Raw genomic sequence first — 144179 nt, 5'->3', positions numbered from 1 at the left:
GGGCTGCGTAGGCAGCTCTTGACCACCGTGATCTGCCTTTCTCCTGGAGCAGGGGGACTGGGGGAATTGAGGGCAAGGAGCAAATGAGACTGAGGTCAAAGGCTTCAGCAAAGAAGTTGTCTTCTTCATACAGACCAATTCAATTAGAAACATCTTAATGGAGACCCGTTTCGTAACTCCCACTCAGCCAGACAGGACTAAAGGGGCATATACGACTTGCTGCCACGTTGCAAGTTAGGGGTCTTCACCCTGGTTCCCAGCAGGTCTCCAGTCAAAAGCGAGAGCGAAAGCCGAATAAATGGGCTGCTGCCAAAGGGCTGATTTAATAACTGATCTGGAGAGACGGCAAACCTTTGCTCCGACCTGGTACGCCTTCTAACCCCAATTCCACTCTGTCCCTACTAACAGAACTAATTGAAATATCAGGAGACGATCAGAGCCCTGAAGGTAACACAGCAAAAACGCCTCTGCTTTTAGATGCTAACTTCTCCTGCCCTGTTTGCATCATCAGGGCAACAGATACAGGTTTGAAAGCTTTAGAGAAAAGCTTATGCTCTTCCGTGTTTTAAAACCCTGCCAAAATACTCCAGCTGAGATGAGGAGTGCCTTGGAGAAACAGGATTTTTTGCCTATTGAATACATTTTTGTGTTTTTCCCAAAGGCACTTATTAGGTTGTAATATCGAAAAAAACACTACACCCTTTAAGGTGGTTTGATATCAAGCAAAGACATACGAGAGCTGAGCAAACTGTCTTATCCAAACTTTTTTCACCCTTCTCTAGATGAATGGTTTCCTTGTTCTCTGCAAAGTGCTTGCAGACAAAGTTGCAGTGGAGCTGGGAAGTATTATTAGTAAGGTTTATTATAGCATCTCGCCTTGAATGGCTGCACTGAAGGAATCCCCACTGGGTGACCCAGGGTGCAGATGAGTGTAGAAGCTGTGTGATTCATTGTGTACAGAGCAGCGTGAAATACTTGCAGCAAACCATTTGCCTGCAGAAGAACTGGGCTTCTTTCTGTCTTAGGGGACCTGTGAACTAGCTGGCATTTCCTGGGGTCTCTTTCTTGAATTACGCTTCATGACCTTGTTTCCCAAACATGTTTTCACCTTTTAAAAGTGTGTGTACGGTGAGACTACCTAACACCCCAGGCTCAAGCTTTAAACTGAATTGCTTAATTGGGAAGGTAGGTCAGGTAGCAGTATTTCTGTTCCTCAGCTACGTAATCGAGTACTTCTAGGACGTGGAGTACATCTAGAACATTGATTCATTTGAATGAATTTTCAAATAATTTTCTAAGAATATTTAATTTTTTTCCCTGTTTACTGTTTTCAGGAACAATTTCAAACCGGGCTGACCACATCCTTTCTCTGATGGATGAACCTTGCGCCAAACCTGCTGTATTTACTCAGAGCTAAAGCCAGTCATTCCATTGCTTGAAAAGTCGGGCCCGTTGGGATTACTTGCTCACTAAGCTGGTGTATTAGCAGAGAGTAACTGATACCACCTCAGCTAAAAATCATAAGGCCCAGATAAAAGAGCCTCATGATAAGATCTGATCAGTTTTGCCAAGACTGAGGTGCTTCTGAGTATTACAAAAGAATGAGATTTAGGCACCTTCGAAATGCTAATGCCAAAAACAATAGTGTTTTTGCAAAACAGGCACGACCAGAGACAAGCAGTAAGAAAGAAGGATTTTCAAGATCCGATTTTGATCTTAGAGGCACTAATTCCAATGTTAGCTTCTCAGTCCTCTTCTGAACATGGCCACAAGAAGTAGTGTGCTTTAGAGCTAAAAATGCATCTGAAGAAATGAGAATGGCTAGGAATTGCCAGTGATGGTCAGGAAAGGAAAATAGAAAGGAGCAAATTTAAAGTAAAATAGAGCAAATACATTATCCTGGAAAGGAAGATCTTTCCAAGGTCCTGCCTTTCGCAAAACTTATCTGGGCAATGTTATCAGAGATGGGATAAAAGCAAGTTACTGGTCCTCCAGCCAGCCGTGCAAGGCAAGGCCTGTGAGGGATGTGCACATCAGCTTGAGTGGATCTGTTCTCACATTGTGTGTTGTCTATAAGGAGTCAATCAAGCTCTCAGGAGAAGGGGAAGAAGTCCCTGGTGCTTCATCACTTTGAAGTTATGGAGTCTGCCCATGAGCTCAGAGGCTGGCTGGAAGGAGGAGGGAAGAAAGAATACCTCAGAAGACAAGATGAGGAAAGTACTGTAGGCTGGACATAAGTGGGACGAGGTGTTGGTGATGTGGAGTGGCCCATCAAGGGCTTCTTGTGTCACTGATAATTTCAGGCTTTGAAGTGAAAAAGTACAGTAAAAGTTTGCTTAGCACAGGGCTTCTGTCATCGCAATGCCTTCTGTTGAAGTGACACAGGGCTAGATCTTTTGCCTGCCACGTACAATAGGAAGGGACAAATCAAGGACTGTAAAGTAACACTCCCCCATCCTAAAAAACACTAGGGGCAACCCCAGGGGCATTGATGGCTGAGAAATATACCCCCCAACTCACATACAACTACCTATCAGTACCAAAAATACAGCACAGCCAGAGGCACCCTGGAGACACTCGGTCTGTGGAAGGACCGTTCTCCTAAGGTGGTCTTACCAAACTACTACCTGTATCAGCCAAAAGGGCAAAACTTTGGGGCCGCAGAGATGCTCCTGAGCAGGTTCTGCATTTCCTCCCGACCATGCTGCATTCAAGGTGCGTGGATCAGGCTGTCTCCATGGGACACAACAGCATGATCAATGCCACCCCCACCAAGTTGCTTTCCTTTGCAGAGAAATGGATGCCAAAGTTGTCCGTAATTTCCATGCTGGCAGTTCAGTCATTGTGGCAGTTGTTTTCCTCTCCTATCAGGTAAAAACATGTACAATTGGTTATAACTGGCTCTGTCTTTTCTAACACTAAAAATCATTAAAGAAAGGGACTAAGGCAAGAGTGACATCCTGATGGCAGAGCACAACACCCAGACGGTCCTTTTCTTTTCTCTGTGACCTCCTTGTCTGCTCGTAGGTTTTATTGCAACTACTTGTCTCAGGTTGAAGTGCTCCATTTCCTTCCTAAAATCTCTTTCTCGTGCTAGTAATCAGGGCAATATAAAATGTTCCTTTTAGACCATCTGGAAGCCACAGGAAACATCAATTAACTGCATATATTTGAATCATAAGTACATTAGGCTAGAAATTTCTACATATTCTAAAAATTAAATCCTATAAAAATTTTAAGCTGTGCAATATTTAATTAAATGGTGGCCCCAGAGCGTGGGGATCAGAATCATGTCCCTGGGCCATGGTGCAGGGTTTGCCACAAATCCAGGCAAGCCAGTCCCCACCAGAAGTGCAGCTGTAAAGTTTTTTTCACATAGCGAGCTCCCTGTCTAGCTGGCGCAGCCACATCACAAGCATTTCATTTATAGCCTCTTTTGAAATGCAGAGAATTTTATTGGATACGTCCAGCAGAGCTGCTGAAAAATAAAGGAAGTGTGCTCCCTACTGTCTAGCAAACCCCAAAGCAGAACCTCCCAGTCTGAGTCAAGCACACTGGTCTAAAATACCAGCAACAGTTTAAAATTTAAGCCAACTCCTTTCTTTGTATGCCTGCAACAGGCCAGGATGTGTGTGCACCACAGCCCAGCTCTCAGCTGGAGTAACGCAGCTGCAGTTAACCCAACCACCCCTCACGGTGCAGCCCACGGTGCAGCCCTTGGGTGGCCTCACGCTGCAGTGAGAAGGCGAAGGAAGCGTGCCATTCCCACCCTTCCTGTAGGGAGAACTGGCTTTAGCTTTGGCTCTTGCCTTTGTTTGATGACCTCAAGCAAGTCACTGTGCCTTGCTTTCCCCTTTGTGATCAAAGCAGGACTTGAATGCTGTTACTAGTGCACGATACTGTCATCACTCCTGAAGCTCCAGCTGTGACCTGGCTGTTCACAAGCAAAGAGATTTCCCTGCCCGTGAGGGCAGCACAGGGCCCAGCACATCAGTTACCGGTTGCTGCATTCTCCTGCTCTTGGAAAGCAGGAGGAAGCTGGGAAGGGCTGACTGCTCCACCGTCACTTCCCTGGCAAAGCCCTTCAGAGCTCTGACCTGTGCTGCTTGGAGGGCAATTGTGCTAACGGGAGAAATGGCACAGAAAGCAAAATGGTTTCCTGGAGTGGGGCTGGCCAATTTTAAACTGGCAACAGGCCTGTCACTCCACAGGGCATCCAGCAGGTATTGCGTCCCCGCAGCCATTCCCCTGCTCCCAGCGCAGAGAGGTGTGGGGCACGCAGTCCTGCGGCAGCGGAGAAGCTGCATGTGCACCGCAGTAGAGGAGGGATGCTGCTAGTTTTCCAGCTACCCTCTTAGGTAGCAGCGAATGAATCTGAAGCTGGTTGAGGGGCGGCTTAGGATACCTGAGTGCACTCTCCTTTACTCTGGGCACTAGTGAGTGGGTTTCATCCTTTCCCACCACCTAGCCAGGAACAGCATGAGGGCAACTTCACTCTGCGGGCAATTTCATCCTGGACAATCCCAGCCCAGGGCTCTCCTGTGAATGCTCATTCTGGGATTTCAAAGAAATGAATAATGAAAGACGCTAAAGTGGAGACTAGATCTGCTGCGTGTAGGTCCTGCCCAGTTCGCTTGACACGGCCCTAGTCACAAGTGGCATGTCACGTCTGTTTGGACTTGATTTCTTCTGGGAGGGAGCCACAGGAGACTCTAACAGTAGGAAACTGCATAGTGGATAAGGAGTTGGCTAAGGGGATGTGGCAATGGCTGATGTTAAGGTGGGAAATACCATGTTAGAAAACAGTTATTAATGGAGATTGTCAGAGGTGGTAATGATTAATGTTTGCGTTAGTGATCTGAAATAACTATTAAGAGCATTATTATTTGTGTCATCTATTGATGACACAAAGGTAAGAGGCATCACCCATAGGAGAAAGAATAGGAGATGCAGCCTGAGAAGAACTGAGTGAGCTTGAGGACTGGAGCATTAATAAAAATAAGATGAAATTCAATATTCAGGGTGTTGCAGTGAGGAACTGATGAAAAAAACCTTTTTCTATAAGCTGGGAGCTCATCTGCTAGAATGGAGTGAAGCAGAGAAAGACCTGTGCATATGAGGTGATTACGGGATGATTATATGCTGCCAGCGTGATGTAGCTGTGTAAAAAGAAAATGTGGTCTTAAGCAGCGTCAGGAGAGATACTAACTGTTGTCCAAAGTGACAGCAAAACGTCGTCCCTGTGGTATACACCAGTCCCTGCTGAAGACAGATGAACTGCACTGGGAAAGATGCAACGTTCAAGGGAAAGGGGAGGCTCTGAGCATTTTGCCTTGTACAGCCTGGCGCAATGAAGGGAATGCGACTCTGCCTGTACGTAGCACGGGCACCCAGTGCCAAAGATGGAGAGGAGCTATTTAGGTCCATACACAACGTTGTTTCAAGAGAGAACGGGTGCAAAACGGCCGTTAATGAAGTGAAACTGGATGTTAGGTCAGAGCTCTGGGAATGAGCTGAGCCTGCAGCCGTGTGTCCGTGGCAGCAGAGAGGAAAGGCGATGCTGGAGTGCCACCGTCTGCCCGTTCACAGCATTGCAAGGATCGCAGGAGGAGGAGGAGCAGCGCCGCAGGGATCAAGCAGGACTTCTTTTGCAATTGGTTAAAAAAAAAAAAAAAAAATCCGTGTGTGTGCTGTTTTCGACCAAAACTCTCCCCTGACAGCACAGCTGGACGTGCAGCTCTCCCAGGGTTGCAAAAGGAGCAGAGGGACAATGCACACAGCCTCCTCTGCTTTGGTGTCCGTATCACAGTCCAAATGCAGCAGAGAGGAATAATAGCAAAATATCTACAACCTTCCCAAGAAGAAATCTAGGAAAAAAGGTGTGAATATGCCAAACTCATTTCCTAACTCTAACATCAACTTAAAAACCACGCAGTGTCTGAGTTGGGTGGTTTGCAGCAGACCATCACACCACCTGATTGCGTTACCTTTTGTTGCGACAGTGGGGATAGCACAGGATGAATGTCTTTCTGCCACTCATCCCTTTCGTAGCTATCTTACACGAGGCTCCGTGACATGTTAAAGAAAAACTGCAAACGTTTTCACTTGAAGTACATGCTTTGGCTCATTAGTCCTCAACAGTATTGATTTTCTGTCTTGTTTTCTCAGTTAATTGTTCCAAACAGAGAGGGGCTGCCAAGGCTGTAGTGCTGATACGTATCCTCCTAATCGCACACCTCAGAAGAGGATGGAAGGTCCATTTTTAAGCTACTAAGTGTAACTGTGACACAACTCAAAAACCAGACCTCTCTGTTTTGCATTTGCAAACATTTTGCAGCACAGGTCAGCACCAGGGCCTGCCAGCATCTGCAGCCAGCCAGCTTATTAACAGGACGATTGTCTATGCAGTGGTTGCTCTGTATTGTCATATTACACCAGAGCCTAGATGGCTGTGCAATTAGAGCATCCATTTTCAACATCCTTTGCATATATTTATAATATTTTCTTTTTATAAAGTGTCCTGCTACTCCTCTGTTAAATGCTGCATTGACCATTTGGTGGAGAAAAGCACTGAGAATTAAGAGAATTATCACTCAGTACCACATTTCTGAAAGCAAACCCATACTTGATTGATTCTTACTCACACTGCCACCAAGTTTGTGTGAAAGGCGTGCCCATCCCAGGCAGAGCTTTGTGGGATGTGCCAGGTGAGATCAAACCCCCTGAGACGCCGGGTCCTGTCACACTGCAAACAGCACTGACAGCCCTGGCAAGGAAGAGGTGGAAGAGTGGAGGAATATGTCCCTCCTTGCAAAAAACCATAGGAAGCTCAGGATGTTAAAGAGCTCACAACAGTGTGCAGGACCAGGCCAGAAAAAGGCTGGTGTGTGAGGTTCTCCTCCAGCGAGCAGCCAGCCGGCAGGAGCAGTAGAAGTGCTGGGACACATCAGTCCTTTTTGGCACCTTGCACCTGCGTGGGCCTCACTGCAGCTGGAGAATGAGCGCTGCACTTCAGAGCAGCAGTACTATCCAGCAGGTCTGCAGGAGAGAAGCTAGACCATTTATTAGCGTCTGCTCTGCATTCATGGCCAGGGCTCACTATGAATGTTTCTGGCTCCCTCTGAGCATGGGCAGTGCCTCTACTCCTGCCTGCCCACCGTCCCTGCATGCTGGTGCTGCTTCTCCTTACCTCCACAGCCTCTCCTGTCCTTCCCACCAGGCAAGCGCCAGCAATGGCAGCAGCACCTGCATGAGCACCTAGGCAGACTTTTGGGGCTCATGTCAAAAAGTGCAATTTTTAAAAAAAAAAAAAACCAACCAAAAACCCAAACACCCCATGAAGTGGCCACCTCATGCTGATGGCACCTAAACTCCCTGAGTGTGAGAAAAGCCGGGCTGCAGTGGGGCTGAGGGGGACACCCAGGTCCTGCAATACATCAATAACGTGGCATCCCTAACACTGACCCCCCCCAGCTCTGCAGTGAGCTGCCCGTGGCACCATGTCCATCTCCCAGTGGCGAGGTGAGGGGCAACAGTCTTGGATGACCTGATGGGAGGGCTGGATGTCTTCAGAAGAAGCATATATTTCTTGATGGTCACCACCAACAGCCCATAATATTGCAGAGTACGTAGAGTTCACCTAACAGCAGCATGGGTATAAACAGATGTATTTTACTAATTTTGCTCTAACTACTGAAGGACACACATGCACATTTATTTTCCAAGTTAAATTTCTGTAGTTCACTCCTGAAGACTTCATTGAACTAAATCTCCCTGGGGCTTTACAGGTCTTTTTCCTTGAGTCCTGGCTCTTACAGGACATTTGCCTCTAGACTCATTAAGATAACCAGACCAGTCTTACCATGCCCAGCCAAAGCTCTGTCTTGCCTGCTGTCCTCCTCCTATGGTAGTCAATAAACAACAGTTAGAGAAGGGCAAAATACAGTGCAAGCATGCAGCGATCCTCTCCTGGAGACTGTCCTGCTCCCCTCTTGTCTATGCTGGCTCAGGTACTTCCTGAGCCAGACATGGTTTCTTTGTGGTAGGACTCATCTACCAAGGAGGTAGTCGGACTGAGTCCTGTTTCTTCCATTAATTACTCTGCACTTTGAGTAGAACAGACACTTCACCTCTGTTTCAGTTTTTTAACTATGTTCCAAAGAATGTGTTGATTTGAGTAAGTAAAAATTTTCTGAGATTTGTCCTCTACTTGATCTTGGTTACACTTTCAGGTATGTATCGTTGTTGGAGAAATGTAGCTTTAGATTGACTAGAACATTTAGCAAATTTACATCAACTGGACCTAACTGTTTTATCAAAACCGGTGTATAATTAATTGCTAATACATAGACAGTCTTTAGGTGGGGCCTGGTCTAGTTGCTCTGCAGAGAGCATCCATTGACATCATACAGCTGAGGGCATATGAATAATGCTTGAGCAGGATTAACTGGCAATAAGCAGGAGATACGGTCCCCTTCACAAGTCCTGTGGTACCTACCACCCTGCAGTACAGTCTACAGCAACCACTGCAAGGTGTCGTGCACAGGCACACAGTTACTACCCGTGTCGTATGTGAGCACTGCCGAATGTTCGATGCTTGATATTCCTGCTCAGGAATTTAAAACAACTAAGATTCATTCACATTGCTAATACTGCCGAGCAGTATGACTGATTAAAAGCAAAGACGGGTAACAGATGGGTCAGCCTAAGTAAAGTGCTGTCATGCAGAGAAAACATTTTCACTGTGTTGGGTGACTCATTTTTTCTGGTTCTTTATGATCATCAGTGACATTACTCTCTGAACTTAATGTTCCCCTTTCTATACAGGGAGGAATCTTTTTACAAGAGGAGTATCTATTGTTCTTTCCATTGTATATTGGGTTTGCCTGGCAAGGTTTTGGTAGCAGGGGGGGCTTCTTTTGCGAGAAGCTGCTAGAAGTTTCCCCTGTGTCTGATAGAGCCAATGCCAGCCGGCTCCAAGACAGACCCACCACTGGCCAAGGCCAAGCCAATCAGCGCCTCTGTGATAACATATTTAAGAAGGGAAAAAAAAACAGAGAAAGCTTTTGCAGCCGGAGAGAGGAGTGAGAAGATGTAAGAAACTCTGCAGACACCAAGGTCAGTGCAGATGGAGGGGGAGGAGGAGCTCCAGACACCAGAGCAGACATCCCCCTGCAGCCCGTGGTGAAGGCCATGGTGAAGCAGGCTGTCCCCCTGCAGCCCATGGAGGAAGGATGAGGGGGTGTAGCGATTCCACCTGCAGCCCATGGAGGACCCCACGCCGGAGCAGGTGGAGGCACCTGAAGGAGGCTGTGGCCCATGGGAAGCCCACGTTGGAGCAAGTTCTGGGCCGGACTGGTGGACCCATGGAGAGGGGAGCCCACGCCAGGGCAGGTTTGCTGGCAGGACTTGTGACCTCATGGGGGACCCCACGCTGGAGCAGTTTGCTCCTGAAGGTCTGCACCCCATGGGAGAGGGACTCCATGCTGGAGCAGTTCGTGAAGGACTGTTTCCCGTGAGAGGGACTCCATGCTGAAGCAGGGGAACGATGAGAGGAGTCCTCCCCCTGAGGATGAAGAAGCGGCAGAGACAATGTGTGATGAACTGACCGTAACCCCCATTCCCCGTCCCCCTGTGCTGCTGAGGGGGGGAGGTTGAAGCCGGGAGTGAAGTTGAGCCCGGGAAGATGGGAGGGGTGGGGGGAGGTGTTTTAAGAGTTGATTTTATTTCTCATTCATCTCCTCTGTTTTGCCTGGTAATAAATTAGATTAATTCCCTCTCTAAGTTCAGTCTGTTTTGCTCGTGACAATAATTAGTGAGTGATCTCTCCCTGTCCTCATCTCGACCCACAAGCGTTTCGTTACACCTTTTCTCCCGTCTAGTGAATGAGGGGAGTGAGAGAGCGGCTCTGGTGGGCACCTGGCCTCCAGCCAGGGTCAACCCACCACATGTTGTTAAAATAGTTTTTTCACCAGTTGAAAAATGTGATGTTTTGCTGCAAGCTGGCTGAAAAAGAATACTTATTGAAAGGACATGTCAAAGTTTCCATATAATTTTCCAAAAATATTTGTGTATGGTGGTGCATGTTCTGCACTTAGAGGACTTGGCAGTCTATCAGGTCTTTTTATTGTTAATGCTGAGTCTGGATAAGAGCACTTTTAAACTGTGGAGAATATTTCTCTGCTGTCCCTGACAACATTATCTCTGGTAACAAGTGAATAAAGCATTCTATGATTATTTTGAGTTCAATGACTGTCACTTACTTGCTAAGGCTGTGAGAGTGTGGTCAAAGAGGTTAAAAATACAGTGAAAGGACTCTTGAATATGATTTTTTATTATCTTTTGTCTGAAGGTGTATCATATTATGCATGCTAGCAGATAATTGGGTCTTACCTGCCATGAATAACAGAGCAAAAACCTCAATCACAAGGTGAAACAATACACTGAATTTGGCAATCAGACATGTTCACTACAGAAGGGATCCAGTATTGCAATATCTGGACAAAGAATTGGGATCTTCATGTAGCTCATGTTTACATCTCAGCCTAACAAACTGCTGAGATCTGTGGCTCTGATCCAGCAAAGCACATGTTTAACTTGAAGCATGAGAGTAATCCCATTCACTTCATTTGTACTACTTACACACTTCAAGATAAACAAGTATTTGCATGACTTGTTGGATGTGGCTCTTACTGAGCCAGAAGAAAAGAAAGATAAGTGACTATGCAGTTCCACGGGGAAGAATATTTTGAGATTTTTTTTTTTTTTTCCTTGTTCCTTCCAAAGGATGCTGTATGAATGACAACCCCAGTAAATGCTCACTTAGTGTTTGTGGATGCTGCCACTGAGGCTCCATTGGCTGATAGTGACAGGAGGCTTTAGGGATTGTCTCATCTGTTTTTGTTAATGCTTGCAGGATTGTGTTTTCTTTAGTTTAACAGGTATCAAGACTGGAAGAAGTTTTCATGGGTGCTTTTCAAGGTGCTCTGTCACTCTTCTAATTAAGCAAGCCCTTCTTGTGCCCTGTAAGAGTACACTAAGCTGGTTCTTACATATGAGGAAATTTTTTTCCATTAATATAGGTGCCTGTGTCCATATGCAATACTGCTGTAGCTGATGTGTGTGTTTATGCCCATAGGTATTTTGAGCTGGGAGAAGCCTCTGTTGACTGCACACTTGATCTCCTCGCTGAAAGGAATGACGTGAGGTGCTGTAAGCCACATTATTCCCATTCTTGCAGCAGGGTGAGCTTGCCAATGTTCACATTACAGGGAGACCACTTGACCCATCTCCACTTACGATGTGCACACAAAATACATTTCATGATTTTACTACAGAGCGTATGATTGCCTCCATGGGTCAACCTATCATCTTTCATAAATTCCAAAAAGAACAACACCTTCTGGGCAGCAGCCAAAATAAGGACTGCTGAGGAATCTGATATTTGTTTCATGTTTATATCAGGAGGAGTCAAGCAGCGATAGATCTTCTATCACTTCACTCAGGTTTCTTACTCTGGGTTATAGGATAAGAAGTCAGTTGCTCCAAGTGAAGCTGCGTAAACTTGTAGAAGACAGTAAAGTTAGAACATACCAGACTATAAAGCATTATTAGAAATCTCCTGCAATTGGTCTTTTTGCTTAAAACTGAATACTATCTCTTTTACTTATCCATCTGCTCATTTCAGGGAAAACCAAAAATACATAAAACCAGATTTTAACATTTTTTGTATTCACTTCTGTGTGATAGAGTTCATTGCAGAGGCTTGTTGGGATCTCTTGACTTCTGTGTTTCTTCTGGAAAGGTTCTTTACACTCTGCAATTCGCAATTTACTTTTTCTCCATGGATACGCCATGTTTCAGTGTTAGCCCTAAAGACTAAGGAAAGAATGCAAGACAGCTACATCCTGATAATAACTTTGCTATCTACTGCAGCTGCAGCTGGCATAATAAGACGTGATTTCTTCTGGGGTATATAAAATAATTTTTCTCCAAGAGCTCAGTGATGTACAATTAAACTCATGGTTTAATGAGACAGAGAAGGTGGTAAGAAATGTCATATCATTCCCATGAATTAGAAAGGTATAAAGTACTTCCCAATAGGCCAAGTCAAACTTATCAAATTTTAAATTAACCGTCATTATACTACAGAACTTATCATGAATTGTCCTTCCAAGACCTGTTAAAACTAAGATTTAAAAGATCACATAAATAATATCATGTGCACAGTTTTAACGCGCAAATTTTAGGCCAATATAAGGCCTCATTAGGCACATGGGCTACAAGTGAAATGCAAAACCTCAATCGTTTTCAATGGAGCCAAAATTCCAGTTAGAAACTCTGATGTCTTTGTCCTTATAACAAAACTCTCATTTTAATCACAAATTTTCTTCAATTATTCATGGTCCAGTCTAACTGTCTTATATAACGTGGACCATTCTCTTACTCAAACATGCCTAACTGCCTTAATTGTGCCAAGTTCTTGATTCAAGTACATTTGGTACAGTAAGTACCACAGGCCAATCATACAGTGCTTGAAAAATATTTTTACCAACTTGAAACATCTGATGAAATGAAATTTTGCCTATAAAATGTCTTCTGTGTTAATATAAAAATGTTTGACTGTTGACATAGAAAGCATGATTGACATGTTAAATGCTAAAGTGGGTAAGAAGAATGGTCATAACAGGGGTTTTTTGTTATTTCCTAGAAATTTGTTTGCATTACTCATACTTCAATTTCCTTTTCATTTCTTCTAACAACTCTATTAATCTACTGTTAGTCTTCAGATCTCTTAAACACTCTTTGTAATGCTTTTGTTCAAAGGCAGCCCTACATCAGCCAGTATAATTCAGTTCACCCTTACCATTACCAGCAACTCTGTGGACAATATTAACTTTTAGCTCTTTTCATAGCTGGATAGGTATTATCATCATCTTACAGATGGAAAAACTAAGGCTGGTATTTCTCTTTGTCTGCTTTGCTTTTCTTTAATCTGCTATGTTTTCACATGTAAAACCCGGGTTTTAGCTGCCAAAAATGTAATTATTTCAGGAACAGTGAGGGTTAAATAGTGAGTACTATAGGGGGAAATTTAACCTAGAGCCTTCTTCCTTGACATCCCACCAGCCTCCGCTTCTCACCTAAACTGCTGTTTCTCTCCTATTATCCCAACATTACCCATGCCTGACCTGTTCCCCACCCCAGACTCCTTCAGCAGGTAGTTTCCACCACAACCTGGGCAATTTGTGGGCTATGCAACCACCCCATGAAGGAGTGAGTCAGACAAGAAGTATCTCAGGGAAAATTAATTTTCAAGATATGGTACTTTTAAGAAGATAGATATGGGTTATCTGAATCATAGGTTATAAATATAAAAATATGGCATCAAAGAAGCTCCCTTAACAAACATTCTCTCCACCTCTGCTTGCACCCTTTATCTGACTGAGAAGTAAATTAAGTTGCAGCAGCAACAAGCAAGAGAGCTGTTAGTACAACACTGAGCACCTCTGAATCATGATGAGCCGAAACCCCTGAGGACCACCGCAGTGTAAATGCTCAACAGCAGTAGTAAAAATTTGAGATCAGATGTGCTGTGTTTCCCTTTTCAGAGTCTACATAGATCTTCAACACTCTCTTAAGATCTCTGGGCTAACAAATTCCCTGGACCAGATCTGTAGTTGGCGTAATGTGGATCAGCTTTCCTCATGTTAATAGAGATTAGGCACATAGGAATAATCAGGCCTCCTAGGTTACTTATTTCATTTCTTTGCCATTGCTGGTAACCTTGCCATCCAATCACTGACACAAGCTTATCGCAATCCATTTTAAAAGTACTTACCTCATTTGGGAGAATATTCCAATACTTTAAAGAAACTGGATTTTTTTTTTCCTTTTCTTTTATAAATTTCCATTATCTCAATTCCTTGCTTCTGAGAGATCCCGTACATGCAGATTATGGTTTCTTAAAATGTTTTCCAACTACTTTCCTTTTTTTTTAAATTTAGGAAACATTATCCCTAGCTCTTTAATTAACCACACTGCCCATCTGCTCCGAGCTCTCATCAAATAACACCATTCTTGCGGCTGTGCTCTTCATCTAGTGTTCAGAGCTATCACACTATCTGGCCTCCACGATAGCCAACCTTCTGTTCCAGGCTAAGGAATCATCTCTGCTTCCATTCCCATGACTGTGTTACTCGCAGGCGCTTTGCTATTTAAAGTCTGCTGTCTATATCGAATCATTATTTTGATCATTAGCACAGTCAGGATGCGGCTTCGTTCTGAGGACTCTCTTAAGAAGCAGAGGCAGGCAGTATCGATGTAATAATAGCTGTGAGTCAGTAGATGGCTCTATTACAAACCATTGCGACAGTTTTGGGGGAGGGGGGATGAGATCTTGCAGTCCTGCATCTTCCTTTTTAGAAAGTGGGTTCATACCCAAATCAGTTTCTCCTCTGCATGTGTTAGCTGAAGATAAACTGTCCAAAGAATAGAGCCCATCGAATCCAAAACAAATCAAATAGGTCAAAACATGACAATCCCCATATACTTTTAGTCAACTGCTAAGAGAAAGTGCCGTGGTACCCTTGATTATTTGGTCATCAGGATGGCAAAATTAAAATTAATTACCTCCAGCTTCCCTCAGTTTGTCCTTGCTGATGTTGCCTAGAGTTTGAAGGTGTTTGGACAGGTCACAGCTTTTTAGTATCAAACTGCAGCCACTGATCTGTCTTTGTTGCATAATAATGTTTAATTGCATTTAACCATAAGAACGGCCATACTGGATTAGATCCATGGTCCATATAGTCCAGTATACTCCTTCCAACAGTGATCAACAGTGAATGCTAAAGAGCATTATAGGAATATGTCAAGTAACTATGAGATCCCCCAGGTATCCCAGCCACTCATAGTTCAGGGATATTCTAAACTGAGGTAGTCTTTACATATTCAGTAATCTTCAGCAGATTTCTGTTGCATGACCTTGTGCAGCTTCACCCTGCACCCATCTAAGACTTCCACACCAACAACATCCCACATCAAGAAGTCCCACAGCTTGTCTACACAATCTGAGGTGTGCCTCCTTTCATTTGTTCAGTCTTTCCCTGACATCTTTGTATGACATCCCTAGGTCCTGGAATAGAAGAGCAAGTGAACAGGAAGGCTCTGCTCCCCTTCTTTCTGTAGCTCATCATTTAAAAGACTTCTGTTGCATTTTCTTCAGTCCATGTACTCTCTATCCACGTCCATGTTGCAGGTTCATTATTATGGCTAGAGGTATACCCTGGCCAGGTAATTCATATCCCCATGCGCCTTGCTCACTTCACGTAGCTCATTAATCAGGATATGCTACAGCTTTGCCAAGAGGCTAAGAGGAACTGTGGTGCAGTTCATGACATGTCTTATGAACCATTCCCGCCAGCACTACTGCACTGTCTAGCCTTAATAATGAGTTTTTCTCATTTTCTGTCTCAAGCACTTGTTCAATTTAATTTTGGCCCATCAGCAAGAGCAACTTTCACCACAAGCTGGAACCAGGTCTTAGGCTATATTTCTTGTTAGGCCCAAATGACATTTAGTGCCATTAAGAGGTAGTGGTAGTTCAGGGAGTTCCCGCTGAGTAATCATGGGCATCAGGCACTCGGCTGTCTCTTGTACCTTTGGAAACATCTCACTAATAGTAACATGGGGAAGGAAGGACGAGTGCTCCCTGTGGACCCTGACGCATTGCTAATTCAAGTATGATTAAGTCTGCATGTCCATCAGAGCCCTGTTCCCTGCACTGGGTTCTTCTCACTCCTCTGGCTTTGCCTGCTCCTTCCTTTCTTCAGGTTTGTGCTTGGCTCTGCTCCTGTCTGTGGTTCTGTCCTTTGAGACACATGCATCTCTCCTACCTCAAGCCCTCTGGATTTCTTTCCACAGTGTATTGATAAATTACCCACCCACTATCCTAGATCTGCCTCAATCTGCCTTTAGCAAGAGAAAGTTAAGTCCCCAGAGCTTATCTTTTACATGGTAAAAACCATATCCAGAAAGATATGGTTACTTCAAAATCACTCCATGAAGTGGTCAAACTTATACTTAAAAATCTGGAAGGAGGGGACACTGGGCACATTGTAGGTGTTTCAGTTCTTGTCATTGATATGGGAAACATGCAAAAGTTGGCAGGAGACCTTTATTGAAAACTGGTTCGGTTCCTCTGGCTGTTTTGTTATGTGGACAGGACCTGTAAGGCTTTGTGCTGAACTGCTATAAACAGGAAGCATTAACAATAGCTCTGAGACAAGAAGGCTCCCCTGAAAGTCCGTGGCCCAGATCTTTGGCTGGTGCTAATCAGAGTCATTCAACTGGGTTTCGGGGAACTGCATTGATTACATAAAAACTAGTCCCAGCTCGCATGTCTCTCATGGAAAAAACAAGTGACAGCAGTAAAAAACGATGGGGAAGCATTTTATTGTCCATCTGAATGTTTCTCGTAGGTCAGAAGAGAGCTCACTCTCCAACATCTTTTCAATCCACACGGTAAATATCCCATTTTGTTGGCATTTTTGGATCTCCCAGACGAGGTGCTAGCTTGATGCATCCTCTGAAAGGCTGGATCACCCAAATAATCATTTCGCTACAGGAAAATGATTCTCTTCTGTAATAGTTCCCAAGCAACATCTGATTCACAGTCTGCAAAACAAACCAAAGTAGCCTGGTACCCATGGACAGCTTTGGACAGGAGTACGAGAGCAAAACTGCAAGGCAGAAAAAAACCCTAATTACTAAAATAAGTAAATAAGCATACATCTCCACTTCCCATGTGTCAGGTCAGCCACACGTCCCCACATCTCCGTTTTATCCCCCTCTACTTGTCTTAGAGGCAAGAGAATTTTTTTCTTTGGGTAGGTGCTGGTACCTATGACAGACTGGCTCAGGCTCTTGGCTGCCCTTAGGTGCCGCTGCAGCACAAGTAACTACATCTGGGTTTAGCTTGGTCTTCCTCATGGGTGAAACCTGGCCTTTTTGCAGAAGCTGCCTTGCGGGCTAGTTATGGGTGGGAAGCACTGAGCTCCTCACAATTAAACCAAACAAGAGTCATAAAACTCTCACAGCTCCCCATGGAACAGGCTGCCGTTTGGGGGTTCCAAATTGTTAAATTCAAGTGCCTCCATATTTCAGAGTTTGATCGTTCCCAAACTATTCCTTTACTAGCTGTTTCTTCCATACTTAACACATTTTGCTTGTCTCTCTTTCCTAGAAATGGGCCTTTGCAGTTCAGCTGTCCTATTCCTTGTGTGGACAGCCTCATGGACATCCCGTTGCTTGATCAAATACTTCCCTACCTCCAGCCTTGCAGGCACAGTGGGTTAGAGCTTATTCCTTCACAGAAGCGCCGAAGTGCAGAATACTCCGGACTTTACAAAGGGTGCTAAAAGTAGTCATCCTTCATTCTCACCAGTGCAAGAAACACACAGATTGAGGTGGAACGGTAAAAGAGCAATATGGAGCCCCGTGCCAAAGTTCACCACTCTTGAGCCTTCTGTAGGTTTTGGTCAGTGATTCTGAGATGGCCCTCACTGCAGCTCACGGCTTCTCCCATGGATCAGGGATCTCACTTTCTCCATCCCATGCAGCCAGCTTCTCTGATCCTCAGCTGTGAAAATAGCTTCTTTGCTATAAAGCCTTGCCCTTCTGCTTTCTCTCTTCTGCCCCAGTTACCTCTCCCTCTTTACATTTTTTAAGGTGAGAACATCCTGGTTTCTTTGTTTCCCCATCTGAGGATTCTCCCTTTCTCTTCAGACTGCAGAGTTTCAGATCCCAGGCCAGATTCATCCTCTGAAACTCTGGCGTTCAAGCAGAGCCCAGAATAACAGCTTCTTTTCCTTGCTGTGCGGCATTTTGCAGTGATACGGGCAGGAACAGTGCAAGTGTCTCAAGGGTATTTCCAGGCTGCAACAGGCTCAACCGCAACATTCAGTGATGCAGCAATTTCATGAAAATAACCCAAATTCATCAGCTATACAGAGCCTCTCCACAGCACTCCAGTGACTAAATTAACAAGGATAAACCAGAACAAAACTCTGTCCCTAGGATAGGCAGTGACTTGCCCACAGCACCGGAAAGAACAGAGCTAGATTTGTTTTGTGCCCAAGGATATGCAATTTCTGCCCTTGAAATCATTTCCTAGAAGGAAAAAGATAAATTAGCGGCCCTGCTTCCCTCTCACTATGGGAAAAATTCTGACCTTGTTTTAGCTGAGGCATGCTTGTGAGCTAGGTCAAAATAATTTACATGGGCATGACCTGCTCACCTGTAGAACCACTCCAGATGGTAGATGCTGCCAGCCAGAACCAGGCCAGGAGACAACCTAGGCAACAGCAGTGGCCGGACACATCAGTACGTTAAGACCATGCCAGACATGTATGGCAGAAACTGATCCTATGGACTGTGTTTTTCTACGTGTTCAGTCCTCTGGGTTTATCCCCGTGGAACTGATGCCAGAACTAAGGCAATGGGACCTCTGGGTGTGGAAGGAGCCTCCCTAGGGATCCACATACAAAGTCTTGGTGCCTAATGTTGTGCATCCAACTCTGTAAACTGTGGGCAAAGTATTTTAACTAGGCTGGGTAAGGTCTTGCTTCTCGTATTGCTTCCTGTGCTTTTGTGCATTGTTACTTCTAAAGTTATTCAAAACATCTAAAGGAGGCTGAAGCAATTACATTGCAACTAAAATAAAGTCCTAATTTTGTAATCCGCTTCCCCCCTCACCCACACAGAAAAAATCCACAATGAAATATAGTGCATGAGAAAATACAGAATATTCCACCCACCCTTCAACAGTGCGTGTATGAGCACAGCCCTATCACAGCCAGCACCAGGCTAGAGTGCTGTTCATTAACTCAGAATATATATGAGCAGAAGCTTGATAAGCAAATAGCAGTGTTCCCAGCACACCAGCCAAGCCTTATGAAAACTAAAAACAATAAATTTATTGAAAGCTTTTTTAAAATAGGAGGAAATTATTACTCATTTGAATTCTGTTCATGTTAAGGTCAATGGTCTTTTTTTTCAGATTCTGATTGTTAATATTAGATGAAAGGACATTTCCTTTACATTGTATTTATGAACTCTAATGGCACAAGGAGGATAACAGCCACATACATTGCACACCAGAAACATTTCTGAATTTTGCATTGTTTAAGAATTAGTTCATTACTCATTTTCCTTTGACCTTTAAGTTAAAGCCGGGGTTACTTAAATACATTGGGCCTGATTCTGGTCTGGGATGCAAAAAGAAATTATACTTTATTTTTACATTTTAGAAGTTCAGTGTGTGTGAGAATACATGGTTTGCATTCAGTTAATGCAACTTAGACTATTCGCATGAATAAGACTACAGTTTGAAAAACACTGGTCTCATGGGATACAGTTCTCTCACATTCTGTATGATGGAGACAAAATTTCCAAGAAGTTGTAGGATGGGACCAGAGCTTCAGTATCTTCTGTTGAGTTTAACAGAATAATCCCTGTTTGTGACCCCAGGGGTGAGCAGCACAGTATTCAGCTGAATGTGCCTAGCTTTGCATGCTGAAAAATACCTGCATTGCATAATTTTCTGGGTATTCAGAAGTAAATTTTTGATCGCTCAGGTGAGAGCTTTCAAAAGATTGCATGAGTGCAAAATTATGGTCTTAGATTTCCTGCAGCTTTCTACTAACAGCAAACATAATTTGACAACTGCCCCAGAGCCTTTTGTGTAGTCAGTATTATGGAACAATTATCCATAAAATAATATACTCCTGGTGACATTTCCATTGCCCAAGAAATTGCCACCTTGCGCTCTGCTGGTGTTACTGTCATTTCATATCCTCATTAGTGACAGTCAAAAGCTTTCTGTTCATGTGGAGAGAAAAAAAAAGCAGACCCCTCAGATCTGCCTGTGTCTAGGTACTGGATATTGCTCAAAATGCATCCTTACACTAGGGGATTGCTAATGGGGACCAAAGGGTTATAAACCGTGTCAAACCTTCACCCAGTTGTGGAGTCATTTCAGACTTACCCTGGTGTCTGTGAGAACAGGGCTTGGCTGTGGGTATTCCCAAACGCTCCCTCCCTTTGCATCAGTTGCCAACGCTGTATCTTTGTCAGCAAGATAATACAACCGTGTTCTTTGCTCCAACATTGCCGTCAGCTCTGCGACTTCCACAAAACACCTGTGAGCTGGTAGCTTCCTACGCAAGGTTGTGCCCGTCTTCCCTTGGAAGTGGAGCGCACCCTCTCCTGACCAGGGAAGAGTAGATGGGTGGGCTTTTCCCCCTGTATTTTCCTTTTCTTGTAATGAGAGGATGAATTGTGGCCTTCACTGGCCATGGAAGGCAAACTGTAGCTGGGCAGCACATCCTCATGAGCACACATGTGCATCAAAGCCTTTGCTGTTCTGATGAAAATGGAGAGTATTTTGACATTTGTCAGTGGTTTGGAAAGATTTAGAAGTTTCAGAACCCTACTCCATCATAACTGATATCGGCACAGTAGCAGTTCAGTTTATATCCTCCTGCAGTATTTGTTAAAATCCATGAAATTAGTAAAGGCATTTTCTGGTTTGATTCAAAAACTTTTCTGTTCCCAGATTCAGAGTTCAGCAATAAACCCTGTGTTCGGCTATCACTGGAAAACCTTAAAATACGAAAAAAAGTAATTATTGACACTCTAATGGAATGAGACAGCCAGCCTTCTCCTTTCACTTCCTAATCCCCTCTGCTCACACATGATGTACAACAGTAAATCCACACAGCAGTTTTTCAAACAATTCTAGTTCATGAAGAACTCCACTAAAGTTTTAGTTTCAAGTAAAGTTTTAGGACCTCATTCAGATTTCAGAGTTTTGGACTAAAGAAAACATGGGCTGATACATTATTAGTAATGGTCTGCACACCCACAGCTCATTTCAAACTAGCAATACTACAGCCAGTGTGTTAAACAGTCATAGATTTTGTTTATGTTAAAATTTGCAGAAAAGCCATTTGGGGGATTCTTTGCAGACTTTTGAAACAGGGCAAAGAACAGTATTTTTCCCGTTAGCCTTCCAAACTCATATCTAAGGGCAGCTTAAAGTGAAAGACATAGTGAGGGTGTCACCAGGCCACCCCTGCTCCAAAATAACAATAATACACAAATAGTTCAGCTATTGAATAGGATTGGGTAATCCTTTGTACGTTTAGTATTTCACCATCTGCCATGTCTAAAAAGAAGTACATGTAGCCAGGAGCACTGTGAAAGATAGGCAGGCGAGGGATCATGACCCCTGCTTTTGACCTTGATGCTGAGAACTCACATCTCAAAAGAGATCTAGGACTGGAAACCTGTCACTAGCCCTGCCCTTCAGAGGTAGACAATTGGCAGGGCACAGATTCATGCCTGTAAAAATGAGAAACTGTTGTGGGGGGCTTAAGGCGGGGAGGGGGGGAACACCAGAAAACAACAACTGCATCTCAAAGTACCCAACTTATTCCTCTCAACCCTCCTATCAGCATTTCCCTTCTCCCATTTCCATACTGAAGGCAGATATAAAGCTGTGAAAGATGTTCAAGATGTGGCATCCATTTGGAAACTTCCCAGGCAGTTGTACTAACATGTTTTTAAAGACTGCCTGTAGGTCTTTCATCTGGATTAGCTGCACATTCTTTCCTTGACTCTTTTTTGCACTGAAGAGCTCACTTGCTTTTATCCGCTGCAGGACAAAGTTCCCCTTAAATCCCCACCTTAGAACTAGCTAATTTACACAATAGAAGAGGCTTGCTTACCACCGCTTTTGCATCTGTATTTACACACGAAGGGCACCTGGATCCAAGTGAAGCTTCTTTTGGGGACTGACTTCCCTTTGCAAATCAGGAGTACATTCCAGAGCTTCTCTCACTTTAAGTTCACACCAAATATGCAAGTTCAGCTGGCTCATTCATGGGAGTAAGGCAAGCAAGAGCTGGCCTTCTACTTGACTTCACATATGAGCCAGGTCTGTCTTCTTTTTTTCTCTTTTCTTTTCTTTTCTTTTCCCTTTTTAAGTGCTAGAACAAGTAAGCAGAGGTTTCTGCTTTCAAAGAAAGGACTGGTGGATACATCACACGAATTTTGTTATGCTGGGCTACTTCTCTTTCATTAGATTGGGTGTTTTTATTATTGAAGAGGAAAATAACATAGATGGAAAAAAATTCAGGAAGATCTATGCCAGACACATAAAGCTGAGGTGTTCACGTTTTGCAAATTGTTTCTTCTCCTGTCTGCTTGTTGATAATGGAGTTTTTGACACTAAGCCACAGAAAAACAAAAAATATTGCCTGCCTTGGCCAACCTATTGAAACAAACCATCTCTTCTTCTAGCCTGTTTCCATTCCCGTCATTAATCCTTCTTTCCTGCCCAGTTTCCCATGCTGTTATCTTTGCTTCATGATGTTTCACCCAAGACAAGGGTGATGCCTACCATAATAAATTCCTCCAAGAGACCTGGCAAAAAGAGAACACGACAAGACTCTGCAGGTAGACAGGAACCTGAATGGCTGACCTTAAGGTATATTGACATTTCTGTGGTGATATATGAAAGAACTGCAGTAAAAAACTAGATCTTTGGCTCAGTAGGGCCAGTTAGTTACTTGTTTTCAGATGTGACTGTTAATTAGTCTTTCAAAGGAAGATGAAAAGTCACTGTATTACATTGAGCCCCAGTGTAATGCTACACACAGGAAATTTTTCCTCAACTTTACAAAATCAGCAAGATATGTCATGCTTATTCTGGAATTGTCTTAATCCAAATACCTACAAATGTTATCAATCAACATCAAATAACTGAGTCCTACTCAAAATCCAGGTCAACAAATCTGTGTATGAGAATATGTAATTGTATCATTGGTTATGATATGTTGCCCTTTAAAAATTCTAGTTTTCCTTCATTTTGGAAAGGTTGAAATAAATGATCTGATTGTCTTTGACCCAGCAAAGGGAAATGAAATAAGAACAGCTGGGTAGGTCAAGGAGATGAGTCATGTTACAGTCAACTCATCAGGAAGGGCCAGAGATCTGGACTACAGGAATTAGGACAGCTGAGTGGGAGTAAAGCAATTGCAAGTGTATTAGACTCTTATCCAAATCCCTTAAAATGGGCTTTGGTTCTTGCAAAGGCAGGGCCAAAGAGAAGTCAGCAGAAAACTGGTAACATTTTGTTGGAAATATTTTACAAAAGTGGAAAAGAAATTGCTTTTAACACAATGTTCAGTGGAAAATGTCGATCCTTCTTTGAAAATATGGGCTGCTGTCTGAAAACGTGGAATATTTTAGCAGAAGAATTGTTGCAGCAAAATCCAAACTAATTTAGGTGAAATCAACAGTCTATCAGAAATGTCAAAAGATTTCTTACCCTGACTTGATGCAAACTTTTTGGATTTTTTATTCCTGAAGTATGTTATACAGACCTAAATCAATACACTGAAATACTGGCAAGCACTATGAACAATACATATGTTTTCATTTAACTATTAATGGTATTAATGCTAGAAAGAGCAAACTGTGCTCTTTTACATGTATCTGATTACTTCCACTTAGAAATATGGATTTGCTTTAATAGTGATCTTCCAGAACAGGACACACCCTTGAATGCTTCACACTTTTCTCCCTATAAATCACATGCAAACTCCTTCCCCTGGCCAAAATCATCTCTCTGCAGCACTGCTCCTGATCATTTCCACCATTTCTGCTCCTTATCCACTCACTTGATACTACAGTGTCCACAAGTAATGCCCTAGTGATGTCTCAAACCAAAACAAAGCAATTGTGGATGAGTGAAAAAAGCTCTGAGTCCACAGGACCTCAGATAACGCTCTAAATACAAATGTGCAGCATGCCAGTGGAATAGCTGAAAACTCTCTTCGGGTCAACGAACATCAGGTAAAATTGGATGCAAGCAAAGGCAGGCAAACAGTCTTTGGATTAAGCACACGGGTGGTGGTTCTTTTTTTCTTTCTCTATGATTTTGCCTCAGGTTCATTTTGAAGTTTATAAGGTTTTTTAATTATAGCTCCAGTGTTTGAGGTTTTATTGGGACTTTTGGGGTTTCTTTTTTTTCTGGGTAAAAAGAATATTGAAATATGATAAATGCTCAGACAAACTGGTAGGAAATATTTCCTGAAACCAAGAGAAACAAAGATGAAGATGAAAGTACCAGCAGCTCACATTGCCCTTACTAGTCACTCCAGTACTGACAGTAATTGCTTTTTCATGAGGAACAAGAAGGAATGCATGTGCAACAACAACGTCTCCGAAGGACCAAGGACTAGCGCTGTATTGCCCAGTACATGAACTCCCATTAGCTCGCTGCTAAATAGCTGCACGGTGGGACGTATTTAAGTATCACACAGCTTCAAGAGAGCAATGAGTGCTTCAGATCATTGACTGTTGTGGCGTCTCCATCTTTGGAGATACTCCAGACTCAGCTGGATATGACCCTGAGCAACCTGATCTAACTTTGAAGTTGCATCTGACTTTGAAGTTGGCTCTGCTGTGAGTGGGCGTTGGACCAGGTGACACTGAGAGGTCTCTTCCAGCCTAAGTTGTTCTATGATTCTCTCTAAAGCTGCTCAAAGTAGTTACTTGTACAGCTGGAGGGACATAAAGACAGACAGTGATAATGCTTTAGTACAGAAGCTATAGGCAGCAACACGAGTAATGTCTCTTTTTTCCAAAGGTGAAGGCAAGATGTGAGAGTTGCTAAAGTCATGATGATCTAATGATACAAACAAGGCATTTGTTTGGAAGGTAAGATAGTATCTTTTATTAAGCCAACTGATAAGGGTGGAAAAACAAAGATAAGGTTTGGGGCATGTAAGCCTTTTTCAGGTCTGCTTTTTTCATGTTAGGTCATCTTCACTTGATCATAATTACTGCAGTGCTAAACTATGGAGAGATGGTTACTTTATGCATATAATTACTCAATAAAATGAAGAATGAGAGATTAAGCTTTAAAATGTGTATTAAGGAGATGTACAGCCTGAAGCAAGAGGACCATTGAGTTTGTTTTGAAATAAAATACAGTGTAAAGGTAAATTCTACAAGTTGGATTTCAAAAGTAATTTTAATTTACAGGTTTATGTTTAATTTCCTTGGGATACCCCAGTTTGCCCAGACTGTAAAACTACTGTTCAGTTCACTGGAAATGGTGGTGTCTGCTGAAGAGAAGCCCTTGACTGGAACAGCAGAGGACGTTTCAAGTCAGAAGCAAGCAAGCTCTTTGCTAGCAGTGATGGCCTTCAAAGAGCTTCCTAGAGCTGTGCTTACCTTGTGCCAGCCCCATGAGTCACTTTTACACAAGCAATAAATGTATCCAGATTATATATACTTAAAGCAAGAAGCCAAGCTTTATACCTTGTTTTTTTAGAGATTTCTTATTTCTTCAACTGTTCAACATGCAGACATCTCCCAAGTGCTGTGTGGCAGCTGTGTATTATCCTGCACTCAGAGAGCTGTCTGACCCGGTCAGGACTGGTCGGTAGCTTGGACAAATCTGAACCTCCTATATTTTTGCCCTTAGATTACCCTCTAGATTATTTGTTAAAAAGTCCCTGCCATTCAGCAGCAGAATGAGTCATTTGTTTAGAGTCTGAGGAGAACCCCAAAGCCTCTTTTCCTCTGGTTCCCAACTGTCTCCAACTCCATGCAGCTCATCACCCCTCTTCTCCTGCCTCTCACTCTGTGTGGAATAACTAAGGGTGAAGTTATCTTAGTGGGGGTCGTGGGGGGCCTCTTGGGACTTGTTTCCAGGTGCTGGTATTTTTAAAGAATCCAAGGTTATATGAGGGATGGGGTATACATGTCCAAAATAAAGTAGCAATTCTGAGAAAAGTCACAACATACTGGTTGGAAAAGGCACAAAGGACCTACCTCCAAAGCCCACCGGATCAATGGAAGGATGTGCAGCAACCTAATCTGATGAAGCACGGGGCAACGAGACATTCAGAAGCTGAAGCCTTTGATACATGAGCCCTGTAGCAAAGATTCCCTGGATGGCATGAAGGTGAACTGAGGTTAGCAGGGAGCAGATAAACACAGGAGGGTGAAGACTTCCATCCACCTGATGAGGGAACACAGTTTGCTTTCATCTAAGTGGGGCCCTGTGTTTTCTAAACATTTCAGATGCTGCATTCTTGTTTTGGCTTGGTTTTCATTATTAAAAATGCAGCAAATGAAACCCCCAGAAGAGAAGCGGGAGAGAGAGCTGCTCCCACATTTTCACCTCTAGGTGGATTGCTTGACCCTGCCCACAGCCCCACCTCGAGTCACTAACAAAAACATAAATCCCTGTGGGACACGGGAAGATACTGTTTTTGTATACCAGTAGAGCATGCCTCAGGAAAAGGTATGAAATCATCGCCAAGGAATCTCAGCATTTGTATGAAGCTCCAAAGTAATCACCATCTTCTGTTCATTGCCTGGGTAAAACCCTTTATTTCTTGGGTGCTGCATATTTGAGTTCCTACCTATTGCAGGTAAAACAGACATTTTGTTCTTGCAGCTGCATCCTGTATACTCAGAGGTGCCCCATGCTCTCTCAGATTTTCCCTTCTTTTCTCTTTATTGGCATCATTTTCCTCATTGGAGAATTACAGCAACATTTTGTTTGTGCAGGAAACAATGACATGTACCAGAGCTACCACGAACATCCTGTTATCTGTAAGCAATGCTCCCTACACTTATTTTTCACAAAGAATATTTTGAAATTTCCACACCAAAATGGCTTGAAAACTTACTAGTTAACATGAAACTCTCCCTCCTATCTTTAGCAGGTCTGATATGTCTCTGAGTACGATAAGGCTCTGACATCCATCCTTAGTGAATTATATCTACAGAGCATCGAGGGCCCATAGGGAGGGAGGAAAGCTCCCCATAGCTCACAGCCTATGATTCAGGCAGGGACATCTGTACCAGGTGCCCTGCCTGGAGACCAGAGGCCACTCAGGCAGCATAAACCACTCCATTCCCTGTGTACATCTATTACATGCATAGCTGTTTCAGTGATGAAACATGATGATGCACATGACTTCTGCCAAGCAACAGCTGATGGAGAACACTCTTTTGACACCTACATAGACTCCACATCTTTAAAACCATGATCTTTTCAGTATGAGGTAGGAAACAGCATCTTAACTGACATATGACTTGTGCCTAGCTTCTTGTGACTATCAGTCCTTGGGTGCCAAGGCAAGAAGCAGTTTAGGAAGACACGTCCATGTCCAGACCCTACAGACACCCCCAGTCCAGGAAGCAGCAGATAACTGAGTTGAGGACATTACAGGGAGTTACCTAGGGTGGACCTGAGCAGAGATCAGCACAAAACACAATTGACCTGAGAGATTTACTTGACCAACAAACCCTAGTCTTTCTTATCACAAACAAGTTTTGCCCCAGACAGTGCTTTAAAAAACTCAGATCCAGTGGCTACGTGGCTAGTGCCTCCTAAACAGCCTGGGTACAGTCCATCCACACGTGGGCTTGTGCACTGTTGTCGTGGCTCAAGCTGTCCAAAAAGTTTGTCAGTGAATTTCTGTGTGCCAACTAATAAGAAGCCACTGGCTGGGTGCAGGTGATGGGTGCATTTGCTCAGATGATAGCACTCAGAGGGTGACTCGGATCACCCTTTCAGCAGCATGCTATGATGGGAGTGCTGTAAAGCACTGTGACAAACATGAGTGCCATTCACAGTGTGAATGTTATAACTGTCAAATGTGTTCTGGGTCCCTATGACTAGACAGAGCTCTATGATTTCAGCAGGGATTGAATTTTTTAGCATGTCCCAGGGAAAATGTGGGAAATTCATCAATGGTAAAATTCCTTAAACCTTGGGGTGAACTGAGACCTGTGTAAGTATTAATCCCAGGTAATTATTCTACAGGATTTTGCTAGAAGAAGGTATAGAGATCTGATACTTGAGCACTCTATGGCTAAGAAGAGCTGGGTTTAATACCCAGTCTTCCACAGACCCTGTCTCGTGGGTCCCATAGACTGGCTGGGGACTGCTGGGTGACAGACAACATCTCTTCTCTGGTTATACCCTGGGAGACTGGCAGGAATTGCATGGCATCCCCTGTCTGTTTGTCCCCTTACACTTCTCCTCCATTCTCCACCTTTCCTGTCCAGTGCTTGCTGTCTGCAGCCAGCCATCCCAGGAGCTGCGGCACAGCCTGCGTACTTCATGGCTGTACTCCTGGACACGCTCCTGGTTTTAGGTGGCAATGGCTGCAAAATGCTTCTCTACCAAATTCATGTTGCTTGCAGTCTCCCCCTCTGGCTGTGCCTTTTCCAAGGCACAAAGATAGGTTTGTTAACACTGCGCCAGCTACCATGATTTTAAAAAAATCACACCTTTTGCCTTGTGCTGGGAAATCTGTGGGCGTTGGAGCAAGAGAGATATATATACACACATACACACATATGTCTCTGTGTGTGTATGTATGTTATATATATTCTGCATATCTGTGTATATATATAGCTGTATCTACTTACATATGTGTATATGTATAGTGTAAGCCTTATCTGTAGAAGCAGGCTAATACACCCCCTTTTTTGAAAAACAAACATTTATTGCTGACTTGTCAGGCATATTCCTTTTTGTTGTTTTTTTAACTTGGCCAGTTCTTAGAGTACAATAGTACATTGGCCATCTGTGCAGAGGAGAAGAGGGGTTTAATGAATAGACAAAGCAGGGAATGATTGACTGATTGGGACTGTTTCCCAGTCTCATTCATACCAGCCATACAATGGAATCACTCCCCATTTACACCACCAGAAGTGAAAGGAGAATCACGTCTGTTTTGAGTTCATTCCTCAGAAGCTCGGATCATCCTCCTGGGCAAAAGACTTTAAAGCACGTGCTGCTGAAGCCAGGCTATCTAGTTTATTCAGAACATGCCCAAGCCTTTTATACGTGCTAGTAAAACTAGCTTCTCCTGAGCCCCTCTGATGGTGTCACGCAGCAGACGTGGCCTTTGTATAGGACTAGGACAGTTTGTGTCCGGACAAACTTGTTTATGCAACCCAGTATGCCCCTTCCTTTTTTTGTCCCCATGTATAATGACAAAGTTCTAGGCACGTGGGCAGATCACTTTCTTTCCCCTTTTGTCAGAGTACAAATTTACAACAGCCTGTTTGCATACCGTGCGCTGGATTTTAATCAAGTTCACTGTAAGGAGAGATAATAAAAATGAGAACCATGATTACTTCACAGTTGATTTCATTTGAATAAAGAGCCGCTCAATGACAGATGGTTTCTAGAGCTGCTCTATATGTGAGCTGCCATGATGTTGAATAGTAAGAAGCACAAGAAAGTATGCTGCTGTGGTCTCCGGGTCCTTACTTTGTCTTATCTATATTCATGTTTTATTCAGAGAGGAAATTAGATTCCACACCATTTTTTATTCAGAAGAGAAGGTTGGAAAGGGATAATACACAGTATGCAAACCTGCCAGCTTCTCTCGGATCAGGTCCACATCCCTCTACTCTGCCAATACAGCTTTAACAGTATTCTCCACCAGCAAAACGCCCTATTGTGAATGTAGCTTATATCAGGAAAACTGTGCTTTTGGCAGCGTGACTTCTTTCACCTCCACCCTCAGCCCAGAGGCAAGTGCGTTATCCCAGAAAAGCAAAGCAAGGGGTTTTGTTTGTAAGCCCTGTGTGAGGAAGGGACATCTCTATGCACTGCCTGATGTGGCTATACCAGCAACCCTTTGCAGTGCAGACACGAGCTGTAAGTCTGGTTCCATTGGCTTTGCATTTGGTTACTTCTGTTGGTTACTTTTGCCATATCTGTATGCTACAGTATGACACAAAATTGCTGAGGACTTTATTTTCAGAGTTTTGTTCCGCAGCAGCAATGCCTTTCTGACATACATTGAGGGAATATAGAACCTGCCCAAAACAAAGACTGATGCTTGCAACCTCTTCCTTGACTGACCAGAGGTCTGCTGGTCACAACTATCATTTCTTACCTCATCTCGCAAAATCTTGGTGACATATCCTTGTTGGAATGAGTGGTTTTTCATCAGCTACTTTGAGTAATTTTTTTTCTTCTTAAACAGAGTATTGTTTGTTCTCCCCCACCTTTTCTGATCTCTCACTGATTGCATGCTTACTTGATCCCAGCTGCATTATTCTGATTGACTCTCTCCTGAGCTACAATGGAAAATCATTGACTTGATGAATTAAAATGCTAGGCTTGCTTTGCATTTGGAACAAGTTTTCCAGAAAAGGCAAAAATCTGCAATTTCTGAGCATCCAATTAAGAGTTAGGAAGGTCAAAATTTGTAAGGAGAAGGAATAGCTTTTATTAGACCAGCTGTTGTGCTTGGAAGGGTTAGACAAGCTTTTAAGCACACCACCAAACTGCAGTTCAGAAAGTACCAATCTTCAAAACTAGGTACAGGTTGAAAACTATTGCTTGGAATTCAGTTAATACATCAGGAAGCAATATCACTTGTGACGAAAGGTAGTTGGTGCCTGTGGCTTGCTGGTGTCAGAAGGGATTGCTAGTAAAAGTGGAGTCTAGAAGTGCACCAGCCTGTGTGGTTCAGAGAGAAAGGGAAAGGTAATTTATCACCTGAGGAACACAGAGGTATTTGCTGAGGATAGTTATTGAGGGATTAGAGCACTCCATGAAACCAATGTCTTTGTTGTACCCACAAATTTTGCATCCAATAACGATTAAAACCAAGAGGTAAATATTTCAGCTCCTCAGCCCTCATTAATGGGAGTCTTTCCAGTGGCTTTATAAAATGCTTTGAATTGTGCACACATAGAGCACATTTATCTTGTAAGCTTTTGGACTAAACTTTTTTGGCTGTTGAATCATGGGTTCAGCTAGTGACCACCTGTGACTCTTGAGATCACTGTGATTATTAGCTTAGGCAAGTGCACTTGCCTTCCATTCCTCCTTCCTGTCTCCATTTATCCTACCAGGGTATTCACCTGTTGTGTATTGTCTAAATCCTCGATCAGGAGGTCTCCGGGTCAGGGCCTGTCTTTGTGTCCTTTGTTAGATCTCTTCAATATTAATCCCTTTCACATTGGCAGTATATGAAAGGTGGATTCCTCACAAATTCTTATTAAGTACCCAATTAATAAGAGCAAGAGCGTGTTAAGAGCACAGCACAAAGACAATGCTCTATTCAGATGCTGCATGAAATCTTGATGCTGATACTGTCATTTGAGTGAAGTCTGTCTAGGGCTGGGGATGAATCCCATGATGAGCACCGGGAGAGGATTATTAACAGAGCTGGATTTTTTTTTTTTATTTGGAATTTGGTGTGTGTGTGATGAAATAAAAATAGCAAATTATTGCTTTTTTTTTTTACTATGCACCATTTATACAGATTTTATTTTAGAACCTCAGACATAACTCAGTCCTGGGAAAAAAGATAAATTGTCCTAAACATTAGCACCCAAACCCGAGCATAACCAGGGGCTTCATTCTGCTTTACACCTTCTCTAGAAGCATACCACAATACAGAGCCTTTTTATGGTCATTTGGCGGAACCAGTACATCTAGCATCCTCTCCTGGGATACCTTTGTGTTTCTAAGGCACTCATCAGTTCCCACGTGCCAAAGGATTAACGAAATGCAGACATCAGACCCAAAATCTGAGTAGAGCAGAAGAGCATCAGCGAGGAACCTGTGGTAGACGGGAATAAAAAAAGGAGGTGTATTAGACTGAGAGGAGAGCTGGGAAGGAGGTGACTTTTTGGGATCAGTGACAACAGGGAATTGGCAAAGGCCAGCTGACCACGAGGGCAAGCAAGATGAAGGAGAAAGTTCTGGTAGGCCTGGCTGGGACTGCAGGTTGAGAGAAAACCCTGAGTTTTACCTGAAATGCCAAACTAAATAAAGTGCCAAGCTGTAATACTCGCTTTCAGAATAGATAGCTACAGATTTCTGGAAGGAGGCTCCCATCTGAGGTTTCCAGTGGGTCCATACTGAGAGGTGCCAAACTGTGAAGCCTGGCTCTGCTTCCAGGCTCCTTCCCCTTGCAGGAGTTCAGCCTTCCTTCTTCCCTCACTCAAGTCTCCTCAAATACGAACGCCAGAAAGCACAGGCATGCACGGAGTGCCTCAAGTTTCTGACTCTACCATAGCAGCGCCTTGAAAAAATATTCCCACGGTGCACCTCCGGCTCTGGATGCGAGGTGATAAAGGCAGGCTTCTGTGTGCTCCCAAAGATGCTGGGTGCTCGTTTTGCCATTCATTGCCCTATAGAGCAGCCTTTAGGCTGCTCTGAATGGTAACAGGTGCTTCTGGCCCCATTGTGCCGTCCCAGCTGTCAGGGATTTCTGGGGACCAGTGAGTGAGATTGTGTAGGAGTTGCTTTAGTGGCTGTTTGCCATTCAGGAATTCTTTTGCGCCAAGGGAATCCTCCAACAGCTGTTTGGGCTGGCTTGGTGACAGCTTTGTGCTGCCAGAGCTGGGCAAAGCAGCCCCAGCTGGGCCAAGGATCTGGCTCCTTGCGTGTAACTTGCTTATTTAGGCCTGTCGCCCTGTTTCGTAGGTAATCTCTGCTACTGTTAGTGAATGCAGCAAGCTGCTGAAGTTGGTGGCCTTTGCCAAAGAGCAAAATACCAACTGATGTAATTGGAATGTGAGATCTGCAACGCTTGAGAATTCTGCCAGAAACCAGTTAAATGGAGATGGCATCTCATTAAAGGGAAGAATGGGGTCTCTGTGCATGTTTTCTGTCCTTAGTCTAGGCAATGGATCTCCAGCAAGTTTCCTCTGCAAAAGATAAGCATTTGAAAGAGAGGATGTAGAAGAGCTGGATCTGTGGGTGAAATGCGTAAGTGCAGGCCTACTGTACTCAAGGATGCAACATCCAGGTGCAACAAATGAAGACCTGGCTGAAGGCTACATGTCCCTTATAAACGAAGATACGCTTTGCCATGCCATACTTTAGGTTTATGCATGTGCCCTGAATGTCTTCCCTCATCTCTTTGTGCTATTGCCTATTCAGTAGCCACGAGGAGCATATCATAAGGCCAGCTAGCGATAGTGTCTCCATATCTACCGAGTCACGACTGGCAACGCGTGCTTCGAGGATCAGCTGTTTGATTATCCAGAGAGCATGTGGCTTTACTCAGCTGCTCCAAGCAAAAAAAGCCAAGAAGGACAACTGACTGATTGTCAAGAAGTATGGACAATGAGGCAGGAGGGGGAATCCATGTGACTGGTTTCTGAGTACGGTCCTTCAGTATCCAGTCAAAATAGAATTAGCTTGAGCTATCTGATGACCTGCATATGTAAAAATATTTGTCCTTATTCAAAAGGGAGTGGGACACCATATACTGTGAATGGAACAATGAATACAAGCATTTGGAAATCCAAGATGTGCCTTGTAGCCAAGTCATATGAAATGACATATCTCCCCCAGTGCATTGTTGATGGGCAATCAAGTCCCAACAAAGCTGTGAGGAAAATAAAAGTGGCACAAAACGAAGTCCTTGCTAGTGAACAAGCCCATTATTTGTCTCCTGCTAAATATGTAAATACTGAAACAGGTTAAGTGACTGTCACTTAAAAAGAGATATTTTTCCTTTCTTTTTCCTGTATTTTGTAGCCCAATGGATTAAAGTGCAAAGCTGACAGGCTGCTTTAAAGAGATGTTCCTTGTGGGACATTAAAAAGTCTTCATACAGTACACTAGACAAAGTAGATAACCACCTCACTGTCTTTGCTCTGAGCAAAAATGGGGCTGCTTTTTACAGTCAGTGCTACTAAAGGATATGCTTTATTCTGGTAACTGGACAGAGGAAGGATACGCAATAGAGATAGACATGATCTAGAAATTACAGTATTTACCATAATTTGAAATACATCTGCCTCGGGAAGATGGTGAAAGCATTCATTTCCCTCACCTCTGTTACAAACACGCTTATAGAGTTCTATGGCCCGGATTCATCCGTGAAAATAATGCCTTGAAGGGACCTTCCCAAGAGAAGAGAGGTAAATGTGATCCCGTGTTTCTCAACTATTTCCTTCTGGACCTTAGTGAAGACACTGCGTGCAGATGATGCTGCTACGGGATGCCAGGCTGGATGGGCCAAGGCAGGGCCACCGAGCAGCTCTGTCCCCAGGACAGCCTCCCAAAGCTTACCTGGAAAAGCCAGGAAAGACTGGTGCCCCACCACATCTCCTGCGCTGCCTCCAGGCTGTCTGCTGGGGAGCAGGAGGGAGGCATGGGGTGTCCAGGGTGGATGGGCTTGACTTCCTGTGGATCCCCTAGGATTTGTGATATTCCTGGAAACCTCTTGGATGTGAACTGCCCACCTCTCTTCTTCTTCCAGCCCCAGTAGTAAGACTTCACCACATCAACCACATCATGGATGAGGGCCTGGGCTTGGATGATGGGCACCCTGCGGATGCTCAGTCGCCCGGGGGCTTTGGCATCCCTCTTTCCCACTGTGGGGGAAGCCAGTGCCCGCATCCGGGGAGCTGAGCTGGGGGGCAGTTTCCCACAGGAGGCACGAGAGGCTGGGTGGGTTTGGAGCCAGGGCTTGCAGCTATTCGAATGCAGAGGTAAACTTTGTCTGCACCCGGAGCCAGCATGTGTAGGGGTTGTAGGGAGGGAGGGATGGACTCTCCCTGAGGTGATATCCTCCCTGTGAGGGACTCTCCAGGGTTTTTAAGCGTAGGCTGCAGAAATCTCTGTGATTCATAGATACATGTTGCTCTTCTTTCAAAGAAAACAATCCCCTTCCCCCCCGCCCCCCCTTCCCTGGGCTACTTTAAAATCTTTTTCTCCCATGAGGACTTTATCCAAGGAGAGAAGACTCCTCGTTGTATTAAAGAGAGGCCTGCTGGGTGTGAGCTATTGCACCAAATTAAAAATAAACCTGGAAAACATTGCCAAAAATAATAATAATAAAAAAGAATGTGTGTGGTGTGAGAAAACATTTTGTGAGCAAATTAAAACAGGAAAGCAAGAGGGAGCTTTCCTGAAGTGGAGCCCAGAGGGTGTCTTAGGGCAAAGCCTGAGCATTGCTGGCCCAGCTTCTGCCTCTCCACTCCTGCTCCCATGCTACACAGAGTCTTCCCAGGTCTCCCGGCTCTTGCCCATCACACATGGTGCCTCTTTGCCACATGAACCAGAATGCAAGATCCATCCCGCTGCCCCCATTGCCCCACACCAGAAAATGCGACAGTTCTGTGCATGAAGCTCAGTGCAGATTTGCCCAGTTTCAAAGTCAGAGCATAATATAAATTAGGAAGAAAAGCTCCATGTTCCTCTGAAAGCCTAAGTTCATGTCATCACAACCTGCTAATACAGGAAGAGGACCAGCAGTGCTTTTCATGCAGTGCTTTTTGTCAGCTTGAGCATGAGTAATGTCAGCACACTGATATTTTTCATGCTTTAATAAATGCAACCAACACTTTAGGAACAGCATGCATTTACATTTTCTCCCTTGGTCTCAACCACCTTAAAAATCAGCAGTACCAAATGCTAGGCAGTTACCACGACCAACTTACAGTCACTGGTGATGATGGACCAGATAGGAGAAAGAATACTGTTTTCTCAACACTACTTTTATCTCATACTTTAAACCCCCATCAAAGAATTTCATACATATTTCTCTACATATTGCAACTTGTTGTAGGGGCTGGACTTGGACTGCCTTTTTAGTTAATTGCTACTTCACTTTATATTTTATTTAAAATACACCAGTTCTAAAAAGCTCTACTAGGAGGTCATTGTCTCAGGTACCGTGTAAATGTCAGCTATGTTTTCATTTGCTCCTTTATTTCCTTTTTTTTTGTTTTGTTAGGATTTTCCTCTAGGCCATTCGCCCTTGAGGCTCAGAGTCCCTGAGCCTCTGTTCCAGTTCCTTTCTTTCCAACTGAGCATCCTGCCATCGTTAGTGATGTAGTTCCAAATGCACATGTTTCTTAGGGCTGAGATAACAATCTTTGGGGTTTTCTTTGAGTAGTCTCTCTTCCTTCAGCCTCATGTAAAAACGTTGTTGTTCATAGGGAACAAATCTGCACCACTTTGATTCACAAATTCATCTCCCCTGTCCTTGTGGACCTAATCCTGTAATTGTATCCAGACACAGAAGCTACATGTACACTGGTTAATTAAACATGCCCAGCAGCGTTCCTGGGCTCTGTGGCCAGTTGGTGTGGAAAAGGCAGTGTCTGTGCTATCGAGCTGCCTTCTTAAAAGTGTTCGCATGGTAATGGCTTACTGGAAATGGTCCCTGGACTGGTCTAAGTGCCGTGCCCAGGAACAGAGTTAGAATGGGCCAAATTCATGTCAGGGATGCTCTAACAGTCTGCTAGAGCAGGCAGTCACAGCTCAGCACCTGGGGATGCTGCTGCCATACCTGAATTTACTAGCACAGCCATTGCTGCCTGAGTATCTTCCCACAGAGACGGTGCTGTGGGAGCAGATCATAAGGATCAGCCCACTACTTCATCTCGGTGAGTTGTTAGTACTGTGGTGCAATCCACATCTGCTGTATATGACAGCATACCACTGGTGGCTCAGTTGCATGTCAAGGTACATTTGTGTTAAGTACTGTAAGATACATCGTGAAGCTTAAGCCATTGCTAAATGACACACATTATCTGTATGTATGTATGCATGTATGTATGGATAGATAGATAGATAGATAGACAGACAGACAGACCAATCGATCGATTGATCGATCAGGATTTTTCATCCTTTGGCTCTTCTCCAACGTCTAATTAGAGAAGATTAGGTGGAAGGGACCTCAAAGGGATCTCAGTCCTCACTGCAGAGCATTAACATAAAAATTCTTACACAAGGTCACCCATGAGTACAGGTGCCCCAGGACCCTGTCTCTGACCTGCAGCGGGTTTGTAGAGAGAGTCCAAAGCAAGGCACGATACAGTAATCCTACTGTGGGAATAGCCTCCTCCTAGCTTTTAGCAATCAACAACTTCCTAAACCTTTGCATTCAATAGACGCTAAAGAAATTTTTCATCATGAATGTTTCTATTCCTTTTCTGAAACCGCTTATATTCTTGGCCTCCATAACACCCTGGGCAAGGAGTTCCACAAATCCATTAGATGTGGTATGAAACAGTATTTCTTCTTGTTTGAATTTGCTGCTTGATCATTTCTTTGCATGTCTCCCAGTTCTTCTATTGTAAGAACAGCTGTCTTTATTTACCTTTTCTATGCTATTTGGGATTTAAAACATTTTTCTCAGATGTTGCCTTTCATCATTGCTTTTTTCCATAAGGAAGATTCCAGTCTACTTTTCAGTCTTTGCATAGAAGTTATTCCTCCATAACTATCATATCCCATTGTATCACAGCTACAGATCTAGTCTAATTCTGCACTGTGCTTGAGATGCGGGGACCAGACCATTTGATTGTACTTGGATTTAAGTAATGGCTCATATAATATTTTCTTTTCTTTCCTGTATTCTTTTCCCAATAATTACCAACATCTCATTTGCCTTTTTGATCACTACTGAGCACTGGTGGTGTGATAGTTTCATAGAACTGTCCCTAGTGGCTCCAGTTTCCCTTTCCTGATTGGTAATAGGTGTATTAAAAGCCCTCATTACATATGTCATATTCAGACTGTTTCTCTCTGAAGTGCACTACTTTGCACTTTCCAACACTGAATTCCATTTTCTGTTTTATCATCCGGTCACTCAGTAATGCCAACATCTTCTGCAACTCTTTCCCGTCCGCTCTAGTTTTGACAGCCAGGTCCTACCAGATTCGGTGGAAACCCCCTGTGTTGACTCTTCATTCTACCTTTGATTCCTCTCTTTTAAAGAAAGTCAGTTCACAGAGGAGCCCATCCATTCCTTTGCGGACTTTCTGCAACCTACACACTATTGCCGTTGTCTGAACAGAAGTCCTGTCATAGACTTGCAATTCTTCTCCAACTGAGGTTGAACTAATGAATTAAATCTCTTATGCATGTTGCTGGGAATAAGATTGGACTTCTCCTACTCTATAAGCAATATACTGTGCTTGATTGGCCCCGTGCAGCAGTTTTCATCTCCACATATCAAAGTGCTTGCAAAGATGGGGGAGTATCAATGTCTCCAGGTGACAGCCAGGGAAACTGATACCCCTTTTAGCAGTAACAGTATGCAGTGTTCTAGAGTGGCCTGAATGCTATTTGTTGAATAAATTAGTTAATGAGTAACAGCAATAGTTGCTAATTAACATACGCAATGAATATTTATGCTGGCATCTCGCCAGTTGTACATCTTATACAATGTGTCTTTCACTCTCACTTTCCCCTTATTTATTTCATACCATGAGCTCCCATCGGAAACGACCTATCCTGGCTCTGCCTCCCCAGCATCTGTCGCAAGGAAAGCCGACTTCTTCTTCCCACCCTGCAACGGCCAATCACGATCAAACGTAAACCTCAAAAATCATCCACAGCTTCACTGTGTCCCTGCTTCCCAATGTAGCTGTCGATCAATGGGCCCTCCACAGCACCCTTAGGATGTACAGAGTCAAACCATATAGGGGAAAGAAGATCTCACCTTGTGGGATGAGACAGAACTGACAAGTAACCTACAGGATTCAAGGTTGTACCTGCACATTTTTTGCCACTGTCACAGACCTGCATCAGAAGAGGTGTGCCTTCAAAATATAAGTGTCCTGGTATATTGAAAACCTCATAAAGAAAATCATTAGCTTAATTTCAACCTGGAATCCAACCTGCAGCCTGCATAGCTCCAGGCACATCACTGTACTCCACAGCCTAGATTAGCTCCAGTGCCCAGAATAGCCCCAAGCATGTGAATTACACCCATCTCACTAATCAGGCATTTCAACTCTCTACTGCCTGTAGGATGATGAGGTAAGAATTGGTGTTTGTAATTCAAGAAATGAGGCAGTCTGTTGGTGTCATGTCTCCTTTTGAGATGTCCAACACATCTTTGGTCCAGAGAAGAGCGTCATACAGGCACAGAACCCAAAGCTTGATGTCTTGTGTCCAATACCACCCTTAGAGATGGGACTCTAATCATTAGCACTGTATTAACCTTGCCCAGGTTAGTAAAAAGCTAATGCTAACTATGAACAGTAAAACAACTAATGCTGGTTGTTGCAGAAAATCTCACTCTAGCAGTGAGTGATCTAGCAGTGAGTGATCTCACATTAGCGAATGATAAAATAGCAAATAAAAGTTTCATGATAACAAATGCAAACTCATGCTTACAGGGGAAAAAATCCAGCCTAATAATGTCTCTACAGTAATGGACGTTACATTAGCTATAACCACTTGGGAAAGACACCCTGCAATCACTGTGGATAGTGCTGTTAAGTATAGTGCTGTTAAGTATGTAACTCAGGGTCCAGTAGCACTCAGAAATAAAAACTGAACATCAGGAACTATTAGGAAAGAAACTGAGAAATCAAAAAGATGCCTGTCCCCCTCCCTGTGTTGCTGTGTACGCTGATGGTGTGTGCCCCCTTCACCATTGCAGGCAGGGCTGCTTGCTCTGCCTGTGAAGAAGAGAGCAGGACCAGAAATGTTCACAGGAGATCAACGGGGATGATCAAAGCTACGGAAAGCCTTTAAAATGAAGAAGTATCATATGGGCTGGGACGGTTCAGCTGGAAAAGAGACCACTGGGACAGCAGATGAGAGAGGTATGTCAAATCAGCAGTGGCCTGGAGAACGTGATAAAAACGTATCTCTCAGTGCAAGGACTGGGGAGCCTTTATGTGATTAAGTGTCAGGTTTAAAGCAAACACGCCCAACGCATAACTACATTGTGACACTCATTGCCGCAGGATGTTGTGGAGGCCAAAAAGTATAAATGGGTTCAAAAAGCAATTAGAAAATTCTTGAAAGAAAAGTCCATCAAAGGCTCCTAGACTGCAGAGATGAAGATACAGCCCTGGCTCAGGAAGTCCCTAAACTCCAGATTGCCAGAAACTGGAAGGATGAAGTGGAGGAAATATCACTGTACTTGCCCTGCTCTTGTGCTCTTTTGGTGAGCATCCGCTACAGGCTGGTCAGAGACAGGATATGGTCTAGGTGACCCCTCGGTCTGACTCAGCACTGTTGTTCCTGCAGCCTGGCTCTTTTCCAGCTGGGCTAATTCACACGATGGCTGCTTGGAGGTTGTATTTCTTCATGTCCCGCTGTCATGTGTTACTCAGGTTATCCAGAAGAGACGATTGTCTCTGCCAGTGAGGGTAGAGCCTTGCTGGGATCAAGTCAAAGGGGCACAAGGTTTTGGACACAATGATCAGTGCCAAGGAAATTGGTACTATGAAGTCAAGGGTTCTGACATGTAGCTGCAAAGGAAAAGCGATGACAAGGATGAGAGCTAAAATGGACTCCGGGTCTGCTGCGGCCAGACCAGCACTGCCTACCACATCACTCTGGCAGGACCTCATTGGGATGTAGGAAATCACACTCAGATCCATTTCTTCTGAGACAGGCCCCATCTCCAACCTGTGCCACACAGGGTAGGAATACGGATGTGTAAGGGATTTTGGATCCATGCCATGCCCAGCACTTGAACACTTTCTGCCAACTTCACCTTCTACCAGGGAGTAACAGCTCTGGGTTTTGCACTGCAGTTCCTTGCTAAATGAAAGAGGAGATGAGCTTTGCTTCGGGCTCCTGCCAGGCTCTTCTCCGAGACTTTCCAGCCTTCCCATGGCAGATGCATAGAGCTGCAGGAGGTTCAGATAAGGCTTCATTCCAAAAAAAACCAAACCAAAAAACCCAAACCACCTGAGCACCCAGGTAATGAGCAGCACCTGTGCACCTCTAGGCACATGGTGCTTCCCAGTGGAGCCTGTGGAGCTGCTCCACGTGCTGGAAATTATGTCTGTACTTCAGCATTTTGCTGTGTTAGGGCATAAAATTGAGCAGAAAAGCCCTCCTTTGCCTCGCTTTACAAAGCTATAGTATTTGTGACCGTCTTGCTGCACATAAATAGTTTCAGTGCATTGTAGCAGTGCGGCTGTTTTTGAATTACTAAAATCCCAGCACTACAAGCTTTGTCTGTGATAAGCCTAATCTCTTCTTCTCATCATTATCATGCTAGAAATCATGCTGGAGGCCTCTACAATCTGACTTCATTTTGCATTAACCATAATTGTGAGAACTTGCTTTCTGCATGCATGTTTGGGCAGAGATTGTTTGCCAATGACTTTATACAATTATTTGACTCCCAGAAGTATGCCAGGATTAATTTCTTTTGCTTGATTTAAAAAAAAATAAAAAAGAACTTATCACAGGGAAAAAAGAAAAGGAGAAGAAAAGAAAGTCCCTGTCGTACAGCATGACTCTGAAGTGTACAGTAATAGCCTTAGTGGCACAAATTACAAAGTTAGAGCTACTGAATAACCTGGCTTCGCCAGTCAGCTTGGTGTACATTGCTTCAGTGAACATAGCTGTGACAGATGAAGTCCCAAGACACCAGCTCTTAGTAGGGGAAATATGTAATGACATGTATTGCAGATGTATCTTCACCTTTGCTACTCTCTAATTAATACAGATACAGTGTTGGGTTTGGACATCCTTTTTTCTTTTTCTTCCACTTCACCAAAATCCACACTGTCTGTTCACTCATTACTTTTTCCTTTTCTTTACTCCTGACTGTCAGGAGTTTTCCTCACCTCTAGGGACTAATCCCATTCCTATTAAACCAACAAGAGACCTCCCGGGAGGTGTGGGACAGGGGCAGGAGCTGGGATGGGAGCTGCAGAGGAGGCTCTGTACTGCTGATGGTGCGGAGACTGAGCACAGGCTAACAGGAGTCAGTCAGGAGCTACAGGGCTCAAAGAGCAGAGCCAATATTTGCAGCTGCAAAGCAGACCTGATGCTGATCCCAACCCTTTTAGATCCCAGTCTGATACGAGAAAAACATATTTCATAGTCTTTCCATTAAACACCTTATCAGCGATGTTAACACATCTGGAGTGACTGAGTGCTAAGGAGGAGACACTCATCATGAGAGAGGTTTATAAAGAGGAACACCTAAGAACATGAAACCAAATATTATTATGGCTAATGAAACAAAGGCATTTGATTAATTACTGACACTGCAGAAGTACATTTTTAAAAGTGATTACTATAACTAGAGATGTCGAACATGATAATACACACTAAACAACATACAACAGGGCTGGAGAAGATTTATGAGATTCCCCTGCACCTTGGCTGCAATAGGGTAAGTTCATGGAGTCCCAGGAGTTCACAAGAAGAGATGTGAAGAGCTATGAGTCTTCTCTGAGCCCCCAGAGAGGCACATTAACTAAGTGAGACTGTCAGTGATACAGATAATATACTGTGAGTCACCTAGGAGGGGGAGAAGGCAGCAAGGCTGCTGGGCCTGTTCCCAGTACAGGGGGTACGGTGACTTGGCCCCGACCAGAATGTCCAGGGAACTGTCTCACAGGAGGCACATGAGGCAATCGTGGTGCTCATGCTTCTATGTGCCACTTCTTCCCACAGTCCCCATGGGGCGGTTTGGAGGTGGTGGGGTGTTCTGCCATGGAGGGGCAAAACTGAGTTGTCCTGAAGGGCTTCACCATGGGAAGACCTCCAGCACACGTGAACCTAGCTGTCTGCTGGTGCTTTCCACTGCACTGGCCAAGGCATGGTGGAGTCATACGTTGCCTTCCAGCACTTGGCCCTGCACAGTTTGCTCGGGGAACACCATTACACCCGAGCCTCACCCACTGCAAGGGGAGGGAATGCATCCAACCTCCGTCTGCTGGTTCAACCCCAAAGAGATGGGGAAAAACTGGCCCAGGGAGGGGAAGCCCTCTGAAGAAGGGCTCTGCAGCCTCCTGCTTCTAGATCAGGATGTATCCAAAAGGTGAAGGCTGTCACTTGCTTTATAGATACAAGTGTTGGAAAACGGGTAATTTTTCATCAACATTCTACACATTACCAGTTGCCACACCTGGGTTAGATTAGTCACTGGTGGCTAGCGGAGCAATCTGGGGAAATACCACTACCTGCTGCCCTGTTCTTATCCTCTTCCACAGACGCTAGTCCCTGGCTGCTCTCAGCGAACACCATCACACAGCCACAACTCAGGTTACACGTTCCATGTTCATTTGTAAGCTAATTTTGCTCTCTTTGCTCTGTTTGTGCTCTGGCTCTGAGTTCCCGTTCATAGTTAGAACTAGCCATGCATATTTAGACAGTGACGGTAAGGAGGGGAGAGCTCAGCACAGGCAGGCAGCTGAGTCTTTAGTATTTCCACCAGCATTTAAGTTGAGGACAGCACCTAGAAACACTGCTCCTCTCTGCGTTCTGCACAGAAATACGGCTTTATTGATTACAGGTAGGGTGGCAAACAAAGCATTTCTGAAATGGCAAACAAATGGTGATCACAGAAAGCAAAACAAGTTAAAAAAGAAAAGAATCAGATATAAGAAGGCAAGTTGCAACAATGAATACTGGGGATTTGTCTAAGGGCCAAGAACTAACCCAGTGTTGGTAGGTGCTCTTGGACAACTGCAGTGTTAAGATTTGGAGCCAGATTTTCGGTTGGGGTAAGCAAGCGATGAAGTAAATTGCACTAATCTGATTTATAGCAAGAGACACTCTGCCATTAAACGCATAGATCCCTCCAGAAGAGCAAGGGGCATCTTTTATGAGTTGCTGCATGACAGCAATTCCTTACGCACTGGAGAAATATCTCAATGATTTCATTGGCAGACATATGCCCATAGGGATGTTTCAGAAGGTGAAAAAAATAACAATATCCTTAAGCTACCTGTAACAATTGCTAATTTCCAGCTACCTTCTTTTTTAATCATCGAGACTGGTGTATGTTGATATTCCTTTATCATTGCTATTAATCAGATTTGACTATCTCTGTTTAACTACCACCTTCATATGCCCCATAGCATTTTTTTTTTGCATTTGTATGACAGCTCCATAACCTCAACTGTGTTGCCCTGCGCTAACGACACTGAGCGTAATGCGATAAGTTCAGATAAAGGTGCTAATAAAATATGCTTGCAGATGCCCTTAACATAGTGGTGTTGAAGGAAGATTACCTTGCCAGCAGAGGTCACTGCAGAATGGAGGTGTCAGCCACACCTAGAAACCATTTTAAGTCAAATACGCAAAGTCAGTGTCTTCCTTCCTTCTCAGACACACATGTGCGAACTCACACACATTAAGTCTTTTTTTAAAAAAAATTTAGACTGATGGAGATCTGAATCCAGACAGTGCCAAAGCCTTCAGGTAGCGGAGTGGATCCCCCCCCCGAAGTGGCCAGACACAAAGTATTTTGAACACTTACCTCTCCCAGTTGGCCAGATCACACTGGTTTTAGGTGAGGGTACCCACTATAACCAAAAGCAATACAACATTTTCTCAAAATAGCAATATATTTTAATATCATTGCTAGCAGATTGGTTACTTTTGATAGCAGACCTATTGTGTATAAAAAAAAAAAAAGGAGGAGGCTATTTTTTTATTATTATTGTTCTTTATCTCAGTTTCTGAGGCCCTGATGTTGAATGCTGCAATCTCAGTGAGATTTAAGTCTGATTACCCAGTATGGAAACACTTTTCTCATTCATGTCTCTGGGGTATATATATAAATACAATGTGAATATGGACCGTATGGATTTCCCAGTGCACCCAGGGCCACACAAGGGTTGTCAGGGTGAGGACCAAAGGATATTGACATGGAAGATCAACTCTGCTGGACATTCAGTTTTGTCATGGGGCTTTCACCTGACCTGTTGTATAACCCTGATAGAAAATCATCTCCCATGAGCTCTTCTTCATCTTCAGATGTTGCAGAGGAGATTTCGGGAAGTGATCCACCCTTGATTTAAAGAGAAACTGAGAATCCAACTTTACTCTAGTAAGTAGTGGTTAATTACCTTCAATTTTTTTACTTGACTTCTGTTCTGGATGTGTCTAGCATCAACAACCAACCACTGGATTTTATTATGGGTTTATTTTCTGCTTGAAACATCTGTTGCATTTTCCCCATGCTCATACTTGTAGACCGCAAGTCACCCCTTAGCCTCTTTCAAACAGACAAAATTCCACCAAGTTCTCAGTCTCCTACCGTAAAGTTTTTGTGCTCATGTACCTTTCCCTGATGCCTTTCTAACCTGTCAACATCTTTTTCGAAGCATGAACATGAAAGCAGGACAGAGCGTTCCCGCGGTAGCCCCGTGCTTTTGTGCACAGAAATAAATCCAGGTCACGGCTCCTCCTGTGCATGCCCAGGACGTTCTGCACAGCAGCAGCGCACGAGGAGCTGACATTTATCTGGTTATTTCCCATCACCCCTACATTTATACAGCTGCCCTATGGCACAGGGAACAGAGTCCTCTTCTTTTTGGAAGGATCTTTGACTCCCTCCAGCTCCATACACTGTAATGAAAGGCTGGCCCTGAGCTCAGGGAAGAAAATGGCTCCCCTGATCCTTGGACCATTTGGCTTAGGACCAACCCCAGGTTTAAGTTAGAGCCTCAAGGGAGACTCCCCAGCTGCAGCAGCACAAAAAGGATGGAGCTGGGAGCAAGGGTGGAGCCTGCATTCCTCAATCTAAAAGGAGACTTTTAGTCTCTTCCTCGCCTCCCTTTCTTTGAAATGTCTCTCAAGAGATGGTTAGAGAACAAAGGCGAGGAATGAATAAAACACACATTATCAGCACTTTGCATGAGTCCTGCAGGGATAGGTGGCAAGCTCTCTCCTTTTCTCCTCCCTTTCTTGTTCCTCCCTTGCCATAGTGACTCTCCCAGCTCCAGTTGGCTTGGCATCCTCCTTGCCATTCTTTGCAGATCTCCACTTGGAGTCACGGGAGATGTTAGCTTCTCTGTGGTACTCGCTGCTTGCTTTGCTGGTGCTTATTAGCATCCCGGTTAAAAATGCCTCAATTGGAATGACACAAGTGGCAGTAGCGGAGGCAAACACACAAGAATGGGAACAAAATGCTGCACGCTGATAAATGAAAATCCATAACTGTCGTGGGGTGGTGCACACCACTGACTCACTGGGTAGCAAAGCTGAACCATATCACTCCTCGCCATCAGGAAAATCTGTAAGGATTAATGTTACATCCTAGAACAATGACATTTTTAAAATGAATATATTCTTTATTTTCCGTCTCTTGAAGCATACCTTTGAAAACTACATTGTCCAGTGCTGCACCATATTTTTTTTTTTTACATAAGATTTTAATGTAAATTACTTCCTTCCCAATCCCTAGAGCTTTACAGTTTCTCTAAGTGTAACTCCATTAGTGCCATGCAATGGAAAACCAAGCCCTACATCTTGTCCTAATTGGTCAGAGTTATTTGTATAGGCCAGAAAATCTTTTGAATGCATTCTTTTATTAGCTGTTATGGGGTTTGTGCCTTTTCCAAGCAAGTTCTGCAGAAGACAAGCATTTGCTAGCCTGGAATATGTCAGCATAGCTCCAGGAATGATGTAAAGCCAAATCTGAATAATGCCATTGGTATTAATTTGCATGACTGCTTAATATAATCACAGAAAAGGCAGATAGGGATAGATTGTCCACTGTTTTTTGCTGTACATGAACTGCATTCAAAACAAACAAGAAGTAGCAGTTTTGCATGCAATAGATAGTAGATCTATGGAATTGCTTGCCAAAGGATGTTGTGGATGATAAAAGTGTATAAGGGTTCAAGCAGTGACTGGACAAGTTCACAGTAGAGAAATGCACTCAGGTTACTAAGCACACAGAAACCACACCTAGCTCAGGGAGCCCCTGACCTGAGAATAGCTGGATGCTGGAAAAGTATCAGGGTGATGTATCTTATAGGTTTGCCCTTTCCTTACTCTTCCCAAGGCATCTGCTTATGATTACAGTCCAAAACTGGATGCTGGGCTAGATGGCCCTTGGTATGATCTGGTATGGCTACTCTTCTGTTTTTATGTTTGTGTTACAGATAGTGGTGATACATAGGCTGTAGTTGTGTTTGTATTTCCTAAAGTGTTTAGTTCTCATGAGAAAAATTACCTAGATATTTGTATTTATTTCTATCATTACAGTATGTTTTGGGTTATGCATGGCATTCAAAAAGCAGTGTTGGTTAGTGGCAATATTACTTATATTTTCTGTGGATGAGTTGTGTCTTCTTTATTCACAATCTCACAAGAAAATCAGAACAGTAAAAAAAAAAAGGGGGGGGAAATTAAAAACAAAGAAATGGAGTACACATGTTATTTTGACCCAAAACAAGTCCATGACAGCTTAGTACACACAGACATTTCAACAGGCATGTTGGCTTTATAATCCCTTTTTTGGCGTCAGCGTAAGTGATGAAAGGTAGCCATGTGTCCAGATAACTCCATATGAGTGATTAGAAAACCTGGTCATTTTTCCCATGGCACAGGCCCCTACCTGTCTTTTTAAAGACATCCTTCATCCAAGATGCTTGATAAATGCCAGCTTGTTGCTTTATTATCAGTAATGTCATATACCTGTGAACATGCAGCCCAGCCCTGCAAGAAGCAAGTGCCAGGGAAGAGGATGAAAAGCAGCCCCTAAACGCTTAAATACTCCAGATGGGCAGACTGTCCCCAGGGAAGAGCTCTCCTCTTGTTTCTATCAGCAAGCAGAGGGAAACAGTTAAAAGAGACAGGCCTTGTTTGCATTAATATTTAGAGTGTTTTGGCCAAAATGTAGCTAAATAATGAATCTGAAGGTACTAAACACTGTTGTGTGAAGCTGGAGCTCAGACCAAACAGAGGAAGAGAGGTGGCAGGAAGGCATCTTGGGGAAGCAGAGACTCTGCTTCACCCTGTGTGCTGTCAAGGTCTCTCTGGAGGACTATGCAGAGATCAGACTGCGAGACTATGATGAACCTCAGGAGGAAACATTGGTGCCAAATTAATGGCCAGTGGAGAGCTTTTATTGAAGCAGCTAAGGACTGCAGCTTAGCTGAGAAAATCCAGCAAGGGCTTGTCTATCCAGCAAGCCAGAACCACCTTGGCTAAATTAACCAGTGAAAGCAGGAGAGGCATCACTTCCCTGAAGGGCTGTGATCACCTGAACTTCCTCAATGCCAGTCAACAGGAGCGGCGAAGGAGGAATAGAGGCACTGAATGAACACCACCGTACGGGATGTTCAAACTACAGGTGGAGAACTGAGCTCAAAAACTACTGCCAAGATGCTGCTGGGGGTGGGAAACAGCAAATCTCACTTAGCAGCCACAGATTAGATCTAGATGCAGACACAGATATTGTTGCATGTTATTAATGCACCTATTCTCGAACTGGGTGGCATGTCCCCCTGGGGGGCTGGAATGCATAGGGTTGAATAGTTTACTTCTGCGAGGGAGAAGGCAAGTCTGAAGCAAATCCCCTGCGTCACTTCCCTCTGTGCTACTGCCCGGATCAGCCAGACTTGCTCTTCCAGGACGCCAAGACCCACAGGCCACATCCGACGTCCACGGGCCAGGCAGGGCTGGGCACGGAGCCCCTGCCTCTGCATCACTTGTCCTCCCCGTGCTGGGGACGTGCCCGGCAGCTCTCACCGCGGCCTCGGCCCTGGCCTGGCCACGGTCCCGACCCTGCACCACACGCTCCCCAGTGATTCCCCCTGCTCCCCTGAATTAGGGTATTTTCCCCAGGGATTGCTGTCTGAGTGTCAGTTTTTCCAAGTTGAGGCTACGCCAGCTTTTATTTTCCTTTTCTTTCCTCATACACCAACGCAAGCTTTGTCCATGGGAATTTTGTCTAATAAAAGCACCTGGTGAAGATACTAGTTTTCCTAGGCCTCCAGGCTAGGGCTCAGGCTGGTGGCAGCCATCACACCTGATGAAATCACTAGGCAATTAAACCCATCTCTGCTGCTGCCAGTGGCAGCTGATGAGGGGGTTACAATATCGGGGTATACAGTAGCAATTCATAACAAATGAATAATGTATAAAAACAGACCAAAGACTGAGGTACCCTGCCTGATGCACATAGTTGGTCCCACTGCTGAGAAAGGCAGCCAAATTAACCAGAATTCTTGATCTCTTCCATTCACCGCCACCCATTTGATTTTTGTTCACGCAAGTATTTGAGTTCATTCCTCTGTTTCTTCCGCTGTGGTGCAAGAGGTTGGTCCTGGCTCTTGGTCAGGAGTGTGTGCTGCCACAGTGGTCTCCTTGTCTTTGCCCAGGGTAGAGCCAGAGAGCTAGTCTTTACCGTCTGGTCACTTCAGTCCTGTATGAACAGCATGGACACCCACCTGCTGCTTTAGTCATTGGTGTTCAAAACCTCCCTGCAATGCCTGGGTCGTCTGGGAGCAGTGTTGGTGCAGAAGACATATGAAGGTGTGGTGGGTTGACCCTGGCTGGAGGCCAGGTGCCCACCAGAGCCGCTCTCTCACTCCCCTCGTTCACTAAACAGGGGAGAAAAGGCATAACGAAATGCTTGTGGGTCAAGATAAGGACAGGGAGAGATCACTCACTAATTATCGTCACGAGCAAAACAGACTGAACTTAGAGAGGGAATTCATCTAATTTATTACCAGGCAAAACAGAGGAGATGAATGAGAAATAAAATCAACTCTTAAAACACCTCCCCCCACCCCTCCCATCTTCCCGGGCTCAACTTCACTCCCGGCTTCAACCTTCCCCCCCTCAGCGGCACAGGGGGACGGGGAATGGGGGTTACGGTCAGTTCATCACACATTGTCTCTGCCGCTTCTTCATCCTCAGGGGGAGAACTCCTCTCATCGTTCCCCTGCTCCAGCATGGAGTCCCTCTCACGGGATGCAGACCTTCAGGAGCAAACTGCTCCAGTGTGGGGTCCCCCACGGGGTCACAAGTCCTGCCAGCAAACCTGCCCTGGCGTGGGCTCCCCTCTTCACAGGTCCACCGGTCCGGCCAGGAACTTGCTCCACCGTGGGCTTCCCACAGGCCACAGCCTCCTTCAGGTGCCTCCACCTGCTCCGGCGTGGGGTCCTCCATGGGCTGCAGGTGGAATCTCTACATCCCCTCATCCTTCCTCCATGGGCTGCAGGGGGACAGCCTGCTTCACCATGGCCTTCACCACGGGCTGCAGGGGGATCTCTGCTCTGGCGCCTGGAGCTCCTCCTCCCCCTCCATCTGCACTGACCTTGGTGTCTGCAGAGTTTCTTACATCTTCTCACTCCTCTCTCCAGTTGCAAAAGCTTTTTTTAACTGTTTTGTTTGCCTTCTTAAATATGTTATCACAGAGGCGCTGATTGGCTCGGCCTTGGCCAGCGGCGGGCCCGTCTTGGAGCCGGCTGGCATTGGCTCTATCAGACACAGGGGAAGCTTCTAGCAGCTGCTCACAGAAGCCACCCCTGTAGCCCTCCCCCACCCCCCCACTACCAAAACCTTGCCATGCAAACTCAACACAGAGGGTGGGTCAGAAGAAAGTTCTTTTGTTTTGGTAACTTGATGCTGGCTGAGGTCCTGCCAGAGCCCATGGGTCTTTTATCACAGCCCCATGGTTGGTCAGAAGCTGCCATTGGGATTGTCTGATGGGAAACTGAGGCCAGAGGTGAGTTTAGTGACCAAGGACCAGATCAACTCACTAGGGCCACAGTAATGGAAGTGCATCAGTCACACAGTGAGAAAGATCACCCAATGCTGGGTGAAAGGAAGGAATTATTCTGCCTTAGCCTCTCCTGTGGATCACCACAAGTTTAACTCCTGAGTGTAGGTTCAAGAAGACTCTTAATTTTGTGATGAGAAATGCAGAAATTTGATTTGATGCTGGAGAGCTCAACACTGGAGAGCTGGTGCCTTTGAATAAACACCCCCCTATCAGCAGAGCCTGACACAGCTTTGCAAAGAGCTGAATTTCATTCTAAACGGATATATTTGTTTTGGAAAGGTGTCTGTAAAGCTGAACGTGGTGCAAGTGTGCTGCTGGCAGTGAATTTTCTGGCAGAGTCCCTCTTGGCATGGAGCAAAATGACTAGTCCAGCCCCGTCATTCATGCTGGGCCTGAATTGCCAGCATGTTGCTGCAGCTTTGTGCTGGTACCATTCCAGAGAAACGAGTGAGTGGCTCCAGAGAGACCCGGAGCCATGCCGTGCTGCCGCCTGCATGGCAAGGATGGGGGGAATCTGCCCGCCAGAGGCTGGCTCCATGCAGGAATGCCCCTCCAGGATCCTCTCAGTGTCATTTGCCATCTGCCCATCTGTGCTTTGTTTTCTCCCCCAGTCCTACATCAGGCTGGGTGGGCAGGGAGCAGCCCAGTGAAAGGGATAAGCGGCTGCTGCGCCTCCTGCAAACAGCAAGACCTACTTAAGTCCCAACTGTGTTGCAAAGTGACAACGACAGGGATGCTATAGTGGAAACTGGGGAGAGAGGCACAACATCCCAGTGAGGTTTGCATGTAACCTATGCCCAAGGTGAGTAGCACCCTGATTTATTGGGGGAAAGAGTCAAGTGGCTTAGAGTTAGATGCATGCCTTGTACATACAGGCAAAGAATGATTTTGAAGCTAAGACTCTAACAAGGACTTGAAATAATAGGATTTGATTCTCACCACTGTCACAAGTCTCCTTTGTCACCAAACCACATTATTTCTCCGGGCTTCAATTCCCCAGTGGAATGGGGAATTTCATCTTCCTTCTCTCATCCTTTGCTGCTCCTGCCTATTTAAACTGCAAGTTGTTTAGGCTGAGGGCTGTTGCTTATAAGGTGTGTGTAGAGTGCATATGCCTAGGAGTAAAAACGGGAACTTAGGACTCCTATAAAACTGTTAAGTCCCATGAAGAAACCTGCTCACCCTTGCAGGCTGTGTCTACCACGTGGCAGCATATGTGGTCAGCGCTTTGAGAGGTATTAATCCAATGTTTCCTCATACTCTCAGTCTCTTTGACCCTGTGTGCTGCCAGACATCCCATGGCTACAGCAAGTCTCCTTAATCACTAGCTGCTGGCAAATACACAATCAGCCACCAGCCACTTTTGAAGTGTGTCAGACACGTGGAATATGTGCTCCTCTCAACCCATCTGCACAACAGGCTACAGATGCCAGCTGCTTTCCTTGGAGTGACATGGATGAGAGAGAAAGGGAAAAGGAGAAAACAGAGTAACTGAAAACTATATTCTCCACTCTTCTTTTAACTTGTTTCCCTCTTGCCTGCATACTACTGTCTTCTTGTTGCCCCAACTTTTCTCTCCTTTTCATTTTTCCTTTGATTAATTAGGCTATCACTGAGTTAATGATGTAAGTGAGTTTTTATTGCATGACAATAAAATGGGAGATGTTCCTAGAAGTGTCTCCATACTGGTCTTTCAATATATAGGGCTTTTATTCAACATGTCCCCTGCTTGATGGTTTAGATCATTTGAAAAGACAAGAGCAGCCAGTTCTGAGAATGCCTCAGTGTAATTCACCCTTCCTTCACAAAGAAAATGGACACTGTGGTTTTCCTTGGGAATATTCCTGATTTTAAAAAGGGTAAGACACAAAAGAGCACAGGGGGATAATAAGCCTAACCTTGTTCTCCTTTTTACTTTCCCAACACTGCTCTGACCACAGTGACCATGATTAAAGTACTCCTGGTCGATGCTGGCCAGCAGCAGTTGAAATGGAAGTTGGGTAGTCTGAAATGAAATCTAGCTGGTCTACAGCAGGTACACGTGAAAATGTGAATGTGCAAGTTCTGAGGCATGCTGGTATGGCAAACTGTTGTGAACAAGGCTACCAGGTAAGTAGTTGGTCGTCACGTTGCCACAATATTAACAGGGAAATAATGTCACCGTGACTCTTGTGCAGGATCATACATATTTTGTGCCAATATTTTAGGAAGAAAATTTACTTCTTAAAATTTTTATTCTCCTGGTGTAAATCTACATGCAAATCCTCTTCTTTTAAAATAAGTGTAGCTGGGTATGATTTTGCACACGAAGGCACATGAGCACAGCTGTATCACCTGAATAAATTCCAGTTCAATGGGATTGAACTAGTAATACAAAACCAAGTGCGTTGGACACCTTGAGTATAAGAAAAAAGAGGAAAGAGATTGTCACCGTGTGCAGCTTTTCCTTCTGAAAACAAAATGGATGAAAGCAAGCAAAGGTTAATCATTCCATGTGCCCTCAGATGAAAGGACAAGACAAGAAGTCATTCTGGGAGTTTGATTTTTTTAGCATGCAAATTTTTGTGAAATTCTGAATTCGGTCAGCATCTCCCACATCAAGCTCCCCAGCTTATCTGGGACCCCTACAGACCCTCCCTGCATGTCTAATGAATAAATAAAGCTTGTGAACAGCAGAAGCCATGTTTCTTCTGAGTGAAGTCTGTCTGCGCAGACACACAATATGAATGAAACCATTTTCAATTCACAACTCTTATTAATTCGGTGACAGAGGGGGAGAACACAAGACTGGTGGGTACAATGAGCTAATTGGATAAAAGGCATGTGAAAACACTATACCTATGATGTACCTTGTTAGCATATGCAAATGAGATAATTATACAGGCTGATAGCAGTTAGGCACAGTAATACATAGTCCATGTGAACTGTCCACAAATACTTTTAAGATCAAGAAATGAAAGTAAATGCTTTAAACATCCTAATTGGTTGCCAAAAGGAAATTCATTCCAGCTAGAACTTAATTCGGTGTAAAGTAACGTAACTCATTTGATCTCAATGAAGATCAAAAAAACACAACCATATCCAGACAATCTTGGATTAGGACACATTGTTTGTATATATTTACTACATAAAGTTGTTATGCAAAACCAACCTAAATGAGATGAAGGCTCTGTGAAATCATTCATTACTATTTCTCATGTGTTATTAGTTAGCTGAACACTCTGTTCATGCAAGGCGACACCAGGTCTTCCTAAAATCTGGGTTTGCATACAGGATTTGTACAAGTCAAATGGATAGTCAGATGTTTCTCATTCCCTCAGTTGCACTCAGTGATTTTGCACTTCAAATGCTTTTTGCTTACACAAATTTAGGCCAGCGTCTCACCTTTCAAACTATTAATGTACCTCAGAGACATTTTCTAGGGAATTATTCAGGTAGACAACATTTTTTCTACTTGATTTGCTATGAAATGACAAGCACTGTTAAACCAAAGGTTAATCATTGATTAAGTTTAATGACACTAAAAGAAACAGGTCATGTGAGAAAGCAATTGCACTTTCATTTTTGCTGTCACAGGTCATTTATAGCTTTTGATTCAAATTCCACCCCACGCAAAGAGTTGCTAACAACATCCTACTTCAAATTCTAATGTACTACAACTGCAGAGCAAGCATGTGAGCTGGCAGTAATCAGGCCATTTGTAAAGCATACACAGATTCTTTCATTCATCCTGGCCATTAAATGTTTGAAAAGATTATTTTATTGTTCCACATTAAGAGGCAGTGCTTTTGACAACTTGTTTTATAGAGAAGTGCCCCATTTTATTTGCTTGCAAGACTGTTCTGCCATTTTCATGCATTTAAGGACCTCAAACTCTTTATCACCTGCAGTTCTTCCCACTTTGGTATGGACTCAAAACAAAACAAAACAAAAACAACAAAAAAAAGGAAACCAGCTTGAAAAGAGAGCATTTATTTTCTCTGTGACCAATAGCTCTTGTGCCCCAAAATACATGAGGAGCTGAAAAGTCAATTGTAAGTCTCTGATTTGTTCAAGGACAGCTACATCAGCAGAAGGTACTCATGGCAGTGACAGAGCTGGATTCCAATCTCATCCTCCTTTGTACCGTCGCATATCCATTTGGTTCCAGGACGTGACTCTTCCTTTACGCCAGCATCAAATCTTCCACCTGCTGAGGGAGAGTTAATGGGCATTGTTAATCCAATATGCATCTATGCTTTGGCCTACTAGCCAAAATAATTAGCCCTCTAACAAAGAAAGGAGCCTTTGAAAACTTAGACGTGGGCAGGAAATAAGCAATAGAAGTAGATCATGAGGCTTGTAAGACTATATAAAGCCTCTGTAAGCTTTCTTTCTTCCTTTTCATCCACGTAGTATGAAAAAGAAGGGCCTACTGCTCTAAGCTTTTGGGCACTCATATCAGGACCCACATATTTTATGCACAAATGTCAAAGAATTTTCAAAACTGATCTTGTTTGAAAGAAAAAACCATATAGACAGTGATATTGGCTTGACCTAATACAAACACTTCAGAAAAGTCAGGGTTTGTATTACAAAGAGCATCTATACACAAACGGCAAGTGTGCTATCAAAAAACTAATGATGGGACAAAAGAGATGAGATTGCCCTTATTTGTAGATTGTACATGAATTCAGGGAGGAGTCTGGCTTTTTGGAACTAGACCATTGCCAGATGCAAAGCTGTGGAGAATGGCTTGTCTCTGAGGCATAGCACTGAATCTTCATGCAATGGGCAAACCACTCGAGGAGTGATTTGATGAAAATGGGCTGTTGGTATAGATCAATTCCAGAGTATCACCAGAGTTGATATCAGGAAATTGGCTTTAAAATGATAGTGGAATTGATTCAACAAAAGGAATGCCTTGAAGCGTTAAGATAATTCTCTTTTCAAAGAATGCAGTGAGCATTGTTCAAATATATAAAACATCCAGAGAGGTCTAGTTCTGCAATATTGACATGACTTTTTTTCCTTTAAATCTAATTCAGGAATGATTATAAAAAAGTCTGCATTAAGAATTCTCATTTTCAGTGCTGCAGCATTGGAGCATTGCCATGGGCTTTTTGAAGAGTCACTCCACATCCACAACTATTTTCACCCTTTTAACCTAATTCTGTATTGTTAGTGCTGAGTGGTGGAGCTGCCTTTGAAAACATACAAAGCAGGTGGTTTTCAATTGTGTAAAGCCATGTTTGGCTTTAGGCATTTCAGTTCATGGGAATAGCCTTTCAAAGTGCCTGGTCCAAAGCATAGCAAAGTCAATGGAAAGTCTCCAGGTGACTTCACTGGGCCTTGGATCCAGTCCAAACTCTGGAGCCTCAAAGTCTGGAAGTCTCAGCTGGGCTTGAAGTTAGTCCTAATTGTTCAAAAACAGACTAAGAATTTTGCAAGGTCAACCTCCTCCACACATGCTGTGTCTGATTTTGCAATGACTTGAGAGTCTCCTCGAAGGCTGCAGGCTTTCAGCATCTTCAAAATGAACTCCTACCTTAGGATAAACCTTCTCACAAAAGTCACAGCAGTAGAAGTACAGAGGATTCATTACGCTGTCTCAATCCTCCTCTGCCAAAATTCATCCAGCTGTGCAGTTTAGTCAGCTTTAGCCACAAGTTGTGGTTGCGGCTCATCGCTGAACTTAGAAAGCCACATAGAAATTAATTTCTAGGAGACTATTCCCTCCAGGAATCAGCTAAGAAAAATAAATAAATAAAAACCCCAAAATACAAAAATTTAAATTAAAAGTGTGATCTGATCTCCGAAACAATTCTTTACCCATAAAGTTCCCACCCAAGGATCTAGTTATATGCATGTTTCAAGGAAAAATATTGTTTAAAGAAACTGTAAATGTCACACAGTTAAAAGAGAGAGATGCGGCTAGATTTAGTTAAACAATTGACTAATAACTCAGTCAACAATATTCTTATCCTAGGTAGTAGTTATCAGCTTAGACAGCTGTTACAATCTTTCACTGTAATACTTAAAAGGCAAACCACCAAATTCAATACCATATTGTTTGTGTAGTAGTGTTTGTTTAAAGGTAAATCACTCATAAAAGTGTAATTTCCTGCTGATACATAATGGCGGATAGTGGCAGGAAGCCTGTCCGAGCGGACTGAGACCCTGAGATATGCAGCGCTAAATCGCCAGCAGTACTTTACCCCAGCTCTAAAATGATTGTGTTTTTACACCCAGTCACATCTAAATCAGCACCAGCATATTAGGCCTTCTTGCAGACGCCTCTATTCTCTTTGTGCAACGGCACAAGATAAGAAAAAGCGCTACAATTGACACAATGAAGTCGTGTTTCTTCAAATAAAGATTCCCTTCCTGCCAGGGAGACCCTGCTGGGCAAAATTCCCTCCCCAGTCTGTTTTTCTTATTGATTTGTTACAGAATCATACTTAATTTTTGGGTTTCCTTCTGCTTGCATTCAGCTGACACACTACCTCATAGGATTTCATCATTTTTTGAACAGGTAATTGAAGCTCCCAAATTTGGAGTGGGTCATTCACTGGTTTCTGAGTGTCAGCAGCATAGACAGAGAGCAACTGCTGTTGGCATTGGAAGAGATACTCTAGATTCATGTCACTATAAGCAAAATCCCGGTTAACCTGTAAGCACGTACTAACTCAGCACCCAATGGCCCCTCAACCTACGCCAGGCCTGGCAGTATGAAAGTGGTGGGGATGCTCCCAAGGGATTAAGCCTGAGAGGCTGACACTGTATCAGGCATGGGATGAAATGTGCCCCAGGAGGAATCATCTATTGTTCCCATCCTGGTCCTTTGAGCTGAATGCTTTTTGCCCAACTTTGCTTAAATCTCAGGCTGTTGAGTCCAAGAAATATATCTCTACGTGATATATTTTAAACTATAATCAATGAAAAGAGAGGCAGAAAGCAATTCATGCTGTGCACGCTGTGTACCATTTTTGGATGGAGTGAATCAGAATCCATCTCTTAGATGGTCCCTAGTGCCCAAGGCATGTGGATATGTATTTTACTTTCTTGCATTTCTCTAAAGAGGTATCCCGGGATGCCATCAATATGCCTCGATGGCCTGATGCCAGAGAACTCCCTATGTGCCATAAGAATGCACTAGATAAAATCTTACAGCCTATAGCTCAAGCCCACGCAGAGCGGGGAGGAAAGGACTTGTGCTGCATCTCTCGCCCTTCCTCTGCCAAGAGCCTAATTGCTCAGACAGCTTAAGAGAGGAAGAACAACTTGTGTCCTCTGCTCACTCTTACCCGTCTGTACCTGAAAAGCCAGACCCAGCCAGACCTGGATCTAAGCCACAGAGTTCAGAGGAAGTTTTGACAGAGTGAGGATGTTGAGCCTCGTTTGGTAGGAAGGGCAGTTGCTGTGGAATATGTACTGGGACTCTCTTGTTCTTTTGGACAGGAGAGACTTCTGATATGTGCATATGTAGGTATGTTTTACAGAATTCCTTTTAGCAGTCCACAGAAAGGAAATAGGAATCCACAAAGATCACAGAAAAGTGAACTACTCTGCTAAATTTAAAATCATAAAACATTAATAGAAGGCTAAATTGGAAATCGGTTCCATCTTCTACCATCGGCCAAGCTCTGCTTTCTCAGCAGCAAAGCATGTAGCTCAGGGAAATTATCCCATCTCTCTCCATTAGGGTTTGATGTTATTAGCTTTTTCCTGTCACATACAAAAAAATTACATTTAATTAGCTCAGTTTACAGCTATACTACCCAGCCTTGGAAACTTTTTTTGGGATATGAGGAACCAGTTGACTTCTCAAGTGTCTTATGAATCACCAGCAGCAATAAATACATCAAAGTCCTGCAGCTCAGGAGGGCTGTCTGGCATAACTGAGGCCAATACTTAGTCCTGGAGATGGAGCTCCATCGAACATGCCATCCCTTGTGCGCAGTCCCACATTTAGTCCAGTTCAGCCATCACTGCCCCCAGGCTATCGCAGCACTGAGAGGAACAAGGGCAAAGAGCTACTTTGTCTTCCCGTGTCAGCAAGTGTATCCCAAATTATGGCCTAGATAGAAGACTTGCTTGCCTAAAAATGCTTTTCTTTGCCCCAGGTTTGTTTGTGGGGTTTTTTAAAACACAAATGCATTTAGGAACATGAATTTCCAGTGCAGTGTGAGCTGCTCACGTTCCCTGAAATTCATGTTGTTAGAAATGAAGGGGGATTAGTTTCCTGATAAGTTGGATGAAATCCTTTTGCAGGTTGCACAGTTCATAACTAAATATAGCATTTGTCAATGCTTTCCTTGCCTAGAGGAAGAGAAGATTGTCTATTGGTTTCCTCTTAATTAAACAGTTGCTAAAATAAAACGTCTTTGTTTAAGTGAATGCCTCTGCAGACTCAGTCAGGTGCAAGTCCTACTTCTTCAAACAAAAGGATAACAAAGGAAGCATGCAACTGCCATATAACCTTGTCATTTGCTTTGAGGAGAGGAAGAGTTACAAGCCAGTCATACGTTTCCCTCAGTGCTTCAAGGACAGAAGGAACAGTTGTCAGTCTGGGGGCAGCAGGATGGAGGAGGATCACACACTATAAAAGCAGAGAAGGATTTGGAGTTAAACTGCAATCAGCAGGGGAATGGTTTGGAAAAGGTTATGAGGGACACAGTTTTGTCATGGCAATTCTCTCTGCCGGACCATCAGGTTTCTGCTGTGGTAGGTGGTTCCTCACCCAAAAAGTTCTCTTAAAGCCAAGTGAGATTTTACCCTTGTGTGAGTGAAGATGCCATAATTTGGCATCAATCATGCAAAATGGACCTCTTTGGTATGAGGATTGGGCTATTGGCCTGAGTCAAGGATTGAGTAAATGTCTATCCTTTTTTTAATAAATATTATTTCTTATTGCTTGCACTGCAACCCTGACTGAGAACAAGACCTCTTCATACTTACAGAGGTAGACCCTGCCCCTACAAGACTTGTATTTTAAGTCAGTGGGAGAAATGTGGTACAGCAAGGATAGCAGAAACGGAAAGGAAAGAATCAGGTTGTCAGAAATCACACAGGAGGTTCGTGGCAGTGCCTGATGATGATTTTAGGATGCTAATGATAGAAGGTAGGAATATGGGGAAATGATTAAGGAAACCTCTCGGGAGTTCATCACTTAGTTTATGATAAAATTCAGGGTTTCTGAATAACAGTCTCTGTTATTCATAATAACTGAATTCAGAAGAATACACACTGTCGATAACATACATAGACCCATGTTTTTGCAGTCTGTACTCCAAAAAAGCATAGGAATCTCTGGCTTTTCTCAATTCATCAGGTCTGCATTTGTTCTCCCTTCAGTCACAGGAAAACCGAGTTATACCAGAATGGAATTCAGCAGAGAGCAGAAAAACAGCAAGACTGCCTTGCAGTTGCAGTGAGACTCTGCCTGTGTTGCTGTTGTAAGATACATTTGCTAGCCTGTAAACTACTTCCATGTGAACCTGAATCCGTCCCCTCTCCCCTTCCTCCCTATCTTAAGCAGTACGGCACAGGCAAAGCCCCATGCTGATCTCTGGCTGTGGCAGCCCATGCATTCATTCATAGCTCCCCAGGCCTGATTGCCTTCTCTAGCAGTAGAAGAGTAAATCTGGGCCATGATTGCAATTCACAGATTTGTAATCATACAGGTTTTAAGGCCAGACAGGCCGTCATGATCTCGTGATCTGACAATCTGACCTTTGGCGTAACCCAGGGCAGAGAAATTCATGCAGAAGTTCCTGCACAACCCTGTGGTCTCAATTTGTGGTTGGTGGCGGTTTAGAAACTATGGCTTGCTCCAGTCTCCTGATGATGGAGAATCACCACATCCCTGGTCAGGTATTGCAGTGGTTTGCTACACTCAGTGAGTCACCTTAACACAAATGTTACTGAGCCTCACAAGCCTCCTATCCGCTTGCAAACCTGGAAACCAAGGCATTTTGCAGATTCTGTTTCAGTACAATACAAATAAAAATCTCACGTTGGGTCTATTGCTCAGCCTAAAACATCCAACAGAAATCAGAGCTGGTGCTCAGAATGTATGGATAATGTCTATAAAGTGTCACTGAAGACAGGAAAATCTACTTTCTACCTATATCAAAAATTTACAAGCTGGTGTATTATCCAACCCAGACATTGTTATTTAAGCCAGTCTTGGCCTCAGAGAGAAGGTCTGACTTTGCCAAGAGGCTCTTAAGGACATTGAAACTGAATTTCTCTTCCTATTTGAAAACATCTCTCACTGAAATGCTCTTTGAGGGAAATCACAAACACAGGAAACAGCAGCTACAGCGCCGCGTGTTTGTCCGTATAGAAGGAATGCGATGATATCATTTTGGAATGTGCTTTCTTTCTCAGGTTTTTGTTTTGGTGGTAGGAATGTCACTTTCTTAAAAAGTAAAGCACATTCTTGGCCGTTCTCTCCCTCCCTCTGCTTCCAAATTTTGCCTACAAATCAATATTCCCATCTCCTGCCATGTGTTTTTCCCAACCTGTCAGATAGCATTCTCATGTTACTAGTACCACCATCTGATGTCAGGCATCCCAACAGGCAATTATAAATAGTCATTTACTATTAGCTAGAGGGCTTATTTCTATAGACATAAGTTTCAAGATGTTCTTTGCTATTTTAACTTGAAAGTGTTATTTATTTGCATTTGGCATAGAGGATCTGACCATTTAAAACATGTCCATTTCCATCATGCTGTGGTAAAACCCCAAGTGAAACCTTAGCCCTCTGAAATGAACCATAAATACCTCAGGTTATCCATTTTCAGAGAAACCCAAAGGCATGTGATGTCCTGTTCTCCATGAAACTGACTGGACACCTCTCTTTTACAGCTGTGCCTGAGAGTGCCATTGTTCCATGGACATATCCTTATAGCCAGATAACATTTGTCAGTGCAGATGAAGCCGGCCAAGACATGGAGGTCTCCTTTGTCATGCTTTTCTGTGTAACTGTCACTTTTTTCCCCATTTAAACCTAATCCATGTGTTATGCACTTCTACTACATACCCTATTACATCATGTTTTTATGCTTCTACTTCCAGTTGTTGGTAAGCCTAACTTAAGGTTAAGCAATATCCTAAAGCAGTCCCTCAAGGCCCTCAAGGACCAGTACCCCAAAGAGACTGAGATGCTGGGGACTGCCCCTGCCCTCCCAAGAGTCAAACCCTGTCTCACCATGCCAGGTGGTTGTCCCTGGGAGCACCTTCCATCTCATAGAGGAATGAAAATACAAAATTGCCCAGGAAACAGATCTTCAGACAGAAGAATCTGGGAGTTTAACACTATTTTTTCTCATCTGAACTTGCTTCCCGCTGTGGATCTCAGTGTGCTTCACAGCTGATTAGGACAGAAGTTAATTCAACGTCCCTTTCATGAAACAACACGGGCAAAGGTCTACATGGTTGGAAGGTTCCCTTGTCCACATGGGGAAGATGAGTGTGGCTTTCCCAAAAGACAACACTGTGCCTCAGGAGCTTGTCCTGCAGCAGTCTGGGACCCCTTCAAATGGCAAGTGGATCCATGCTGGTTGGAAGGACAAAATGAGCTTTTTGTACACCCCAGCAGCCAGATTCACAGTGTTTAAATTTTGATATTGAGAAGGGAGATGTGCATCAAAACAGTGAGTTACAAAAATCCTACTGATGCCTAAACCCAACGTGTTTTCTGAAGTGTGAGCTTCAGCAAGGAACATCTGGTAAAGAATACAGTAGAAGAACAGCAGGGCATTGCCAACAGGGAGTCAATTCAAATGCAAAAATGTTGATTCCTGTGTAAATGAAAGCTGACCCTAGAAACAAGTCTTAAAGTCTTCTTGTGCTAGTATATCTCATGTCTCAGAGATGACATGGTGTGTTTCCTAGGTCTTTATTCTCACAAAACATTAACATAGTCAAACTGCAATTTCTGATCAGGATCATCATGTCTATAGTAATGAACCCAGCACTACTGAAACCCAATTCACTGTCCTTGATCTAATGTTCTGTCTGATCTCCATGGTCATTTCCAATGAACGCTACTGCATTTTTTTATCATAAAAGTCTTTCCTTTTCTTGAAGAATGTTTGACAAAGGGCCGAGGATCTGTAATTGGACAGAGAATCAAAATTATCTAATATAATCAAGGAGACTGCAAGATTAAATATTGTCTTTGCACTAGCAGAGCCGTCACTACAAAAGAATTAAGAAGCCTGGCCGGGCAGATGTAATCCTGCAAGCATCAGCTAATATATTTTCTTAAGTCTTCTGTACTGGCTACAGAATGATTATGCAAAACCAGAGGCTTCCTACTGACTTAAATCAGGATCGTGCGTGGGTGTAAGGGTGTGCCTTCACTGGAGCAGTTTACATGGCAGGGGCCAGAAACCCAACTCAACACATCTCTGTATTCTTCAGCAATTAGATAAACCAGTAATAAGTTCATAATTTCAATTCCACAAGGTAATTTCATGTGCCTGGGAGATGACAATATGCATACAATTAAAAGAAGAAAGCTTTTCATCCCTGCAAACTATTTTACCGAATACTCCAGTTTTTTCTGTTTGCAGCACACAAGCAGAGGGGAGGGCAGGGGTCACCCTGAGCAGCGTGGAGGTACCGAGGGGGGAAGAGGGAATCCTCCAGGCTGTAAATTCACTGAGTTCAGTTAAACAGAAAATACGGAAACGCAGCTCTGTGATATGCTACCTCTTCTTAGTACTTTTCAGCTTTTTTGGTTATATGCAGGAGGAAATGTCTTGGGATAAGGTTCTTAGATCTAGTATAACAAATAGGGTATGAAAAATCCCTTTTACTCTGACCATCTTTGAAATAACAAAGCAGGTCAATTTCTGAATTATTATATTTAAGCTGTCTTTCAACTTTCCTTTTTCCCCTGACAGCTTTAAATCTCTCTGTGGGTGGAGGTCTAATGTTGGCACATGCAATTCTAGACTTTAATCATTTTTTAACTACAAGATCAAAGCAAGTAGGTTTTTATTATTCCAGTGTCCGATACTTTATAACTTAACTATAGAATGTCAGGCAACAAGTCTTCTCAATGCACCATGTTAAAATAAATCTTTCCAGCTACACTCCCCTTCCACCAAGAGAAGTATTGGAGAAAAGAATATTTTATTAATCATATGAAAATCAGTAGTAGTACAAAAACATATAGCAAACTCATTTCTACATTTACTGTGGTGCTGTGCTAGCAGTGTACTGTCTAAGAAGAAACCCTGTGGCAGCCATGGTTAACATCTTCATCTTATTTTAATTTCTAACACTTTTCTTCACTTTCGCTGCTCGCACACAGGAACCCAGACAAAGTAATACCTGGTCCGTAGCCACGCTGTCTGGGTGAGTAGTCCCCTGGGGTATTTCTCCTCTGGCCACGGCCGTGCAGAGCCATCGCACCAGAAGAATGAAGACATGAAGGCATCCTTCACCCCGCTGGTGTCAATCCCTCCCTAACTCTGCCTGAATCCTGTCTATATTGCTGGTCTTTCTCCTCTGCTCTGTCTACGGGAATTCCTCCCGTAGTGTCTCACTCTCATGGTTGGGTATCACGGGAATAAAGTTTTCTGGACTGACCGCACACTTCTTTTGTTGGCACCACTGGCTTCGAGTTTGGGACAATAACTGCAAGACAAGGCAAAATTTTGATCGTTCCTTTATACTCCTGGAGAAAAGATTTGATCACACCTTTATACTTCTGGAGAAAAGATTTCACTTACGTGACTTCTTTACCTGCTCACTACTGCTCACAGGGAAGTGACTTAACCTCACTTAGGAGTCTAGCGGAATTTTAACAGCGTCTTACTGTGACTACAGCATAAGCTCTGAGCTTTTCTGCACGGGAATCGCTTTGGGCAGCCCGGCAGTCCTACTGACCCTTGCCGTTCAGCTGCTCCACACGCACGTGGATTTGCCGGGCAGCATTTCCACCCCAGCAGAGCACGCGTAATGCTTGCACTTTGTTGTCAGGTTGAAATCCTCCCAAATACTTCTCTGTCACAAGCTGTTCCAATTAAGAAGGCATGCAATAATGTGCCTAATTACATTTTACTTTGATGAGAGATCTAGGCATTTTTTAAAAATGCGTGTTGTATAGGGTTAGGAGAATCTTCATTTCAATTCTTTGCGTATTTTGGCACGAGCCGTGCCTCCACCCTTTGGCGGGCTCCAGGCCCTGCGGGGGCACGTGCGTCTCTTCTGCTACAGCAACCCAGGCTCTGGATGCCAGACGCCAGCAGAACGACACGGGGCTATTTTTTGCTGACTCACCCCAATGCTAAATCTGCGAGCTCTGAGAGCTCCAGCGCAAGAAGAAAAAAGACCCTGAGCAGTTCGGGGGCTCGGACAGAGGGGTCCCACCATAAAATGCTCCCTCAGAGCTGTCAGGTTCAAGCAAGCGCTTAGAAGGAGATTTATATTTTGTTGATTACAATGGTAATAAGCCACAAACACAAATTCAAAGAGTAAGAGTCAACCAAACCCATGTTCTCTTTGAGTGAGATAAAATCTCTACCTCTTACACGCCTATCTATTGATGTGTTCCTGGATAAAATGTGTAATTTTAATTAACTGTAAGTACCTGCCTTTTATATTGAACTTGGTGCTAAAAACAAAGAAAATCATACAGTAAAAATGCCATGTTGGCTGAATGCACCTCTCTTGTGCTGAGAAATTGGTAGTGCACTGGTTTACTCTCAATCAATACACATTAGTGTGTAATTGGGGACTATAAAAATATCCACATCACTTTGCTAATTCTCTTGCCAAACAGGCACAAGCATTTATATATGTTAAGCATCTCCAATGCAGGTTCCACAGATTAATTTATTTCTATTAGTGAAGCAGCTATGGGGAATGCAATTATCCCTAAAATAAGGAAGGAAAAGAAGAAAACCTGGAAACAAATGTGTCAATACAGAACTAAAGTTAAGCACAAGGAAATAAGATTCTTCACTGTAATTGTTTAATACTATTCCAGTATGAAATATTTGTCTCTATTATTTAAACTATTATGTCAAAACCATCCCCATTTAACACACATATATCTAAGTAGAGATGGAGGTATACATATTATATTTATCTATGTATATCTCAATGCTGTGTTTTTGTTGGATCTTGCAGAATTATTTGGTCAGTACAGATGATCCCTTGATCATACTAAAGAAGAATTTTAGGTCAGGAATTTATATTTACTCTGAACCAAAAATCTGAGCAGACGGATATTTCATTAGAGCTAACTTTTAATCTCCATCCAGACCCAGGTCTCAAACCCCCCTTCCTGGATATCCTCTGTTGTCTCTGCCCAAGGGTTTTGCCATCTCACTCTCTCTTTCGACACCACCCTGTTGTTTGGCTAGCGAGACGCGTTGTTTCTCTAACTAGATCAAGGATTTTGCCAAGTCCTGTTGCTTCCACTTCTGTAGCATATTTAGAATTCCTCCAGCCCTCTCTATCTCGAAATTCTTGGCCCTGCACAATTGTTTTATTTTGGCTGCTAGAAGCCCACACTAACCTAACCAGATTTTGGTTGGCAACACAGATCTTTTTAACCATGTCTGTTTTTCCCTGGGCACATCCTTGTTTACTGAGTCTGGTGGTGGTGGAACCAGATTCAGTGCATAAAGACACCGAGGAAAATCCACGCTGAGTCTTTAAAACAAATAAAAGTGCCACAACAGAGCTGAGGACATGGCTTAGCCTAAGACTCAGGTTTTCTTTTGTTTGGTTTTTTTTTTGTCTGTTTTGTTTTTCAGGATACCTGTATCTGTCTAGTGACTACAGCTTCTTTTTACTGTTTCCAAAATGTAAGCATACGATGTACAATTTTAATTTTTCCTACCCAGTTTGCACACAGGTGAATGCCCACAAGCAACTGTCTCTGGGTAATGGCAAACATGATGCAGACTCTGCAATTCTCCCATTAAAGCTGACTGAATTGGGCTATTACAGCTAATAATGTCCGTTAATATATTAGCAGATTGCTGGTTTAATGTACACCGGTAGATAAATGTAGATGGTGGTATTGGTGATGGCAGTGATAAAAATATAACAGTACAAACACACGGTCTTTGGCTGCAAATCACTCCTTCCTCTATTACCTTCCCCAGTGTTTTAAGTAAAATTCAGCTTCAATTTTAGTAGCAAACCTTTAAGCAAAGCTCAGATAACATTTATTCCATGACCATTTTTATCAGTATGATCTTCCTCCTCTGGTAGGTTAGATAGAGCACTAACTTCAACAGTTTTCCTATATACAAGATGCACAAGATTGCTTTCATTTAAGAATTGCCTCAATGGTTTACTAAAAGACAAAGTTCATCTTTTTTTCTTTTTTTTTTTTTCTTTTTTTAGAGCTTTTTATAAAACCCATTTTGGCTGAACTTGGAAAATGTGACTATACAATGGGAAAGGGCAGGCCCTCTTTTTTTTTTTTTTGTCTGAACACAATGGCAGGATAAGGGAGGCACCGCTCATTACAAGGAATACACTTTAATCAAGTTGCCCAGCACCAAGTATTCGTCTTCCACCACTGTAGATGCCAATGTTTGTTTTCTGTCTGGGAGAAGAAACAGACAACACTTTTCATTTTAATAAAAATCTTTCAGAATGAAGCAAACAGATGACCTAATTTGGAGGATCTACTTCTTTACTTGGTTTGCAAGTGATTTAGGAGGTAAAGATGACTGGAGCTTCTCCCATTACAGCACTGCTGGAGGAGATTTAACACTTTCCTGCTCAGTTCGCTAGCTGAGGAGTGTGAGATCAATTGCAATGGTGTTTGATTCAACTCCCACTGCTTCAGCAACATTGCCGTTACTATCACATACAGCTTGGCTTGAGTGGGAACTGCAAAATACGCTGCTATGGCTAAACTGCGGTTGGAAAGGTGGAAATCTGGTTTTATGAAACACATGTGGTAGCCTGTTAAAATCACTTCTGCAACTAAAACCAGGACTTCATCTTCGGTCTCACAACAGTCCCATTCTCTGTAACAATAGCATCCAGTGCTGCCAGTTTTAAGGATATCAGCAAAAGTCTTCTGATGTGTTTCTTTACCCTACAGTACTGGGTGTCTAAGCATATGAAGACAAGAAATTATAACCATAAGAAAGACTCATCTGTCACCTAAATAATTCATTTTAAGCCTCCAAGTTTGTGCAGAAAAACACAAAAACCTTAAAGACTCATAATGCAGGGAAACTGAAATGCTTATTTGTTTTGAATCCTCATTATACCATGGCCATTCTCCAGGACTTTGGGGCTCAAGTGCTCCATTTTTGTTATGGTTTAACCCCAGCCGGTAACTAAGCCCCACAGAGCCGCTTGCTCACTTCCCACCCGGTGGGATTGGGGAGAGAATCGGAAGAGTAAAAGTGAGAAAACTCATGGGTTGAGATAAAGACAGTTTAATAGGTAAAGCAAAAGCCGCGCACACAAGCAAAGCAAAACCAGGAATTCATTCCCCACTTCCCATCGGCAGGCAGGTGTTCAGCCATCTCCAGGAAAGCAGGGCTCCCTCACGTGTAACGGTGACTTGGGAAGACAAACGCCATCACTCCCAACTTCCCCCCTTCCTCCTTCTCCCCCAGCTTTATATGCTGAGCATGACATCATATGGTGTGGAATATCCCTTTAGTCAGTTGGGGTCAGCTGTCCAGGCTGTGTCCCCTCCCAGCTCCTCGTGCACCCCCAGCCTACTCGCTGGTGGGGTGGGGTGAGAGGCAGAAAAGGCCTTGGCTCTGTGTAAGCCCTGCTCAGCAGTAACTAAAACATCCCTGTGTTATCAATGCTGTTTTCAGCACAGATCCAAACCACAGCCCCATACCAGCTACTGTGAAGAAAATTAACTCTATCCCAGCCAAAACCAGCACAATTTTTTATGTTGTTAGCTGACAGCAGATACTAACAACACTTGAGGGCTTCAAGCATCTTGTCCTGTCTGGATGTAGCATCTGACAACAGCAGAGACTTCCTTTATTATCTGTGACAAGGCAGAAATAACAGCCTGAAGACTCCTGTTCTGTTCTAGGATTTATCTCCTTTAAAGCCAGATCTCCCACCCATTTCTCCAAGCAGCACTTAACTCCTCAAAATCAAGAGAGGAAAGGGTAAGAAGAAGGGTGAAGAGGCAGAAACAGGAAACCTAAGTCTTCCTTCCCCTATATCACCTCGTATTCCAAAGGAGCAGCGCTGTTGTCACTGAGCTGCAGGTACAAAAGACCAGCGCTGCACGTTGTCCTCCTGAGACTCTGCTGGGAGCACAGGAGGGACACCAGGGAACAGGAGACAGGAGGTAGTGGTAGATTAGAACCAATGTGTTTTCTGCCATGCACTTCTCCCCAGATAAATCCCTTCTTCCCTTGTGTCACACAGCCCCCAACAGCTGAAACTTGGTGGAATCTGTCAACTTGTCCACAAACTTCCAAAAAATATGGTATTAACTGTCAGCTACCGGGCAATGGTTTCCTTTGGAACTTTTGCTCCAGTGGTGAATGATCCCCACTGTCGGAAACACGTCTTATTTCTCATTTAAACTTGCCTCACTGTAGCTTCCTACCACTAATTCTTGGTATCATGATGCAATACAGCATCCCCCTGTCTGGGTGCATTAGGCAAACGCCAGGCACACAAAGATACCGCAATTTCTTTGTGAGCAGAAGCTGGGACCTGAACTGGGGAATACAGCAGGTATTACTGACAGCATGGAGCTGTGTTTGAGGCCCAGGCTACCTGTGCAGTGTAACTAATGTAAAAAATAGATGGTCTGTTGTAAGGATCTTACAGTAATATCTGGCAAAACATATACTGGACACTGTGTACCTTGAGAGGGGCATTGACTGGTGGCAAGCGTGGGATTCAATCTTTGTCCCAGAGCCATCCATGAATGGATTAGACCTCATTTTCATAAAAACTTTGTTCATTCTACTGGCCTACTAATTACTACTATTAAAGCAAATAGTACCACATATACTCTTGCATGTGCATTACCACATCAACAACCTAGAGCTGCCAGGCAGCAAGGTGTGTTGCAAGGTGCTGCATGCAAACATCTACACCCATCAGATGGGCATTTCTTTGATTATCCTATTGTTTTACCATTTCAGAGGTGACATCCAGGAGAATGTAAGGATTCCTTTTCCTCCATCAAACCCAGCAACACTATGTCAGCAGAGGGTTTGTCCCATAGGCTGGATGGGAGCTGGACATGCAGCACTCCTGGTGACATGAACAACGGATTATTCTGGAGTGGTTCTGTAGAAATCCTGCTAAATTTCACCCACAGAGATGGTGACCAAAACAGTTGAACTCAAACATCTCTTCATTTCTCTTTCTTCGTAGTTGCGAGAAAATGTTTTTCTTCTACCCAGAGCTTTTAAAACAGTTTTTGTTTAGCAGTCTGTTGTCCCTGCTTGGGAAGTGCAGAAAAGAAGTAGAGAATTAGAAATTTATTTTCTATAGATTGGAAATCTTTTTTTCCGGTCAGCTCTGTTACTGAGTCAGCTATCCACGTGCACTGCCAGAGGAAGTAATGGGAGTTGTCTATACAAAACAGAGGGAGCACAAATCAACAGGAGAGAAAATTGGGTTTCTCTTGAGCCACCGGCAAAAACAAACCTCTCAATGATGCAAAACGAGACAGGGTTTACTACAGACTTGCAGATTCCCTGTACTGGACTGATGATATCTAAGTTGCATGACTGCTTCGCAGCTCTTTTTCCTTTAATCCAAATAGTATCAGCCTTCAGATTGCTTCTCAGCAGATCTGTCTGCTTGCAGACACTACTGCATTGATTTCCATCTGCTGCATGTTTTAAAAGTTTTCTTCGCAACCTTAAGGATTAACTGCCCTTTTTTTTTTAAACAAGTTTAGATTCTGAAGCATGCCGAGGAAAACAATCACAGCAAAGAAGCACCAAATCTCTTGCAAACTCTCCCCTGATCATCGGGCATTCAAAGCCCCACCAGCAGCTGTTAATGTAACGTTATGGATGTTTAGCAGGACTTCCTGTAGCTAATGAACGTAGCTCTTTCAGTGAGGAGACAAAGTGCAATGCTGTCCCAGGAAAATAAAAACGATGTAACATTCAGTCAGGAATGCACTTACTACATGGCCTGGAATGGAGAATTGATCTCATGCTTCTGTAACAAAGATCTCATCTGTAGTCCCCGTGCACTGCAGGCGCTGGCGCAGCCTCACAGCGAGCGCGATGATCCTTCTCCCAAAAGGAACTGATCAGGACGGATGTTCCAGGAGCTATTTGATACAGACAGCACAATCCAGAATGCCATTTATAGAGTTAAAAAAAAAAAAAAAAATACAGCAATCTTAAATATTTTTATGTCTAAGAATGCCAACAGCATTATCTAACTGACAGTGAAAATAAAGGCTTTTAAAGCACTCCTATAAATGTGGTGTTCCTGGATTTGAAGTAGGCAGAGTAGATGGACAGATGTTTTAGTATGAGCACGGCACATGAGAGGAAAAAATGTTCTGTTTGTTTTCCGCTGCTTTCCTCTTGATTTTAACAGAAATTATACATGCAGATCCACTTAAAATCCTACTGCTCATTTCTCTATGCCTTGTTGCACATGGAATGTATCCCGGGATACGTGAAGCAAAATGTAAAGTTGTGAGGCGAGCTGGTGCTGTTGGAAACAAGGATGAAGTAAGTAATGCAGACAACTTGTAAGAAAGGCTTTCGGCATCTTTTGCCAAATATCCAACTTGTGGCAACAGTGCAAGCAAGTGAAAATGTACTCAGAGTTTTGCTTCATCAATACTATAAAATAAACCTAAGTTAAAATGGGTGTTGCCCAATCCAATTGTCAAACATCGCTGCCGCAATACAAAGACAAATGTTTATTGGCTTAACTTTGAAACTGCAGTAAATGCTCTTCTATTCAATTAGATAAACAAATACAGTACTGAGTATATAATAGGGTCCTTTCAAGTAAATTATGCTTCCTAACTCATGTGTAAAAGAAAAATGACTTTTAATGTTTATATTCCTGTAAAATAAGAAACCATCAAGGCTCTCCTTCTGTTATATTCCAAATATAAAAAAATAAAGAAGGTTTAAATGATGTCCATTTTATAACAACATGAGCAAAGCAAAGAAGTAAAGCCAGGCTGGCATTCCAACTTTTCTGCTCCCTATTACGAGAGAGAGGGAGAAAAAAATCTCTGTTCAATTCTCTTTTACAGTAGCACAAATCCCCAGGAACTGCACTGACTTCAGTTGGTTGTTTTGGATTTATGGCAGACTGAAAGAGATTAGAATTTGGTCACACATGAATGAAGAACAGAACATCCACATTCACTCTAAATATATTTTCCTTTATTATGTATGCTAAATAGCAATGCTGTCCTTGGCAATGACAGATGATGTGCTATTGGTTTACCTGATTGCCTAGTGATATTTATACAGGTACCAAGTGGGATGCCTCAGTGAAGGAAATGCTTGGTTACCTTCTCCAGCAAATGCATCCATATCTATGCCCAGAAAGAAATGCATTCTCTACAGGATCAGGGCGTTAGGCACAAGGCTAAAATGCATACACAGAGCATTATGCATCCAGTGATGAGAACCACCTGTTTGTGAGTCTGTTCTATTGTTTCTGCCAAAGATTGGCTCTAAGACATGGCAATCTCTCATGCAGATATATTAGCATACATGCATTGTATATCTTTAAAATACCAAGTAGAAAACTGTAGTAGTTATTGTAGAGCACTATGGTTAACACAATATATAATTCCTGATCTTGATGAAGGAGAGCATTTTCTTCATACAGCCTGCTTACTTATAGGAATCTCTGATCCAGGCTCAGCAAAAAAGCAATGCAGTGAACAGCTCCCTATCAATTTAAACGCAGTGATAGCCCTTGCACACCTAATGCCCCACGCCTTGTCAGTCTTGTTCAGCTGAGGTGCAACATCCTTACACACAAGCAGGTAGCCAAACAAACGGTGTTTTTCCTTTGGTCTTGAACACCTACCAACATTAAATACATCCGCCTCTTCCATTCTGCAGGCTTTCTAATGAAGTGGCTGCAGGCAAGGAAGAGGCATTAAGAGAGGGAGCATTGCAAAAGTAAAGTGAAAATAGACTGCTCCAGGAGATCGACAAAGATTAGAGTTGGATATCCCTGGGCTTGGTTTTACTGTGAGCATACTAATGCCCAAATCTCCAATTGAAATGCTCTGGAAATTTTCTCTGCAGCCTTCAAGAACACAGTGCAAAATAACAAATCCAGCAAGGTAGTTCACAAATAGGAAAGGGGGGAAGGGTTGAGTTTTGTGCTGGTTTTTTTTTTTCTTTCTGAACTATAACCAAAGAATTGAAAATGTCTAAATATGCAGAACATTTATTTAAAAAAAAAACAAACCCACAACAGAAAACCACAACATTGTCAAGGTTTCAAAGTCAAGCACTCAAAAGTTAGGAAATGTCAATGCCAACAGTTTTGAGAGTCCAATATAAGATGCCTAGGATTTTATTTTTCAGAACCTTGATGCTTATGGAGACCCAATCTCTTAAAGACCCAAACTCTAACTTTCCAGTGAGCTCTCAACAACAGACCAGCTCAACTGCTTGCAGTTACTTGCTAAATCACCTCAACTCAATCAGTTCGACCCCTATATTGCTCCCAGACTTCAACTCTCCTACACTGAAATCCTGCTGCCCCGTATCTCCAGCCCACGTCGTGCACTGTGGCAGCACTCCCAGGCTCCATTCTCCACGCTGTCCTTCGATCACACACACTCTTTGATGAAAAGTTACACCTCCTTGAACTAAGTTGTGGAGAGCCTACCCCGTCCTTCCTCAGAGCTCTCCTCCAACTCACCTCTAACCACAAGAATCTCACAAAAGCATTTAGGCTGTTTTGTTCTGTATTTTGATACTGATGAGCACAATAAAGTTCTGGATTCCTAAGCACTGCTGCAATACAAATAAATATGAAAATAATATAGTATGCCTAATGAAGAAGAGGCAGGAAAATGGCCAGTTGTATCTCCTTACCTTTCTATCTCATAAATCACATATACATGTATTTAAAATAGAAGCCAGGTACCTGCTCCCTACATCTGGTGAAAAAAACCCCTTCCGACTATTTTTTTTTTTCTTTGGAATGTCTCAATTTACCGAACAGAAACTTTTCATACAGACAAGTATTCAATTAAATTCCTTCGGAAAACAGGCAAGCTTCCACTGGAGCTATGCCAGCCCCGGCTTCTGAGCAGCCCAGCTGGTAGTCTCCTGAGGATCGGGGCTTCCAGCTCCCACAGCTTCAACAAATCTTGCTAGGCAAACTGCCTGAAGATTAAGGACTCTTGGGCTTATGATGCCTGCAGTCCAGAGGCACAGCACAGTGTCATGGTGATTGGAGAGCTCAGAGATACCAGGGTCATGGCTAGAGCCATGGCCAACATTCAAGTATCCAACAACTTGGGCTCCGGTCCTTTTTACAATTTCAAACTATTGGAACATCAAGGTTCTCTCAGAAATCAAAATACTTTTCTCCTTCCAGCTCTATTGCATACATATGAGGCAAACAAAAGCAGATTCTTCTTATTCTTTTACTCTCCTTCAGCTGTTCCTTATTACTGTATGTTAGTTTTGTTTGTTCCTTTGTATGAATTAGTTTGCAGCTCTTTTGGGAAAAATACTATTTTTCTACCTGTATTTGAACAGTTTCTAGCATAATGAGACCCAGATTGTAGCTGTACGTGGTACTGTAATATAAACAAGGTGTTATAATTTTTTTTCCCTCATTAGAGAGGAGCTTATTGAAAAATCAGTCTTCCCTCTAATCATTTTCACTGTTAGCTGTAGGCAACATTTGTTGGATAGTAATTAAAATAATTTAAAAGTATCTAAATTTTGCATGCATATTGTTTCTTATTTTTTCACAGACTATGTGTTTGTTCTTCCCCCCACTCAGCTGAAAAGCTAGAAATCAGAATTTACTTCCCATGTTCTCACCTCCCTCTATTTTATACCATATTGCAACTTGTCATATTATATTACAAATATCTTATGAACTGTCTAATTGACATATTAGTTACGTATTTATGTTGAAGAGCTTTTTTTCTCCACTGTTTTGAGAGATCGATTTTACATGGCATGATATCCATATCTATATTTATAATGAATATATTTCAATTATTTTTTTTCTTACCATATTTAGTTCAAGGATTTTAATGATGATATGTGCTGAAAAAAGAGCTTTGTATCAGCCCTTCATTTCACAAGGCAGATGGCTAAATTTCAGCTTTTCTGGGAAATCACACTGTTCTACTAGATACAGGTGAGTTTTCTACTACAGCCACGAGACAGTACTTGACTTTGCAAAGTAAAGACCAAGATGGGCCTTTCTCATTAAAAGAGACACACTTTTTTTCCTGAAAACGAGGAGGAGCTATTGAAAACACCTAAGGAGAACAAACTGAAATATTCCTCCAACTTGGAGTGGTGCGCATCAGCAATACACACACCATTCCCATCTTGCTCATGCTGTCAGTCCTTATGAACCAAATTCTGCAAACCCATACATGAATAATTACTTTGAGTTCTTCAGACTGAGGCTATTCATGTGATTAAAGCAGCTCTGAACCAACTGATGGTGAATTGTTGGAACATAACATTATGTACTGCAGTGCAGACCTCTACTTTTATATTTTGTAATCAAAATGTAAATTATTTAAAAAAAAAAAAAAGGCATCTCAGAAAAGTTACAACTAAAATAAAAACAAATTTCTCTAGGGCTCTGTTTACAATGCCAGAAGAATTGCATAAGCACGATTCCTGACTTTCATGAATGTAACCAGGGTGGTTATGCCCCAGAACTGAATAATAATTAAAAGCTAGATATTGGCAGCTTCAGGCTTGCTTTTCCGCAGGAGCCTAAGGGGTAAACTTTAGAAGCCAAACTTCACAACAGCCACTTCATTACAGAAAGAACCTGCATCTGATTCCCAGAAAGGCACTCAAAACTAACGTCCTTCTGGCAATCCAAGGATGGCCCACATGAAGAAGACAGGCTTCCATGCTGCCAACCATAATGATTCCCAACACGAGATTACAAAATATACTGGATTTTGGACATTTTCATCCATCTTTCTCACTAAGCCTTTACAGCAAAGGTGTCAGACCTTCCTGATACCCTTACGTGACCTTAACAAAAACTGTACATGGCCTGGGGAGCTGAGGAGGAAGAGGAGGAAGTATGTAGAAATATGAGGCTATATTAGAAATAGTTATTAAAAAATGAAAGCTGAGAGTTGCAAGTCAACATCCCTCTAGTTGCCGAGGCTTTTGTACTTGCAGTATCTTAGTAACTAAAGTACTCACAAATATCATAAGAAATATAAGCAAGTAATGATACTCTGCAATATATTAAGGAGCCCTCTGGAGATAAGAAAGGATCAGGACTCGATTTTTGTTCATGAGCAATTGGTATGGTCAAAGAGCAAAGCGAGCAGGGTAAGGATTGACTGTTGAAAGCACATGCAGACACGCACACAGACACACACGAAAATCACTATGGAAAATGTGCTGCCAAACTGTGCATGAACGAACCCAGCAGCTCAGGCACTTGCTAAGCTCCAGCAGGAAGAGGGAAGTACTGCACGGGACGTTCCTGGGTGTCCACCTCTGGGAAAAAGTGGGGCTGCCGCCTGAATGGATGGGCCTGGGCAGGTGGCAAAGGACTCCCTGACTCCGGTAAAGAGAGGGAACCGTTCCCCGTTCCTCCGCGCATGCAGGTGGAGGCGAGAGGGTGCGCTGGCACCCGGAGCCACCGTGGGCAGAAGGGCAGTAGCACCAGGCTTGTGTGGGAAACACTCCCAGTCGTGTCCCAAAGCAAACAGCAATAAAACAAACTGCTAATGAGGATGCAACCTGACCCTCTGCAGAGTACATGCCCAAGGAGTGTGCGTCTGCCTGGGTTTAAGCAGAAGGGAAGGACCGTGGTGGCGGAAACGTCAAGCTTAAGGGGATTTTTTCTAAAAACAACAACAAAAAAATTGCTTGGATATTTTGTTGGTAATAAAAGTTACTCACAAATTAACAGAGCAAACACTGCTTTGAAGGAGAGAGAAGTCTGTTAAACAAAGAACCTTCCCTGCGGAAAGAATTCCTTTTCAACGCTAATGTTAACATTTCATTTTTTATAAGAAATCCCAGCGAATCTTCCCTTAAAGACTCTTCAGCTCCAGACAGGACACTTCTCCTTTTTTCCTCTCTGCCTGCTGACCTACTCCGCCGATCTTTCTTTCCAGGAAAAAAAAAAAACTTTTACTCTTCTTTGCTTTTCTTTATTAGGCTGTTAATCACACTGTTATACAAACCATTCCCAGACCTATTAGCACCCGTGCAGGCAAAACATCTAGATTTTAGGGTTTTACAGCAGGAGACTAGCAGCTCCAGGAAACTAAAGAATCCATGAGGAAGCCACTCATGACAACATTCACATTGTATCCGTTAGTTTAATAAGCAAGAAAACAACATATAGTACAGAAGCCACTTCTAAGGAAGGTAAAGGAATGTATTTAATGGGGTGAAATGCAACCTGTCATTCTGACACCTTCCTGGGTTTTTAGGAGTCAAATTAACAGCAACACTTAGCAAGGAAGATGTGACAGCACAAGGCAGTTGGTTTGTGGAAGCGTACCATCAGTAGCTATTTCAATTAGAAGCATAATGGTAAACCTGGATAGTGCTCTGCAAAGAAACTGTGATAGCCAAGTGTAATCCAGGATATAAGTAGTTTGGGAACTGATGATCTAGGGAGAGTATCATAGAAACATAAATGATATTTTATGGAGTAGTGCTAATCAAAACCAAAAAATTTTGCAAGCAGTTACACATGGGCTTAAAGTTAAGTATCAAAACCATCTCACCGAAGCTAACAAACACGAACATGGTACTTGAATACCTTGTGAAAATAGACATTTGTAATTCCAAGTTTCTGAAGGAACACCACCACTAATACTTCTGCTTTAAAAAAGGAGCAGACACACAGGGATGTCAAGTAACACACAACAGAGTAGTTCAGAGATCTGCAAGCTGATCGTTATCTGAGGTTATAAATCCATGCGGGGCAGCGCCATCTGACCAGACACGCCTGGTCTCTCAATGTCCTTTGGAATCAAGTTACTCCAGCAGAAGTGGTGAGCGCACGGTGGGCATGTCTGCCCTGGTGGGACTTGACCTGTGAACAGAACTCTCCTGACCCCTAAGCCGAGCTGCTGAGTTGAATCTCTGCGCTGTACCTCTTGTACTTTTTGCTGTGAAGCCAGTGCATTTAGAGCCATGTTAGTCACTGCACCAGTCACCACAGGCAAGCTAAAAACGTAGTGCAGGAGAACAGGAAAGCAGGAGTGCATCTCACTGTCCAAAACTAAGTTATTCCCCTTTGTTACTGCACATTGGAGTAAGTGGGAGCTGAGGGGCATTTCCTTCCCAGGAGCGTTCCTGGACTAGCAAAGGCAAAGCCACTTGCTGCACCGGGCATCTAGGCCTTAACGAAGAATTGTAGTGAAATTCAGGTCCAGCTGCTCAACACTAGTCCCGCTACACAGGATGTATTTTTCCTATTTATTTTCTCACTCAGATTTCACCTGTAAAATGGTAACACTAAGGCGGCTCCTCAGTCTCAGCCTGTTAAATCCTCAGTTCAGCTAGCATATTCGCAAAGAACATTTTCCAATAAAGAAGTCTATGACTTTCAATTGCAATTGTAACACTAGAGCACCCCGAAATGTGTTTTCCTGCGACACTACGCTCAACTGTTCCAGGTACATTAGCGAGATCAGGTCTGTGACACATCACAACCCCAAAAGCTTCCCACCTAAGACTAAGAATGGAATAAGCAATCCATCACACACTATGACATGTTCCCCAAAACACACACACACTCAAAACCTTAAAGTGGTGTCAGAATGTTTATTGAAAAGGGCAATCTAACTGGCTGAACCGACCTGGGCACCCGGTAACTTTTAACATAAGCAAACAGAGATACTGTAAACTTGCTGTGCATGGAAACTGTGTTTATACTTAAATTGGACTTGGAAGATTGAAATAATTTAATAGAAAAATATAGCTTAAGTTCCCAGGAGCTCCGAATGACCTCAAGATCATTCTGAAAAAAACAGAAATATAAGGACACATCCAATGATGCAAATAGAGTTCCACAAATATTTTCAAAGTCAGCTAATAAATACATTTAGTTGCTTATTTGTTATGATAGCTTTGCAAATATACTTTTAAAAACACACTTTTCAGTCCTACCAAACATGCTAAGATTCTTGCTACCACATGACAAGATAACAAACCTTCTCAATGATGCAATGGAAGTAGATTAAAAAAGAAAAAAAGAAACGGATGCATGAAATTTCAGATTATTCTCAGTGTGGTTGATATCTTGAGAAAATAATTTGAATTATACAGCAACTAAAATAGCTGTACACTGGAACATCTGCATGGAAAGTGAACACAAATCAGAGAGATAATGACCACAACAACTTATGAGCTCTGTTGCTCATGAATCTAGAAAATCATTACGAGGAATATTAAAACACCAAGGGGAATCTAACCTAATGTTGCATAACGATGATCAAACTCCTATGAAAATCAGGGAATTGTTAAATCTAATAGTGATTTGTTTTTAAAAAAATGAAGTAAAAGGGGAGAGTGTAATTATTTTGTAATGTTATTACTGAAAACAGCCAGAAGAGTCTAATGAAGCTGCATTTATTCTTCTGCCGTGGGCTGGGTGCGCAGCCACAGCTCGCAGCTGACCCTGAGAGGGAAAGTTTGAGAAGCACCAAATAATGCATTGCAGGTTACCAATGAATCTGTATTTGTACCTGCGTTTCCCACACCACTCATACAACTCCCATTTGGACATGAAAACACCATGCAGGCAGATGTAAGAGATCGTGCTTTTAACACCAAGGTCCTCATCCTGCAAAAGCTGACGTACATCCAGGATCGGAACGACCTGTGGCAAAATGCAGCACTTGGTTACATTAAGTCTTCAGAGGAGGGGGCCTGGTTTGTCTTTAGTGCAGGAGTACCCCATGAATTTTGCTGTAATGCATGGAAATAGCTGACCCCCGGTAAACATCCACCAACCATTTGAGAAAACAGCATCACAAATAGGTGTTTTTGCGGAGTAAAGGCGAAAGGACCGCTGTGTGCTGCTGCCGCGTTCCCGTTTTGGGGGTGCAACCCAGCATTTTGCCTCTCCTCAAAGGGAAGCGGGCAGGAGGGCGCCGCAGCCCCGTCCTGTCACCCCTCCGCGGGCCGACCTGCGAGGGAGGGAGCTGCCGAGCTCCGTACCGCGCCGGGAGCACGGCCCTGCGCTGCAACCCGCAGCCGCCCGCGGACACCGCCGCGGGCTCTAAATGCACCGGGGCCGCGCCGCGCCCTGCCCGGCTCGACTGGGCCCTGCCCGCCGCCCTCAGCCCGGCCACCAGCGGCTGCGCGCGCCTCTCCCCTTCCTCCTCCCCCTCTTCCTCCACCTCCTGGCGGCCGCTGCCCCCGGCAGGGATGGAGGCCATCGAGGAGCTGGCGGTCAAACCCTGCACCTCTTCCCTCTACCTGCGGCCTTTCCGCCTCTGTTACCGGCAGGTGAGTGGCGCCGACGACTCGCCCCTTGGCGCCCGCCCAGTCCCGGCCCTCACGGCCGGGCCGTCCCGTTCCGTCCCCCCGCCCCTTCCCTCCGCCGCGGCCGGGCGGCGGGGCCTCTCCCGCCTCGTCGCGGCGCAGAGGGGCGGGAGGCCGAAGGAGAAGGGCCGGCCGGCCCGCGACCTCTCTGGTGTCCTGTCACCTTCCCGGCTCCGCCATTTTGAGACCCGGGCGGTGTCGCCAGAGGAGCGTGCGCCTTAGCCTCATGGCGCCCTCCCGCCCCCCACTGCCCGGAGCCGTCCCTCAGGCGGCTGCTCTGCCCCTGCCCGCCCGCCCCAGCCCTCCCTGGCCGGCGAGGAAGGTGGGGCTTTAGGTGGACGGTGGAGATAGCCCGAAACGCTCGTGCTTGTGGAGGGCACTGCTTTGGGGTGTGCCACCACCTCCAGCTCCTCCATGGGTGTGCCAAGCCCCCGGGTGCCCGGTAGCTCACCGGGGTCTGGGGCTGTCTCCTTAACCCCATTCTGGTTTTTCAGTTCACTTTTGAGTGGGGCATCTCTTGATCAGGGCCCTGCTTTGGTGCTGATAGTTTGCAGATCGAGCCTGTTGCCATGGTAGGTTGTTACATGGCCAAGGTGTGCCGCTGCCCTGCGAGGCCAGCCTCGGCGCTGGCAGGTGGGAAGCAGGCAAGGAAATCCTTTTCCTTACCATGTTTATATCAAGATGAATCACCTTTCACAGGATCCCTGAGAACTGGTATGTCCAACAGTGGCAGGAATGTGAGGCATGCAAGGAAAGTCACTTCTCACAGTGTAAAGCGCTGCATGTTCCTTGAACGTTTTCTGCGAGCGAAGTTGTGCACAAAACTGGTAGTTTCCTTAGCTGACGATGCAGCGTTGACTGGTCCAGGCTGAGCTTTTACCCAGGTAGATGGGTGGCATGTGGACAGCCCTAGAAATGCATGCTGCAGACCACATCTTGCTCTTACTCCTTCTTTGCTTTGCTTCTAAACACATCGGTTGAAAAGGCAGAAGAGGGAATGTATATGGAGGAGTTGTGTTTAAGTCGAACAGTGAGATAAGATACAGAAAAGGAAAAGCAAGGGTTCAAACAGTTTACATCATGAAATTCTTTTTTAACTCTTTTTTAATATTTTGTACATGATTTTCCTTATGAGAGCTCTCTTCTCATTGGTTGGGATAAGTAAAACATTTTGATTTGTGAACAGCTGAAAACTTTACCCTGAATTAATTATTTCTTTTTAGGTATCAGAAGAAAACCTCAAGAACATTCTTTCATGTTCTGAATTTTTGCTGGCTTAATCTATAAGTGACAAATTTCATTTTCATTTCTGAGTCATGCTCTATTAACATGAAAAATTAGATTTAATGAAAATGTACAAAACAGTATTACAAAATTACATTTAATTGAATACAAGTGCCTTAAATGTGATGAGTATGGTAAAGGAGAAATAAGGATGTGTTTCGCCACATGCTGTGATTTGACAGAGACCAGCATTGCCACCAAAAGAAGTAGACTTGCCCTTTCAGCACATCTTACTACTTCCTCTCCTTGCACAAGTGTTTGTGCAGCAACATAATGATCTGCATCAGAATCTGGTCCAGGTCAAACCTAATCTGGTCAAAAAAAGGTTATTTTTAACCTAAACAAGGTTTCTGATTCAGTTCAAATATGTATGTTAGCAGAAGGGAGGTAATAATGTGGTGGTTAGGGATGAATGTTTGGGAGCTGGTTGAGGGCAGAGATTGTTTCTCTTGGCTGCAGCACTGTCTTAAAATGAACGTGAAAATGTAGTTTATATGGCATCTGTGCAGAAGCTGGCTTGGGTCCAGCCTACTGAAAGCATAAACCCAACGAGGGTACAACTGTCTGCACCAGACCTGGGAGACAGGCCCTATGTTTATTAAAAACACACTTTGCAATTAAAAACTGACTTACTAACCAGAGGAAATACTAAATATTTTTAGTCATTTGACTAATTGTTTCAAAGGCATTTAGGCCTGCTGAAAACCCCATTAAATACCTAAACAGTTAAATGTCTAAAATCTAAGGGAGTTAGTTGCCTCATCTGCTTCAGAATTTTTGAAAATTCCACCACTCATCAAAAACTGAAAATTATTTCCAAAATCTAGCCCTTGATCTTAATGTTTTTATGATGAGTAGGTCTTCCCCTGTCCAATGTTTTTTTATTCACTAGCTGGAAAAAGAAAAGAAACTTTTCTTCTTCTCAGTTCCTAATTGGTGCTGTATCTTAGAGTAAAATTAGTTTCCCCCTTCCACAAATTCCCTACACCTGCTTGCTGAACTTCACACAAATCTGATAAAAAAAAGTCTTTCTGAATAACGGAATAATCTAAATGAGGAAAATTTAAATAATGGCATTTGTTGCACTGTGAAAACTGAAACTAGTTTGGATACTTTGTGCAATGTGTGGCATCATGCTGTAGTTGGAAGGCTTGGGGTGGTCTTACAGGTACTCTTTGTGAAGCTATAACATGTCCTCTATAATTCATTGCAGTCTGAAGAAGATTCATTGATGAATATTTTTGTGTTTATATAATATTGATGAATCATAATTCGGGCCTTGAAGATTGAGATGTTGAAAGTTATTTTTGAACAGATATGTTCCTAAAATAGGCATTGATATTTCAACATAACTCCTCTGTCCAAGGATGTATATAGAATGAGAGGTTTTTTACTTTATTAGTTTGCTTTTTTACAACTACTGCTTTTCTGTAGAAACGGGAAATTGAAAGAATTTTTACATACAGCATGTGATTTTAAGATTACTTCTAAGCATTCATGAACACATACGTTACAGCATTGATTCTAAGACATTTCGTCTAAAAATTATGCTACTTGTGTGAAGTAATTTTGATCCCAGCTAAAACAGTTAAGTCTTCAGCAGTTAAACATAAATTTAGATATAGGTGATTTATATCACACTTTACCCTGCTAGTCTGATTTTATCCATTCAACCTGCATCCCACTGACTTGTAAACCACTATTGTTCTAGCAGCTTTACAGACCACCAGAAATCTACAAGACATTAGAAAGGGATCCATTTGGGGGGCGGGGGGGGGGGAATCTAAGCAAAATGTGGAGTAAATACTGTTGTTAGTCCACACAGGTTATGCATGTGCAGACGATTGTGGTCACACTTCATCAAGAGTGGAGCCAAAGACTCGGATGGTCTCCTACCTGTTCATCAGAGGCACTTAACACGTTCAATATTGTAGGCCCAAAGATTGGATTAGTGTTTTGGCCAGCTGAGTATTTTCCTTAAGTATCTGGACATTCAGACGAGGAGCACACGCAGGAACAGAGTTGTATGTACGTAGAGTCAAGTTAGGCAGTTACTGTCATGTTGGAGAAAGCTCCAGCAGTGTTGTTCTAGATTTGTGCTTGAGTCCTAAGTTTCCCTTTGTCCTAAGAGCTTGAGTCGTCCTTTGGATTGAACCATTATATTTGGTTACATCTAGAAATACTCTTCCAAAAGACCACAAGAAGAATTAAGGTTTCTGGCTATGTAGATGTAGTGAAGTCATAGAAGTTCCTGAAGTTATAGCAATTTATGCCCATGGTGGATCTGCTTTTCCAATAGAGGGTCATAAAATATTTTCATATGATGTCTGTCATCTTCTTCTTCCTCTGCCCACTCATATTTTAAATGAAAGTGATGAATGTTTCCTATAGAGCATAAAAGTAGGTGTACACCCTTCTGAAAGAATTCTAGGTTTTGAACCATGCAGATTGAGGCAACATGCAGTTTGGTGTTAGGCATCCAAGCTATGGGGAATAGCCTGGCTCTCCAGACAACTCACTGTACCAACCACTTTTTTAAATGATTTGTTCTGTCTTTGTATAGTGCAGAGGTAGAAATGGAAGTGCGGTAAAAGGTGTCGTGGAATTAAGCAAACTGTAGGCAGATTTGGTTAGGGCCAACGTGGAGGGGTAAGGTACAGTTTAAAGCTATGTTCTTCAAAATAGGCATCTAACAGCACCTCAAAATGGACCTCACTTTCTGCTTGGGATTTTCAGCTGTCAGCCCTTTCCTCCAGGTGGGGCCCTCAGTCAAGTAAGCCATGTTGGTTTAAGTGGGGTGGCCTGAGGGTGAGAGATGGACAAGGTACCTCACCCAGCCTGATGAATATCCTCTTCATTTTGTCAGTAGGAACCCTGTGTATGTATTTTTGTTTTGCTTGGTACTGAAGGAAGAGAATTGATTTATGTCACATACAGGATAGCTTCTGGCTAGTTTTTATGTGTACTTGCCCCCGAAGTGCAAATTGATTTGTTGTCTAAAGTGGCTTTTTTTTTTAAAACATGTATCACCTCCTGAAGAATTGGGTTCTTTACCAGGAACTCCATGGTAAATCTCTTTTCACTTTTTTCTATTGAAGTTTTTCTGCTTTTCATAAATAATTTATTCAAGAGACAAGAGGGATGGCTAATGAGAGATTAACTCAGTGCCCAAGGGCTAGGGCATTTCCCTGGGATGTGGTAGAGTCAGTCTGCAAGATCTTGCTTCAATTAATATTGCTTCCCACATCACAGGACAGTGTGTTCACTGCTGGGAAATACATTTGTGTGTAAATCTTCAGCTCTCTTTTATGTGTATTAGCCAGGCACTGGCCTATATATTAGACAAAAAAAATACCAAGTTTAAGTATTCTGCTGACACTAGGTCATGAAGTAGATTCTGAGTAGTAACAATTGAGCAGAGTTGTTAGGATTTGGGGCAGCATTAATTATCCAAATGGAAATTTGGATTTAACGTAGTCTTAATCAGCAGGTGAGCAGGGATTTCAGTGGTTCTGCATGTTGGATTTGGACCCTGACACAGGGCTTTGGCAGAGCTCTGGTGAAGCTTGCTGTGGTAATTTAAGAAGTTACTGCATGCAATTGTTTGTCCCCATGCTAGCGGTTATTACCCTCTGAGAATCAGCAGAAGGGAAAGTAGTTTTCTCCGGCTCTTACTCTGCTGTTCCGGTTCAAACTCACCTCCATCAGCCCTTTAAACTAAATTACTGGGCTTTACATATTCCTTTTGGTGACCTCTGTGGTGGGGACAGTATTCTTCAAGGGAAGGCATTCCCCATTAGCTGGGGACAAGCATCTAGCTGGGGGAATAGTATCTTGAACTGTTAGAGAAACTTTTACCCAGAGCTCACATATCAAAGCCTTTGTGGATCTAGCCCAGACTCCTATAGCTTTGTTTTTTAAGGTTGTTCTGGCAAGGGAGCTCTTGCCACTGTTTCCTCACATTATATAAACATATATGTGTGTTCTGCCCAGGAACTTTTAGAAGTTCGCTACTAGACTACTATCAGCTGTCAGTAATTTTCCCAGTATGTATGTAAGTCAGTTTGTATTTTCAATCTGTGGAATGGCGAATGGGTATCTGTTTTAATGATGTGGAATAAACCTCAAAAACTCCATGCATACCGACTGAACTATACGGTCAGTAGCAGTAAATTGGAACTATTTGCTCTTTTGTGATCTTCACATTCCTTCTGCACTTCAGAGTGGTCCAGTGCCCGAGTGTCATGTTTCCTCTATCAATTTAATGTTTAGAATCATTCATTTTGAAGTTAAATGTGAAAAGTGCTCCCTTCAATTTCATTTTAATGCATGATGTTTTCGTTCAGTGTTAAGGGAATTCAATTATAATCCCTTTGAGTTTTACAGTCATTCTAAAGTAATTTTGAAGACTATTGTGGATTTTAATACATCATGAACTTTATAATGGGTAGAAAATGTTCTTCAGGAGTAGTGTGCAATTCATCAGTGAAGAAGGAATTTCTTATTTCTAATCTTAGATTTGCTAATGCTTTCTTTTGTGGCCATAAGCAACCGCTCTGCTTCTGTGCCTTACAATTTAACTGTCTTGGAGATGTCATGAAGATTAAAACCCTGATTCTATGTATACATGCAGAGAGAAGTGAAGCCTGTATCATTAATGTCATGAAAACTTTGAAGATGAAAAAAGCAAAGTGTTGCAGTGTCACAATAATATTAACAATCTGATTTTACATTCAGAGTTTTTGTTGTTTTTTTTTTTTAATGGTAATAGCAACATGAATGTGCCCAGCTGCTTGAAATATTCTCTGGAACTTCCATCTGCTTTTTTATAAACATAAAACATTCTTTTCTATTTTGACAGTTAAAAATGATGCTGTTGAGGGAGTAAACAGATTTTTAAGTTACCTGTTCAAACAAGTAAGTCTTCTGTTGAATCTTCAAAAGGCTCCACTAGTAGGAAATAGGCTACCGAGTAATAAGTTTATTTGCAGTTCATTTTTTCAAAGCAGTAGTGCAATAAAAGGAGATGCCATTTTCGCTGCAAGATTTGTCTCATTTTCTTCAGCTTGTCAAGTCTGTTATGTCAGTATATAGTATTAATCTTAAATGCAAACACATTGCTGGTAGCTCAGGAAGTCCCTGAGCTGTAAATTGCAGGGGGCTGAGAGTATTTTAACAATATATTCTTCCTCAGGCATCTTGGCTTCTGTCAGAGGTAGGATCCTGGATGAGACAGATTTTTGATCTGACTGATCTGACGGCTGCTGTGTTAACCGGGAATTATGGTTGAAGTGCAATATCATTCTTTTATATGGGTGAAAGAAAACAAATGCAATGTTTTTGCAATGATGGCATTAGAGAGTTAAATACTGAGGGAACATAATTTCCTTTGAGAGAAACAGTGTTCTTTGCAATTAGAGTACAGGTTTAAGAAAAGAAATTAAGGAATCTAGGCATATCTGCTTCTGGCTATATACCTTGAATTCAACTCTGGAAATTCATACAAGTTATTTTTGTATGAGAAGTTTATGAATTACTAAAGGGGGAAATGAGAAGAATTAGTTAATAAGAGTAGTAGTTGAAAAAACCACTAGTACTTGTTTTTGTTTCAGTGAATATTATGTTGTATTAGTCTTAATTTCTTTATCCAGCATGCTTTGACAAGTGAATGTAGGGTTCTTTGAAGTAAATACATGAAAAGTAGTTGGCAGTAACAAAACTTCACATTTTCAGGTCAGTCACATTATGATTTAACAAACTTATGACAGCAAATGTCACTTACTGGAAAGAATAAGGCTCTGTCGAGCATCTTTTGTAGCATCCTTGCACAGGGCTGAACTGTGTCTACACATGCATAAATGAACATTTAAATCTCATTTAATGTCATCAATAGCTAGACTACTTGGGTTACTGTGCAATAGCTGTGAAGTTAAGACTGAATATTAGGAGGAAGTATGTAAATTGTAGTTAGCTTAACCAGTATGTTTCTAGTTCTGATACGTAGCTCATTGAGGGCCATTGGACTACTTGTAGGTCATCCATGTGAATCAACTAAGAAATGCAGATTTTAATGTGTTATGAAGGTCTGCAGCTTCACTGGAAGATGTTTCCATGTCTGCAGATGAAGAGGTTGAAAACCATTGGCTTTGACACCACCACTCCAGTAGCCTCATCCGCAAGGGCGTGTCTACACAGGACTTTCCTGATTAACTCCATGTCTCATTCTACAACAAAGAGTCTGGTTCTGTTTACGTTAAACCATTTTCAAAGTACGATTGCACTTTGAATTCATACCCTACCTTAATCCATGTTAACTTTCCAGTGCATGCCCTAAGGGAGCAGTAAACTAAACTGAATGACTGTGTCCACACAAGGGTTTAATGGAGTTTAAGTAGCAGAATTCAAGTTCATCAAGATTCTTATTTCAGATTCATTTTCTTGATGTCCTGGCATAGACAAGCCCTAAGAATGAAAGTGGTTTAGTTCTAAGTGAATGAACCGTGCTAGAAAATCCATCACTGAGATTTTATTACATTTTGTGTGTGTGAAATACAGCTACTGTAGGGTATAAAGTAGGCTTTTTGACTTGTTTGGTACCATCTCTTTTGTAGTAATTGCAGTTAGATCTGAGAAAGAAGATAGTATTCATGTTCTTCAACAAATAACTGCTTTATTGGTTTTTCAGTTTGGATCAAAATACATATGTTTGCTTAAATAGCAGAAACTTCTCTTTCCCAGTACAAAAAAATCTGCCATCTGAGTCATAGTTTCAGCTATGACATTGTATGTATTTGGTATGTTTTAAAGCAGATGAACACTATAACATTTTAAGTGTTTATAGCAAATCTGAATATTATGGAAATTAGACATTTTCTATAAATGGGAATATTCTTTAAAATGGCTGGTTTTGATGGTCTATATGGGATGGGATGAAACTGTACTTTGTTATATTCATGAAAATACAAGCGTGCTTTAGATAACAATTTTACCTCAACTGCTGCCACATTTAAAATACATTTGTATTTTCAGCTGTAACTCATAAAAGGTCAGCTCCTGTGCTTTGAAAACTCTACACAAGTTGATGCATAAATAAGCATGCTTTACACAGCAGGCACAGAAAGTTAACTGCCCTTCTGACTTTCATTCAGATAAATTATTCTCCGTAATTTTTAACTAAAACAAGTTAAAGAACGTAGCTTTTTGATACTGTCCTTCAGACGTTGATCAAAATCTTGTTAATACAGTAACACTATAGTTTACTGAAGTTTAAACAAAGTAAAGCTCAGTTTTTCTTAGTGGTCAGCTCATGTCACACTAAAGCCCTGATCACTGATCAAAACAGCATTAATTATTTGTTTCACATTGCGGTTGCTGTGTCAAAATCCTTTAAATACCTCTTGGAGCTGAGAGGGAATCTTACGGCCTGTGACAGAGCAGCTGGTCTGGACATGGGCTGATGCCCCAGTTGACAGGTTGTTGGATTAGAAAGAATATCAAAGGCAGTGGGTAAGATTAGGGATAAGTGAACATCTGACAGCAGTTTGCAGCAGGGGAGAACAGATGATAAACAATGGGAGCGGGGTGCGTGGGGGGGGTGAGAGGTGAGAAGGCCATGGGAAAAGTGTGGCGGCAATCACTAAAGCTCCAGGTTGCTGAGCCTCATGAATAGAACAGGAAATGGGATTTGCTGGGACAGATGTGCTGAGCAGTGATGAATACATTATAGGGAAATGAGGCTAAACTCCTAAAGGTGAGAGATGTTCTTTCTCTGAAAATAGAAAATATGGGGGAGAAAAAAGTTTATCCTCCTGGAGAAGTAAGCATTAATACTTGAAAACTAATACAGAAAGAAGTAATGCTCATGGCAATTTTAATTAAATGTTTATACTGCAGTAGCATTCATGACAAACTCTAGGTCATGTACTTCTAGCATAACAATCTTAACAGTGCTAGTACATATATAATATCGCAAGTATTTATTTTAAACCTAAAATTGCACAAATGGTAGAGTAGTTTGAATGGACAGCCGGAATGGAGGCTCTGGCTGGATAATGCTCAGATGCATATTCTGTATCTGGCATGTATTATATAGCACTCACATAACATATGTTTGATCCTGCCCCCATTAAAAGAGAGTTGTACTGAGTAAGTTTGTGAGGTCCTTCCAGCCTTACATTTTTTCAATTCTGTAAAGTGATTGTATGCTTGTAGAAAATTATACATACATAACTGTTCCTGTTCTTTAGAATATTGTTTCTGTTCTTCTCAAACTTCTTTAGTTTATATTCTTGATGGATCCTTTTCCAATATTTATGATATAATTATCTGAGAAAGCCAACAGAAACGTTTTGTGTGTTTACTGATAGGACTGTATGTCAGTTCACTGACTTAGAATTTCTTCTGCCTTTTATTTTTTTTTAAGAAAATCTCATTAAAAAGATCTCACATTAACATTTTAATAGTATTAAATAACATTTAAATAGTGTCTCGCCCCTCAGCAGAAGGGCGAGATGCAGAAAGTATGATTGTTGACATTGCTCTGAGAAAGTATCGATAAGATTTGTTCTCAGACATCTAGAAGTTTATTCCACAATGTATTCTCCCAGTTTGGTTTACAAATACAAGCTCACTAAAATAAAGTAGAAACACAAACTGTGAGAGTCACCAACTGGAAAATATAAAGCTAAAAGGTGTAAGGACAAGAGGTGACTTAGCTGTAATGGGAATGCCCACCATCTGTCTTTCCTGACCTCAGATCTCTCGTATGTGCTGCCACTATCCTCAAGATGAGGAGACGTGTATCTGGCCTCCTTCAGTCCCTGTTTGCTCCCAGCCATGGGTACTGTAAGTATAGTTCTAGTTTTTAAAAGAACTAGGGGTTGTAACTAGAGTCTGGGATGAATAGGCACGTCCCATAGCCCTGCTTCATGAAAGTAGCTGTTCATGTTGCAGACATGCCACGTGTGGTATTTTGACCACAGTGGCGTCACTTGAATACAGCAATCGAAGAGTCTGTAGAGCTCTGGAGTTCCAGAAGTTCCCCAAAATTAATGATCAACAAAGATTGCACTTCAAATGGCCATAGCAATAAAGAAATAAAATGGTGGTGAGCACAGCAAAACATAGATAAAAAAGTATGCTTTAGTGATTCTGATCAGCATAAGTACTATCCTAATAGTTTTGTTTTTCATAAAACTTTGATTTCTACATTTGCATGAAACTATAACCAAAGAACTTACTATTTGTTACAGGGTGTTCCCATTTTTAAAGAGTGGTTGAAGATTATTTGCAGTTGACTTGCATATAGTTCTTTACATTATATCCCAAGATTTAAACTGTTACAGGGTCACTGTCATTATGAAGGTTTCAGAAATACTGCAGTAAAACATAGAACTGTACATAAATCACTAATCAATTAATCACTAATGGATTCAATTAATTGAATGCCAGTTGTATATGGCTTTTCAGCAACAAGTACGTTTCTCTGTACTATTGCTGTCTTCAGAATAGATGACAGGTTAGAAGATGTTCCCAAGTTACTTCTTGAATCTTTCTGTGTATTGTTTTTTCCCAATGGGAAGATGAGGAGGAGAGGACCACCGCTATGGGAATAAGATTTCAGCTGAGTCAATCAAAATTGAGAGGTAAAAGTGAAATTAAGAAAATAGCAGAACCTGGAGCTAGTTGCATCTGTCACTTTGAACTGATTTTTGGGGGGGTGGGGAGAAAGGAGAGGATGAAAAGCCCTGAGGATCTTTGTGAGGAGGGTCTGTGAGAAAGTCTTAGGAGAAAAATCTAAAGATTGTTACTAAGCCTTGGCTTCTATTAGCCCCCTGCTGCTGTTCTTCATCAAGTTGTTTTAATGGCTTTCAAAGCAAGTGAGTGGAAAATGGTTTCTCTGGAACTTTAAGGAGACTGAACTGAAAACTGTCATTGCTTTATAAGTAAAACACATCAAAGTTTGATGGAAGAATTGCTTGTTAAACACATTGTAGATTTTAATTTAAAAAAATGGGAGATATCATAAAAGAGACATCAGATCATTGTAACTACTGAAAGGTGAAGGTTTAATGGCTGGTCATCTGCTCAGGAACCTGTGTTAAGTATCTTTTTCATAGCTTTTGTGACCCTCTGTGTGTGTGTGCATGTGTGCAAGATTATTTTTTTATTTCCAAGAGTGTTTTTCTTCCTAATGTACAGGGGGAAAAGTACACAAGTGTAAAAATGGAGGTGGTGGTTACTGTGCTTTTTAAATTTCTTTCCCCTGTATTTAGGGATGCCTTCTTCTGGTATTTTTAATTATCTAGTGCTTCAAATTCTTATGTATTTCTGAAATAGTTATTTTTCTTTGTGTTGCAGTGTGTAAGATACATTCTATGTGTTCAGTGTGTGCAAAGTGCATTTGTGTATCATCTAGTAATTGCATGAGTGTTTCTTCTGGAACCTGGTCCTCTCACTTTCCTCTCCTCTCCTCACTTTCTTTTCCCTCCACAGTCCTCACAGTCAGTAAATAGTGTGTTGTTAGAGTTCTAATCTAATTTAAAAAAAAATGGTGAAAAAAAGTGTGCATAGAAAACATTTCCACTGAGACTTTGAGCTTCATTCTTTTAAGCCAAATGCTTATTCTGGTATGTCATGCTGCATATGATCAAGGTGCATATTTAGTAAGCAAATACAAACAATTGTTTTAAAAGACTAGAAGAGTTTCTCAGCAAGCTGATAAAGCAGACCGTGCATTATTCACTATCCATCTTAAGGTTTCAGAAATGTTCAATGTTGTAGTTTCAGTTTCGCAAGTACTTTCTGGAGCTAAACGGCTACATCTATGCATGATTCTGACTCTAGATCTGATTAGTAATGTAGAAAATTGTTTTTCCCAGGAGCTTAATATGTGATGACTGCAATTACTGGATTTTCTGCACATCATATGCTTAGAAATGGTATATATCATCAAAAAGCGTAATGGTATTTGAGTAATTCTGTAAGATTTTCTTGATGTACAAGATCACTTAAATTAGGAGTAGCAATATTGACTATGCAATCAACTACATGGAATTTGATAACTTGGTGTTATTGTTTTAAGGATTCTTTTCAATGATATTTGTCATTTTAGCTGATGTTTTAATTAGCTATAATATCTGTGAACTTGGAATAGACATAGCATTTTGTTTTGCTGCATAAATAGGTTCTAGATTATAATTGGGTCTGGCGAGACACTAAGATCCTTAGCATGTATTTTTATAAACTTTTGAAATTCACACCTTGCTGAATAAAATGATATTTTTTGCTCCTCTCATTGGTGAGGCCAGGTCTTCACTTGCATTGTTTCTACTTAATCCTAGTTCATGCAAAATCGAAAGCAATTTGACTAACAGATTATTTTTTTTTACTTAGAAAGTAAGGTGATTGGAGTCCCAGCAGTTCAGTGCTTTTTGACCAGAAATTACATTTTCTGACAAACTGAACTGCAAATCAAGGTGTGGAAAAAATAGAGGAAATAGGTAAATTTGTATATTGAGTGTAACATTACAAATTAAAAAAATTTTTTAGGATATGAATCTATATAGGTCTTGTATATATTCTTATCTTGAACTGCTGAAATAAACTATCACTGTTCAGTTTTGTTTTGGCTTTAAGACCTACATTTGTTATTGTTTGGCCACTGAAGCTTGTTGAGCTTTTGAAGCAGCAGGATTAGAAGAAAAGTTGGCTATCAAATCTTTTGGCAAATCTGTTTTAGAATTTCATATGTATGTCTGCACTTAGCGCTCTGAGTTGAAACATTTCTGACACTTTAAATTATTGGACATAGGTAGGTAGTTTCTGACTTAGTCTGCAAGGCTTGTGTTGCTCTTTAGAATGATGTTTCCATAGCACTGTAGTCTGTATGGCCTAAAATTTTATCTGTAACTCATCTGATTTGTACCACTAAGATAAGTTAAAGAATAACATGAGATCATTGGCTTCCTATTCAGTGAAACCAGTCAGTAATCATTAGTACAGAAATGACTACTATAGTACTTTGTGGGATAGTTCCTTCAAATTTGAAACCTGATGGTCCCCCTGATTGTTTCTGTAAACCATCCTTTTTTCTTGCTGAGGAGAGATGGTTGACCTGTCACCTGTCAGTCTGGAGAACCCTGCTTCTTTTTATCTCCGTTCTTTCTCTTTGATCTGTCTAGGAGTTAAAACCTCTTGGCAGAACTTTCACAATACTCAAGGGAATGTACGAGCCTCCACAGAGCATTACTGTGCATTTCATAAAGAAAGATTAATTTGTAAAAGTAATAATATGAATGTCAATATTTAAGTGTAAGAATTACTTTGGGGGGGGGGAGCGGGAGAGTAGAGATTTAATCACACCCAGAGGCTGAAAACAAGCTAGTCAGGGAAACTATTTCACTAAAAGGAAAAACTGTTGGAATATTTGCTTTTGAAGTATTTCTCAAAAAAACCCCAGAGGAATGCCAGTTGGCATTGTGTCTTCCCTCCCCCCTGTACATTCTTCTGCAGCCCTTATGATAGAGCAGTGGCATGCCTTCCAGTACTGCATTAAGCGGGATGACAAACCACACCTAACAGTTGTGCCTTGGGGAAAGGATGAAAGAGAAAAGAAACAACTTTCTGCAGTGCTATGTTTTGTATACTTTTTGGTCAGAAAAGTGTGTCTTGCTCTTGCAAGGGAAGGTGTGTAATCCTCTGTAGTACTTGTGGAAGTTAATCCTTCATTCTCAGAAGGGCCCTGCTGAATCTCTGGAGCAAGATTGTGAACTTCATTCTCTGCCTAAGATTTTAGGCTCTTCTGTTTATGCTGGGTTCACGGCATTGCATGCTCAGGATAAAGTCTTAGAGCTTAAGGTATCTCGGTATTCTGTTGCAGGAGCTGATAGAAACAGCAGTAAATAGTTTTAACATACAGTATTCAGTACTGCTGAGGGGACGTGCTAAAAATCCCCGGACCTTGTCTGTGAAAGCACTTGCAGTAAGCGGTAACCTCGCATTTCTATGAGACTTGCTGTGTAGGAGGCGTCCTTCCCTGCTCTTACTTCACCGTGGAGACACCACGGTGCTGCATCTGGCTTTGTTCCCAACTTTCTTGAAACTTAGGATCTCCCAAGTGCTGCTTGCTAACCTTGGTCAATCTTGTTAATGCTGGTTCTTTGTTAGCATGTACCAGACTGGTGTGTGATGCAAGCTCTACAGTTCATTGAGCTATATTGTTCTTGCATTGATTTGACTTATGCATCAGAGATATGTTGTCCTCTGTAAATTGTAAATAAATGAATAGATTTGTTAATTGCTTTTTAAAATCGTACTTACGTGATCTACTCTATTGCTTTACAGGTGCATTTGCAAAACCAAGTAACTTTGAAGTTATGCATGATGAATTGTTTTCTGTGTTGTTTTTTTTAATCCAGTTTTAATGATACAACAGTCTATACACAGGCTTTTTCTTATCAATGTTCTGCTTCAGGTGACATAGTTGGTAGTTTTTGTTTCTGAAATTAGTACAGCATTCATCAACTGCATAGTTTTTGAATGCAGCTTTATTATCTGTCTAAAAATGGAGTGGTCCAGTACTGTGGTAGAAGAGGGGTAGGATTTTTTCTGCTGGCTCTTTGTCAACCAGAGAAGATTTTAATCATACCTTGTATAAGTTAGAATTTGTTAGAATGAGTAAAGAGGTAATGAGAAATATTAGACAATTGATGGTGGTGATTAGCATTTGGCTGAAATACCAGTGGCAACTTAAACTGTGGTTTTATGGTGTTGTCAGTGTTGTTTTCCTGAATGGCATAGCGAAATTAATGATGAAAGGACAGTTCCTTTCCTTCCTGTTTTGGATGAGGGTCATGACCTAGGGTAGCAAAGAAGAAGAAATTATGCTTGTAGGCGTAGTGGTTGCCTTGGGACCGATGATTTTAATTCATTTTCTCCTTCTACTTGCTATACTTGTGTTTGCTTCTCTCCCTGCTGTACCTGCAAAGGTGAGGTGAGAGCCCTAAATCCCAGCGAAGTAAGTGGGGTGGATGTCTCTCTGAGTCAGATTCTACACGAGGTTGTCTTCAGCAGTCCCAAATTCTTTGGGGTGCTATACCAGTAAGTGGTCAGGGGAATCATGAGTTGTGGGAATGTGGTTTGGACCAAAGCAGTGTTTGTCCAGTATGTATCATTTGGAGAGTCCTCTTCCTAAGGGGTTGAAAGGATATTTTGATTAATGAGAATATCAAGTGAGATTTCTCATCTACTATGGGGTCTTGGACTCGCAATGGGTACTTTATATTGAATCTCACTCTATCTTGAAACAGCTACTACAGACATAATTGATCTAGGTATGTTATGACGAGTGCAGAATTATTTCCTCTGCCTGTCATTAAATATCACTCGCCTGAAATTTCACAGTCAGGCCCTTTATATTTGTGGTCAAAAGAAGCAGCTACCAATGGGCCAGAAAAGATTAAAACAAGTTTCCTGGAGACATTTTTAATTCTTTTGGTCCCTTTAAAATTTTAAAACAAAGTTTATTTTTCTTATAGTTGGCTGTATCTCAGTAAAATTTAGCAGTTTGGAAAAATGTTGTCTTTAGTGATATAGGAACGTAAGTGCCATATTCCAAAGGAATTTGCAGGAATCAGTCTCACTGAATTTCACTAAGGCTCTAACAGGCAGTAGAGCAGAAATAGTTTTGTAATCTTAGGACAAATATTGCACTTTAAATCCCACTACAGAATATGACATTATTCAGTAAAGGTGTTTAGATGTTATTTGGGAGTTCTGGCATTTGCCTGAAATGACAGGGGTTTGGAGTAAAGTCTAAATTCAAATCTTCCATCTTCCCAGTGAGTGCCTCAAAAGTTATTGGATGCTACAAAGTGTTTTCTTAAATCTCGTCTTTTGGAGTTGTTAATGAATTATTATAAATTGCTCCCCAGATTTGTTTATTACTGAACTACCAAGGCCATGTTTGTTTGTTTGTTTCTAACTCCATGAATATGTAACAACCTATACAAATAAGGAAAACTCCAGAAAAAGAAATGAAACAGAACACCTAGGAGTTCTCAGCAGCTCTCTGGTTGAGGTATTTCCTTGGCTTTTAATCTCTGAGCTGGAGCCAGTAAGTGTGCCTCCTGAATCTATGTTTCTCAGCCTCTTAGATTGTTCAGAGAATTTTATTTTTCTTTTCCCTTGATGTTCACTGGATGCGTAATGTGTACAATAAACTAAAAAAAAAAAAAAATTCCATGTTACTTTTCCACAGGGATGTGTTTTTAATATTAATATCGGTTTTGCTTGTCCTGATACAGAATTCAGAAGACAAAACATTACAATTTCTGATGGTGGTTTACCCAAGACAATTGTCTTAATTGCTTCTAGTTTCTGATCCTCTTCAAAGATAGATTTATTAATCCCATGGAACATCATCAAGTCTAGTATGTCTTTAATTATTTGGCAGATCAGGTTGTAGAATGTGAGACATGAAATTACAGGTACAGTTGTCCCCTCTTTTGTGTGGCACGTAACTTTATGCAGTGGCAACATGACTGGCAATGGAGAAGCTTTTGTGTGCTGAGTTGGTTTAACCAGGTGGTATCTTTAGTGTGGCTCAGTGTGCGGGTTGCAGAAACTTTTGTGCTGTTTGCACGCAGGAGGCCATGCAGAAAGCAGGGAAAGGGAAGGTGATACTATTTTGATGGAAATGCTGATTTAGCTTAGATTAAGCAGAAAGTATGGCAAAAGAAATCTTAGTAGTTTTAATTTCCTGAGGTTTTGTTGCTTTGATAGTAATTTTGCAATAAATTGTTAATACAAATTATGTAAGATTTTTTTCTTTAACAATAACAGAAAAATATAGGGAGAAGATTACAAAAATGGCCTTTTGCAGTGCAGGTTTTCAGCAAGTATGGATATAAGTGGCTGTGTGAGATGTGTAATACATCTGTTTGAAAGTACAGTACTTATTTACAGGAAAGTATTTTGCCATCATGTCAGCTGAATGCACAGTTTGCAAATGATATTATCGCTGTTAAATCATCTTTCAGTATTAGGAATATATTCCTTAACTATGTCCAGTAAAAGTTTCAGATGTATGTTCCTTTTATCCCTGCAAAATAAGAAAGCGTGTCGCAGACTTCAAAGGGAAAACACGGTTTAGTGAAAATGGGAAAATACATGCAGCAAAATTTAGTAGTATGACAGGAATTTAAGAAAAACAGAGCTGTTGAATACTGGCTTTAAATTTTGTCATTTATATACAATAACACTAGAGTCTGAAAACTCTACTTATTAGCAATTGGTTCCTTTCAATACACTTGGAGTTAACTTAGCACTAAGAAAGCCCCATCTTTATCTCAATTTATAACCTTAGATTGTATGCTGACCTGGCAGTAAAATGATGTGACAAAAGTCATAAATTTGACCTTTGTGTATATTGGGTTTCTTAACCCAAACACCATAACCTTATTCTTTGTAGTATAGATTTCAGTATGCTGCTACATATTTGCCTTGGAACAAAGCATGTTTGCTATGTATATGCAATTGTGCTTAATAATAATGTATCTTAAAAACAGAAAAACAAGGAGAGAAAGGAGATTTCACTTAATTTAGTGTACTTATATATGCTTAATTCTCATGTTTTATAAATTTTATTCAAAGGTAAGTGATCGTACTGATAGCTGAATGCCAAGCTAAACTGCAACAACTCCATTGTTGAAAAGTACACACAAAAAACAAACTGTGACCTGAAAAGTAAACTTCCAGAGGATTATACGAGAAAGTTTACTTACACATCAAGTATCTTAGTTGTAATTGTTCTGGCAGTTGATGTACATAAAATGAACAAAGTGGCTTGGCCCAGTATTGCATTAACAGTTGAATAAATTAATGCATTCTCCATTGTTTATTTTACCTCCTAAAGTGTGAAAAAATTGCACCTTTGAACAGTAAACTCTACTGCCATAACCATCTGTTTGCAGTTTCATTACAAACTCCTACCAGAATAACCCTCACTTTGAAGAGAAAATTGATATGGGTTATAAAAATTACAGTCTATGACCTTAGGTTTTATGTCTCTTGAGGCATCCCTGGTGTGGTCTCCACTGGTACACATTATGATTTCTTCAAGAAGTACCTTTATGTCTTCCAGCTAATTTCAGATAAGATGTCAAGTCTGTACCTCAGAGTTTGCTATCGCATAGGGCTGAGCACCTCTGTCTCTAGTTCAAGATCCTTAAACATAAGGTGAGTGTAGTGGAGACCGCAGCAACTTTGCCCTGCCCTGCCCAGAACTGCTGTGTCAGCTGGAGCTGCCATGTTGTTCTTTATGGTATAGGAGGATTTGTCCTCGTGAACTCTGCTAGCTTAGTCTTACGAAATTGTTAATATTGTCAATTAAAACCAATTAGCAGTGGCAGTATTTGTGCTTCAGATAGAATGTTCATTTTTAATGTTGTGAAAAGTCATCAGTTTGCGTATTTTTAGATGCAGATTCCACAAAGGCAGTAAAACCAGTCATTTCTAACTGAAACATTTGAATATGGTAAGTTAAAAACTGCAAAATGCTATTATTTGTAATCATGATGCTTTTAAAATAAACATTCTGGATAGTTTAGTAATGAAATCTAACAAGCTTTGTTTAAAAAACAAACACTCCCCCCTTCCTCTTGAGCTTAAACAGTGGCTTGTTTAAAAAACAGTAAAATTCCATAACACTTAAACTCTTTTGAAGTAGTTCTTCAGCATCAGCAAGTAATTCTGCAAATTGTTTTTGAAGATGAGGTTTTATTTACTCCAGCGTGTGCAGTCTGATGGAGTGGATTAGTGGGTGTGGACTGAAATTGTAATTTAGGCTTTCTTGTGTGCATGTGTCTTTCTCTAGAACACTCCTTATCAGATACATCTCTATCCTCTTGGACTAGTTTTGAATAGACCAAGGCTGTTCTGTTTAATAGTCATTGGTGAAAACTTGGGTGTATATAATGCCATTACATTAATCTTAACTACTAAAAATCTTTTTTTTAATCAGGTTTTAATGTAGAGTGTTGGGGTTTTTTTTTTTATCAGATCAGTTCCCAGAACCAGCTTGTTGCATGGTTACACAAATGCCAATGATGGAGTAGGGGTAGAGCAGAAACGTGCAGCTGGGGTAGAACAAGGGGCAGCCTGGGTTTCAATTGACTTACACTGTTACAGGACTGCACCCTAGGACTGAGTGAGTTTAATAGCATTTAAATTAGTAGTTGTGTAATATAATAGCCAAGCATAAGACAGTTCCCTAATACCAATGTATACATTCAAAAGGAAAAAAAGAAGGCCAGGCACTCAACTAATGCAAATTAGAATGATTTTATTGATTTTATTATTTAATCTAGTTGTGTGGTTTTATGCCAGCTGAAAGTGCTGCCTTTCATTTTGAAAGATAAGTAATACTTTCTATGAAATCTGCAATTATATAAAAAGACGGCAGCTTTCAGCTTATCACAAATTAAACCTTTAAAGTAGACAAAAAAACCTATGATAAGTCATTATTTCAAACATTTCATATGTAAAATAATCTGTTCAGGACAGGGTTTTTCTTTTAGATGATAACGTTGAATATTAATTTTCCTTGATTTTTTGACTCTTCCTTTGCACTGTTTTTTTGTGGATGAAGAAGATTTTTACATACAGCATGGCAGCGCTCTGGCTTCTATAAACAAAAATACAGCCCACTAATTTATTAATCCAATAAAAATATTTAACAGAAAGCAATGAAACTTTTAAAGCATATGGAACAGGTATTTTATTTTATTCTTACTTGGGAAACTTAAGTCCAAACTTGCTTTAGCAGTCTTTCTCTGTTTGATTTTGGTTCTTCATACAGACTTCATAGTATGTTGACTACTAATGCTGTATTTCTTTAAAAAAATCCCAAACTATGGATTTTTGGCGATCAAAGCTGGTGGTTTATTTTTTTATTATTCACATTTTTTTTTATGTGGCATAGTGTTGAAAATACTCTGAAAAATATTCAGACAGTTCAAGGTAATTTGGTCACTAATTGTATGATAGGAAAGTGAAAAGCAAAAAGTATTCAATCTTGAGTTTGGCCTGGAAGTACAGCTTCTGTGGGCACATCATTGTGGACACTGGAAACATTATGTATTGATTATATATAACAAAGAGTTATAGCATTAATAATTCAGCTGGCAAGAAATGTTTTATATTAGATTATACATCCTCATATGTTTCCACTGAAAACTGCTACAGATGTGACATCAGATTCCATTAGCTGCAAAAAGAAATGTAACAAGGAAATCTCAACTGATAGGGGCACTTCTTCTGTAGCGAGTGGAGAAAGGAAAGGTTCATTTACAGAGGGATGGGGGCTTAACTTCTAGCATCCGGTATCTTCTGTCTTGCTGGGTTTACCATAGAGGAAGTCCACTCTGTTTAGCCCAAGAACTGTGATTCAAGGAGAAGCGGCAGCTAATGCACATCTTCAGGGCATATTTTCCCATTATTGGAGCATATATGTTATAAAGCAAAAAGGAATTAATTACTGAGTTGCTTTTATTGCGAATTTACCTTTTGGCAGCTTTTATTGGTCATAAAAAGGTGAATATGATTGAAAAGCATTAAGCTATGACCACTTAAGGAAATAAAGGTGTCAGGAGGCTGCAGGAGCTGGCTGTGTTGGTGCAGATTTTTGTCTGTCTTCAGGAGTCAGTTACTTGATTCCCCAGGCATGGTGCTCATCTGGATTAACCTGACGAAAACTCATCTAATAAAGTTACAAGTTTGGTGTTCTTTTGCCATGTGGTGCTGAGCAACAGGTAGACAACTCCACAAGAGAATGTGTAATGAATTTCCAGATAGAGGCATTGCTGTGCATGTTGATACTAAGCTGTGTAGATAAATTTATAGAAGATGGGTTGAATGTGAAAATGAGTGCAATAGAAAAACAACTTCTACACATTTTTAAAGAAAAAAATAGCATTTTAAAAAAGTTCTTGAGAACAGAAAAAAGCAAAATCTGATTATTCCTCTAGGGTGTTTTACTGCTTTGTTACATGTAAATCATTAAATGGGGACCGCACACTTGCTTGGCTTTGCTGACTCTGGTTTAAGACCATTATTTGCCAATTAATTCTCTTATCTGTTTTTCTTTACCTATAGTGTTATAATTTTATTGCATGAAGAATGGTCATAATCCCTTTGCATTAAGGTCATTAACTTCTTTTGTGTCTTAGGACCATGGAAATAGAATAAATGGAGCACTGAGGACAGAATGAAGCAATTATAATATAAAAATAACTTCTTTAATTGGATTTTTTCACAAACATGGAACATTTACTTCTTGGCTGACTGCTTTAAACCCAGTCCAACTGGTAGAGGCTAGGGAATCATGACTGTTGTTTGTCGTTGGAGCCCTCACAACTTGTGCCTGTAGCTTATCTATACCATAATGTATTTGTCTTTTTTCCTTAACTGCCTCTGTTTGTTTACACCAACTTTTGTCTGGGCTTTAACTGAATTGTAAGATCATTGAACAGGAACTGTTCCCACTACATATGTTTAGTGCCTATCACAATGGGTCGCCAAACATAGTGTTGTCTCTCCTGTAATGTAAACAATAAGAAGTTAATCATTGTCACGGACAGATTTTTTTTTTTCCCCTCTTTTAGTGGCATATATGAAGTTAGTTTGCTATTTTGAACATATGTCCCCAACATTTTAAGTGATCTGCCTGCTTAGCCTGTTACCAGTCTCCTCAAAAATTTATCATACAAAGTATGAACCCTTTTTACTGAAGTGATTTTGGTGTGACTTTGCAGTTCTTGACAACTTTGTCTTTGTCTGCCCAAGCAGAATTTTTCTGAGGACAAACATGAGAGATGACATTGGCCAATGTCTTCAATTCAGTAGCTTTTAAAATTATTAAATACTTAAATAAGACAAATAAAAAAGAAGCTTTAAGTAGATTTTGGATAAGTATCGTTTCTGCTTCAGTCACATGTTGTCTGTCCAGAGCTCATTACAAGATGTTTGGCTGTCACTTAAATCAGTGCAAATTCAACATAAATTTTGATTTGTTGAATGGTATGAACTCCCGATGGAGTAACTACAGGAAATCTATAACTGTAAACCTTCATGTTGAGGATTTATTTTAGACACCCTTGTGTAATGTTGTGTAACGATTATGACATAAAGGAAGCATTTAAAGAGGTTTAGTGAGTGTTCTTGCACCTGTTACACTAAAATGTTTTCAGTTTAGTCTTCAGAATAATACTTTTAATAAAATCTAAGAAGTATAAACCTTTAATTATGTGAGTATAAAACATATATGTAATACCATTTGCACGTAGATGTTTCAGAAGCTATAAATTCTTTTATACATAGACCAAGCGAGGCAAACTTCTCTGTGTTGCTGCTGGACTTCAGCACTGGTTCTTTGGAAGTGTCCAGATAAGCCTTAATCTTTCTCCTCAGGTAGCCAGCTATGAGACAGTGCTTCTATATTATGAGATATAGCAAACAGTTGTTTCACATTCACCATCTCCATGTCATTCATAATTTTACAGACTTCTGCTGTGTCAGCCCTTAGTGTGGCACTGTATTTGGGTTACCTTCAGCTGCATGGCATGGTCTGCTGCACCACTATCCCTTTCTCTTCCTCATCGCAAAACTCAGTAGAAAGTTGCAGGTCATCTTAATTATAACTGGAGCACCACAGCTCTAATTCACTTCCATTATTTATAAACAGATCCCATTCTTTGTGAGAGTCCTTGAGGAAAGGCCTACATCTGTCTCTCTAAAATGGTATTAAAGTACTTATTCCCTCCATTTGAAAAAGCTGCATCAACACAGAAAACGTTGAGAGTCCCAGCAGGGCTGTACACAACAGTAGAGACCACAGCCAAACTGAGGTGGGGTTGGTTTGATTGGGTTTTTTTGAAGGCCCAGGATGGTACCAGTGTAACACTGAGCTGAGTATTGGTACATATGGAGACACATGTACCTGATGTGTGAGCTGGTTTGAGAGCTTCTCGGGTGGCAGACCATGTATGGGTGCTGCTCTCAGGGAGAAGAGGGAGGAATGCATTCAAGCTGCCCTAAATGAAGAATAGAGGGAAACTCCCAGGTGACTCGTGTCAGAGCATGTCCAGGGTCTGTCACATGTGGAGCACACCCAGGGTCACCATTAGATCAGTGACAGTGAATGTTTCTTCCTACATCGTTAACATGGCATAGTCCTTTTTATCTTCTTTATTGGCTAGCCTGGGCTAAGTCTTAGGTGAGTTTCTATAGTAAGCAAAAGTTATCCTTTGCATTGATATCCTGACAGCAATTTGACCATGTTGTTCAGACATTATATTGCCTTAGGTGGTGGAGGAAAGCAGAGGACAGTGGTATTCCTGGTGCAGTCATTCTTAAGGCATTTTAGCCAGAGACGAGAGACTGTAGGTGGGAAAAAGAATGTTATTTTGATTATAGGCTGCAGACAAGTCCAACTTATCCATAACAGACAGTGTGAACAGGCTCCTGCCTGTAATTATGGCAATGAGCAGGTGCAGGAAGAGTCTTAGGAAAATGATTTCAAGGATGGAAGGAGGACAGAGAATGTGAAGATCAAGTATGGGTGGCATCATAAACAGCTCTCTGCCGGTAGGAGTCATGTCTGCTGAACTTGTATCCACTGTCAACACTTGTCTAGCAGACAGCTCTTTGCAGTGCATGGTTGTCCTGGAATCACTTGAACCAAAAGGGACTGAGTTCTTGTGCAGACTGTTAAGCTGGTAGCACACTGTTGTAATTCTGACTAAGTTGTCAATGCCATTATCAAGTCAGTCTTATAGACAAGATGAGCAGGACTTGTGACACACTATTGCACATTCAAATAGTGTAGAAATGGCTATTTCTGCTTGCTTTTTGGGGTTGGGGGAGGACCATGTATTGGATTTGGATGCCTTTTTGAGGGATTTTGACACCCATCAGCTGCCTTTGTCAAAGGCTTGGAGGAGTATTCTGGGGAAGCGTTGCTGTATGCTTCCTCTGTTCTTAAATTTTCCTTTAGCTGTTAGAGACAGGATACTAGGCAAGATGGACATCTCATCTGACCTGGTACGGCTTTCTTATGCAATTTGTGCTTATGTAAGTAATCTGTCTTCTGTGTAACGTGAAACGAAGTTGTCTCACATGCTGCCTCTCCTGGAATACAGCTTTATTAATTTACACATACTATATGCACTAGTTCAGCATTGCAACATCACGGAACCTGATCACTGAGCACAGAACTACAGTGTGATTACTTTGTGATTAAAGATTTACCAAATCAAGTATGTGTTATATGTGGTTGTTGCAGTATCAGAACTGCTATTCTGAACAGATAAAAACTAATATAAAATATTTTTGACATACTTGTCTTTATAAAACATCACAGGACACATTTCCTATTTGAAGAATAATTTTTTTTATCTTTCTCAAATGTAATAATATACTCATTTCTCCTTCCTTTCGTCAGTGTTTAGATCTTCCAGCAATCAATTATACTTACTTCTCTCACTTCATTGAGAGATACTTTGATTGTTCCCTATTAGCCATTGGAGAATGGACTATTTTATAATAATGCAAATATATATGTTTACTAAAATGAAGAGTGTTAAGGGTTTGAGAGAGCTTTTGTATTTCACAAAGATATATCTCTTTTGGGACTGTTGTTGACCATTGATACCTTTTATTCTTTCCAACTATCTGTAACTGTGGTGATAGGAGAGCATTATCAAAGGCCAGGATATACGGAATGGAACAGTTTAACAAGTAATCATGGCTACCTGGCTTTTAAAAGCATGAAACTTGATCAGTTTCAGCAATTAATATTTTTGTCTGAAAGATAAGATAGTTATATTACAGCTTGATATAGTTAGTTAGAAACTGGTTAGAATTAATGTTCTGTAAAGTATGTAAAGCAGCATAAGAACCACTGGTAACTGTTTACATGCTATTAATAATTAGCAACCTCCATACTAGTCTGTTAGGAAAGAACCACGCTTTGGGTACAATAGAAACTCAACTCCATACAGTTGGGTTCACATTACATTTGACTTGGACAATAGGGCATGAATGGGGCTCATTTGAATTTCTGCCACTGTAAACAATGAGATGCTGGAATGTTTCATTTGTTTATTGATTTATTTATTTGGACAGGTGCAGGTTGATCATATGAAATAATTTTTTATTCAAATATAGGCAGAAAATAGCTTCACAAACATTGTCCAGTCAGAGGGTATGATGATAACATCTCGAATGGACAGTCTCAAATTAATTTAGCCTGTGGCTGGTTTTGAATTTGGGTCTTAAACTAATCAAATCATGTTCTAGAGAAAGCGCTCTATGTGCTGTCCAGCCACTTAGAAAATACAGATTTTATTTTCCAATTAATTTCTTTTTAGGTACTAAGTTCCTTCTTTTACTTTCTATTAAAAATCATGTGCACGTCTGTGAGGTAGATTCTGTTCATGCTAATGGAGCTCATCCTTAAGAAGAGGTCATTCAAATCTAATGGATCCCATCTGGATGAGGATGATTCTCTAGGGTGTAATTTTCCTCAGCTGTTTGAAACCCTTTCATAAGTGCTCCAAAGCAATCAGGTTCTATAATTTGCAAAATGATGGCAGGAGCAAAGAGCCAGGAAGATTGTTGCTGGGATCATACGTTAGGAAGTATTATCACAGGACTACCTAAATTAATGCAAGGAGAGCCTTGATTCAGGCTTTTTTGTCTTCTCCATCAGGTGGACACCCACATTTCTCCCAAGTGGACGCTACAAAGGGACAACAGACGATGGTAGTACATCTTACCGTTTGGGGCAAGGGAAGGTTGAAACTGGAGAAACAGCATGAAAGTACATGCAGAAGACATGATCCTTGGTCCGTAGTTTCCCAATTCACTCATGTCAAATGGAAAATTGCACAGCAATCTGCAAATGAGGAAATCCCACAAATGCATGTCTTACAGGTAGAAGTAAACCTACAAAAGGGTTGAGTGGACCTTACGCATTTAATACCTTAAATTATCTTACCACACAGCATAGCGTATGCTATCAAGTTCAAGTGTTGCAACTGTGTGGCATGTCATAGTTCTTTCAAAGTTGTTCCTCTCTCTCTCACCAGGTGGAACATATTGGATATACACTCAGCTTGATAAACAACGGCTTTAATATTTCAGTTCACGCTGAGAATTTGCTGTCTTTATTTCTCTTTCAACCTTATATTGCATTTAAACAATGACAGGGCTTCTCTTCTAATGCACGCCTTTGGTTCCTGTCAATGCTAACAGAAGGTATGCACAGACACCATTGGAAGAGTAGAGTTTCTCTTGAGGTGAACAACTGTTTATAATTAGAGTTATGGGAATAAAGGAAAACCCAGCTAGTAGGCAAACAGTCCCTCTTCCAAAAAGCTTGGTAAACTCATAAAGCTCAGGAGCTTAATCTCTGAACCAGAGTGCTTGTTATCTAATCCCCACCAGCTGTTGTGTACTTGGTAGCCATGACATCTGTAATAGAGCTGAAGGGCCTGTCTATATTGGTTGGCACCTTTACCCACCAACTGAACTTGATTCTTCTTTCATTCCTCACATTTACCTGCTTTAAATCATTAACTAGTTGCTGAGGGTTTGATCATCCATTTAACCATACTTTATAATAGAGAGCTTGTACTGCTTTTCACATTAAGCATATTTTAAGTATGTAGGTTTTAGCAGGTCTAGTTTTTGCCTTGCTAGAAAGAGAAAGTTATCAATCAAAATAATTTCCTGTGGTTGTCTACTGATTCCTTATATAGACTTAAAACTGACTTAGGAGTGAAATGTCTTGAGTTGTATTTCAGCTGAAAAATACCATCAGACTTTGAATAAGCAGGGTAAAGAATTATATACGTCTCTATTAACTGGTGTGTATGAATGATTATAGAAGATAGAATATAAATGTGAGCAAGCGCACACATGTTCATTATTACTGTGGAAGAATGCTTGTTTTCAGGGATTGGTTTCAGCTGTGCTGTAGTGGGTGTCATTATTTTTAAGATAGCAGAGGACAGTAATTAGCCCAACTTGAGAAAATAATCCATTTTATGTCTCCCAGTTCTTGGGTGAGTGCTGTGGCTTCAAGCCTACTGTTAGACAGTATTCTCACCACCACAAGCAGTGCAGAGTAACAGCTGCTGTATAGAACAAAGTGTGATCTCTTCATGCTAGCATATCGTGGGCAAAACTACTATTTTGGGCTTGTAAGGGGTTGGAGGGAAGGATGTCGTCTTGTTCCTGGATCCCAAATGAGTTTAGTTAGGAGGTAAGCACTGAGCTGTCCTCCTAAGATAAGACCATTTCTGGACATGGAAGAACTTAGATCTATGGGTTATTTTACTGGTTCAAACTTAGCTTATAGCTTCCTAGCACCTGAATGATTAGATTGGGCATCTGGAGTTGATACTGTGGCCAAAATTGGGCCTGAAGACTGCCATAGCCTTAAGTTAGCGGTCAGCATAATATTGTGGATCTAAGATTTTGAACTATCCTAAGACTGCTAAAATCCAGAATAATGGTCTCATAAATAAAACCCGCTGTACCAAGTTTTCAAAGAAATGCCTGTTAAAATTTTGTTAAAATTTATTATAGTCAGTTTTCACTTGGAGTTAATTTTACTGATGGATTTATTTATTTTTTCCCCCCCAGAATGGCACTAAGAAGTTTTGGGATTTTATGAGGACTCATGACAGGTAACAGATGGAATTGCATTATTTCCTTTTGTCTTTATGTTGTATTTCATGCTGTATTCTCTTCCATTGATCAAATCTTGTTGATGTGGAGTCACTTCTTTTTCCTCCAATTTCCTCTTCAATTCTCACTTCTTGTGTAATACCTGCAGTTAGTTCTCTACTATTTTAGACAGAATTAGCAGACATTTTAAAATCTTCTCATGGTTTATTATGTTTTCAGTAAGTTTTGTCTGTGCTTGACTTTTCAAATATTAGAGTTTTGGCACGTGATGTATTGTACATTTTAATGATTACATAGAAGATGGAGCTGAAAGTTTGGGTTATATGAATTTTTTTTTTCAGAGTCAATATATCATGTGAAGGAAGGACTCTGCCCCTGACATAGTTAACCCTGTTGTTATTTGTGCTGTTAAATGGTCTAGTCTCAAGTACGTGACCATACTCTCTCACCTGTGAATATACAATCCCAGGTATTGTCCTAATAGAAAGACTGTTAAAAAGCAATCTAAAGTTATGGTCATACTGTTTGATTTTTTTTTCACTGGCAATTTCTTGGAATAAGGTAGAGATTGTGTTTTATGTTTAAGCAAATCCTAGTATTATGCTAACTTTTTTATTTTAATCCTCTCCATCACTGCTATATAGTCAGTGATATATATCAGGCCCCCATTCTGTACGCCAAAACCCTCTCCTAAGCACACGGAAAGACATGGATAGCCAGCAGTCTTTCCAATTGTGTTTCTCCTATCAGGGCAGTTAACTCCTGACTTCAAAGATCAGTTCATGCAAAATTATAACAAATAGGTTATATATGAAACAGACACAGTCTCAGAGTCATTAAATACTGAAATAGTACTATGTCTTTTTTTAAAGTATAAATATTTAATGTAGTCACGCAGGTACTAGAAGATAAAAACAAAAAGCAAAGGTAACAACTTTTCCCTAGAAAAAGCTTTTCTAAATCTATTAAATGTAAAAAAATTGTAGCAAAATACTAATGGCAAAAGAAATTGTGACTTATAACCAGAACCATGTTGAGAGAGGTATTATTCTTGTGTGTGAAATAAGTTGGTAAAATTAATTCCATTTTGGAAATTCTTCTCTGTTGGAATGCTCTAAATCCTTACATTGAGTCTTTTTGTGTGTCGGTATCTGGGATGGACATAAAGTGATAGCAACGCTTTTTAACAATATAAAGATCATGAAGTAAAAATTCAAGGAACACTGGAAAATATTAGATCAATTAAAAATGCCTGTACTACTTGAGAATGAAGACAGAAAAGGGAGTGATATTTCAATCCTGAACTTCACACTTGCTTTTGGAATTTGCCTGGAAGACAGTTCTGTCTTTGCACTTTGTCTATCCATATGGGCATGTGCCTGGATTTATGATCGCAGATACAAAGGCTGAAATGATAATTGATTGCTGGAAATTTGATATATGCCCTATAGTTTCAAGCAAGTGAATCCAGCCTCAAGTCACAGTGTTGAGAACTTGACTTCCAGATGAATAATTTGCATTACTATTTTTGTTTAAACTTTAGATTATCGCTCTGTGATAATGTGTGAATATATGCAACTAACTGAGTGGAGTAAATATTAAAGGATCAGTTTTCCATGAACTTCTTGGGAACAGTATTTCTGAAGGACTTTTGTGGACATTTTTAAAATAGTTGTGAACATAACTGTATAAAAAGGCTACGGCCACATGTCATGCCAGTCATCTCTGGTCACATAACATTTGTTAGCTTCAGATGTACAACAGCTGCCATCCTAACTTATTAGTGACTACTATTGAACTGTAGAATATCTAACACTCTTGCACAAGTAAATTCAATGCAACTTCTGACACCAAAGGTAATAATGTGAACTTTCTGTATAGGAAATCCATGGTTTTAAATAAATTCTGTTTGTGAATATGAAGCCAATTATTATCAGATAAATTAGGTTCAAAATTCCTTATAATGCATTAAAGCTCCACATTCTACTGTATTTTAATAGGACAGCTGCGATGCTAGTTATATGGAAAAGTCAACTATGTTTAGTTGAAGAAGATTATAGAGGACTTCATACCTGGAGGACTCTTAGAGGTTCACTACTCTTAATGAAGGATAAAGTCTTGAAGAAGAGGAGAGGTTTCCTGTTGATCAGGAGTTCCTAGTGCATTTGTCGTCTTCAGGAAGATTGTAGGTGTTTTCCATAATTAAGATCCCTTTTCCATAATACTTTTTCAAAAGTATTCAAAACTCATTTTACTTCTGAAACTACTCTAACACCGTTAAATGCTCCAAGTTTTTTAACGTCTTTTTACTTAAATTGAACATACACATTGGAATGCCAGATCTGTACACACATGTATATATTATATATTTGCATATATACATATGCATAATGAATTTAATAATGCTGAATAAAGAAAAATACTGTACTAATCATATAAAAACAGACATTGAGGCTAACTTATGTCTTTATCTGTCATCCTCTTTCAGCAGCACAAGTAAATGTGTGCTTAAGACTGACTTCCTTGCTGTTTGACAGCAAACTGAGAGCTTTTGTGCTGGGTTCCTTTGGGACCCAAGTGTTCTTTCTCATTTTAAAGGAAATCAACACAAGCTAATATTCAATAGATTTGTATCAGAATATACACTTGATACAGGAAAATACTTAGCAAAAGAGATGAAGATATTTTTGTATAAATTTATCCTTTCCAACTGTTCAGATGAACAGCGGATTAAATTATACAAAGACAAAAACATGAGGACAGCAGTAGTCATTTAATTTGCCTTAAGTGTGAGTCACCTTTTAAAATCTCACAGTGTATTGCGGTGGGACAAGGTCATTTAACCATATGCAAGCTGGTGTAACACTGGCGCAAGCTGAAATAGCAGAATTTTTATTAGATACTACTCTTTTTTTCCTTTTCTTTCTTAGTTATTGCAAATCTGGGGTTGAGTCTGCAGTGTGTGGCTCCTGAGCTTTCTTAAGATCTTTCTTAAGATCACGACCATTTAGAACTAGAGTATCAGTCCTGGAGTCACCTCTGCTTTACATAGTTTGTAAATTATGCTGAATACATAATTGCTTACTCTCAATCCTTCCATGCCAGTTAAAGAAAAAAACAAAACAGTTTTGTGCAAAATTATTACTGGTCACAAAATAAACCATTAGCAAGGCAGACCTTCAAAACCTGCGCTTTCAAAAGTCAACTGAGTGTCAATATAGACAAAAGAAATGTCATTTCCTACCATATTGAGGTTTAAATTGTAACAGAAGAAAGACTGAGGATACAAAGATATACCCACAGTGAGTAGTTACCTCCTGAAACGCTTTGCCCAGGGTGGCTGAGGAACCTCCACCCATGGAGAAATTCAAACCTTTACTGGACAAGGCTCTGAGAAATCAGACCTAACTTAGAAGTTAGCCTGATTTTGAGCAGGAGGTTGGATCTGATGATCTCCATAACTCTCTTATAACCTGAAGGTTTGTATGATTTTGTAAGTAGATTAAATACTTAATGAATGTTACAGTTCCCATCTGACAACTGTCAAAAATTTTCAAACTTGTCAAGAAATGTCAACTTATAAGCCATTTTTCTATTGGAAAATAATGCTTTTACTATCGTTCTTGTCCTGTGGAGTTACATTTAGGTTAATCTTTCTTTGAAACATGCAAATGAACATTAGCAGAGCTTACTGCAAGGTTTTATTACATCATTGGAAACAACAATGAAGATTACTAAAAACTAATCAGAGTGCAAGCGATGAAAATTTAAACACAAGGTGTATTTCAAGGTGCTGCTTAGACTTGGGTCTATTGGAGCTAGTTAGCAATTTGTGGTGGTGTGATTTGCAGGGGGAGGAGTTGTTAATATTTTTTAAGGTTACTGCTTTTAAAAATAAAAAACTTGATCAGGAGGACATTTTCTTTCTGCAAATTTATGGTGATTTTATGTCAGAAATAGAAACGTACCAAATATTACAAAGTAATCATTGATGCCTGTAACAAAAAATTATTCTCTAAAACCAGACTCAGGTTCCAGTTATATTCTCCCTCATCCTAATTTTGCTATGTTTAGTACAGTAAGAGCCTGAAATGTAATACTTAAGTTTTACATTCATCTACTTTATAAAACAATAGACCAAGTTTGTTTCAGGTTTCAGCAACTCCCCTTAAACAGATTCAAGGCTTTTAAAAAACATAATTTGGGAACAGATGAAGGTCAGGGTACAGTCATGTGCTCGCTTTTGTGCTTTGAGTAGTAACATTTCAGAACAGGAACATAACTGTACCTTTTGCTAGTTGACAAGTAAAAGGACAGCTTTCCAATTGCATTGTTAATGGATATAAAGCAAAATTATGGCTACTTCTCTATTTAGAAGTATGAAAAATCCACTGTAATGTACACTACATTTAAAAGAAAACAAATTTGAGAGACTGACTAGCATGCAGGATTGTTATGTGAGTTGCTCTCAACCCTGAAACTATCATGTGACAAGGAAAAGACATTTGGATTAAAAACTTACAACTCTGCATGTGCATTGTACCCTTTTTATGCTGTGGTTTTTACCTACAAAAACATGTCACAGTGGCTCAGTAATACTTCCTGACTTAAAAATTCTTAATGGAAAAGACTTTAAGTCTTTTCTTATCTCTCTAAAAAGAGAAGTAAATAATATTCCTGCTTTTAAGACTGGCTTCTTTTAAGTAAAGAGAATAATTTATTTCACATTTAAAACAAATTAATTCCTAATTTAATTTAATTTTGTTTGCTCAGAAAAGAGACTTTATACTTTATTACAAAGGCAACTGAAAAATGTAGTTTTCTGTCAGGAGGGAGTTTGCAGGCTGAAGGGAACCAAGGCAGTCTGCACCTTGGCGTGTTGTCTTCTGCAGGTATAAGCGCTGGGGGATAAACAGAAAGAGGTTCTCGAGGCCAGTTAAAAATGATCATAACTCAGAACAGGACTATGAATATACTCAACAGGTTACTCTGTGCTCTGAAATTACCTGTGTAACTGGCTTCTGGGTGCCACTGAGGTTGGGGAGCTCGGTATGCTGCCGTCGAACAGCTGCGCCGGGAGCCTGCTGCATCCCTGGCCCTGGCCACGAGAGCCGGCCAAGTGATGGGTTGCTGGAGCCGCGCGAGTGGCCTGGAGGAGCTGGGGATGCTATTCTGGCTCTGGGGCTGGAGCAGGCAGCTATGGAGACAGGGTGGAAGTCATGTGCCCTGACCACATTATAGGAGTGGATTAAATTCCTTCTCCGATTTCATATGCCAGATCATTTGGGGCTTTATGGAAACTTAATCTCATATGTATTTTACTGGTTTATGTCCTACTGTGTTACAAGACACCATGAAATTTAACTCAGATGCTTCCTTTGTGCAAGAATTACCACAGTAGCTTTACAATGGGTAAAATGCAGCTTTTTAACATCTTTATAGGTTAAAAAAAAAAATAAGTTTTTCTTGGGTGGCATGTGCCTTTTATGTGCAATGATGTGCTGTTGTGCTGTAAACCTTGTTTGTCTTTGTAATGTCTCCTCGAGGGTGTCAATGGTGTGGAATTTTCATGCTTATCTTCAAAGATAGGGCAGAAGATAATGCACTGTTTAAAATAAACTGGATGTAGTTCAACAAACAACAAAAATGATGAAAAGTTTAGGGAAATAATAGCTGAGAGAAGGTAATGATGGCTGGGCATGTTCATGCAAAGGATAACACAATTGAAGAGAAAAATTACTACTTATCACAAAAATGTAAAGGAATGTTATAAAGCAGGCTGGAATCATTTTAATTTCATCAATAATCAATGATAGAACAAGAAATAGTGTCTCATGTGGAAAGTATTTTTTAAATTAAACACTAAGAAACCATTTTTACCAATAGGCAATAAGACAGTCTAGGAAGGCGTGTTTTGTAATCACTGTCATTGAAAACACTCAGGTCTAGACTTGATATCTGTCTATCAAGGATGCTATCAGGATAATGATATTTTTCCTGCTATTAGAAGGAAAAAATGTAGTAGCCTATTAGTTTCCTTCAACCCAAGTAATTACACGATTTGTTTGCATATTATATTTGCAAATAAAATGCACTTAATGCTTGTAGTTTTTTCTGTTTTGTTTTTGGGGGTTTTTTTAAGCGAAGACTTGACAGATCCTCTGCTTATGTGCCAGGAATTCTGCAGGCGTATTTACTATTTTTTAAGATGTCTTATTATGTTGTTACCTTAGGATCCGATCTAAATAAAATCATAACTTTACAGCATCAAATACATTTATTTTTGCCTTGTTGCTCTCAGAGAAAAACACAAAATCAAAAGCCAAATTTTCAGATTCTCATTTCACCTTTTTCAATATGTGATATGAAAGCACCGTATAGCATATAAACTCTTCTCTGCTGTATGACTGAAATAGGGTAAAATGGCAATAACATCTTTATTGAGGGCATTGCTTCATTGCGAAGTTAAATGTTTACCTCATTTTAAGAACAGAATCCATAAAAATTCTTAAAACTAAGGAGATACACAGGAGTTTTGGCTGATTAGTCATAAATTTCTAAATACAGGTTTCTGGTAGCCAGATTAGAGGCATCTTGTTTTTGCAACTTTAGGATTTTCATTTTTTAGTATTTACAATAACATTGCATATTATTGTGGGTATTTTTATTCTCGTGTAGTTACTGAAATCAAAGAGAGTCTTCCCCCTGCTTCCAGGTGGTTTTGAATTAAACCTGTTCTGTCTGAAGGGTGCCAAAGTTTTACATGGTCTAGAGACGGTAGCATGGTTGTGGCCTGCATTTGGGTTTGGTAAAAATAATCGTATGAAAGCTCAAAAATGTTCTATAATCTGAGTGCGTGTATTTTTATAATTCTACCTGAAAATATCTCTTGGAAAAGAGGAAACTGTTGCAACCATTATTCTCAAAAGGGGGAAATTAGGTAAATTTTGAACAACTGACTTTCTCAGCACCATTAGTGAGAACATAAACTGAGAATCTATATGTTCATACCTGGCAAAAGATTGTGCTACTCACTTCATATTTGGGGTTTGGTAGGTAAGAAACAAAGTTACTGGTTTGTCCTTTACTTTTACTAGGGCAGAACACTCAGGCTCTTTATTTTGTGAACTTGAAACCTGCTATTGTTTTAAAACTTTGATTTTTGCCATTTCAGAATGCAATCATACTAATGCCTTTTAGATGGGTTATTTATTGGTCTTATTATGTGATAGCATTTATAAATGGCAGTTTCACAAATTATTAGGAATTGGAACAAAAGACCATCAGGCTCTGACATCTGTTGCACATAATACCCACAGAGCTTTATTTAATCAAATAACTTAGAATAAAACCTGAATTTATTTATTAAAATATTTTGTTGAAAGAATCCCATTGAGATGCAGTGTGTCATTTCCAAGGGTATCCTGGGATACGGGCCAAGATATGACACTTAAAGAATGTTATTGAGAGCAACATGCTTTGATGTCTCATTTATTTTGCAGTTGAATTTACTTTCTATTTTTTTTTTCCCTTTGTTATATGAAAACAGGCTGCTGGCAGGATTGTTTATTTCAAAGAAGTTGTCCTGTATCATGTTCTCTGGTTCGGTGCAAACGTTACAAGTAGATAGAGATTATATTTTAAAGTGCATGTATGTGGATTTGTTAGCACTTCTTAATTCATTCTTCCACCGGTCCGATGATTAACCAAACATATGCTTCCTTCTTTATGGTGTCATGAACAACTTCCTGCTGCAGTTCAGTTTACTGAAACCAATCTTCCTTCAGATTTTTTTCCACAGCATTTTTTCTTAAGTTTGCATGTCTCACAACTTTATTCTGGTTTTACTTAGTATTAAATATTTAAGTTGTATTGCAGAAAGCATTCAAATTTTATCAGAATACAGAAGTCTTCTAGATGTCTCTAATTATCTGTTGCCAAATCCACTTTATCTGTGATTAGTATGAAAGGCTGAACGTTTTTGTCAGGAGCTTATAGCTTTGCTTTTGTAATAGGCTGCTTTTTAAGCAGCCAATTGGATTGGTGTTGGCCTTTGAAAAATGTAAAATGCTTTGAAGGAAGACTTAAATGAACCAGGAAAGATTGTGCAAGCACACACATTTAATCTCAGCACTATCTGCATTATAGTTAAAGCTCTGGGAAACTAAAGGAATTGCACTGGAGAATAATCAAAGGGTACAGCTTTATTACATGTCTGTTCTGAAAACGAAGGGACTGTTTTCTCTGGCTTAAGATACTGGGTGCTGCTCTGATAAAAGGAAGACGACAGCACTTTAGATACTGCATTAGAAGTTTTCAGGGATGTGTCCAACTGTGAAACGGATAGTTAATTTGAATATAGAAGTCACACAGGGACTACATGCAGTTCTTTCTCATGGTCACCCAAAATAATTTTGAAATAACTTAAGATCAAGTAGGCCCTCCTGAAGGATGAATCCTCCCAAAGAATTACTTTTGATTGTTAGTTCTCAAACAAGTTTGGGGTTTGTTTTTTTTTTTATTATCACTTTAAGATTGAAAGCACAGTCATTTCTAGTTTGGACAAGAAAAGGACACTTTTTCATTAACATGCTTTAATCCTGATCTGGGGTGTTTCTCAAACATGATAATTCCATCTAGTCTTTTTAAAATATAGTCTTGACATGGAAAACAATATGAAAGATCAGTTTGTCAACACTGTAGGAACAAAGCAAGCCAAATTCCTATAACTTCAAGAAGCAAAACAAATTTATATTTTAAAGATAAAATAATTATAGGACTTCTAAATGATTTATTTATTTTCTTACTAACTTTCCTTCTAGTATGATAAAAAGTCTTGACATTTTTTCCCTTATGAGCCATCTAGGCAAAAATATTACATGTATGTTTTATATCCACATGCTCTCCAGCAGAGACTAATACATGTCTCTTAAATACTTCTGTGATTACATGCTACATTTGATTATTTTCTTCTGATTGTATCAAAGGGATTTTTAATACCAAATATCTGTTGAGAGTCAAGGGGACTGATAAAATCAATGACTTGCTTTTATTCCTGTTTCTTTTTTGGCATCTGCCATTGTTTTTTCTTTGTCTTCTTTGAGAATGGTAACTGAGTTACCACAAGCTCTGATAATGTTGCGGGGGTTTTGGTGCTTTGTTTTGGTTGGTTTGTTGCGTTCTTTTAAAATCAAATAACATTACTTCCTAAAGTCTCCATTATGGAGCTGAGATTATTGTTTGTAAGCAGCACAAACGATATTACACACTTTCAACTAATTTTGAGCTAATTTTTAGCCTTTAAAAGTAGGTGGAAGTGGTTGAGGTTAAGAGCTGGGAAGCCCTGGCTTTCAATGTTAACGTCAGTGGTTTTTTAGGTGCTTTGTCTTCCATTATTCAATTCTGATCACAATGTGTGTGACACACACATAACCCATGCTAGACACAAGGAGATCCTGAGTTGCTCTTACAATGATTAAAGAAAGGTCAGCTTCTTTGCCCGTGTTACCTCATCAATTACTTAGCATACTATGGTATTAGTACAAGATTATCTTTAAAAATCCTCATCTCCAGCCTTGAGAGTCTTATTTCATTCACAGAAACACAAGAGAATTTTGTCCTTTTCTTTGCTATTACTATACTGTGATTTTTTTTTAATTATTTTTTAGTTTTGCAAATTCACATTTGTAAAGTACGTATTAAGGTCGCATCTAAGAATAATGAAAGGCTGAATCAGTCTTTTTTTATTAAAGGATTTAACAAGTTTGTCTCATGAAAAGCAATTAGTAAGTGTTAACAGTTGGTTTGGATTAACTGTGGCCCAGGTCAACAACTGACAAATCATCAAGATAGAAGATTACCAAACTGATGAGTACAAGGTGAAATTACTTTTCTACCTAAAAAAAACCCCCAAAACCCAACAACAAAATGCAAACAAACCCTTCAGACAAAAAAAAATGCCAAACCCACTGAAAAAAGCCCAAACACCCAACCCCTATCCCTCAAAACCTTCCTTCAAATATTGGAGCTCAAGAAGTACGTGTTCTTGTAGCTTTGGCAAAGCTCATTTGCTGATCTTAATTGCTAGGATATATTTCAAAAGAATTAACTTTCTGTCTGTTCATATATGTGTGCACATTTTAACAGGATGTCAGTTTTCATCTGTCCTACCTTGTAACTGCTGTTGTCAAATAGTGTGGTTTTTACATTACTCCCAGAAACACCACCTTCCTTTCTCAGGTGTGAGTGTGTGAGTTGTAGTAGTAGTATTTCTATATAAATGGTTGCTCTACTGGAATGTTATAAAGCATCAGTTACCATGAGTTCAATAAATATAGAGCTGTACTGTGTTTGGGGAAGGAAAAAATTTGGAAGTGGTTTTCTAGGCCAATGGCACGCAATGGAGTAATTTTCTAAAATCTTGTAAGAAGTGTTTTCAACTATAAAAGTTGTATTCAGCTGGGTATCTTCTCTTTCAATGAGAGTCTTAAAGGTGGAGGAGGAATTAAGATTCTGGACTCCTCCTGTGTTGCAGATGTCCATGGGTCAGTTGTATGTAACTTCTGCACGTTGGGAAAGCCAAATATCCATTAGAGAATCCTAATGCTTACCTATTTCACTCAAGGTTTTCTTTGAAGTTTAAATGGTTAAATGCTACATGAGATCCTTGACTGAATAGATGGAATCCCTTTAAGAAAACATTGTGTTAGGTGCCAGGACCAGGCACACTTTAACTGCAAACTTGAGTACAATAAAAGCTCAAGTACAGCTGATCTGTGTAGATACGTCTTGCTAACATTTTGGGTATATCTTTCTTAAAATATTTTAAGACTACCCTAATTGTTCCTATATTTATAGAAAGAACAGTATCCTACATTATGCACAGTAACCTGTTTACATGTGTGTTTTCTTTGGGAAAAAGTCTCCTGTAATTGGAGTAGTGATTAATTGTATGTATAACATGAGCAGGAGCTACTGCAGGGGGAAGCCAAGGAGGGGTTAGGCTGAAAGCTGAGCAGCCTTGTGGTCTTCACCAGCCCTGGAAGACCCTGTACAAACCTGTGTCCTCTCTTAATATGTTGCCTTTCTGTTCGGTTGTAGTTCCTAAAGCAGCCACCAACAGATGCAGTGTGAGGGATCCAAGTCTCCTTCATTGGTCCAAAATGATCTATGTCTTACAGAAGCAAATTATAGCTCCTGAATGACACATAGAGCACATTTTGAAGAGTTTTCTTCAACCATCTCTTGCCTACAGAGGTGGCAAGCCCACCGGCAGTGGCAGGTACCGAATGCAATACCCATGTGCAACACTTGTGCTGTGTGCTCGGCGAGTCCCAGCTGCAGATCTGGGCTCAGTGGCATTGCGTTTGCATAAATGACCTGTTCTTTTTGCACCAGCAATTTCCCTGGCTGTCAGCTGCTGGAGGAATAGCCAGCAAAGACGTACAGCTGTGGAACATGGTGAAAGTAATAATCTGCCACCCAAAATGAAAAGGTTGGCAGGTTGAAGCCAAGACACTGTTTCATTTGTGCAGACATGTTATAGCTTGTTTTTAAGGTATGTAGGCAAGTTTTGGATCCATCATGATCCTCTTACCTCTGAGTATTCTTTTTCTTTGTAAAAAATAACAAAAAAGTGGTCTTGACATGGGCACATGAAGCCTGTTGCTAGGTTATGATCTTTGTCCATTTCAGATTAGATTCTTGTCTAGGATTCCTGCCTTTTTAGGAAAGTTGGCTGGGCTTTTTTTTTTCTCTTCTAGAGAAATCTGTGTGATTTTTCTCTGATAACATGCAGCTTGGGCTTTATTTATCTTCTGTATCTTTTATTTGTGAAGATGTTCCCAAAAGTCATTGTGAATGTTTTAATTTTTTTATTTTATATGTTTACTCTTTATTGATTACTTTAAAGCTTATAGATGCATACATAATATTCTAAAATAGGATTGGTTGTAGTATTTTAGAGGGAATTGCCTTGAAACATAAAATAGCCTTGTAATATCCAGTGGTATGATAACACTAAAAGATGTATTTGTAGTAGTCCTTTTTCGTAGCCTGTATCATCTATAAAAATAGTAATCTCAATTTTGTAGTGAATTCTTTGTGTGATGATTTAAAACTCCGGAAGATAAATAATTTCCTTATCTTATAGGCCAGACCAAACAGCTGAACCCACATATTTGGGTTGTTGCAGCAATAAGGAAACCCATTGGAAGCAGTGGCTTGGGGGATCCTCCACTTAGATCAGTTGAACAGTCTTGCCCTCACTTTCTATAATACTCAAATAACTGCCCTAAATGCAGCTTTAAGTGGGTTTTCAGAAGTTACAGACTTAGTGACCTGTGGAAATATTTCATGTCATATTGTTTCTTGTGGAATAAGAAATACCAAATGGCATTTGTAATGTCACACTCCTCCTAAGAAGGTGTAATTCTGAACTTTCTCCTCCATGATTCTCCAACTATGACAAGTAATATTAGAACTTGTGTGTAGTGGTTTGTTAAAAAAAGTAAATTCATGTTCAAAATTGTTTGTCAGTCTCTCAGAAAATTAGAAGTAATTAAATAGAAAGTTCTACAGATTTGTGCCATTTCTGTACCCTCTCATCTCAAGATGGTGTGAGAAGCAGACAATTGTAATAACTTGCTGCTACTCCTTTCCAGCTTAATTTGATCTTGTTCCTTAATTCTGACAGATTGTTTTTAATTTTCCCATCTGTTCCATAAAAATCTCAAGTGATTGACTCTGAGTAAAAAATAATGTCTAATATCTGAGCCATTTTTAATGAGTTGGTATGAGTTATTTAATGAGACGTGCTGAAGAAGGCAAGCCAAGTGAAAGATCGGGCTTGGGGTGGTGGATGTAAAGAAAGGTAAAGGGCAACCGTATGCTTCGGGAAGTCTCTTCTCTTTAACCTCAGCTTTAGACTGCTGCTGTCTCCAGTTCCAGGCAGTGCATGTCCTTAAACCCATGGACAAAAAAAAAAAAAAGGTTCAGTAGCAGTAATTCCTTTCCCTCTTATGTAGTGCAATGTCTGCCCTCAGACAGTACTGCTTTGGGGAGAGGAACAGTCATGCAAAGGATTAAAAGAAATATATTAAAGAAATCAAAGAATAATACTTAAATAAAGTTAAAAACATTGTAGGCTGTGGTTTAACTTCAGCTCTTGTAGCAGCCTGCACCATAACTCCAAGATATTCTGGTTTTAGGTGCCTGTAAACAGAGACAACATTCTTCTCCAGCCTCTCTGAGGGCTAAACCCCTTTGCTTTAAAATTGTCTGCAAATGACATCTCCTGGGGCAGGAAGCCATCAATATGCAGTACGGGTTTTTGAGAGTAGCAGCCATGAATATAAATGTTAACATCTGGACTTCTCCCTTCTGTTTTGGTTTTTATATATTATTATAATAAACATTAACATTATTTTTAATAATCATCAAATAGCAGTTTCTCTGGCAGCTTGAGACTTCATTATTAAATCAAATAGTGAAAATAAATATACAGCTCCTTTACAAGGAAAGTTGAAAGTTTGACTCAACTCTACAAATATGCCATTGTTAGTCTCATCTATTGTAGAATTCATAGAATAATGAATTAACTTTCCAATTGCATACAGTGAGGCATAACAAATGAGAGAATGCTACCATGGTAATGAGCAAAATATACACTTGTTTTTGCAGGTTTTAATGGGCTACCAACTAAGGAGAGAGACTTTTGTCTGCATTTTTTTTTTTTTTTACTAGTAAAATCCAAGATTAATTTAAGTGAAAAAGACAGCAGGGAACACTAGTACTCCACACTTTTAGAGCATCTCCAAATACTCAGCCGGTCAGCTTTCCCTATGACCTGTATTTCAAGCAATCAAAGAGGACAGGGGAAAGATTAAAATGTGACTCTTAAACCTTTGAATGTGGTAGCAGGTAAAATTGCTTCTGGTTTAAATTTGTACAAAATTGGACATGGATGGTGTGTGTTTTAAGGCCCAAGCTCAGCAAGTAGCCACATATAGGAGATGCTCTGTGCTTATACAGAAGTCTCTGGCTCTGAATGAGACAAGACTGTGCCTAAGAGTTAGACTAATCTGATCTGGAACTGATATGAGGGAAGAAAACATTTTTATTTTTAAGGATTTTTTTCTTGTTATTACTATCTAGTAGCAATGTTCCTAGAGATGGACCTTTTTTTTCTGTTGGGGAGAAGGAATTGATTGGTGGCTTACTTTGTCTGTATGGCAGGAGACAAAAGTGACTTAATTTTGGATAAATTCTCATGGGCTTTGGGAACACGAGCCATTATCTATACCTCTTGATGGATTTTGGACAAGGATCTTGTTACGTTGTGGCTTTAGTAATAAATCTTCTATGTATTTATGTAGTTAAATTCACAAGATGTAAGTTTAATAGTTCTGCATTAATCCTTCATAAAGCATTGATCTTTTGGTTTTTTTATCTTCTTCAGTGTGTCAATCCTGATCTTTAATACTTCTCGGCAGTGCTTTGTTGTGGTGAAGCAGTTCCGCCCAGGTAATCCTCTTTTTTTAGATTTACTTTTACTCTCTAGTGAATCAAGCTTTTAAAGGTTTAGCAGTTAAAAGTTGGTGCATCTGTGGTGATAAAATCTTTGTTCTATATTCTGTTTCTTTGTATGATAGCCCACCCTTTTCAGTTGGTCAGAATTTCTAACCAGGGAAATTTCCATTACAGATGAAACGAATGATCAGGGTAGCCTTACATTCTTTTCATTTACTAGCTTTTGGGCTAGTCATTGTCCTGTTTTGGATGAAATTACAAACAGCTCTACAATGGTCGTGCAATAGATGGGTTTTATTTGAAGTTCCTTCTTGACCTATCTAGTATTTAGTAGGCAGCTTCCATGCAGAAGCACAATTTTTTTTCTTTTTTTGTCTTAAATATTCCTTTTTTAATGTGTTATTGTGCATTGTATACTTGGGAATTTTAGGACTGTATGCTTGTTCATCAATATGCGGACAGCTTCATTTCACCAGTTGTTATTATGAATTTAGGTTAATATTTTTTCCTGACTTTTGTATCAGTTATTTTAATTCAAAGCAATATTTACTTTTTGGAAGTTAAAATGAAATGCATATTCTCTGCATGTTAATTAAAAAAAAATCACAAGATATTTCACTGTTGCTAAGAGACCATTTCAAGACTGTTCATGGTAGACTTCATAGGAAACTTTCTAGGGTGGTGTCATGCTGTCCTTTCTTACTGACAGTGATTGACAGGCTCTTCAGCAGTGTGCAGCACTGTTATATTGACAGTGCGTACTTCTCATGAAGTACTATATTGACTAGTATAAAGAGAAAGTGTTTAGGGACTGTTTACAAGGGCTTGTAGTGATAGGACAAGGGGTAATGGTTTTAAACTGAAGGAGGGGAGATTTAGATTAGATATTAGGAAGAAATTTTTTCCTGTGTGGGTGATGAGGCACTGGAACAGGTTGCTCAGAGAAGCTGTGGATGCCCCATCCCTGGAAGTGTTCAAGAACACGTTGGATGGGGCTTTGGGCAACCTGGTCTAGTGGAGGGTGTCCCTGCCCATGGCAGGGGGATTGGAACTAGATTGTCTTTGAGGTCCCTCCCAACCCAACCCATTCTATGATTTGTTTATCAATAATCGAATGTCTTTTATTTGCCAGCTAAATAAAATGGCTTGTATAGCTGTTGGTCTCTCTGAGGCAATCTTAGGCAGGAGACATGTTGATTACATCATCCATATGGAAGTGTCAAATCTGCCTCAAAAGACTGGACTGTTCTTGGAGTTAAACTGTTCCAGAGACTGGACCTGCTCAGAAACCTGGCCTTAGGGACAGTGGTCAGTCAGACATCCGATAGCAGTTCAGTGATCGCAACCATGCCCTGACATTACTCACATCACTATAATTATATTGCCATTCCATTGTTATTGTCTGCCTTGGTGTATGTTCCACAAAGGAAAAATAAAGGCCAGGACTTTCTCGTTGCTTGCTCCTATGTGGGTCCCAGCAGGAAGGCAGTAGCTTGTTACTTGTGAGCAAACAGCTGCTACTCACTCACCAGGCATGTCCCTTGCACTTGTGCTAGTTAACATATGTGCTTGCCTTGCCTTAGGGTATGATGTCATGATCAGGTTTTCTCACTGAAGTCTGTGCTGCTTGTAAAGGCAGTCAGCCCTCCCTGTGTGTATATTCCCACCCCATTCCCTTTGGTAGCACCAGCCCTTATGCAGCCACAGCAGAGGTCTTATATGGGTGCAAACAGGTAATTTTGAGGATTAGGCAGCTTATCTGACTGGTCTGAAAGAGTTCATGCTGGCTTGAGGGGTGGCAGAAGCGCACAACTGGCATGAGGCAGGCAGGACCATATTTTTCAGTGTACTGTGGACTTAGATCATCTTGAATGATCATAAAATCACACATTTGGAAAAAGCAGAGAGAAAAAAGTTACACATATATCTCAGTAGTTTCCATATAGTTCCTCACCCGTGACTGATAGGCCATGGTCTTGGTCAATGCCCTTTTTGGTAGGCAATTAACCACGTTTTCAAATATAAGAAAATAATATGTTCCTGGGAAAGGCTTAGTACTTATGAACATGTGCCCTGTTTTTTTCACTGTAAGTATAATGACCTTTCAATGGATTGTGATGTTTGGATTTGCATTGACTTAAAGTAAACAGCATCAAAGCTGTGAATCATAAGCCATGTTCTGTTTCAGGAGGTGCAAAACAACGGTGCAAAGAGAAATCAAAAGTTGAAAGCACATACCCCAGTTAGCTAAACCCCACTAACCCCTCAGTCCATACTCATGTTTTATTCTCCTTAGGGATAGCAAACAAGTCCTTGTATGTGAGTCATCTAACAAGGCTGCTTTGAATAAGTTATTATCTTATTTGATGAGTTTGGTTGAGCCATCTATCCTTTGTCCCAGCTTTGCAGAAAGGCAGGCAAGTACATCAGTTCTACTGGAGTTTCCACTCTGAGACTTCTTAAAGCTGCGTGGCTCTGGGGTAATTAGTCAAGAAGTTTAATGAGCCCTAGATGGTTGGTTGAGTCCTCACTGTGCTGCTGCTGCTCATTGCATGTGTCCATCTGATGATGGAGGAGACTGCCCAGTGATGATGAAGTGGCTGTTTCTGACCAAAGTAGCATAAGCCATCAGAAGACAAGAGAGCAATCAGACCCGGGACTAGTGGGTGGGTGACTGTGCTGGGAGCTGAGTTCTTGCTTCTATTTTCTGCTCTCCAAATGCTTTGTGCATTTGCAATAAGCTGACAACCTGTCATGAGGAAGAGGGGAGTCACAGGTTTCCCTCTGAAGATGTGCCCTAGCGAATAGGCCACAGACTGCTTTTCCATCCGGTACTTTATCTCCCGTGGTGCATCACTTGTGCAATCAATTTTGCACTGTCAGGAGTGGTGTGGGGGACTCTTCTGTTCCCTGATATTAACAGGCAGCTTGGGTTTTCCTGGCTTTGCTTATCTATGAGAGATAAATTGAGTTTGAACCTTTCTGAGCCTGCCGATAATGAATTCATGATGTGATTCCTGGCGAATGCTCTGATTTTTGGTCTTTTACAGAAGCAGCTGGTACTGCTTCTTTTCTTCCTTAACTGCAGAGAAAAGCTGTTAGTGTGCGTTGAGGGTTGGCTTTGCTCTGAAGAGGACTGCTGGATTGGGTCCTTTTGGGAATGTAGGTTTTGATCTACGTGGAGCCCAGTTGTGCTGAGGGAGAAGGAGAATGGCAGGTGCCTGCCAGAATGACAGGATGGGTTTCAGAGATTCAAGAGACTTGTAACAGAGAGTTACTGTAATTACATTTTCATATTTCTGTACCCACTCTCTTACCTGCATCCTGTTTTGGTGCCCAAGTCCTTTACTGGGATATATGCATTGTCCTTTTTATAATTACTGATACAGATAAGTCAATATTGAAAAAGCAATACAATCTTAAGAGTATTTGGCTCATCTTAGAGAGACCCTGGAGGTAGTTGTCATTTTATGATATTCGTCATAGCTTTTAGAAATGTTTGGAATAATGACAATAGACACCCTTCAAGGATCTGTCCTTCAGACTGGTTTTTTTGCCACTTTCTTGCTGCATTCTGAAAACAAAACTGAGCTCTAGTCATGATTTTCAACTAAGAAATGGAGGCTCCTTTTCTTAAATGTTTGAATCTCAAAGGCCTAGATGTATCTACCGCAAACAGCTTTGAAAGTTTTAAATTCTGGAGAAAGACTAATTCTGGGGCAAACTTCTGCACTTTGTCTTTCTTTTTAGACTGATCTAGACATCTCCCGTTCAGGTGCTGAACTTGGTATACTACACTTCTGAGGCAAGAAGCATTATAGGAGGAGCCTAGTCATCAACTTCTGGGGTACAGACTCTTCCCCATAGACCAAGTACCTGAGAAGTCACTTCTATGCAACAATATTTCTTTAGGGACCTTGTTGTATCTCACAATTTGAAGAAATAACTTCCAGTAAGTGGAAGAACAAAAAGTTGTCCATTAAACTTGAGGTTTTTTTATATAAACGTTCTATAAGATTTAGAATGGGAAATAAAAGATAAGCTCATTTGAAAACCATGTTAGGGTATTTGAAATATGCATGTAAAATATTTTAATGAAATAAAAATAATTTCAAATTTTAAAATAGTTTTATTCAGGGTGTTTTATAACACCCTCATGGTAACCTTTTATGAAAAGCAAAGGAATAGACATGAGCAAATTTCAAAGAAGAAACAAGTGGGATTATACCTGTAAGCTAAAGTTACAATGATTGGAATTGTCAGTAGTGATTCTTTGTGTGTTAACATCCAGTTCTCACCCAGGCAAAATTTCTGTTGACATCAGTGAGAGGTTTTGCTTAAATAAGGACTAAAATCTGGCATTTGCACTTTCTTTAGGAGTGCATTACAGTGGCAGCTGTTTGTAGATTAATTCAAGAAGTCTTTTTCAGACTCCACGCAGGAATCTGTGCAAGGAACTATATGTTCAAAAGAGGTTCTTTTTTTCTTTTTTTTTTTTTTCAAACAAACATACATGCTTTTCATACCCTTTCTAAATAACAGCTGAGTTGACAGGCTGAAAGACTCATCATTGTGCACATGGTACATAACGTGCAACCCAACTTTCCTGCAAGATAACTGCATAGTTTAAATTAGATCCTGATATCCGCATTGCCCAACAAATGGAAGCTGTATGGCACTTCTGGAACTGAGATTTCTTGGATGAACTACCTTCCTTTTTTAATTTTTATTTATTTTAAGGTGTGCATGAATTCATTCCAAGTGATATAAGCACAAATAGAATTTAAAGAATAATTTTACAGAAATGGCAAGGGAAGCTTTGTTCTCTAAAATTTCAATTTCAGTGTGTCATTTTAACAGATAACACAACTGAACTCCTTGTTACTCCCAAGTACTCTTATAGTTAGAAATTTCCAGGCAAAATTTTTGTACCATCTTTTCTTCTGTTTAATATGAATAAACTTAACATCCCCACACACTTTTTCTTTTGTGGTTTGTTTTTTTTTTTTTTAAGCTGTTTACATGTGTGAAGTAGAAAGGCATCATCCTCAAGTCTTTCAGCATCAGGACAAGGAGAGCTTCTCTCGTCTAGAGGATCCCTTACCTGCTGTGGAAGGAGTGACCTATGAACTCTGTGCTGGCATTGTAGACAAGCCAGACCTTTCCTTAGAAGAAATTGCATGTGGGGAAGTCTTAGAAGAGTGTGGCTATCGTGTTCCCGTTACAGACCTAAGGAGGATCACTTCTTACAGGTAAATAGCAGTAAGTTAAAACACTGCATCTTGTTATTTCACACATTGCTGAAGTGGCTTGAATGTAAATTACTGTTCTCTGTTTCCTTATTTAAGCAGTGTGTTGGAGGAACATGGACATCTGAAAGTATATGAAAGGTGTAATTTTCAGCAAGTGAGAGGAGTATTTACAGAGACTTAAGGAACTATAAACTCATAATTATGGGATTGAGTTCCCAGTAAGAATGATACTATTGTGATTTATTCCAAAGACTGTTAGAACTGGGAAAAGTTGCATTGAGCTCTTCAGAGCAGTTTGTCACAGCGTTAGAAAACAGTCAGTCTTTCTGTGTCAAGCATTTTCCATCTCTGTTATTCTGATTAACACTAGAAGCTGCCCAAGATAGACTCTGATTTACCATTAACACAATTTTGCTGAAGCATGAGAACTTGTACTGTTCAATCTCTTCATAATATTTGGACTGTAATTAAGCCTCCTTTGAATTGAACAATAAGTAATGTTATATATGAAGATTTTGCTGATTTGACTTTGAAAACTTTTACATTATATTTTTTGCAGGGTTTAAAATAGTTATTGAAAGAGATTTTAACATGTTTTAAATCATATATTAGGAGTAAGAGGAAAACTTAATATGTAAGAAGAAAAATAGAAAATGTGAGTTGTTGGAGGGGGAAAAAAAAACCCCCACAAAAACCCCCCAGGAGAAACTTTGCACACAGCTTTAATCCCATTATATCTCCTTCCCAGCTTTTAGTATTGTTATCCAAAATGTATGTGTGTTTGTATTTGTACAGAGGAAGCAGCAGGGTTTTTATTTCTTTATTTTGCTTGACATCTCCATTGAACTAGGCCCTGTCATTGGTTTTTAATTTGGGAATTGAATACAAATCCACAGCTGTCAATCCTGACAAATGTTATTTCCTGCTGGATTAACAGGCAGTGCTTCTGTTGAGGGGAGGGGGTGAATCAAAGGAACTGTCTTTTGCAACTCCTTGAAACTAGATTAAGGGTTTGTTCTACTGAACGAAAAAGTGCCTTCTAGATTTATGAGCAAAAGCTGTCAGTAGAATCTCATAGGTTGGGTGACACTGACAGGCCATAGCATGCAGATATATACATATGTATATGTAGGCTTGTATATGTATACAAACTCAAATAGGAAAAGTAGAATATAATTTCTGTAGCCGTAGAAGTTTGTAGCGTCAGTGTAGATGTTTGACTCAACGTTGATGATTTACATCTGGCTAAAACACCATATGTGTTTTGGTTGATAATTGTCTTTGTATCTTACAGGTGGTTGTTCTTTCAGTTGCCTTTTTTTTTTTTTTTAAATTGTTTTAACTTGCAAAGAGAGTATACAATTGGAGTTTTCTCTGTTGAGACCCGTGCAAAGGACACTTAATATGTTAATCCCCCAATCCAGCTTTGTCTATGTGGGCACAGCTTTCTACCCATGGAGATCCTTGCTGAAGTCAGGACCTGGATAGTATTTCTTTTTTAGATTAATAGAAAAGTTTGAAGCCTCAAAGATGATATTTTACAGTTTCTTTTGTTGGACTTGCTGTGCTATGTATTAGAATTTTATTCTAAATGTTTTGGTCTTCCTATTAGGAGTGTCCTGATCTTCCTTCAGCCAAAGACTGGCATATCTGTCTGATCCTTTGAGGACTCGATACAAAGACAGGAAGTAATTGGTTGCCCTATGGTCTGCTAAGGACATTTTTTTTTTTCTGTAATGGCTATATTATATATAAGAATTTCAGGGCTTTTTCTAAGTGTAAGAGGTTTTTTCCTAAATGGTTTATGCTGTTTCATACTGTGTCAATACAAAGCATTGACATAAAGCATTACATTAATGCATATGCATTCCATTAATAATTACAATACATCATGCACTTCTACTATTATCTGTCATCCCAGTGATCCATGTAATAGTTGTTCTATATTATTTATTGATCCAGTGCATCAGGTCAGAGAAAAGCCTTAGAAATTGGAAGAAATTTTGGGAGGATCTCACCTAGACTGCTCCCCTTCCAAAGATCAGGCTCAGCTGGATTTAAATCACTTCTGACAAATGTGTATCTGTCCTTTCTCTAAAATCTGATTGTTTCATAGCCTCTCCAAGCATTCTGTCCGAAGTCTATCTGTACCATGATCAATTTTTTCCTTGCATCTTGCCTAAACTTCCCTTTTTTCACTTCAAGCCTGTGATTTACTACCCTCTTCCCAGTGCACATGAAGTACTTCTGCACCTTCCTTGTATTCATTTGACCATGTCTCCCCTTTATTTTATTTTTGCCTATGCAAAACCATCTTAGTTGATTTAAGCTTTCTCTTTAGACCATGTTTTCTAGCTGTCTGATCATTCCTTCTGCTGTCCTCTGCCTTCTCTCCATCTGGTCTGCATGTTTCTTAAAAACATAGTGCTCAAAGTGGAGCATAATATTTTAGCAGGGGCTTTAGCAGTGTCAGACAGAGTGAAACCATTATTTCCTTAATCTTACAGATGATTTTGTTTATATGCTCTAGTTTGATGTTTGTGTTTTTCCAGTGGTATTTTGTTGTTGACTTACGGTCCACAATGCCTCCCATCTCTCAGAACTGTTTTCTGCAGCCGTACTGCACTGACATTCACCTCCTGTCTGTATTTATGCTGTATTCCTGCTTGAACACAGAGCCTTGAACTTGCCTTTACTGAATTGCATCCTATGTTTTCAGACCATTTCTCCAAGCTGTTGGGATGATTTTGATTTCTAATATTAATCTCTAGTTTCTTATAATTAATCTGTCTCAGCTTTGCTACCCGCAGTCTGTACTTCAACATACAAGTCCTAAAACAAAATACTAAATTATATTGAGTGGAGGATGGTCCCCAGTGGAATCCTATTTAGTTTGTATTTCCAATTTGACAGTGATATCCATTCCATGAGTACCACTTTCATACTAGGTTTACACCTATGTCAGTTTCTTCGATTTCTAAGTATATCATGATCTTCTAACTTTATAATGAAACTGTCACATTAGATAGAGTTCAAAGCCTTGATAAACTGAAGTTAGATTGTTTGTGTTGCTCCCCCTATCCACAAGACCTGTTATCTTATTACAGCTGATATTTTTGACTGCACTTGATATATGTCTGACAAATCTGTTAGTTGTCGTTCCTTTCTTGATGCAAATAAAGCTGCATTAAAATATTTAGGTAACTCAGTAGTTATGAATTATAGTTAAGTTTATTAGATTTTTGTAGATAACTCAGAGTTGTGTGCATGGTGAAAAGACTTGTGTACAAACAAGGGTTTCTGTGTCATCACACCCCTTGGTATGAAAGAAAGAAGTTGTCTTGTATTCCTAATGACACGCCTTTCTAGAATGATGTTCATGAGAAGGAAATTGTCTGAACAGATAAAAGCAGGACTTGAGCTAGACCTGACAGAAGGATAGGGGAAACAGAAGACACATCAAATGTAGAGCGAGAAACAGTTTTGGGCTAGGGAGGTCAATACAGTTCTGTGGCTAATGAGTTGAGAAGGGGAGGTCATGGGCAATGTGTAGGGAGAACTCAGAGCAGGGCGGGAGGGAAAGGAATAGAAGATCCTCAAGTAGAAAAGGGGGAAGAAGCAATGAAGGAACAATGCAGAGAAAAAACATGGACTGAGAACTAAATGGACTCAGGGAAAGTACATTCGTGGTGGTGGAAAAGAATTCTCTTTAACGAAATGAGGAAAGTACTTAGACTGTTCAAGCAGAACTTTGCTCTTTTCTCAAGCAGTGGGAGCAGTAAAGATTGGAGGTAATCTGAGAGTAGCTGTGGAGTCAATGAGAAATCAGGGAAGAAGCCAGGAGTTGGGGAATTTATGCTAGTTGAGCAAGAGTCTTAGGAACAAGTTGTTCCAGCAACAGGAGGACAGTATGGCGTGGGTGAATGAAGGAGACTGGGTTGGGGGCAGATAATGAGAAAGACAAACATACTAGGAGGGACTTCACTGGAGGAGGGCAGAGGAATCACACTTTGAAGAATCAGAAATATCTGTTCTTCTTATAGAATAACGCCAGCCAGAAGGTGAATTTAAATGCAAATGGTTCATTTTGCTGTGTAGGTGGAGGCAGGAATCATTCTGGAAAAAAATCTGTATTGTTCGCAACCTGTGTGGTGAGTTTCCTCTTAGCATGGCTACACAAATTGCTACTTTTGTGCTTGGCGTACAATAAGTAACCTCATTTTGGTGTTACAAAAAAGTTTGTTTTCTGGGGTTTTTTTCCAAATGCAAAATTTTGTAAATTCACAACTCTGGACTTACTTGTGTATCAGATACAACAAATTTTCTATCTGTCATGGTATCCCAGCAGCTTCCAGTTTGAATCTCACGTGAAACTCCGAGTTAGTTTGTTAGGTTGAAGTATTGCCAGCTGTCTTCCTTGAGACTTGTTTCTTTACCAGACAGGGGCAGGGAAATTTGTTGTTGTTATTAAATATGTTATTGCCATTGCAACTGACAGTATTTTCTTTTAGTTCTTGAAATGTTTGGTCTTCTTGAAGAATATTTATAAAATTATTTGGATTTAAATAACACCTCAGAACATCAAGATAAAGTTGAACCAGAGCTCCTGGTTCAACTTCCTTTCCCCTTCATTCAGTCTTTATTTTCCCTCAGAGGTTGTTAATAAACTCTTAGCTATGAACTGGATTCAATAGGAGCTGCAGGTTCTCAGCCCTGCTGCAAAAAAATCAGATGGATTACTTTAAGGGCCTAGCTATGTTATCATAGGTACTTACTTTAATCTTCCTACATTTGATTTTTTTCCAAAAGTACACAACAAAGAAGAGCATTCAGAGAATTAATATTGGATGTTCCAATTACTGTGCTATGGCTATTAGCCTCTGTGCAAAGAGGTAAAAATGGTTTGTATTCATAGGTTATTATGTAGAAAGAATAATAGCCTTGAAAATGTTGGAGTGCATTATAATTAGAAAGATCACCTGCTAGTACACCTGTTGGGTGATGGCATAATGTAATATAATTTTATGTTAATTACTTCTCTGCTTTTTTCCTGCACCTGCTGCTTATAATGTCAGAACTGTACAAAGGTCCTAAGAAGTGACAATAGGAGCTGCATGTCACTGTTCATCAGTTTACATGTTGCATGCCTAAATAGATCTTGATTTCAGCATAAATAACAGAGATTTGTGTCACATTTATTTGTAAACATGAATTATGTATTCACTATATACCCAAATTCTGCATCCAAATGGTTTATATCTTACAAAAGGATATATTGCATTTAGGAATTTTCACATTAACTATGTCAGATTAAAACCAAAAAAATGTATTTCTGTGTTGTTAGGAACAGGTAAATGCTGATTGTTTATAGATTTCATATTTGTTAAATATTAAGAAATGATGAGAAATTTAGCTTTTAATTGCTGTCTATCAGAAATCTGAATTAAACTAATAAGTCTTCACAATGATCAGTCAATTTATTTGTTCCCCACACTGCAGCAGAGTATAAGATATTGTTTATTTTCTCGTACATGTTTGTTCCTTCAAATTAAAAATGGAAAATTTAGGAAAGTAATAATTATGAATGTAATAATTGGTTGGCATAGATGAGCACCCAGACATGAGAAGAAGACAAAGCTAATCTTGAATACGTGCTTTGAATTTCGACCCTGCTTACAAATGCACGTGGGTGCATACATGCATACATGTGCCCGCACACACTCAGTCTGAAGAAGAAACTCACTGTTACTGAAGCATCGGCAAACATACAAGGTGGGCTCAATCTCACTTGTGGCTTTTAGGCACTACTAAACATGATTATTTTTTTCAAGCAGTAAGATTCTGTTAACCACTTGTGATCAGAAATACGTACGTAAGGTATCTTTATGCTTATGAACTTTGACATGACAAGCGAAAAGTCCCATTTTTTGAGCTCTTGTTCGTATGCTGTTTCTTCATACATTTAATAAAAGGGAAGAGCTAAACAAAGGCTTTATGATTGCTGCTGTTACCGTGTTTCAAAAACAGATTGGAGTGACAATCTGTCTCTTGTATTTTCCCCGGTCTAAGAAGGAAGTAGATAGAAAATACTCCACTTACAGCCTTGTTCTGCCAGCCAGTCCCACCCCTGGGCAGGAGGTGAGGAGAAGCGCTTTGAAGTCCTTCTGCAGAAACTCCTCCTCTGCTGTGCTGTTGCCTATAAGTGTGTTGCCCACAGCTTTGAAAGCCATAGCATGATTTAATCACAGTGTTTGAGTATGTTATTTAAAATTAAATATGGGAATGCAGCGTACAATCATGTTTTGATGTGTTAAACTTACGTTTAAGTTACTGTTGTGATGAGAACCATACCACTTTGGTATCCTTGCTTTGACATGCTTACATTCTTAGGCTTGCTGTCGTCAAAGGTAATGGCGGTTTCTAATTGTCCCTGAAGCAATGCTAAAAGTTTAGTGCCAATAGACTTTTGGTTTTAAAAGTCTCTCTCTGTTGAAGTTACAGGGTTTGTGAGCTTAGGCCCTAATGATTTGACAAAGAGTATTTGTCATCCACGTAGCTGTTAATTGAAACAACTATAAATGTCTCAGAGGAAACTGATCCTTACCATAAAGAGATGAGGAAAACAGAGCTACGTCTTGTATGCATCATTTGCCTTTGTCCCACAGTGGTAAATGAGAGTCAAGCACTGTACAGACACATGAAAATACATCTGGAACAATCAGCTGGGTCAAGCCAGGCTTAGTAGGTCTGGGTCAGTATAAGCCATGACATGCCTGGTCTGGGCAATGTGATGCTGAACCTGTGGAGTGAGACTGAAGCCTGAAGTCTTGCCCTGGGCTGGTGCTGTTAGTTCAGAGCCTGCTTGCCCTCCCCCAAACCAAGCCTCTCTGGTACTGGGAAGGGGAGATACCTTTATCAGAAAGGTGGTTTTCCCAGGGTGAAACTCATCACTTGCAGTTCGGGTGTGCTGACCCCTGTGATTCCCACAGATGCAAAGCTAATGAATATGGCTGTAATCTGTTAATAGGTGACTCATTTCAGACCATGGCAATAGCATTTTATTTGTAATGTGAAACACTAGTGTGAGGAAAAGCATATGTCACAGACTTGGGATAGAGGAAGAAGGTAGCAGGAAAAGGAATATAACAACAGATAAAGGCACATCAAAATTTCTTAAACATCATGCTCAGAAAGTACAGATAAGTGTGCAAAAGCATAGGAACATCCTAGTGACAGATAAACCTGAAAGCATACTGAAAACATAATAGCCGCCTGTTGCCTATTTACCAGGCAGAGCCACCTTCTCCCTCTCTCCTCTCTTCCTCCCCTGGTCCCAGTACCCAAAATCACTGAAATGCATGCACATTTTCCAAGGATATGTGCTAAAACACTTTATTACTTCAACCAGATGGAGGCTCAGAACAGCTTCAAAGCAACAAACCTGCTAACTCTTGATTTCTATAAAAATCAACGGTACTAATACAAATTAAATGTCAATAGCATTGATTTTTGGACAATTGTCTAAGGGCAGGCAGGATACATTAATATCTAAGAGTCTGGAAATGTGAAGGACAGCAGTCAGCAATATCAGACAATATTACATTTAGTAAAGGGCATTCCACATGGATGCATGCAAAAATGGTCAACTGGCCGAGTAAGCTAGAGCATTTAGAGAAAGAAATAACAAATGAAAAAGGTAAGAAATACACCTTTTTTATGAATTAAAGTATATTCCTGTATCTTTCAACCTCTTTCTGAAACCATTGAAATGGACATGTAGTTAGAAAATAAATAAAAACAGTCAATATGTTTGTAAATAATGTCATGCAATAGTCTCCAAAGTCACCCATCTAAATAGTGAGGGGATTCTAAGTAGTCTTAGAAATGTTAAATTTGCTGTTTTGCGGGGGAAAGTAAAATAGAATAACATGAGTATTAATACCAGCACTTTTGATTTTATTTATATATAATTTGGAAGTTTTTATTAATTTTTAATTAATAACTCACGGCAAAGTTGCACCAGAAAAAGATAAGTTAGGTAATCAAATAAGAGAACGTGGGGGTATGTCCTCCCTTTAATATGTATTGTTGCAATTTTTTAATTGGTTTCTGTGGCAAATTATATGCCAGTATATGTGAAGAAATGCCATAGCTTTGGGCATCATAGCAAAGAAAAGACATTAGTGCCCAGTGCTTTCATCTGTTGAAGTATATTCAGTGTTGTAGCCACTCTTGATCTATTTAGTTCATAAAAAGAGAAACACTGATTTAACAGAAGTATCATATGAGTAAATACAATGAAATAACAGCATAGTGAAATCGCTCCGTGCTATTTGAGCTATAGTGGCAAGAAACTGAATCTTACAGTGTAGCACCTCAGGAAGCAGTTTTCCTTTACTTCAAAGAAAAGATGGATGAAAAGTGAACTCCTGTGATTTCCACAGCTGCAGCGATTTCATAAGTAAATGGTCACAGGTGGTATAGAAGCAGATTATGCTGTAAATAATCAAGCCAGGAAGTTCTCATAGAAGGGCTTCTTAAATAAAGTCTCTATGTTTTTGTGTATAACCTTTACGTAACCTTTACATCAAGTGGACGTGGGTATACTCAACTTAGGCTCATTTTCATTCTCCAGGTGCAGCACCCCAGACGAAGCTCAGATTTGATACTCATCAGAAATAACAGAATATTAAATACATTACGCATAGCCCTGTGTTTTTTCATGGTGACTGTAGAGACCAGCAAGCCGCATTCTTCATCTTGCAAATTTTACAGTATAAATTAACTTGTGTTTTTTATTCTTATTATCAATTACCAAAAAACAGTCTCTGAACCCCAGGATTCCTATGTTTATTTAATTACTAAAAATAAAATTCTTGCAGAAACAATTGAAGAACAATCACTATATAGAGAGAAAAACAGATCCAGATCTCTAGTTGATTAAAAAAAAAATCCTTTCTGCCTCCTTACACAAGAAAAGAAGGAAAAGAGGGAACACAAAATGAGCAAGCATTGCAAATGCGTTCTCTCAATGAGGCTCTTTCCAATGGACATCTACACTCGTGTGGATGTGGCTGTTAGGGACATGGTTTAGTGGTGGACCTGGCAGTGCTGGGTTAACGATTGGGCTTGATGATCTTAACAGTCTTTTCCAACCTAAATGATTCCGTTTCTGTGCTTCTATGATGTAGCAGCGGCAGTGAGGCGTGGGTAGCACACGGGTCAGTGACAGTTATCGAGGTGACTAAGCTGAGGAGACTGTTCACTGAATGACTAGAGCTTAAATACCGAGCCATGATGGATTGTGAAACGGATCCGTTCGCTCTTAATCAGCATTTTATTTCCAGTGTTGCCTTTAAACATTATCTACTATTGCTTGATAATACCAAGAAAAATATATTGGATTTTAACACAAAGGGAATCTAGTAAAGTGTGCCATCATCCTCACAGCAGAAAGGGCACTTGAGCATAAAAAACAGCATTCCAACTTTTGCGAGCTGGTTGCTGATAGCAACTTGATGAAAAATCAAGATCATAACACTGCTACAAATCTTAGAATCCTGTGGATGTATAATAATACAGAAGCTAATTTTTCAGCTTGTCCTAATGCCTGATTCATAGTTTCAGTGAACTTTGGATCCAGATCCAGATTCAATGTGAAAAGTCGCTTGCAATCATGCGAAATGAAGAAGTTGCGATTACGATGTGAATATTTTCTTGGAAGGACTAAATGAGTGGATTATGTACTTATCCCCTATTTATGATACCTGAATGAAATAGTCCTAAGGAAATAGAGGATTAGCAAATAAGAAGTATAATATACAGCAAGCGGTCTAGCTGAAGAAAGACCACATAATCTAAAATATCCTCAACTAAATCCACTGTAGCAAATTTAGCAGGGAGACTGAATTACTTCAGATAATGTGCGTGCTTACTGTGGTCCATTGGGGTCAAGGCTAAAGTTCAGGAAGGACAGAGAAAGACTTTCAGGTTGCCTTTCTGTTCCTGTACCTATCCAGTCCATGAGTAGATGACTCCAGCTGTGAATGGACCTAATCTTCTTAAGAGTAAAAAAATCTAAATATTTGTGTAAAACCAAGCAAAAATGTAGTATGATAGCAGACAGATACACCGAGGACCTTCATTCTGTTGTTTGTAAGTCCCCTCTGAATCACTGTGCAGTCCAGCTCTCACTTGGTCAGTTGAAAAAACTTCTGTTGACTTCAGTATATGGAGAACAACAGTTCACCAGTTCAAAACCTTTTTTTTTAAATTTTCTCCCAAACTAATGTTTTACCAAAGTTGCAGAATATATTTGAAGACAGCTCCATCTCATAGGCAGCTGTACTCACAAGTGTTGGTATTTCTGCATGAGAGTTGCAATCAATTTCTGTATTAATGAAACTGCATTTGTAGGTTCTAAATGACATTAACAGAGAGTAAGGACATGCATTTTTATGTTCCTTAGTGACACAAGTGAAGGACCCCGGTTTCCATTCCTAGTTCCTAGCTACCTTCTTTTTATCTAAAACAAAGTTTCCTCTCTGCTTTTTTCCAGGTCTGGAGTTGGTGTGACAGGTTCTAGGCAGACGTTATTCTATGCAGAAGTAACAGACCAGATGAGAACTGGTGAAGGAGGTGGCCAGCCAGAAGAAGGAGAGCTGATTGAAGTTGTAGAAGTACCTTTAGAAGATGCCATGAAGTTTGCTTATGATGAGACTCTCCCAAAGACGATGGGTGTCATCTTCAGCTTCATGTGGTTCCAGAACAACATAGCACCCAAGCTACCAAAAAAATAAAATCAAAACATCATGATTTTAAGAAAAGCTTTCCTGCTGGTTCGGTGGATACAGAAAACTGCAAATCTGCCAGCCTCAATCAACTCAACTTTTCACAGAGCAAATCTTTCCTGAAATAAATTTGGAAGTAAAATCTAAATTAAAATTCTGACCCAATTTCCATCATCAGCAAAACACTTACTGCCTTCACTGGGGCCAGGATTTGCCTCTGAGAGGCAAATGTTGATTTTTGTGCAAAGGCAGAGTAAACATGTCCAGTTCTCCTTTCTCATGGCGCTGCTCTAACACTATTTTGAAGAGTTGCTCAGGACCTCAGTGCAGCTGCTCTACCAGCCGGTCTTGGGGGTCTGTACGTCCTGGCAGCTGTGTATTCTCCGTAGTTTCTGATTTTTTTAGGGGAGAGGCAGCAAACCTGAATAGTCACAGATACCCTAACTACATTCCTGAGCTGCACAGCTTTCGGGGAGCAGCTTTCCCTGTGGTGTGTAGCTCCTGTACTGAGAAAACGGTTGCATTTCTGAACATGCAAACCTTTATTTCATAAGCAAACATGTCTGTAAATCCTTCTGCTAATGTGTCATTTTGACAATAGACCAGCTGTAAGATTATGTGCTTCTGTTTGTTCCCACTATAATGCTGAGCAGCAGCGATGGTGATAGAGGGATGAATGATGGGGGCTTCTACGGCAACACATGCTTCTTTGTTTGTTTTATGGGTAATACTTGATTAATTAGATCAAACTTTGTCCTCTGGAGTGGGACTCGAGAGGCCAAATGTTTTTAATTTAACTCATACCAGTTATTTCTCTGAGGTGTTCTGTGGTCTCAGTTTCCTTATCGCCCAAATGGGAAGAATGGGACTTACCCCTCAGATAACGCTCCTTGAAACAGAATGATCGGAAGTGCTTTACTGAGAGATTTTATCATCATTTGAGCAATTTACATTGAAGCCCGTGCAACCTGCACAGACGTTCTGAGCAACACAATTTGATTTAATAAAGTGGTCTAATTAGAACGTACATTATTTGTTCTATCAGTGTAGTTTAGATGTGGACTGTTTGTCATGTGAAGCTGTTAAGAGCATGAATGAAAGAGAATCAAGTCTGGCAATTTAATTATGCACTGGTTTATGTTATTCACTGAGTTAATGTTAATTAACATGACTCCATTATATGTGCTTCTAGGATTACTGAGGTACTAAATCTGTTTAGAAGATGAGTACTGCGAATACACATACTTTCATATAGCAACTGGAATAAATGCCATACAGATGCCTGATGGTATCCAGTGGCTGATTTAAAATCACTGCGTATCTAAATAGGTATATAAATAAATAACTTTTGTGAAAGTTCAGATGCATTTGCATTGAGCTGTGCCTGGTCTGTGGTGAGTCAAGGGCTGAGTTATCGTGAAAAGTAAATAAATTCTGTCTGATGTATTTACATTAGAAGGTGATTTAGAGTGGGGTCTTCGCTGCTCTGTGTCTACGGTGTTGAGTACAATGTGTCCTGATTGCTGCTGAGGCCTTTACGAACTACTACAATATGTATAATAAAGAATGTCTTTTATTCCAGGCTGTAGTTACCAAGGCGTCTATTTGATTCCGTCAAAATTACTACACGGTAGCTTGTTGATCCATTTAGTGTCAAGCTGATGGGTGTGCGCATATACATGGCAAAAGCCTTTTTTGCTGCATAATGCAGTAATTTGGAAAAATAAATTGGTGTTGTGGAGAGGGGTCAGAGTTTGAAACTTTTCAAAGCAGCATTTATACTGTTTGCCCCAGAATTACATATGGTTCTTTGTGTGATGCTGAGAGCTTTCCCCAGTCAGACATTCCCTCCCCTGCCGCATCCCGGACCTGCAGTCAGTGCTTCACAAGGTGCACTCACATCGCATTAACGACCTCGGGGAGAGCCCAAGGCTTTGACCCACCTGTGTGGGTGACAAGCGTTCAAGGTGTGATTCATCAGACTAAATACACATTTCACTGATTTGTCTGTCTAGAAGTGCCTTCAAATCGCAGCACCTGCTTTGGGTTAGGGCTCCTCGGACCACCCCTGGAGGAGGCAGGTCAAGCAGCACGGATCTGTCGTGCCACCACACAACCTGCACATCATGAATTGTGCTGGAGAGAGCACGCAGCTGGACCCAGCTAGGGGAGGATGAAGGTCCAAAAATCTCTGCGTGCAGAGATTGCTCGTGCCTTGGCTGCATGTCTTTGAGCTGGACAGTTCAAAACACGGGCGTATTTTGCCTGCTCCAACGCGCTGTGGCTGTCCCTCTAACATACTGTCCCTCCCCGAGAGCGTGTGTGTTGGGGGAGCGCCAAGGGCAGTGCCAGACTTGCCAAAATCTGGCCCAAACTACTGCTGCTGCTCAGCAGAAGGCCGTTCCCCATCGCTCAGCAGGGTGGAGGGCTTGCAAGTTGTAGGTGCCTGAGGTCTGCCCACTTCCCAGCCCAGCCCTGGGGCCATGCAGGGTGATGCAGAGGAGCCACTGCCACCAGAGCAGCAGCAGGGCTTTCCCAGGCACAGGATGAGAGCGGGAAGTCACGGCGTGGGAAGAGGGGACGCGTGGTGCAGCAGTGCAGGGAGCCGTGCAGGGAGGGAGGCCACAGCCCTGACCAGGGCACAGGGACAGCCCCTGCACCAGCCCTCTGCCGTGCTCCGAGGTGACCTCCCCAGTGCGAGCTACAGGCTTCACACTAACCATTTTTTATGCAATTGATAATTTCTTTTCTGGATAACTGTGTCAGAGGGCAGTTGCATGAGCTGGGCAGTCCCTCGGCACTTCTCCATGATCCAGAAAGCCGGGCGAGAAGCTGAGCAGCAGTGTCCCCACCTCCCAGACCGTCCCTCCCCAGGGGTCTGTTGGGCAGACACCTACAAAACCCCAGGGGACTGCGGTGGCTCTGAAGCCTCTGCACCCCAAGGGATGCTACACCCAGGCCTGTGCTCTGCCCAGCCGTCCCCGCAATTTGTGATCCTCAACCAGAAACAAAACGGTCACGGGATTACTTCAGTTTCCTTCCACAGTTTGGGAGTTTTCCACAGAAATAGCAGTGATGCAATATAGTGAAAGCTGTACATAAGCGATGCTGTATCTGGTGTTTGGCTTTGCAATATTAAATATAAACATACCGTCATCCTTTTCCTGTTAATTTTGGTGGGGATTTTTATAAGTAATTAGGAAGGTTTGAAAATGCAGGAGAAAGGGCTTCAACTTTTTTCAAAACAGTAGATGATTCATATTTGTAAAAATAAAACCAGAGCAATTCAGATGCCACTTCTCTCGTCAGGGCTCATTTCAAAGATCATAATTAGAGCAAATCTGATATACATCGGCCAAGCCCAGGCAGGAAAAAAGTGCTTCTAATGGAAGCTTGAAATCTCAACTGTGCTTTAGATGCATCCTTCGGACGTGCCACCACGCGTATGTCCATGGAGAGCAGACAGTTCAGAATAAAACAGGGTTCCCGTTTGCTGGTAATGAATACTGACTCCAGCTTGCAAAAATCTTATCTGCTCTCATCCAACCATCCCCATGGGATCAGTGTCTTTCTTTTATTGAACACAATCGAGTGGTCCGCATTTAAAAAACAAATCTTAGCATCTCTCTCATCTTTATGATATGGCTTTGGGATACAGAGATAATCTAATGAACCTGAAATTATGACTCAGGCTTCTAAAGAAGCCTGAAATTATAAAATCTTGAATGTAACGTCGCTGTCGGGCTTACTGTGAAGTGGCAGAAGAGACGTCACCAGCACCTTGCAAGCACATGGACCTCATTTATTATTGTTATTACCCTATTTGTAAAGTATCTACAAGCCCTGAGCTACTCCCAGGTCTCCTGGTATTGAGCACTGAACAATGATATGATTAAAATGCCTTCTCTCAAAGGCATCTCTTTAAAGAAATGAGCTGAATTACACGGCCGGGTAGGTGGGGGCAGGCGCAGGATGGGGCGTGGGGTCCCCCGGCCACCCGCGCTCCCCCGGGCTGGTGGGGATGCTCCGTGCGCTGCTGGAAGCAGGCGGCCGCTTGCCTTTTCGCCCGCTCCCTCATTACCATCCCGCCCCGCCAACCATAAAAGCAGCGTTCCCCGACTCCCCGCAGAGCCACGGCCGGGGCCAGGCCAAGGGCAACCGATATAATTGCTCCTGAAATACACGTGCCGACCGAGCAGGGCGACCCACTGGACAAATAGGATTTTTGCTAAATTAGGACAATTGCTGAGCACGCTTCACCCCCTCGACGGGGCTCTATACATAGATGCAAGGCACACCCAGTTGTGAAATCTGTTGAAATGGCACACCTGGTGCTGTCTGCAAGTCTATTCACAACCGTTAGCAGGTGCGACTTGGCCTTTGTGGCCATAAAAGTCTGGCTGCGCAGCTCCCGCTGTGCTCCCTGCGCCTTCGCTGCCCCGCGCGCTTCGGCGAGGGAGGCCGTCACAGATTAATGGGGTCGTTTGAAGCTGTTAGGAGCCACCGCCTGAAGCATGTAGCGGCTTCAGAGGGATCAGAACAAGGCCTGTGCGCACAAGACGGATTTGCAGCTTTAGCTTCAGCGGCTGCACGGGGGTGGAGGTAGCAGGCAGGGCAGGGACGCGGTGCAGCAAGGTCCCTGCAGTCCCAGGGATGCTGCCGAGTGGCCCTGCCAGCAGGTACCAGCGATTTGCAATCTAGCCCCTGTTTGGGCTCAGTCTCTCTAAAAAGGATTTTGCCTGCTCTGCTTTACTGCATCTCAACCAGCGCAGCACTAAGGGGGAGCTCTGAAAGCCCCAGCCCCAGTCCGGATTCAAATTTAATTTAAGGAAGGATGCTGTGGACTTTGGAGCAGGTTTCCAGCAGGAGTTTTCATTCCCACTGGTTCACAAAAGATTTTGCTTGCTATGAACAAAAGAGGGATGCTTGTACAAATCCTGCGCTACTGCAGAAGTTACTCCTCGATTTGTCTAATCCTTCAGAGCCAGTCTCACTCTTTAATTGGGAACACAGCTTTAATTGCTCTCCAGATGAATCACGAGGGAGGAGAAGAAGTCATAACGTAGCTAAATGGCCCAGATTTGCGGCGCTCAGAGCTCTCTGGCCTGCCTCAGGACTGGCTTCAGTGCATTTCTCGTAATTGGAAATACAATCAGATAGGTATTAAACCCTGCCAGCCACGCACTGTATTGCTTTGCTGCTGAAGTACTCAATATCCTGTGCTGGCTTCAGTCTCTAATAAAAAAGCAGCGCTGCTCTGAGAAACCCCTTTCAGATACTTGGTTCCAGTGAAAATGGGCTGGGAATGGATGATGC

At 41.1% G+C, this 144179-nt stretch overlaps 1 protein-coding gene across 4 annotated transcripts; it reads left to right on the top strand.

The window, feature by feature from the left end:
• Positions 1-79863: 79863 nt before the first annotated feature.
• NUDT14 (nudix hydrolase 14) lies at positions 79864-140446 on the top strand. Of its 4 annotated transcripts, XM_054827761.1 has the most exons (6): positions 79864-80218; positions 106308-106360; positions 108248-108291; positions 122751-122815; positions 127836-128073; positions 138632-140446. In XM_054827761.1, the coding sequence occupies exons 1-6, from the start codon at positions 79993-79995 to the stop codon at positions 138870-138872; spliced, it is 867 nt and encodes a 288-aa protein (XP_054683736.1). In that variant the 5' UTR covers positions 79864-79992; the 3' UTR covers positions 138873-140446. The 4 variants fall into 4 exon arrangements, with proteins under 4 accessions (XP_054683736.1, XP_054683740.1, XP_054683738.1 ...); XM_054827763.1 differs by lacking the exon at positions 106308-106360 and having other exon boundaries at positions 79997-80218; XM_054827764.1 differs by lacking the exons at positions 79864-80218; positions 106308-106360 and adding an exon at positions 106376-106531.
• The last annotated feature ends 3733 nt before the right edge of the window (positions 140447-144179 follow it).

The sequence above is a fragment of the Grus americana genome, chromosome 5 (assembly GCF_028858705.1).
Source record: "Grus americana isolate bGruAme1 chromosome 5, bGruAme1.mat, whole genome shotgun sequence".
NCBI classification, from domain to species: Eukaryota; Metazoa; Chordata; class Aves; order Gruiformes; family Gruidae; genus Grus; species Grus americana.
The sequence above is the reverse complement of the archived record's forward strand: the minus strand, read 5'-3'. Positions and strand labels throughout refer to the sequence as shown.

Coding starts and splice junctions, on each gene's coding strand:
- NUDT14 (XM_054827761.1), top strand. CDS start 79,993: ATGCACCGGGGCCGCGCCGCGCCCTGCCCGGCTCGACTGGGCCCTGCC. Junction 80,219..106,307: donor TCCGCCTCTGTTACCGGCAG/GTGAGTGGCGCC, acceptor CTTCTCCATCAG/GTGGACACCCACATTTCTCC. Junction 122,816..127,835: donor GGTGAAGCAGTTCCGCCCAG/GTAATCCTCTTT, acceptor TTTTTTTTTAAG/CTGTTTACATGTGTGAAGTA.